At 31.8% G+C, this 137,189-nt stretch overlaps 24 protein-coding genes, 1 long non-coding RNA gene and 1 other non-coding gene across 35 annotated transcripts in view; 12 read left to right on the forward strand and 14 right to left on the reverse strand.

Moving 5' to 3' along the window:
• Positions 1 to 855, forward strand: part of LOC101223088 (CAP-Gly domain-containing linker protein 1) — a 2,536-nt gene extending 1,681 nt beyond the window's left edge. The window contains exons 5-7 of the mRNA XM_004134158.3: positions 12 to 65; positions 153 to 224; positions 359 to 855. Of these exons, the coding sequence (XP_004134206.1) occupies positions 12 to 65; positions 153 to 224; positions 359 to 490 (258 nt within the window). The 3' untranslated portion in view covers positions 491 to 855. The remainder of the gene's footprint in view (positions 1 to 11; positions 66 to 152; positions 225 to 358) is intronic.
• A 3,185-nt stretch (positions 856 to 4,040) lies between these two features.
• On the forward strand, positions 4,041 to 6,067 carry LOC101211229 (heavy metal-associated isoprenylated plant protein 35). The gene is made up of 3 exons (XM_004134439.3): positions 4,041 to 4,560; positions 4,662 to 4,737; positions 4,922 to 6,067. The coding sequence occupies exons 1-3, from the start codon at positions 4,510 to 4,512 to the stop codon at positions 5,674 to 5,676; spliced, it is 882 nt and encodes a 293-aa protein (XP_004134487.1). The 5' UTR covers positions 4,041 to 4,509; the 3' UTR covers positions 5,677 to 6,067.
• A 521-nt stretch (positions 6,068 to 6,588) lies between these two features.
• On the reverse strand, positions 6,589 to 11,895 carry LOC101202885 (probable protein phosphatase 2C 40). The gene is made up of 4 exons (XM_004134159.3): positions 11,695 to 11,895; positions 9,045 to 10,226; positions 8,190 to 8,454; positions 6,589 to 7,080 (listed from the first exon to the last, which is right to left on the reverse strand). The coding sequence occupies exons 2-4, from the start codon at positions 10,215 to 10,217 to the stop codon at positions 6,953 to 6,955; spliced, it is 1,566 nt and encodes a 521-aa protein (XP_004134207.1). The 5' UTR covers positions 10,218 to 10,226; positions 11,695 to 11,895; the 3' UTR covers positions 6,589 to 6,952.
• Positions 11,896 to 15,562: 3,667 nt separating this feature from the next.
• LOC101203366 (40S ribosomal protein S21-2) lies at positions 15,563 to 17,734 on the reverse strand. Its single transcript, XM_004134162.3, has 4 exons — positions 17,596 to 17,734; positions 17,432 to 17,500; positions 17,201 to 17,333; positions 15,563 to 15,906 (listed from the first exon to the last, which is right to left on the reverse strand). The coding sequence occupies exons 2-4, from the start codon at positions 17,479 to 17,481 to the stop codon at positions 15,841 to 15,843; spliced, it is 249 nt and encodes an 82-aa protein (XP_004134210.2). The 5' UTR covers positions 17,482 to 17,500; positions 17,596 to 17,734; the 3' UTR covers positions 15,563 to 15,840.
• Positions 17,735 to 19,987: 2,253 nt separating this feature from the next.
• Positions 19,988 to 20,961, forward strand: LOC101211479 (translocator protein homolog). Its single transcript, XM_004134440.2, has one exon. The coding sequence runs from the start codon at positions 20,194 to 20,196 to the stop codon at positions 20,710 to 20,712; it is 519 nt and encodes a 172-aa protein (XP_004134488.1). The 5' UTR covers positions 19,988 to 20,193; the 3' UTR covers positions 20,713 to 20,961.
• Positions 20,962 to 24,121: 3,160 nt separating this feature from the next.
• On the forward strand, positions 24,122 to 26,087 carry LOC101203121 (xyloglucan 6-xylosyltransferase 2). The gene has a single exon (XM_004134160.3). It carries the CDS (start codon positions 24,367 to 24,369, stop codon positions 25,735 to 25,737), a length of 1,371 nt encoding a protein of 456 aa, XP_004134208.1. The 5' UTR covers positions 24,122 to 24,366; the 3' UTR covers positions 25,738 to 26,087.
• An 875-nt stretch (positions 26,088 to 26,962) lies between these two features.
• LOC101211723 (isoleucine--tRNA ligase, chloroplastic/mitochondrial) lies at positions 26,963 to 36,335 on the reverse strand. The gene is made up of 22 exons (XM_011652754.2): positions 36,160 to 36,335; positions 35,385 to 35,580; positions 35,082 to 35,236; positions 34,898 to 34,999; positions 34,524 to 34,593; positions 34,298 to 34,410; positions 33,990 to 34,058; positions 33,775 to 33,882; positions 33,305 to 33,455; positions 32,531 to 32,762; positions 32,016 to 32,302; positions 31,759 to 31,895; positions 31,466 to 31,613; positions 31,094 to 31,225; positions 30,605 to 30,733; positions 29,972 to 30,099; positions 29,716 to 29,880; positions 29,431 to 29,556; positions 28,774 to 28,847; positions 28,223 to 28,472; positions 27,889 to 28,068; positions 26,963 to 27,610 (listed from the first exon to the last, which is right to left on the reverse strand). Exons 1-22 carry the CDS (start codon positions 36,259 to 36,261, stop codon positions 27,371 to 27,373), a joined length of 3,294 nt encoding a protein of 1,097 aa, XP_011651056.2. The 5' UTR covers positions 36,262 to 36,335; the 3' UTR covers positions 26,963 to 27,370.
• Positions 36,336 to 36,952: 617 nt separating this feature from the next.
• Positions 36,953 to 39,140, forward strand: LOC105434843 (isoleucine--tRNA ligase). 7 transcript variants are annotated; one of them, XM_031882413.1, is made up of 5 exons: positions 36,953 to 37,088; positions 37,328 to 37,396; positions 37,504 to 37,611; positions 37,900 to 38,050; positions 38,589 to 39,140. In XM_031882413.1, the coding sequence occupies exons 2-5, from the start codon at positions 37,383 to 37,385 to the stop codon at positions 38,757 to 38,759; spliced, it is 444 nt and encodes a 147-aa protein (XP_031738273.1). In that variant the 5' UTR covers positions 36,953 to 37,088; positions 37,328 to 37,382; the 3' UTR covers positions 38,760 to 39,140. The 7 variants fall into 7 exon arrangements, 6 of the variants coding, with proteins under 6 accessions (XP_031738273.1, XP_031738274.1, XP_031738275.1 ...); XR_004215176.1 differs by lacking the exon at positions 36,953 to 37,088 and adding an exon at positions 37,096 to 37,232 and having other exon boundaries at positions 37,476 to 37,611; positions 38,552 to 39,140; XM_031882414.1 differs by lacking the exon at positions 36,953 to 37,088 and adding an exon at positions 37,103 to 37,232.
• A 384-nt stretch (positions 39,141 to 39,524) lies between these two features.
• LOC101204184 lies at positions 39,525 to 41,487 on the reverse strand. Its single transcript, XM_011652759.2, has 5 exons — positions 40,990 to 41,487; positions 40,797 to 40,903; positions 40,553 to 40,700; positions 40,202 to 40,396; positions 39,525 to 40,085 (listed from the first exon to the last, which is right to left on the reverse strand). Exons 1-5 carry the CDS (start codon positions 41,182 to 41,184, stop codon positions 39,849 to 39,851), a joined length of 882 nt encoding a protein of 293 aa, XP_011651061.1. The 5' UTR covers positions 41,185 to 41,487; the 3' UTR covers positions 39,525 to 39,848.
• Positions 41,488 to 42,462: 975 nt separating this feature from the next.
• Positions 42,463 to 47,841, reverse strand: LOC101204426 (pentatricopeptide repeat-containing protein At3g06920). Its single transcript, XM_004134165.3, has 3 exons — positions 47,621 to 47,841; positions 47,109 to 47,181; positions 42,463 to 46,004 (listed from the first exon to the last, which is right to left on the reverse strand). The coding sequence occupies exons 2-3, from the start codon at positions 47,131 to 47,133 to the stop codon at positions 43,315 to 43,317; spliced, it is 2,715 nt and encodes a 904-aa protein (XP_004134213.1). The 5' UTR covers positions 47,134 to 47,181; positions 47,621 to 47,841; the 3' UTR covers positions 42,463 to 43,314.
• A 1,702-nt stretch (positions 47,842 to 49,543) lies between these two features.
• LOC101204673 lies at positions 49,544 to 55,784 on the forward strand. Its single transcript, XM_004134166.3, has 12 exons — positions 49,544 to 50,062; positions 50,501 to 50,684; positions 50,787 to 50,855; positions 50,942 to 51,040; positions 51,481 to 51,560; positions 51,671 to 52,484; positions 52,805 to 53,493; positions 54,222 to 54,306; positions 54,409 to 54,460; positions 54,530 to 54,579; positions 54,780 to 54,827; positions 54,946 to 55,784. Exons 1-12 carry the CDS (start codon positions 49,806 to 49,808, stop codon positions 55,120 to 55,122), a joined length of 2,604 nt encoding a protein of 867 aa, XP_004134214.2. The 5' UTR covers positions 49,544 to 49,805; the 3' UTR covers positions 55,123 to 55,784.
• A 1,339-nt stretch (positions 55,785 to 57,123) lies between these two features.
• On the forward strand, positions 57,124 to 60,128 carry LOC101211959 (universal stress protein PHOS32). Of its 2 annotated transcripts, none has more exons than XM_031882695.1 (4): positions 57,124 to 58,051; positions 58,408 to 58,502; positions 59,433 to 59,590; positions 59,737 to 60,128. In XM_031882695.1, exons 1-3 carry the CDS (start codon positions 57,889 to 57,891, stop codon positions 59,556 to 59,558), a joined length of 384 nt encoding a protein of 127 aa, XP_031738555.1. In that variant the 5' UTR covers positions 57,124 to 57,888; the 3' UTR covers positions 59,559 to 59,590; positions 59,737 to 60,128. The 2 variants fall into 2 exon arrangements, with proteins under 2 accessions (XP_031738555.1, XP_004134490.1); XM_004134442.3 differs by having other exon boundaries at positions 57,147 to 58,051; positions 59,433 to 59,554.
• Positions 60,129 to 61,168: 1,040 nt separating this feature from the next.
• LOC101204913 (translationally-controlled tumor protein homolog) lies at positions 61,169 to 63,399 on the reverse strand. Its single transcript, XM_004134167.3, has 5 exons — positions 63,221 to 63,399; positions 62,572 to 62,645; positions 62,262 to 62,390; positions 62,020 to 62,177; positions 61,169 to 61,523 (listed from the first exon to the last, which is right to left on the reverse strand). The coding sequence occupies exons 1-5, from the start codon at positions 63,246 to 63,248 to the stop codon at positions 61,406 to 61,408; spliced, it is 507 nt and encodes a 168-aa protein (XP_004134215.1). The 5' UTR covers positions 63,249 to 63,399; the 3' UTR covers positions 61,169 to 61,405.
• A 2,508-nt stretch (positions 63,400 to 65,907) lies between these two features.
• On the reverse strand, positions 65,908 to 66,724 carry LOC101205160. The gene has a single exon (XM_004134168.3). The coding sequence runs from the start codon at positions 66,562 to 66,564 to the stop codon at positions 66,205 to 66,207; it is 360 nt and encodes a 119-aa protein (XP_004134216.1). The 5' UTR covers positions 66,565 to 66,724; the 3' UTR covers positions 65,908 to 66,204.
• A 7,058-nt stretch (positions 66,725 to 73,782) lies between these two features.
• On the reverse strand, positions 73,783 to 74,987 carry LOC101212198 (phylloplanin). The gene is made up of 2 exons (XM_004134443.3): positions 74,741 to 74,987; positions 73,783 to 74,365 (listed from the first exon to the last, which is right to left on the reverse strand). Exons 1-2 carry the CDS (start codon positions 74,928 to 74,930, stop codon positions 74,076 to 74,078), a joined length of 480 nt encoding a protein of 159 aa, XP_004134491.2. The 5' UTR covers positions 74,931 to 74,987; the 3' UTR covers positions 73,783 to 74,075.
• A 3,279-nt stretch (positions 74,988 to 78,266) lies between these two features.
• On the reverse strand, positions 78,267 to 80,438 carry LOC116402833. The gene is made up of 2 exons (XR_004215486.1): positions 79,149 to 80,438; positions 78,267 to 78,732 (listed from the first exon to the last, which is right to left on the reverse strand). It is a non-coding gene; the product is annotated as an uncharacterized LOC116402833 (long non-coding RNA).
• A 1,650-nt stretch (positions 80,439 to 82,088) lies between these two features.
• LOC101205403 (phylloplanin) lies at positions 82,089 to 83,273 on the reverse strand. The gene is made up of 2 exons (XM_004134169.3): positions 83,019 to 83,273; positions 82,089 to 82,636 (listed from the first exon to the last, which is right to left on the reverse strand). Exons 1-2 carry the CDS (start codon positions 83,212 to 83,214, stop codon positions 82,353 to 82,355), a joined length of 480 nt encoding a protein of 159 aa, XP_004134217.1. The 5' UTR covers positions 83,215 to 83,273; the 3' UTR covers positions 82,089 to 82,352.
• Positions 83,274 to 86,038: 2,765 nt separating this feature from the next.
• Positions 86,039 to 94,522, reverse strand: LOC101205639 (putative E3 ubiquitin-protein ligase LIN-1). Its single transcript, XM_004134170.3, has 17 exons — positions 93,222 to 94,522; positions 92,325 to 92,397; positions 91,834 to 92,094; positions 91,674 to 91,741; positions 90,438 to 91,577; positions 90,164 to 90,305; positions 89,441 to 89,683; positions 89,073 to 89,367; positions 88,784 to 88,905; positions 88,533 to 88,652; positions 88,166 to 88,297; positions 87,957 to 88,079; positions 87,658 to 87,768; positions 87,421 to 87,570; positions 87,228 to 87,353; positions 87,023 to 87,139; positions 86,039 to 86,402 (listed from the first exon to the last, which is right to left on the reverse strand). Exons 1-17 carry the CDS (start codon positions 93,998 to 94,000, stop codon positions 86,385 to 86,387), a joined length of 4,020 nt encoding a protein of 1,339 aa, XP_004134218.1. The 5' UTR covers positions 94,001 to 94,522; the 3' UTR covers positions 86,039 to 86,384.
• Positions 94,523 to 101,194: 6,672 nt separating this feature from the next.
• On the forward strand, positions 101,195 to 102,922 carry LOC101205873 (uncharacterized protein DDB_G0271670). Its single transcript, XM_004134171.3, has one exon. The coding sequence runs from the start codon at positions 101,435 to 101,437 to the stop codon at positions 102,590 to 102,592; it is 1,158 nt and encodes a 385-aa protein (XP_004134219.3). The 5' UTR covers positions 101,195 to 101,434; the 3' UTR covers positions 102,593 to 102,922.
• Positions 102,923 to 104,260: 1,338 nt separating this feature from the next.
• LOC101206107 (bidirectional sugar transporter SWEET17) lies at positions 104,261 to 108,128 on the reverse strand. The gene is made up of 6 exons (XM_004134172.3): positions 108,006 to 108,128; positions 107,856 to 107,892; positions 107,561 to 107,771; positions 107,274 to 107,435; positions 104,921 to 105,040; positions 104,261 to 104,662 (listed from the first exon to the last, which is right to left on the reverse strand). Exons 1-6 carry the CDS (start codon positions 108,037 to 108,039, stop codon positions 104,492 to 104,494), a joined length of 735 nt encoding a protein of 244 aa, XP_004134220.1. The 5' UTR covers positions 108,040 to 108,128; the 3' UTR covers positions 104,261 to 104,491.
• A 6,393-nt stretch (positions 108,129 to 114,521) lies between these two features.
• Positions 114,522 to 117,850, forward strand: LOC101206346 (dynein light chain 1, cytoplasmic). The gene is made up of 4 exons (XM_004134173.3): positions 114,522 to 114,903; positions 114,980 to 115,085; positions 116,848 to 116,971; positions 117,612 to 117,850. The coding sequence occupies exons 1-3, from the start codon at positions 114,730 to 114,732 to the stop codon at positions 116,928 to 116,930; spliced, it is 363 nt and encodes a 120-aa protein (XP_004134221.1). The 5' UTR covers positions 114,522 to 114,729; the 3' UTR covers positions 116,931 to 116,971; positions 117,612 to 117,850.
• Positions 117,851 to 121,117: 3,267 nt separating this feature from the next.
• On the reverse strand, positions 121,118 to 122,119 carry LOC101206584 (FCS-Like Zinc finger 15). The gene is made up of 2 exons (XM_004134174.3): positions 121,746 to 122,119; positions 121,118 to 121,668 (listed from the first exon to the last, which is right to left on the reverse strand). Exons 1-2 carry the CDS (start codon positions 121,976 to 121,978, stop codon positions 121,473 to 121,475), a joined length of 429 nt encoding a protein of 142 aa, XP_004134222.1. The 5' UTR covers positions 121,979 to 122,119; the 3' UTR covers positions 121,118 to 121,472.
• A 7,831-nt stretch (positions 122,120 to 129,950) lies between these two features.
• Positions 129,951 to 133,458, forward strand: LOC101206829 (lipoamide acyltransferase component of branched-chain alpha-keto acid dehydrogenase complex, mitochondrial). 3 transcript variants are annotated; one of them, XM_031883562.1, is made up of 9 exons: positions 129,958 to 130,314; positions 130,581 to 130,727; positions 130,829 to 130,914; positions 130,997 to 131,122; positions 131,474 to 131,856; positions 132,106 to 132,353; positions 132,509 to 132,597; positions 132,800 to 133,027; positions 133,102 to 133,458. In XM_031883562.1, exons 2-9 carry the CDS (start codon positions 130,712 to 130,714, stop codon positions 133,213 to 133,215), a joined length of 1,290 nt encoding a protein of 429 aa, XP_031739422.1. In that variant the 5' UTR covers positions 129,958 to 130,314; positions 130,581 to 130,711; the 3' UTR covers positions 133,216 to 133,458. The 3 variants fall into 3 exon arrangements, with proteins under 3 accessions (XP_004134223.1, XP_031739422.1, XP_031739423.1); XM_004134175.3 differs by lacking the exon at positions 130,829 to 130,914 and having other exon boundaries at positions 129,951 to 130,314; XM_031883563.1 differs by lacking the exon at positions 129,958 to 130,314 and having other exon boundaries at positions 130,591 to 130,727; positions 130,829 to 130,928.
• A 141-nt stretch (positions 133,459 to 133,599) lies between these two features.
• Positions 133,600 to 133,778, forward strand: LOC116402804 (the record flags this gene model as incomplete). Its single annotated transcript, XM_031883159.1, has 1 exon — positions 133,600 to 133,778. A coding segment is annotated over one exon (102 nt), but the record flags the coding sequence as incomplete, so codon positions are not given.
• LOC116403003 lies at positions 133,604 to 133,754 on the reverse strand. Its single transcript, XR_004215733.1, has one exon. It is a non-coding gene; the product is annotated as a U4 spliceosomal RNA (small nuclear RNA).
• A 1,632-nt stretch (positions 133,779 to 135,410) lies between the features above and the next one.
• The window catches only part of LOC101207065 (probable acylpyruvase FAHD1, mitochondrial), a 2,753-nt gene continuing 974 nt past the window's right edge, over positions 135,411 to 137,189 (forward strand). Inside the window, exons 1-6 of the mRNA XM_004134176.3 lie at positions 135,411 to 135,632; positions 135,776 to 135,941; positions 136,186 to 136,238; positions 136,708 to 136,770; positions 136,985 to 137,035; positions 137,128 to 137,189. The exon at positions 137,128 to 137,189 is cut by the window's right edge and continues 56 nt beyond it. Coding sequence (XP_004134224.1) covers positions 135,528 to 135,632; positions 135,776 to 135,941; positions 136,186 to 136,238; positions 136,708 to 136,770; positions 136,985 to 137,035; positions 137,128 to 137,189 — 500 coding nt within the window. The 5' untranslated portion in view covers positions 135,411 to 135,527. The remainder of the gene's footprint in view (positions 135,633 to 135,775; positions 135,942 to 136,185; positions 136,239 to 136,707; positions 136,771 to 136,984; positions 137,036 to 137,127) is intronic.

A 137,189-nucleotide genomic window follows, 5' to 3' on the forward strand; every position in this document is an offset into this window, starting at 1 on the left:
GCTTCATGCAGGAACTCTCTGAACTCAAGAAATCACTTAATGTTGAAGTAGAGCACCTTCGCACGGTAAGGAGCAATGCTTCACATATTGAATATGCCTTTAAACTTTTTTATGCCATTTGGAAGGGCAATAAATTTGTAACATGAAACCAGGAATTCCAAGAACTAAGGACTACGCTTCAGCAGCAACAAGAAGATGTGACTACTAGCTTGAGGAACTTGGGTGTAAGTTCTATTTCTAACAAGTACTGACTTTCAGACTAAAATATACAAATGAATTTCGTCAAAACACCACCAACCCATACTGTCTCACCATATTCGTGACCAATATATTGAAGAAAGTTATGAAATGCTAGCAGCTTCAGGATGTTTCTGTGGACAATAATGAGACACAACATCAACATCCAGTAGGAAGCCCCGACAAGGAAGATGCAGACGAGGCTAAGAAGGATAACTTAACAGAGGAGAAAGGTAATGAAGCTGAGAATTAAGTGGCAGTTTTAGCATGGTACGTTTCTAAGCTTTTCATTGCATGGTAAGAGAATCTTAGCAGTTCTCTCTAGGCGATGGATTTCCACATTTTTCTATTTTGCATCATGCTCTATTTAAATTTCAATCTTTGTAACGATAGGGTTCTTTCAATATTTCCCATTGAGGTGTTCTATGATATCTCCACCCTTTAGAGCTGATCTATCTCTTTGGCTATGTCTCTTTCTCTAAATAACTATGGAGTTTATGTTGGACAAACTTTCAGTACTTCATAGCATTGGTTCATTGAAGAACGACGTGTTTCTTGGTTCTATATTTCTCTCAGTTATAAAGAATTGTGGGGCAGAGTAGTTATTCTTCTTGCAAAGGCTTGGTTTTGGTAACTATTTGGTTCGTGATTTTGATTTTTTGAAAATTGTATTTGCCTTCTTGTAATTTCTTTTGCGGTTTAACAAAACATAGTAACTTATGGATGGAAGAAGTGATTATAAGTTTAATTTCTAAAAGACAAACAGTAACCAAACCAAACACCATTCAAATACGTATATTAGCATATTGATGTAAACTCGAAGATCAATACTTTGGTATCAAAATTAGGCTTTTGTTCCTTGAAATTTTTAGCTTAACTAATTAAATTAGTATGATAGTTCTAGTTGACGTATGTTTGTTAAACTATGTCTTAAGTTTTCTTTTTTGTTATTTTGATGTATGTATTTTCAAATTTTTCAATATTTTTACATTTTTACAAGCGTTGGCATAATTTAACGAACTTTTTTGTAAAATAAGAACTCTTTAATACAAGTTTATGGTTATATTTAAGATTTTTTATTTTATTTTTGTGAAAATCACATTTTAAGAAAATTAGTGAGTAAAGTCATGCTAAAATTTCAATAAAGAAAAAAAAGAGATAGAAGTTTGAAGGGATGAAATGCATAGTTTAAGTATAAGAATCAAAATGAAAATGATTTTAAATCAATCAAAATTATATAAACGAAATTAGAATTAAGTTATTTTATTTTTTACTACCAATTAGAAATAAATTTCAAAGCTTCACGAAGCAATTAAATATTAAATTCAAATTTCAACCACAAAAATCATATACCCAAATGAAGCTACATACAAAAAACTGAGTTTAATAAATCTCCTAAATAAAGCTAATAACACTATAGCTTTTATTTTTTCATTCAAATCTTAATAATGGAGCATCTACCAAAGCAACCATAATTGAACTTGCATATAACATAGAACACATTGGTTGGTGATTAAGAGGCCTACATTTACAATCCAAAACTATACATATAGACTAAAAATATTACTAGATGTGTAAGAAGAAAAATACTTACGTTTGTTTAGGTTTATACATTTGATCAAATCATCCAACGAATGAAACGAGATCATTCAAATATGGGTCGTGTAAGAAAGATAAAGATGGTCAAATAATTGAATTTTGTACAATAATGTACGATTTGATTTGATTTATATTTATTTATTTTGGGAAAATATAGATTTGGAAAGGTTTTCTTGACATCAATGAAGCTTTAAATTTGAAATGTACTTTTAACTTCACACGCACATCAACATTATTCATTTTATTTTCCCAACGATATGAATTTACATTTTCCGAAGCAGAGTTGGTGGGATCACTTTAATTTTCTCACAATTATTAAAATATCAATTATTATTTTCTCAACCAACAAATTTGGTCACTTAAAACTACTCCTATTTATTTCCCTTTATTACCTCTTATTAAATATTAATCCCAAAATTTAAAATAAAAAGGAAAAAAAATCTCAAAAGTTTAAAATATGGAATAACTAGTAATTAACTTAATCAAAATTTCCACCACTTAAAAAACATACAGAGGTGGGATAATCTAAAAACTGCTTCTAACATGGTGTTGGTTTTGTTGAGTTATACTTGGATTAGATTGTGTTTGGCTGTCTAGTTTCACACACCTAACCAAACCCATATATGGTATGTGGAGATTGTTTGCTTTACCAAAGCTTGGGACTAGCTACAAAGATGAAGTAATGTAAACCCAAACTATAGAAAATTAGAGTTATTAAGTCCATCTCTGAAGCTATATAACCAAATACAAGCTAACATAAAAGACTTTTGAAACCTATTTTCACCTCAAAAATTCAAACAATAGGGTCATACATTTAAACTACCAAGTTCTGTAAAACTAAACTATACACAAAAGAATAAGATATAAGATAATGAGAGAGCAGCTAGGAGTTTAATGACAAACAAGACTTGGAAGTGCTACAAAACAGAGGAAAGGGTAAAGGGGCTGTTTGCTGTTTTCATTTATACATTGTTAATTGTGTTGTCCTTTTTACCTTCATAACTTCTGGCTGTCAATCAAAATTATATATGTTGCGTGGGAAAATGGGAGTGTTCTCTCTTTTCACTTATTTGCAAATATATAAATTCACTTACAACTGTAGGGCTGTCTGTATCAAGTTGTCATCTTAACTATGTTTGCCTTTACTCAGAGATCATCAGATGCCCCTTGGCCATGGCCGCACGTCTACCTAAAGGAAATGTGGCCTTTTTTTTCTTTTTGTTTACAGACAGAATACAACATTGGTTTTAACCAGCTCATGCATTATGTGGTTCATTCAATGCATGAGAGAGAGAGGCCAACAAATTTATTTTTGACTCGCTATTTATTAGCGATACTAGGACTCCTACCTACTTCGTGAGAATTCATCTAATAAATTCTCCTTAGTATACTCACAAGTTTTTCAACCTTCTTCAATAGATTGGGAGAGTGTTTAGTCCGCTGACTTCATAAGTCGGTTTTAAGTAACTTCATCAAATTCATTAGTGTTCACTATTGAAGTTTGTACATTTATTGAAAAACTTTAGCTAAACTTTGATTTTCTAACTTTAACATATTAACTACATGCTTTAGAACTCAACTTAGCACCTCTAGCACTACAAAAGGATACGTTTGGATTAACTTAATTATGAGTGTTTTAAAGCTCTATTTAAACACTTGAAAATTTAAGGGGAACAAATGTTACGTCTTGATGTGTTTGTTCTCTTATTGCTACTTTTCGTAGTCGTATTCTTGACAACAAGAATGTAAGGTTGATTACTAACACTTTAATCAGATTTTTAAATTTTACTTTGTTTGTTTTGAATGTCTTTGCTTGGATTCCCTTTTGAAATCTCAATCAATTTCAAAATATGAAAACAAGTTATTTGATAAGAACAGCTTTTCCTAGCATCTAAGGTTTGGAATTAAAAAAAAAAAATACTTGTAGGAGGTAGGGCTATACAGGACAAAGGAAAACCTAATTTGAAAACCAAAATCACTGGCAAAACCTAATAGAAAATGTAGAAGAAAAGAAATCTTAGATGGGCTGTGGCAAAGATTTCTCAACTTCCACATAAGGAAAACCCTCATTGGACAAATCTTGGTATTCTTAACTCCTATTAATCAATCGTCATTAATGAGTCAAATAGAAGAGGAAAGGGTTGCACCAAAGTAAGCTTGAAAAGGCGAGGATGTGATTGTGAATGAATGTAGGGATTATCTAATTGGGAGAAGATAATAGTATTATTATACATTGGGTGAAAAGAGAAAAAGAACAATAAATCTTGAAATGTGATACAAAGGAGGATTAAACAATGGGTCAATCTAGATTAAAGAGGGAGAGGGAGTAGTTCAGATAATTAAAAAGACCATTTAATGCATGATGATTTTTTAAATTTGTTAAAAAGAGTTTTAGAGTTTCCAGGATATTTGTTGGGAGAGAGTGAAACCTGGCAGCCTGCTTTTAAATTCCACTATAATTACGGGGAGAAAGCTAGGAAAGCTGCTACTCTTTTGTCATTTTCTTGATAGACCAGTGCTCTTTTCGAACTCCCTTCTTCAATACTATGTATATAGCAAATCTATGGAATAATGACTCCTCGACTCCATAGTTTCACTTTCAATCTCTCTTTTTGAACCAGAAGCAGATTTTTGGTCATTCCCGTCTCTTACTGAACTGGGACTTTCCTTCCAATGGCTGTGGTATGTTCTGAAGCAGCACCCTCACAACCACTCAGAGCACAGGTAAATAAATGCCTACTCTTTCTTACCAAGTTTTGAACTTTTTCTTTTTCTTTTTCATCTCCTCAGGCATTCCCCCGTTCATCCCCTTCTTTTCTTTGCAGGTTTGGGTCTTGAAAGTTTCTATTCACTGTGAAGGGTGCAAGAGGAAGGTTAAAAAGGTTCTACAGAGCATTGATGGTACCATTCCAAATTGTACACTTTTACTGTTTTTGGTTTCAAATGTGAGAAAATTAACAACTGATAGTTCCAATTTTTTTCCTTCCATGTTAGTTCTTTTACCAGTGAAGTATAGGATTTGGGAACTTTTACAAGTTGCCCTTAGTCTAAAGCTTTGGAAGTGATAACCTTCTTAATCTTGTAGGCGTTTATACGACCATTATTGACTCAGACCAACAGAAAGTTACAGTCACTGGAAATGTTAGTCTTGAGACTCTGACCAAGAGGTTGGGAAAGGCAGGTAAACATGCGGAAATATGGCCAGAAAAGCAAGCGGGAAAAGAGAAACAGAGCATCAAGATGTTGGAGACTAACAAAGGGAAAGACCAAGAAAATGTAAGAAGTCCAGGTACTAATAAAGCTTCAGCAAAGAAGGTTGAGTTTAAGGTCAGCCCTGTCAAGAAAAACCATGAAGAACAGAATAACAAGTCAAAGAATATTGGAAGCTCTCCCAAGAAACCTCCGGCCAGGGAGGCCACGCCGGCTTCCGGCTCCAAGGGCAGTACTACTGGACAAGAGGGTTGTTCTCCAGACAAAAGTAGTGAAAAGAGGAAAATGAAGGGGCATCCAGGTAATAACATTAGTGATAAATCAAGTTCAATCCCCCAAAATGGACATGGGCTATTCAATGAGGATCTAGAAGTGGGCCTAAAAAATGGTAACCCAATGACACACCAAATATACACAGGCCCAAAGGGTTATATTTTCCCTCCACCTATTTTGGGGTTAAATTACAATGCGCCTCATTTAGGTAAAGGTCCTGAATTTTTTTACCATGTCCCACCGATTCCATATTCATATTCAAATGATCCGACAGACAACTATGAGGATCAAGCAAAGCCACAGACGTACCTGGATTATTTCAGTGAAGAGAATGCCCATGGATGCTTCATCATGTGATGTACTAACATCAAGACAATATCGAAATCAAGGGCAAGATATGGTAATTTGAAGTCATGGTTTTATGTAGTAAAACAGCGGAGGATGAGTATAGATGTACATGAGTGAGATCCAAAATGACAGGAAGGTTAGCAAGTAGAAAAGTTTTGAAGGGCTGGGTGCTTCTAATTTTTGGTTTAAAAGAACATTTAGGTTTATTGTGCTCTCTTTCAAGTGAAACTTTCTGCAAATTTCTAATGACACTAACTAGGAGTAATCTAGAAAAATTATTCAATTTCAAGTTTGTCCCAAAAGTTCAATGATTGAACAATTTTCAGCTTGAGATAGTTTTTCTATTTAGAACAAAAGAATTTATACTACACCATGTAAACGGTGTATACCTATTCAGCATTATGCATTTGTTTACTTTTACGCTAACATTCCATTATCCACTCAAATCCTAACTACCCCCATCTGACATTGTCGTATCTGAAGCTAAAGAGAAAATGGCAGAATAAGTTAAAATAGTATGTAGTTACCAGTCTTCCCAGTTCCCAGTATCTTGGATCCAAGCAATTCAGAATACAATAGTATTAGCATTCAAGGACCGTTTTCCCCTCTAATATTTTGTGCATCTTGGACCAACCAGCAAGTTAATTTAATTTAGTGCCATTGCCGAGATGGTGTAAGAATGTAACAATATTTACGTGGTAGAGGAAAGATACACTGATCCATAACTTGGTGAATATATCAAAATCAAATGCAGAATCTAGCAGATCCTATAAGAAGTGCACTACTAGCATTTTCTTAAAGTTAAAAAAAAATGTGTGAAAAATCAAACTTGTAATGTATGCCTTATCCATTTAGCGACATTTGGCTTGTTGCATATTAGAATAAGCGTATTTAACTTGAAAAGAGAGATTGACCACAATGGAGAAGAAACAATGATCTTTGTGATTAGAATCTTCAGAGATATCATTCAGACCCTAAGACAGTCCTTTGTGGTTACATCCAAACTTTTAACTTTTCTTGGATCTTTCAGCATTTATCTCTAAGAATAAGAGACTTCGCTATAATTAAAATGTATTTTATTGTAAAAGTACAAGAACCTGATCCGAGAACAAGAGGTTCTTTGATCAGATTTTGAGCCAAATAATGAAAAGAAACATAAGGACCCTATCAAAATCAATTGTTTCTCACTTAGATACATATAGTATGAGAACTACCACCACAGGTCTAAGTGCATAACTACGAAATAAAAATGAGCTAATGCAGGCAAAAACAGCCAAATTTAAGCTTACATGCTAGTTGATGCCCTTGTGGTGCGCTGATTTGTTCCAAGGATGATTATTATAACAGTTACATCATCATGATATTTCCTTCTCCTGCCGGCTGGAATGGTAATTAACTCTTCCTTGCTAAAACCTATAAAACATAAGTTCTTTCATCATCAGCTCCGATTGATTCAAACAGATATGAAAATTTCAAGTTATAGGCACAAGATTAGTCTACTTCTGAGGAAAATACTAAAACACCTCGTTGTCTTAAACAAGTAGTTATTATTTATTTATTTTTAATCCTTTTTATGAAGTAGCTGATGCGAAGAAAATAAAACACTAGGAGGGTGTTTGAGTCCCCAACTTCAAGTGGAGTGAGCTATTATACACACGTTAACTTCAAGTGAGTTATTATACACACGTCAAGTTTTACTATTTTAAATCATTTTTTGTTACAGTGCATACTATTTCCTACTTAGACTAAAGTAGCTTACACTTCAAACTCGGACTAGTATAACCCAGATACTCTAATAAACAACCCAACACTCCAAACACCTCCTAAGATGTGTGGGTTTCAATAACTACACAATCTATTAGAAAACTCATGTTAAAAATTAAATAAAATTGACAGGTGAAATAACATGAGTACAATTTCTCCAGCCGGCCAAACAGCAGAATCAAAGGGCAGTGTTTTCACTGAACTTGTACTCAATGTCAGTATCCTTAAATAATGGCTACTGATTAGTATTTTACAATATTAAAGAACACCTCTTCAAAAGATTATCCTAAGTGAGAACGGATAAGAGGATACAATATAGAACCGGCAAGGGTACTCTAATTCTAACCCCAATTTGTTCCAACAGTATTAGCCTTTTGGTCGGGAATTAAATGATAGCAATTGTCTCTTTTTCTTGTACGTTTACTTTGCCATTAGATTCTAAGGTTTGTAATGTTTTATCTTGTCGCAAGGAATTGACAATTCACCTTTTATTGAAAACTTGAAGGGAATGCTTAGTTTTAGACACATAAGAAACTTTTAGCATAAGAAAATGAGCAATAAAACAAAATGAAAAGTTGACTTCTGCTAACTGCTAAAAACATCATAAATAACTAAGTTCAACACTCTAGCCCGGAGTCAACATATGACATTAAATGTAAGCTTTAAAGTCGTCTTACTCTTTTCAGTCATGCATTCGTGATAATATCATGCCAAAGATAAGTTAATAAATATTTCACACAAAACGATTTAGATTTCACCTGCACAATTAGCTGCTTTCAACAGAAGCTGCTCCAGTAAAAATTTTGCAGGATCACCAGTTGGGTTGCTCAAGATATACGAATGGACAAGGTTCACTGCCTCCTCATTGCCAAAAAAGTCAAATAAACCATCACTTCCAACTATAACAAAGCAATCTGATTTTGATATCCTATGGATAGACAATGCTGGTTGAGTGGAAATATAGGGAGGGCTTATTAGGTTACGAACTCGAAGAATACCCATCAAAGCATCATTAAATTTTTTCTGCAGAGAAAATAAATGCATAATAATCAAACTTATGATGGACTAAAATAATTTCCAGAATGCAGATGACGTTACCTGGTTCACTCAGAAATGAATACCATTTTTAGCATTGATACCACATCAACTTTGTCCTGAAAATTCATGTCCTATATATAATAAAAGTGATCATGCATATTGATTTTTCTGTCCTGAGCTGATATGGATTTTACCAAGGTCAGGTGAGGTCCGAAGTAACAGGAGAAGAAAAGATAGAATCCTTACAAGTACGGGATGGGGTGGTGGATTCAAATACAGAACGTACATACATGGTTAAGACATAGCTATAGTAAAATATCACGTAGGTATTATCAATTAGCATGAAGACTTAGTCAGCAACCAAAAATTCTATTTTGTTTAGCAACTTGCATCCTTTTTCTTCTTTCTTTTCTTTTTTTTTTAATAGGAACAACCTGCATCATTATTAGCATTTTAAAACAGTGCCTCTACTCTATTTATTAAATTTCTATACACTGCACAAACAGAGAAATGATATTGTGTTATATGAGAATATGGCCATACTGGCAGGCACGCAATCAATAACTGTCGCGTACCGTCTTCAAGTAGCCAACTCCAAAAGCACGAGTCACCTTCAGTTTTCCTTTGACTTTGCCACCAACGATTATTGTCGGATCATCGGGATGATCATGTTGTAACTGAGCTCTTTCAAGTTCATTATCCACAGTGTGACTCTCAGTGAGCTGGACAGCTTTCAGACCCCTATTCCTTCTCATAGAACCTTCATCAAGGGTAGCTAGTACTGCTCTACTATCACCCAAATTTAGCGTGTACAAATCCTTTCCATGAAGAAGAACAACTAAAACACATGACCCAACAGAAACTAAATCAGGGCGGTCCTCCATTTCCTGTTCTACCATGTGCAGAAAATCATTCTCTGTTTGACTAAGAGCACGCTGGAGGCTATCGAACACCCCATGCCTTAGAGGGTAGTTTTTCATTCCTGCTTTGGCATATGAATGGTTCTCTAACACATTGTGGATATCTGAAGAAATTTTACTATTGTTTCCCATAGGAGAAAATCTTCCTTGAGTAATGTTACTATCATCAAGAAGATGTGAACCATGCATGTCTAAACCGTCAGAGGTTTCATTCTTGGCTTCCCAATCTAGTAGATTAAAATAAAATACAATAGTTTCATACAATGTGCCAGCAAGAAAATCAGCAGCATCTCTTCCGTTAAAACCATCATAAATTGCACAAAATAGCCATCCATTTTCTTCAGAACAAACAGCTTGGACCCTGTCCTCACCAGCAGCTCCACCTGCCACTTGCACTTCCTTAACATTAAGGAAACCTTCACCTCCAGATGGAGAACTCATGGATTTCAACAAGTATGAATCATAATCAGAGGTCGGGGTAGATGGACTGCAACTTAAGTTTGACAGACTACTCTGCAGAGACGTTGACAGTATATCCAACCTTGAAAGAGTAGGCGATGAGGGAACCTTACGGAAGGAGTTAGGAGAATCCCAGGTTGGCAGAATTTCTTCTCCTATCAACCCATTGCATATATTTGTGTTCGCTAGGGTGGCATTCGCACTCAAGGCAGCCCCAGATAAGCAAGAGAAACTGCTCACCCTTTGAAGTCCAGACTGAATCTCCAACTTGTCAGAAACATCATGAATTTCACCTATGTTGCCATTGCATTTATAACCGAAGCTAACTTCAAGTTCTCCCTCGGGTTTTGTTGAAGCTTCTTGAAGCATACTATATGACTGTTACAACAAATACATTCATTTTTAATGCACTTTCTTAATAAAAATGGCAAATTTAAGTTAGTTAGATTTGAAAGGTCAAACTCGATTGTCTTTTCTATAGCACCAAATAAATCCAGGCATACACATACTTGAAATTTAGACTTCTAAACAGTGAAAAATGGTGGGGGAAGCTCTATGATGTTGTAAGGTCTTAAACTCAGTATGTATAATATCAATCAATTAGCTTGATGTTCATTATCTTTAACAAACATGGGGTTGATCTACATCATCTGTTGTGGGGATACCAGTTTTCTTATTCCCTTTAGAGTAAGGTTTAATTTGTCCAGAGTGTAACAAGCATTGTTGCTCTGTGATAGTGATTGAGGTGACACTGAAGAACTCTCCTTTTCAGGATAAAGGGAGATAGAAAACCCTGTGGTAAGGCTTGTTGTTTGCTATCATATGTGAAGTGTGGTAGGACTTAGAGAAGTCGAGAGGTTTTTAGAGGAGATTGGGGAGGGCGTGCAAAGTTTAATGTGTCCTTAAGGACATCCTTTTATTGTAATTACTAATTATCCTTTGGGTATCATTCTTTATGAATACGAGTTCTTTCTTGTAGCTCAAGACTCCTTTCCCTTTGAGGGCTTTTTTTTTTTCAACACCCTAGTACATGCTTTCATTTTTTCTTAATGAAAGCTTAATCCTTAAAATGAAAAATCCATCAATTGGCTGAAAATTGCAGTATGCATTCTTGCTATCCTATTCAACTTATAGAAAACAAAAATCCACACAGTACTTTCCACCGACTCCCCTACAAATTGAATTTCCCGATATGAATTTAACTAAACCTAGTTGTGGTTACTCAAATATCCTTTTCACCTTACATAACCTTTCCTTTCCTATCCTTTTCACAAACTAAACCCACCCATGCAAAGAAAAACCAAACAGTAAAACAATAGCACAATTGCAGTTCCATAAACTACACAAACAACAAAAACAACTAAATACCAAGTGCCAACTATTTCAGTAACAAACCAGAAACAAAAAAGTCACGACAACAATGACAACTAAACTCTTAACTTCAATGACACTCATTTAAAGAAAGAAAGAAAAAAAAAAACGAATTAAACACAAACTAGAAATCCCAAAATCAAACACAACCTATATATTGACCATCAAACGATCATAAAACAGATAATCAAGAAAACAACCCATTTCAAAGAAGAAAGGCCAGATGAGAAAAAGAGGGTAGGCAGCGAAGTAAGAACAAAAAGTAACCTAACAGAAGACGTCAGAAAACCCAGAAAACCCAGTAAACGTATGCTGCAATAAATTAGAGAAAAGAAAAGAAAAGGAGAGTTGGAAATAAAGAATGGTAAAAGCCGCCAGAATTGGTACCGATTACTGAAAGAACATAATGAAGCAGAGAAAGGAAGAAAGAGAGAAAAGGTGGAGACAAGAGAGAGAAAGAGAAGGAGAAACAAACCAGAGAGGGTGCTGAGGATGAGGAAGGAAGTAAAGGGAATGGTGATGAAGAGAAGAAGAATGCATATGGAGAAGAAGAGAAGAGTGAAAGCAAAGAGAAGAGAAAATGGAGAATCTGTGTATGTGAGTGGTACGTTAAAGGCGAAGGGGGTATTGGATGGACAGGAAGACGCTCTCCTAAATTTAGAGAATTTTTTTTGGTTACCAATTTTTGCTTATTCAATGTTTAGCTTTTAGTTAAATTTTAAATCAAAGAACTTCCTTATTAATAAATAATTAATTGATACAACCTTGCTTTTTATTAATTGTTTTCTTCCTTAAATTATCATCTACTTTCTTTTTAACTCATTCTTGTTTTCTTTTTATAGTGTGTTGCCCCAACTTGCCTTCTATGGACATGTACTCCTCATCTTTGTTCTTTATTTGTTTCACTCTTTTGTAATTATCATCACTCTTCTTCTTCTCATTTCTAACCCTACACATGTTCAAAACAAACTCCTTTTTGTTTTTAAAAATTACCTACATCAAACCTCTTCTTACTTTGTTTAATAATCCTTTTTTCTAAATAATTTTGTAAACACTTCATTCTTTTTTTAAATCCACTTTTCCTCCGACTAAAATGTTTTAGATGTGTCTAAACGAGTCCCAAACACTCACATATTTAAAAAAATATGAAAATTAAGCATAGTTTGATAATTATTTGTTTTCTTTCTTTATTTATTTCAATAATGTATAATTCCTTTTAAAATTTCATTGCTACTTTTTATATTTATAGTGTTTTAAAAAACAACCTGAATATTTGAATAATAAATATCAATAACAACCACGTCCATACACTATATTTTAGTTATTTTATTTCATTTCATTTAGAAAGTTGAATATTTGTAATTATCAAGCTTAGAATTCTAATAGAGTAGAAAGGAGATAAAATATTTATTTGCAATCATCTTTGTAATTGACGTTTATAAAAAAACAGTCATCTAATATAGTTGGCCCGTGAGTGTCTGATATATATTCCTCGTGAATATCTTACATTAATCTTAATTGTATTTGCCTCTTAAATCAATTTGGTGCAGTGATGATGCAAACAAATGACATCTCAATCAGGCACCAACACCATAATATTAGGCGTATAGTGTTTATAGTGTCCAATTAATTTGTTAAAAAAGAAAATAAAAACAAAAATATGTCCACCAGTTGATCAAATATTTGTCGATGTGTCAACCATATATTTACTAATTGTTCAAATGCAAGTAGAACATCACTTCATCTAATGGGTAAAAATAATACTAACAATGCGAGAAAAAAAATAATACATGCAACTCAAGCAATGGACTTGAGTCAATGAATGGTGACGATGAAAGATTTTATATTGATAATTAGTAAAATTGACACAATATTAAGATTTTATATTGATAATTTTATATGGTGACGAGAATCGTTAAAATAGTAAAATTGACAAAATTTTTACACGGTATACTTTTGCAAAACATGAACGTAGTAAGTAAAACAATTTTATATTTTATAAATGCATGGTATTTTTTTGTATGGATTAAAATCATGTGTATTAATTTTAAATCAAATATTGAAGTGCATGTCCTAAAATACTAAAACCGTAAAATGCATCATTGTGTTTTCTTGGATTATTCCACTGTTTTCAAATATCACTCACCAAGCAATAGCCTAATATCTCTGCCACATTTAATTCGTCTCATTAGGTATAAACAAAATCCCACACAAACTAAAGAATACTATCAATATTATGATATGTATAATGAACGATTAACTTCGTACTATTTAAGACTAAGATGATATGTATTTTGTGACATCAGATTTTAACAAAAACCCAAGATGATTATATTTTGATTAACATCGATAAGAGTTGGAATGAGAACTAAAAAAGAAATGTGATTAAGTTCCCAATGATTGAGTGTGGTGAAGTCATGTGCCAAAATGAACAATATGACTTTGTTTTTTCTTCTCGATTTTGTCTTTTTGGTTAGAGAAAGGACACAATAAAAAAATCCTAAGCAATAATGATAATAATAATAATAATAATAACACTTCTCAAGGGTTCAAATTTCCCAAACCCTAATAACTTTTCTTAGAAAATTACGAAATATATATATATATTCTTATTGAAGTATAAGTAAGCACAAACTCATTAATACATGGATTAAACTTATTAATTAGGAAAACTATAGACACAAAAAATAATTAATAATAGAAAATGTCAAATTAGTTTGATATTGGCCCACTGAAACTTCAAAATGATTTTGAAGCTTGGAGGAGCCAAGATTGGAATATTTGGTATATGGCTTTTCAGCCACTGAAAGAACCAATATATGAATTATATATTAACTATTACATGTGAAACCAAAAACGTGACATAAAAACTAGATAATGATAATGATAAAATTGTAAGAATGAAAGAAAGTAAAACAAAAACTTGAGGCTTTTATCAAATCAAATGCATCCATCATGAACATGAAAACACATATCATTTTCTTTATATTCTCCTCCACCCTAAATTATTATTATTTTATAACAAATCATAATGGAGGATTTGATTTCAAGTTCAAAGAAAAGAAACATGGGATTCGCTAATTTTTGTGTACATATCAAATGAAAAATATTTTAGATGTTGTTCACATTGGTTCTTTGCTTTTTGATTACTTGCGAGTGGATTTTCCAAGTTAGTTTTATGATTGAATAAAACTCAAAGTCATTCTTTTTACTATATAACACTCCCATTTGTTGGGTTTAAACAATTTTTAGACTATGATTTTAAACCTTTCACTGAATTTCCAACTTGATTTCAGGTAAGAATGGAAATGAATGGATGAAATTTAAAATAGGTGTTTCTCTCTAATCAGAAGAACCCAATGTTATAGGAATGTTCAAACCTTTCAATATTTACAAAAAAAGTTGGTGTGAAATAATTAGTATCTTTCATATAATATGTCAAATTACAATATATTTTTGTCTCTATTATTTTAAAAATTAACTGAAAATAATTAATGTAGTCAATTGATAGTTTAAAAACAAAATTAAGCCAGACTTTTATAGATAATAATTATAAAAAGAAATTATTATTTAAAAAACAATAAGGAAACAAACAAAAATTGGATTTATATTTTTTGCACCCAAAAATAAAATTTGAAAAAGAAATAATATGTTTAAGATCTCCCAACCATTTTTTTTTTAAAGGAAGCACTTGTATGGTGTTCTCAAACTTGGCAAATTCAAAATAAATTACCTAATAAAAACATTCAAAAGTTCTAAATTAATAAGTAGTGAAAATCCATGAACAAGAAAAAAAACAAAAACAAAAATATTTGAGGCATTTATTAAAATATATGGTAAAGTTGAATCCATGTGACATAATTGTATCAAAGATTAGATTTGCATTTAACAACTAGTAATAGAAATTAGAAAGTGATGCTAGGTTTTATGCTTACGAAAGCAGACAAATACATGTTCAAAGATACTAGAGTTCCACACGCAACTCCATTATTTAACATTCTCAATCACATCTCTCACTTTTATTTTTTCTTTTCTAAATCACGCTTCAGTTCCCAAGTACTATACACAAAATGCAATTGAGATGCAAGTTTAAGTTTAGATATGCAGTTCAAATGTTATCTATGGTTAATACTATGATTAAATGTTAAGGACCATGGTTAAATATTCATGTAATGTCAAAAGTTGCAATATCATGAACATTTCCAACTTCTTAAAATGTTGAAGAAAGAATCCAAATATGCATTATAATTACCACTCAAATAAGTTTAGGAATAAGGTTACGAATATTAAAGGCGTTAGTAATTAGTTGAGGGAGAGGAATGGAGTAGAAAAGCAAGATATGGTGAGTGAATTAGGGCTCGAGAGTTGTCTCAAAATTGAGAGACTCAATATTTTTAATGGAAAATGAACTTCAACGTATTTCATTCAACTTAGTTTTGGTCCTCCTTTGACTCATCATTGCTTGTCCAGACTCAATGAAGTTGAGTTTGCATTTAAAGAAACTAACGAGTTTAAATTGTCAAAAGAAACTACTTAACTACGAGTGGTTCAAAAAATCTTAAAAGTGTATCTCTATACTTGAAAACTTTGATATAGAGATGAACCAGAACTGCACAATCATCTATTGTTGACGCACTTCAACTTTCTTCTTCTGCCAGAGGCGATCCAGTGCACTGTCAGCATCTCCCTACAAAGAATATAAGAAAGCACCATGAGTACATCAAGATCACCATAGATAGAGAACTTGAAAGCTGAGGATTAAGACAAACATCCATGAGGCCAGACAATACAATGGAATATGTAAAACCCAGTCAAGTAGGTGAAATATTCAAGCAACAGCAAAAGACATGCTTCAAGCTATGATAGGAAACATCAAATCATATCAACTGAAGCCTCAAACATCCCCATCAGGCCAGATTCCAAAGCATGGAGATTGAACTATACAGCAAGATTCTAGACAGCTACATGGCCAAAATCAGCAGCATCAACACCACAGTGAAAAGAACAGGAAAATTTTGTACGGCTTCAACTCAGATTCCAGAGTATGAGGAAAGAAATAACAAGATAATGGATTATGGACATGAAAATTTTGTACACTACAATGACTTCTATCACCCTTCAAAGTGAAGTTAGAAGACAAAGGCAAATGGCAAAGGTCTTTCAAGACTCATTTCGAGGCTTCTACCCTTCCTTCACACTCTTTCATTTCCCATCAGTGAATTTCTATATTGCCTATAGTCTGTACTTTAGCTATGTTTGAGATTTCTTTTCTAGGCAGGCCATGCTTTAGTATTAAACTCTTGATTATAAATCTACAATGGCTTCTTCCACCATTCAAGAGAAAGCAAGAGGGCAGAGGCAGGAGGAGAAACCCTTTGGAGACTCATTTATGCAAACTTCTACCCTTTCTTATCATTTTCTTTCACTTCCAAGTTTCATCTAGTACTTTTCAATTACTGTCTATAGATTGTAGTTTATAAATGTTTAAGATTTCTTTCGTAAGGCTATGATTTAGTCCAACTCTAAATTTATCATATTCTTTATTTTATTAGTCGTGATTAGTTTCAATTAACTACAGTCTACAGCCGTCCATAAAACGGTGCTTCATAATATATCAGGCAACAGGAATCACAGAAGATTGAATTAACCTGTTTGTTATTATATATAAAAACACAGCCAGTAGCCAGCAGAGAATCAAATGGCCAAGAAGAATAAGTCATTCTCAAATGCACCCCCTTTACTAGAAGAACTAAAGTCAAATACCGACGGAATCAATCATAACCAAGTTCAATGCATCGTTCTTAAACCACGCTTTCTACGCAACAAAGAGCATAAAAATTAGTTTTAAGTGTGCAACAAGACAGAGTAAATATAAAATGCCTCGTTCCAAGTCAATGCTCAAATATATCACATATTAAAAACTGCATCCTCTCGGTACAAACCCAACAACAAGGAGAGAAATAGAGGGGAAGGACAATCACCTGGGCCCGAATGAAACCACAGAGAGCAAAAGTAGAAAATTGCCCAGTGTAGATGCCATTCTCATCCAAATGCCCAATGTTGATCTGAACAGAAGCATGGTCCTTGGAAGTAATCAGGCGATTCGTTGCGGAGCTGCATCAACGACACAATAACCCATGAAAAAGTTCAACCCACATGAAAGTTAGTGACAGAATCATCGAAGTGAGACAAATAATAGTTGTATTACGAACCATTTTCTGGGAATATAAAGCTCTGTGATTTTACCCTCTTCGTTCTGCATCTTGATAAGTGAATGAAACCTAAATTTTGGAATCAGATTAGCGAACAAAAATGTGAATGAGATTGAAGAAGTAAAAGAGCAAATGACTCTTAAGGGTACAGAGAGAGAACAAACCGCAAGCACAACAGAGGAAACGAACTATCCGAAAGGGAGAAAGAGGCGTGGTGAAGAAACCCTAAAATTTAGAAGACAAACCCTAAGCCTAAATATATCTTTGGATTATTTGCATATTTTAACTTTAAAAAAATAATATTGATTTCATTGAATATTATCAAATATCAATTTATAAAATACACTTTTCAACATCATTTGGACCATAACTATCCTAAGATGTAATAATCACATATTGCTTTACATTTTTCAAATTTCAATTCCTATACTTTTGATAAATCATAATTTAGTCCTTCTTATTTATGGTTCGTTTTTCTTTTCTTTTTCTTTCTTATCATCACTATAATTTTGAAAATATATATTAACATATTATATTTTTTCCATTCAAGTTATTGTAATTATTTTACAGGTTTTTAATTTTAGAAAAATTATCTTTTGAGAAACTATATTGAAAATTTGTTAAAAGAATAATATGAATTTCAAAATAATATTTAAAGTATACGAAACTAACATTTAACCTAGTTTTCTTATCTAATTATTATTGTTATTTAAAAAATAACTTATTACTATGGTTCTTATTATATAAAAAATAAGAAAAACAGAAAAATAAGAAGAAAAAAACCATCAGTAAAACAGATTTGAGTTTTTTCAAAAATAGAAAAATCGGACCAACTATTTACAACAAAATCAGACTATATTTTTAACACATTTTAATAGAAAATTACCTATATAAAAAATAAAACTAAAATAACTAGTAAAAGATAAATTGGTTTAATTTCTTTTACTTACAAATTTCGATAAAATATTTAATTCATATAATTGTACGAAGACGAGCATAACTAATTTACATATGAACACAAATTAGATCCAAAATTTCATGTTAAATGCATTACTTTATATGAAGATAAATTTTTCGCTCTACATTTGTATCATATATGTATATATACTTCTTGAACTTTAAAAAGCATTCATAAGATATATTACATATGGATTTATGTATCTAATATGCATATTATGCATTTTTCCATTGGCTATAAAAGTTTGATATGATACAAAGGGTAATTTTTAAGCATTTTTATATTTATGATATTTCATGATAATATTAAAAGTTTATACATCTATTAAGCATTTTAAAACGATTTATTAGGACTAAAATCAAAGGTTATATTTGTTAATTTTAAAAATGAATGATTGAATTTATAAATTTAAAACAAAATTTTAGATGTGAAATAGTGTTTATTTTGAGTATGAAATTTCGTCTCTACGAAGAAAGATGTATTTTGAAGTAAATAGTAAAATTTTTCAAGTACCGTTTTGTAACAATCATGTTTCCATTAACGAAGCTACAGGAGATGTTGGCCAAACTTATATACATCTTTTAATTCATACCATATTCTCTCCAAAGGAAAGGATCTCATGCCTTGTGATTAGCAATTTATGGACAAAAAAATGAAATTAGAAGTCAATTAAATGGAGAAAAGAGCTATAAGAAAGAGTCGATTAAATGGAGGCAATTATATGAGGGAAAATAGAGACGTTGGAAAACAAGGAAAAGAAACTGAGACTCGTTATATACAAAAGTATCAAGAGGAAAGAGCTAAAAAACAAAATCGTCAGACGTTTTGTGGAACGTGTTTTCTTCGATTTTCTGTATTACTGATTAACTGAATTTTATCATCTCAAGTACAATAAGATTTAATTGAAATCGCTATACTTTTTTCAAGTTATCTATATTTATTATGCTATAAATTTAATAAACTTCAAGATATTGTGATCGATATTTGTACTTTACTAATATAAATATAATCTAAAATATCACGTTTGTACTATACTTTGAAATTTTACTCTCTCATCCTTGTCTACCGTTCACTTTCTAATTTCTGTTAATACTGACATTTTTAATAAAAGTTTTGAAAAAATGTAAATATATTCGTATTTTTATAGATTAGGATAAATTAAACATATTTAATCGTGGAGGTACAAAAATTGAACATAATACTAATAATAACATTAGTTACATTACTATAATGATTAAAGATCGGAAATATTTTGTTTTGATAAAATGGTGAAGAAAGACAAACCAAACAATTGTTAAAAAAATAAAAGAGAGAAGCATTGCAAAGTGACAAAAAGACCTAATAGCTTTTCAAAGAATTGTGATATAAAAGAAGTGTTGGTTTTGTATATAAACAACAAACAAAATCATTTTATTTACATTTTACAAACTCTTTTAAGTTTCAATTTTAGAAATAATCTTCAAAGCAAGATATGATGCAATAAAAGGGAAATACCAAATTAGTCCCCACTTAAAGTTGACTGAATTGAAAATACGAGAATGTTTAAGGGTGTAAATGAAAAGGAATTTAAAACAGAGGACTAAAGTGTAAGGCTAGAATATTATGAGTTCTTGGAAGAAGAAGAAATTTCGCCATGCAGATGCAACGGAAGGTCCTTAAGAAATAAACACCTGAATTTTCTCCGTAACGTTCAATCTTCCTTTTAATATCTCAAATTTCATTCCCGTTTTTCGCCCTAATTTTTCCAATTCCCTCTTTTCATAATCTCCCAATCCTCTCTTCCTCTCTCTCTCTCAAATTAACAATGCCTTCTTCCAATCCTCCGTTCAAATCCCGACCAGAATCCAAATACACCAAGGCCAAGAGAGCTCTCCGTTCTCTCGCCGTCTCCGTCGCCATTCCTGTTTCCCTCACAATCGCCGCCATCTTCCTCTTTGGCCGCTCCTCTCGCCATTACCCCAACCGTAACCGCCCGATTTGGATAGGCCCACTCTGGCTCATCCAGCTTTCCTCCATTGGCTCCTCCTTTCTGGTTGGCCTCGCAGCTTGGCTCGTTTGGGCGGACGGTGGTTTCCATGGCGGTTCCAATGCTCTTCCGCTCTACATCGCGCACCTTTCTCTCAGCGTCGTTTGGAATCCTCTGGTGCTTGTGATTCGGTCTGTGGTGATTGCGTTTTTGTTCTGTGTTTTGGATTGTGTGACCCTGTTTGCGTGTTATCTGGCGTTCAAGCGAGTTAATCCTTTCGCTAAGGATCTGATGAAGCCTTGTTTGGCTTGGACTGCGTATCTCTCTGCTGTTACGTATGTGTTCATTGATCTTTGATTGAGGTTTTTGATCATTTGGTGATTTTTGAAAAGATTTGTTTATCACATTGTTTTTTTTTTTTTTTTACTAGGACGTTGTAGAACTTTTTATCACAGTACAAAGAAATTGTTAGGAGATGATTGAAAGGAAAGTTTGTAGAATTAGTGGTATAATTATTTCGGTTCATGCGTTCTTGATCGAACCGTAGGAGATTTTTATGATGAATTTCTTGTTTCTTATTTGACAGCGATCTCGATTTCATGTTTACTTTTTACTTCATAGTCTATTTTATACATACGTTTTGTTCAGTTTTAATGCGTATATTTTGAACGTCCAATCAAAATTGGCTAAATAATTGTAATAATCAACTGATGAAGGGATTAAATCAAGATTTATTGAAAAACACATCACCCTTTGTAGTAATCTAATGATTTGAAGATAATTTGAGTTAAGAAGATCGTTTTTTTTTAAAGTAAAAAATAAAACTAACTTATTTTTTTATCTAACAAATATTTTTTTAAAAAATGTTTATAGGAAGATCACTCTCAACAATATTTCATGAAAAATATTATCATCAAACTTCCAAACAATATTTCATTAAAAATATATTAATCTTTATTTATTATTCCTTTAATTTATGCAAATTTTAAATCCAATATTTACATTACAAAAAAATGATCACGTGGAAACTGTCGTTTCCTTATTACTATGTCAATGTTATTGGAGCATGAAATGTTGTTTATTATACAGTGTCAGATAACTCTATATAAAAAATTTTAATCCTACTTTTCTTTCACACCATTAAACATTCTTTTTGTAATTTTGTTTACAAAATTATTTAATTTGTGCTACTTATTTTCTATATTAAGAATATCTTACAACAATCCCTAATCGAAATAACAAATTAATTTGTAAATATTTTAAATTATTGTGTTACTTTTAAAAATATTCCTAATCCAAATCTAGCTATTTAAACTCATGTATCCTAATCCTTTACACATTTTACTTTCTATGTTGGACACTTTTATATATTGCAATTTGGTTCCTAATTTCAAAATCGTATTTATTTGATTCATAGACAATAAAAAATAAAAAATAAATAATAGTTAATAGTTTTAACTTTCAATTCAATGCTAATACATCCTCTTATGTCGATGATATATAGAGATCTTTTTTCTTTTTGTTATATTTTATGATGCCTTTGAAAACATGTATATTGAAGAAATTAAACAGTATAAATTTCATAAAACTTCGTTGCTAAAACTAATCAAACGATTGTTTTTTGTTCATATTTATATCAAACTAACACTATTTTTACCTCACATTTCTTCCAAAAGCTATTAGGTTTTGTCTCTGTAGTTAGAAATGCTTCTCTTAGTCATCTTCCATTTTTTGTTTTGTTTGACATTACGTTTCTTATTTTTGTCGTTGTTTTTCATAGATGAAATTTCACAAATTTGTGATTCTTTCATCTTCGAAAGCTTGCTCTTAATGGTATTATATATCTACATTCAAATCTCTATTTCTCATCACTCACAGAATAAACCCCACAAAGTACTGTATGACGACTTTGTTTTCAAGCTATTTCCTTTTTACAATTTTGTATATAACAAGCCTCAATTTCTCTTGCCTTCTTTTCCAGCGCTTCTATCTTTGCCTCATATAATTCCCTTCATTCAAACGAACTTTTCTTACGTTGCATCCTCTCAATCACATAATTAAAATCATTGATCTTACCAAACTTTTTTCATAGAAATTTTTTAACAAATTGTTAGTCACACACATTATATCCCTTTTTTTGGAAGATTTTTTAACAATAGGGGATAATAGACTCAAAAAGATGTATATCAGATTGGCCAACATCTCCCAGAAAATTGAGATTAGGTATAGCTTCGTTAATGGAAATATGATTATTATTAAAAAAGGATTGAGATATTTTACTTACTCACATCTTTCTTTACTTTGGTAGAGATGGAAAACTGTTCTTACGAAAGGGAAGAGAAAGAGTGCTGATTGAAAGGCTTTTTCTTTTGTTAGTGTTAGGATTGTTCAATTTTATTATTTTTATACCTCACCATTTAAATGTTTGATTTTATCATTAATTACTCTTGAAAATATAATATATTTCTATGCAGTGAAAATTAGAGAGGATCGTTGGTTCAATTTGGTTGGTTTTGGAGTCTACCAAGAACAAAACAATCGGTTTTACAAAAAAACCAATAGATTGGTTTATTATTGGTTTGGTTTTCGGTTTTTAATACTTCCTCTTTTTTCTTTTGATTTTTTATTCTTACATTCTGATTTTTTTTTTAGTACTTTTCTAAATAAAGAATAGGTGCGTAACATAATAGTTAGTCTTTTTTTTTTCTTTATAAACAACAAATATACATGTACCATAACAATTATAATACAAAAAGATACCAAGTGAAGAATTTGTTTTTAGAGATATATATATATCTATACCATTTGGTTTTCATTGGTTTTTTCAACCAAAATTTGATTTGAACCAATAATTTTTGTTTTTTCTATGGATACAAATCAAGAGATCCAATTTGATATTAAAAAACAAAACCAAACAATTGGATCCGTTTGGATTGATTTGGTTTTTCGATTATTTGTATCACACCCAATAAAAATGTAATTAAATTAAAAATATCAATACAATTTGAAGAGTAATTGAATAAGTATTACGAAGAGTTTAGTATTAAAGATAAATGAAAGTGTTTAAAAAGAAATGGTTTACCCAAAACATTTTTATTAAAATCAATATAAAAAAGAAAAAGAAAAAGAAATATAATAAATAAAATTGGACAAATGGAGAGTTTGAAGGCAATGGAATGGTAATGAAGTGGGGATGGGTAATGTAAAGTATAAATGAGGTTAATAAAGATATTAGGTGCCAAATGCCGCGTTAATACACTACATTGACTCTTGACTTCCTTGGTTGGATCCACGTTTTTATAGCCTCACTATTCATTAACCTTCTAATTAATTTCCCATAATTCAAATCATATCAAGTTTTTATAACCATATAAAATCCCCTCATGTGGGCCCATTAACCACATGCTATGTTTCTTCTACTTCTTTATTATTATTATTATCTGCTTTTTTTAAGATGTAAAAATGTTTTAGGAGTTAATATATATCACTCTATAATCTTTTTTAATTTAATAATTATTATGATAATCAAATTAAGTTAGCATAGTATTTTTTTTTTTTTGGGGGGGGGGGGGGGGGGGGGGTTATATTTTTAAGACTTTTAGAAAAGAAAAAATATAAGAAAAGAATAGTCCATTGATTAATGACGTAAAGGAAGAAATGATAACTAAAAAAAGAAAAGGAAAGAGAAAATAATGATAAAAATAATAAAAGTGGGTCCCAGTTCCTAATAGGAAAAATGGTTAAATAAAAAGGAGAAGAAAAAAAGAAAAAAAGAAAAAAAAGGAAAATTGTCCGAAGCGCTTTCTTTGTAAATCGCTTAATTGCTCTGTTTTCTCTTTAGGATCCCTTCTCTCTTCCACCGACTCCGAAAAACCCTCTTCTCTGTCGATTCCACCGTCACAGATCCAAATCTAAATCCCCAATTCCCAATTCCTCCATTGTTATTCCCTTTTTCTCATTTACATATTTTTCAAGGCTCTCTGCCCTCGCTGCACGAGGAGTTTCACAATCATGATTGAGCGCATTCTCGGACCCACCCGCTTCCGCCGCATCCAGCGTGCCTTCCGCCACAGCGCTGTCACCGTTCTATGTCTCTTCTTAACCGTCGTTGTCCTCCGTGGCACTGTCGGCGCTGGTAAGTTCGGTACTCCCGAGCAGGACTTCAACGAGATCCGTTCCCATTTCTCCTCTCGTGGCCGCCGAGTCGAGCCTCGCCGTGTTCTTGAAGAGGCTCAGCCGGAGACTACCAACAAGCCGGCGGAGCAGTCCAATAATTATGCTACATTCGATATTTCGAAGATTTTGGTGGATGAAGGTGAGGATGAGAAGCCCGATCCGAATAAACCCTTTAGTCTTGGCCCTAAAATTTCTGATTGGGATCAACAGCGAGGTGAATGGTTGAAGAACAACCCTGATTTTCCTAATTTCATTCGACCTAATAAGCCTAGAGTTCTTTTGGTTACTGGATCCTCCCCAAAGCCTTGTGAGAATCCTGTCGGTGATCATTACCTTTTGAAATCGATTAAGAACAAGATCGATTACTGTAGGCTTCATGGGATTGAGATTTTTTACAATTTCGCGCTTCTTGATGCTGAAATGGCGGGTTTCTGGGCTAAGCTTCCATTGATTAGGAAGCTCTTGTTGTCACATCCGGAGATTGAGTTCTTATGGTGGATGGATAGTGATGCTATGTTCACTGATATGGCTTTTGAGGTTCCATGGGAAAGGTATAAGGATCATAACTTTGTGATGCACGGATGGAATGAAATGGTCTATGATCAGAAGAATTGGATTGGGTTGAATACTGGAAGTTTTCTTCTAAGGAATTGCCAATGGTCACTCGACATTCTCGATGCTTGGGCGCCGATGGGGCCAAAAGGGAAGGTTAGAGAGGAAGCTGGGAAGATCTTGACCAGAGAACTGAAGGACAGGCCCGTTTTCGAAGCTGATGATCAGTCAGCCATGGTGTATTTATTGGCAACACAAAGGGATCAATGGGGGGAGAAAGTATACCTTGAGAATGCCTACTATTTACACGGATATTGGGGCATTTTGGTTGATCGTTACGAGGAGATGATTGAGAATCACCATCCAGGTCTCGGTGATCATCGGTGGCCTCTCGTCACCCATTTCGTCGGGTGTAAACCATGCGGGAAATTTGGAGATTACCCAGTTGAAAGATGCTTGAAACAAATGGACAGAGCATTCAACTTCGGGGATAATCAAATTCTTCAAATCTATGGCTTTACACACAAGTCATTGGGTAGCAGGAGAGTGAAGCGAGTTCGAAACGATACGAGTAATCCATTGGAGGTGAAGGATGAACTTGGGTTGCTTCATCCAGCATTCAAAGCTATAAAGGTATCATCAACAACTTCTTGATAGCCATGGAAATAATGCTTGAAATTACAATGGTTGTTATAAATGCAATATAGAGTTGCCTTTTGGTGGGGTTGGGGATGTGTTGTTTCTTCTTTGAAAAGGTGTAATACAGTGTTCAAAATTGTATGGTTTATCAGTTACCCATAATATTGGAGATTTGTAAACTTTTCTTTTGGGGGGCTAAAAAAAAAACAAAACTGTGTTATTAATGTCTAAATTTCATTGATTTTTAGAAAATTTTCTTTCTTAGGTCAACACTTTGTAATGGAAAATCTAAGAGATTTATGAATGATAGGGAGAGTTCTGGAACAAATTTGTCTTATCAATATATTTCCTTGTCTTCTCAACCACCTTTTCTGGTAGCTTTCACTATTGATTGTGTTTTATATTATTGCTTCAAATTTCTGTTTTGGGAGTGGGATTTCTTTTTTTCTTTTTTTTCTCTTGCCCATCACTCACTTCATTTATATTGTAAAATTTTCAATTTTATTCATGAGTTTTGTAGTTATTACATATGAAATTTACAAGATTCAACTGGAAAGAAATTCAAAAATCACTTTAATGAAATGGCTAAATCCAAGCACATGAATATCCAAACATAGCCACCAAATCAAGTAGAGGGTAGACACTAAACTTGGTAATTTTTTTTATTTTATAACATCTATTTGTGTAATGAATGTTCATTACATTATCAAACATCTTTAATGATGAAAACAATAATAAAAAGAAATAGCTATGTTTTGTTAGTTACTTTAATGGTGGTAATAATTGCAATTGCCTATAATGTCAATGGTCATTAATATTATTAGACTCGTTGAAAAACTTGTAAGTTAGAAAACTGAAGCTGTGAATGATAAAAGAGAGATTAACGTATCATTTCCAGCTTAGTGATTAAATTTCATCGACATTCCTTCCTGAATTAAAGTTCATAGGTTGTATCAATTAAAAGTTTGAATTCTAAACTTTTATTTCTAAATTAGATCAACTATTAAAGTTATAAGGGATAGAACCAAATATTACAACTTTTCCCATATAGATAAGTAAGTCTTACATGGAGATATTTTTTTAAAATTTATATGAATACAATTATAAGTTTGAATTTATATGAAAATCAAAATTTATTTCACAAAATAATAATGATTCAAACGTTAGGCTAGTTAATCCTAGTAATGTATTCGTATTATATAAAATTCAGTTGAATTGTAATTGAGCAATAGAATTATTCTAACGTAAATAAAATATTTCATTTCGACATTCTAATATTAAATTCACCACAAAAAAGATCGAGGAGTTATTACAAATAAAATTAAAAACAATATATCATTTCGACGTCCTATGGTCTGTCAAACTTCCCAGCTATCTGAATGTGAACATTTGGTGTATTCGATGGCAAATCACAAGAGCTAAAGCTAAAGCTATGCTGTATGAATTGAGTCTGAGCCTACTAAAGAAAATGCACCATAATTTAATGTCATCAATACAATTTAATGGAAAATAATATACACCATTATTTCAAAGAAAAAAAAATGGAAACCAACCACCATTGTAACTTCTCATCTTTAGCAAGGGAGGGCAAATACCGGGTGAAAAGAATGGAACTTTTGTCAAAAATCAATAACCGTCATCAAGAGTCTCAGCTGACTGCTGCCATGGCTGGTTCTGGGTGGCCAGCAACGACATTGAAACAGCGCTTGCAGAGAGTTGGATGTTCTGGGAAAGACCCTACTCGTAGTGAAAAGTTCCAACATCTTTCACACTTTGAACCTTCAGCACGAGACACACCAATCCAGACTTTGTTGCCACCAATGAGGCACTCTCCGGTATATGGTACGTTCTCTATATGCTCAGTCTCTATGGACTGATGAACCTCAACCTGCATAAGCCATTTCCAAGAAAATGAGGACTATCAATTTGTAAGGTGATTATAAAAACTGGATGGGCGATACTAAAGGTACTCTTAATCTTTCAGCAAAATGACAATGGGATGGATCAACCACAAAGTCAGAAGCTGGGACAACATGATGTGGATTATAATACACGTTCTTCAACTCAAGGCAACGGAATAAAATACAACGAACCATTGCACTTAGAGCCAGCACCAAATTAGCTAAAGTTTATGCCTTTGGTAAAAGAAAAGGGCTATGAGGATACCTGAGATGTAATAAATATTCTTTGCAATGTGTCTGCATCATGGTTAGATTCACACATTTCACACAACTTAGAAGACAGACCATCTCCTGGGGCATGCAGATGGACTTTAGCCTCTAAGCTTGAACCAATCAACTTTCCAATTCGAGCAGCCTCCAGGACTTTATTCACCTCGGTTCTTAGCTGGTCAAAGTGCTAAAATGGTTAGCAACCTCCCAATCTGAGGTTCTATAAATTAGTTTAGTTCACAACTTCATATTCGTCGCCATACAGTTGCAATGAACCTTGTTTATAAATTTGTTATCAGAACCTATGTAATTGTAAAGAAATTAGATACCTCGAGAATATTTGCCCATAAATCAATTTCTTCTTCGGGAAGAGAAAGCCTAGTCTTGTTTAAACTTGGCCACCTTGATTCAAAGACAAATTTGGCAACAGAACCATCATCGTCTGTATGCTGGAACGGAAGATTCTGCCACACATCCTCGGCCAAATGAGGCAATATTGGAGCGATTATTCTTGCTATGGAAACTACATGCGCTGCTAGAACCGTCTGACAACTTCTCCTAGTAAAACTCGTGGATCCCCTGAAATTGTCGACAAAATATGAAATTTTCTTAAAGAAAAAAACCCCTTGCATGGGTACTAAATAAGATAAAAAGAGGTCCCTGTAATCAACATATAGCGCACTATGGAGCTACACTAAAATTTGATGGAAAACTATGGTTGGGCAAACAAACGTGCCATGACGCTCTTAACATCAATTGGTTTCCATGTACAAGATCAATAAACAGTCAACTTACGATGGCTTCACAAGGAAAGGATCAACATATAAAAAGTTTTAATCATCAGCTGGACAGTTGGCTTTTAAGATAAAAGAAAGCTTACCCAACATACAATCGATCTTTAGCAACATCGAAGTAGAAATTTGATAGATCAACAATTACAAACCGTTGAATGATCTGAAAATGTGAAAAGCCCCATGGTCAAATTTCCGCAAAATACACAAATTACCCAGGATTTGATCTTAGCCCTAAAAAGCAAAATAGATTTCAGAAGACCACAAAACTTTTACACCATTGGCATTGATAATGAAGCAATAAATCATAATTAAACTTTTTTTATTTACAAATATTTCGTTGAGTGACCTTCCCTACGTATAAGTCCAAAGAATATTGTTGACCATGCCATTAATGTCATTGATAAGCTGGAAGAGGCCTCAAATACATATCAAGCCTTTAGGAACCGTAGGCTGAATCTAAGCTTCCTTGGATGACAGTTCTCCAGGATCTTCTCAAGTATTATCGAGTGTAAGCCCAAACATGGGATAAGAATTCAAAATTTCCACGAAGTTACAGCAGATAGAAGGAGGTACAGCTTTATGAATAAATTGGTTTTTAAAGTTAATATAATCTGGCAACACTGTCGGTTTATTTCCAAAACATGGGCATTTGGGTTATTCTCACAACCCTTGCCACCAAATTATCGCTGATAATAATTAGAAGTCAATGAATAAAATAATAAGGCCATCAGAAAAAGGATCACCTGAAAGATCTTAAAGAATTGGTAGCTTTCGTAGCTTTCTCTGATGTTGTTAATGACATTTTCAAGCTGAAACAATGCATGCTGATCAATTTTTGGAAGATCCTGATATTGTACAGCATTTTCCTCCTGTCATCAGAAACGTGACTTTTATTACATAGAAAGAGCTGTTAGTCTAAATGATGGTTCCAGGAAAGGGAGAAAAAAACAACAAAGAATGCACCATAAGTCCTCTCTCTCCTACAAGGCATAAGCTAAGGAAAACATAAATTATTAGAATGAACTTACTGTCCAATCATGCAGATTTCCTAGAAGGAACCTTAATGTTCCCCGTAGTTTTCTATATATATCTGACATTTGACGGAGAACTTGAGAACCGATCATCACATCGCCTGTGTAATCCACACTGGAAACCCAAAGGCGCAGGACATCTGCTCCATAGCCAGGGGCTTCCTGCCAAATACGGACAATGACAAGGTAATCAAAGAATTTACTGTAGCCACTTTTAATGAGGAATAATACATGACAGTACAACATTTTGAACCTTTTGATTCTTTCCTCCTTCAATCACACCCTTAGGGTCAACTACATTACCCAAAGATTTGCTCATTTTCAGACCTTTCTCATCCAAAACAAATCCGTGAGTAACGACACTAGCATACGGAGCCTTCCCTGTTCCAAAGAATGTCCAAAATTTTGTATATTGAATTAGTTTCAAAATAGATTTGATTCTCTTATGCATAAATGTCGAAAGAAGTAAATTTTCACTGTATAACAATAATTGACCGGCCAACTTGTAAAGACTACAGAATTGTATAAAGATTAGAGAATATTCTCCCAGTTGGTTGATCATATTTATAACTTCAAATATGTTGTAGTATATCAAAAAAGATAATTTGATTTCAGGAATTTAGACAAGAATGAGAGGTAGAGGTACATCAAAATGTCTTGTCTGTTGCTTATAAACATCATTTAGATTGGAATCACATAATCATAATTGGTCACATTTCCCTCCATGAGAACAAGTTATATCAATGAAGGAAAGTGTACGTTTGCAACCTTATTTCTTAATTTTTCAGAGAAGAAATTTCTAATAACTTATACAAGAGTATAGAGCGGCATAGCATAACTTTTCCAAGGCAGAAAAAGAAAGGGCATTCCATAGTTTACACGATACCTTTTGTGGCAATGCATGTCAACAAAGAACTTTGGAACCAGCCACGATGCTGATCTGTACCTTCAAGGTACAAATCAGCAGGAAAACTAAACCCATCTCGTGTCCCTAATACTGCCGCCCAAGATGATCCTGAAATAAGGAGTAAAATTTTACAATATTATCTAATAACAAATTAACCGCACATGTATGGCTTTTGAGTAGAAAGATCTAACTAATAAGAACTGGAGTATTTTTTTCTTAAGTAGCTTAAAAATATGCCACTGACTAAAATCTTCACAAGCGACACTACTGTTAACCTTATATGTTCTTAGAGGCTGTTTGGGTTCTAAAGAACTATTTTAGCATAATTAAGTGAACCTAAGAATCCAAATCCAAGAAAGAAAAAACATATTAAGATAAAAATGATAATTGACAGTGACACTAGCACTACTACAAAACATGTCAGAAACATTTAAATTTGATAATTTCATCAATGGAGCACTATTATACCTGAATCAAACCATACATCCATTGTATCAGTCCCCTTTTCATAGTCAGATGCAATTTCTCGATATTTATCAGGAAGCAGAACGTCTACTGCCATATACCACCAAGCATCACTACCCTTTTTGGCTATTATTGCTGCCAAACAAATAATCAGAAGTATAAAACCTCATGAAAATATGTATTCGAGGATGTACCAATCCTCAATTATGTCTTGGTAGATTAAAGTGCGAGAGTAGGATCCAGAAACTGAGCTAGCAGTTTCGCATAAAACATCAAAATTTATGATGGGCAATGGCATTACAGTATTGGGCTGTTAGAAGTAAAAACAAAGTCTAAGAAGAAAATTGAGTCATAATAAGTTCTTATAGTTCTTACACTTGATGTGGTTTATGGTGTCATCATTCATAAGAGGTTCTTTTGTTTCCACATGATAAAAAACTGGTATTGGGACACCCCATGTCCTTTGCCGAGATATGCACCAATCAGAACGGCTTGAAGTCATTGCAGATATTCTATTTTCAGCCTGTACAGTAGTCCATTCTCACAAGGCATCAGTAAAACTAAATTTAAACTGAAGCCACATTCCTCTCTCTTTTTGTAACAAAAGTGGTGTAAATATTTTAATCAAGCACCAAGAGTATACGATAATGCAATTCTAATATGAATACCTGAGGAGGTATCCACTTTACTTCGCCAATAGCATCCACAGCAGCCTGGCGAAATCCCTCCACTGATGCAAACCATTGCTCAGTTGCCCTAAAAATAGTTGGTTTCTTCGTTCGCCAATCATATGGATATTTATGTTCTGTAAGAAGAGATGACATGTTGAAACCAAGTAATGATGGGAAACCCTGATAGGGATTAGAATCATCATATTTTCTCCATTTGGCAGGGGTGGCGGGGAGGGGAGGTGTGAATGACTTACCATACGATTCTTCCAAAATAAGTGAGAAGTGATCGTCCAAATATTTGACAACAGCAGTATTGCCATCCCCAAGAACATCAAGCCCGCTGAATTGACCAGCTTCTTCAGTGAACTTCCCATCATCATCTACAGGAGATATTATGGGGAGTCCATACTTCAAACCAGTCGCATAATCCTCCTGACCATGGCCAGGTGCCGTATGGACTAACCCAGTTCCTGTCTCAGTTGTAATGTAATCTCCTCCAATAACAACTTGGCACTCCTTCTTATCAATTGGGTGGATGTAGCTGAAGAAAACAATTGGTTTAATGCTTAGTTCACGGATTCACATCAAGTGACTTAGGTAAATTACTAAGAGATAGGCTTTGTAAAACAATATACTAAAATTTACCACATTTCTAGATTTCTTCTAACCGAATATGAAACCTACAAGTTTTTTTAGGAAGAAAAATCACTTGACAAGGAAGCTCTCATTTTCACTGTTCCTTCTCATTGTTTAGGGAAAGAAATAAAACCTGCAGTTTTCAAGTTCTGAACCCAACAATTTCTTCTTGACAACAAGCTTCACACCCCATTTTGCTTCCAAAGTTGGCACAAGATCTGATGCTACTACAAGGAAAGGCCTCTTTCCCTCCTTCAGAATATTACCAGGCCTTTTCTTTTTATTTCCAGTTAAAACAGAGACATCTTCAGAAGGTGCCAGCAATTCAATTATGGCATAGTGAAGCTTGGCATTGACAGCAACAGCTAATCACAAAACAGTGAGAAAAAGTTAAAATGCATATCAGCGTAAAGATAGATTGCTCAAGTTCTAAAAGAGAGTAACTTTTTGCTAAAAAAATGGTCGTCGAAAACCATGTAAGAGTCCAAATGAAGTAGGGTCATGTTATTCTAAGGGAATCAGGCAAGTTGAGCACAACCAAGCCTGATGCTTATAAGCGATTTTAAAAAAAAATCAAAAACATGTAAGATTCGAATGTATGGCTTGGAACCTTGGAGGCTTATAAACAAGAAAACATAATTTTTTTGCTTGCGATTAGGGCACCAAGAAAAACATTTAAGATTTTATTTCTTGCTCAAATGGATCAGACATCTTTATTGTTCACTTCTTATTTAGTAGTTGGTAGACCAACTGTTCCTCTTTCTATTTCAGTAAACCTTTCTCCATTTTCTAAAGGGATTGTATTTATCATCAGAAAAGAGTAAAAAAAAAAAATATTATTACTTGGAAACATACGGAAATAAATCTACAACCATATTGCTCCCATTGTAATAGAACAAAAGCTCACCAGCATTGGCTGGAATAGTCCAAGGAGTTGTAGTCCATATGGCCAAGCACAAGTCTGGGAGAAATTCTTGTAGCACACCGCCTGAAGATGGACCTTCCTTAACCAATCTAAAAATGGCGTATATGCTTCTTGAAGTATGCCCCTCAGGGTACTGAATGCAATTATCAAACAGGTAGGGCAGGAAAAAAAATGAAATAACCAAATTTGAGCAAATGACAGGAATCAGCATGAAAAATAGATTAGAATACAAAGTTTTTCATGGAAAATGATTATCCGTGTGATTTAATGTTTTAAAAGTCATAGGTTTCATAGAAAAATCATGCTAGATTTTTTTATTCTTTAAAAAAACCCTAAATGACTTGCTCTATGCACCCAAGAATAGACTAGGTGGGGGGTCACGAAACACTAAAAATATCTGTAATAAGTTTAACTAATTTGTTCGTGTTTTCATGCTTCAACAAATGATTTACCTCCAATTCAGCCTCTGCAAGAGCAGTTCGTGATGAAGGACTCCAGTGAACTGGCTTTCTCCCTCTAAATATATACCCTTGAATGGCCATTTGACCAAACACCTCAATCTAACATACAAAAAATACAAACACAAAACTGTTGAATTGAAATTTGCAACAAACTGCTTAAGGGAAGCACATAGAAAGTAGAACATGAGAATGCAAGCAATAGTTACCTGGGCAGCTTCATACTCTGGACTGAGAGTTAAATATGGATTGTTCCAATCTGCCCATACTCCATAGCGCTGCAAAAATTGAACAGCATAATTGGTGAAATTTAAAACAAGAATCGTGACATTTTCTATGAAGAGTAACTCCAACGGCATATTAAACCCAGTACATAGAAAACATCGGAGAAGAACTTGCTTGTACAGATATAATTTTGACATGAATTGAAATCATCATATACAGATTAATCACTTAAACGTGACAGAAGAAATCATTAGCATTGAAATAATAAAATTGAGGTGATGAGGAAATTTGCCTTAAATGATGCCATCTGAGCTTTCACCGTAGCTTTAGCAAACTTAGCAGCCTTATCTCTCAGCTTAATTGGGGTAAGATCTTTCCTGGCTTCTTTATCCAATGACTGCAGAACTGAATAACTCAAGATTACAGTTAAGTTTCTTTACCATGTTCCTAAAGACCTGAGACGTTGCTCCCTCAGCAAAAAGTTATCATGGAGGCTAACTAATGCAAAAGATACTTGCCTTTTAACTCAATTGGTAGGCCATGGCAGTCCCACCCAGGCACAAAACGAACTTTGTAGTTTTGAAGAAGCTATTAAGAGAAGAAAATAAAAGGAAAAGTAAATATTGGTTAGAAATTTTTTAAATGGAAAGCGAGTTTGTCTTCCAAAAACTAAGTAGCTGTTACAGGGGTAAGTAACCACGAGTTAAAATTAAATGCAAAAGTTCTGGCTGGAAACAAACTTCAAGTCGACAATACCCACACCTAAATTTCAGTTAGAGGTGTTGAAGATATTTACCAGGAACACAGACAGAATATGAACATATTCCCGCCTTTTTTTTTTTCTGGCATGTTGTCAGATTTAACAAAGTATGGCTAAGGATAATAATCAAACCTTGTAACGGTTAATTATATCCTTCAAAATCTTATTCAAAGCATGGCCCATGTGGAGATCTCCATTGGCATATGGGGGACCATCGTGAAGAATGAAGTTTTCCTGAGACCAGATAACGGTAAATAAGTTCTTATGAATGGAACAGAGAGAAGGAAAGATATCCCGAGTAGACTACAAAACATACTCCAGTATTTCTCTCGACAACTCGATTGAATACTTGATGGTCATCCCATATCTTCTGAATTTCAGGCTCCCTAACCAAGGAATTAGCCCTCATCCCAAATGCAGTCTTTGGCAGATCAACGGTATGTTTGTATTTTCCATCACCTTCATTTGTCTCTAAACAAACTCAAGCAATCCAAGCAATCAGAAACTTTATTTTTTAAAAAAATAACACAAAAACTCATTCATAAAATCGTGTAATTTATTAAAAACACAAGCTTAGGTTTGAAGGGAAATGTACTACATAATTGCCAAGTCTATGCACCTTTAGATGCTTTCTTTGCTGCCATGATGGGCCCTCTAGACCTCCTCTTTGAGGAAGGTGGGAATTCATCATTTAAATAGGTAGAGTAACGTGTGACGGTCAAGAAAGTAAATACTTTCGCGGACGAGCTTCCTCTAAAACGAAATGAAGAAATATAACTTCTCCTAAGTGTTGAAGAAATTCTTTGTGATAATACCTGGAAATATGAAACATGAGTACATTGACATAAAGCACCAGCAATTCACATTCAGGAATAAAAGACAGATGAGTTGATCCACGAGGGTAAACACCATTTCCATAACTGAACAGCTAGAAGTACCTCGTCAAAGAAATTTTTATTTTTTTCTTTTATTTCCGACCAAAAAGAAAAACTTCATCAGCATATCAAAATTGAATGTTCTTCAATACCGAGACACCGAAAAAGTGTACAGAATCAAATGTCATTCCATATCAAAATTGAATCGTAATCAACAATGAAACGTGATATTATAATAAACCAATAAAAAGGACCAATGTTTCAAATACAAAAACACGCATTCCGAACAATTTCCAATGCAAACGCACTGAACAAACATAAGCAATTTAACCACTACACTGTCTGCGAACTCAACAAGAGGGATATGAAGTACTGAAATGACTCCATTAGAAATCCTTTCACTAAAAAAAAACTAGAAAACAACAAACATGGATAGAAATAAAGAAGGAATCATTCTTGAAAAGTAGAGTGCTTGGTAATTCAAGGAGAGAGATAGAGAGGGGAAGAGAGAAACTGTACTGTATAAGAAGGGGTTTGAATGAAAGGTTTGGTGGCTTCTTTGCACTTGAATGCGGAAGAGCCAGCGGCAAAGGAAGCATAGAGCGGCATATTGGCTTCCATTCATTTGCAGAGCATCTTCATCCTCGGAGGGAGGCGATAGGAAGTATGAGAGAGGAAACTGTTGGGTTTTTGTAAAAATGACGCGTTCTTATTCTTTTGAAAACTAATCTTCAACTCTTTTGAGAAGTAACGCAAGACAATATTAAATTTACATTATTATTATTATTGTTGTTATTAGTTGCAAATTTTCGGTTGTGAAAATGATTTCACTCTTTAACTTTTGAAAATGTTAAATTTCATTCCAAATTGAACTTTCAAACTTAAGTAAATGTATAAATGGTAATTTATGTATAAGTTTGTGAGTTCAATTTTTATTTTTATGGTAATTGTAATTTTAGTTATAATTGATGAGTGATTTTTTCAATTTAATTGTGCAAGTGACTATGCTTTTTTAGTAAAAAAGTAAAGATTATAATTAATAACAATATTAAGATTTAAATCAATTATTCAATTATCTTAAAATGGTTGAAAATATTTACAATTTCAAAGGTTATTACACATTAATAGTCTTCTATAAGTATGTATTCATACAATCTAAAATTTCACTACATATCTTGGTTTATTATACAGTATTTGAAAATGCCTCATTCAAATTAATAAATTAATTATCCCTTTAATTATTCAACAGCTTGATATATGGATGAGATCTCATGGTCTCATTCAAATAAATTCTCTCATTAGGTATTTAATTTGAATCCTACTCTCCTTGCTTTCCATTTAAAAAGTTTCTAACCAATATTTCTTTTTCCTTTTATTTTCTTCTCTTAAAAACTTCTTCAACACTACAAAGTTCGTTTAAGTGATTAAACTGTATATGATGATTTAAGGCAAATTTCCTCGTTACCTCAATTTTATTATTTCAGTGCTAATGATTTCTTCCGTCATGTTTAAGTGATTAATCTGTGTATGATGATTTCAATTCATGTCAACATTATATCTGTACAAGCAAGTTCTTCTCCGATGTTTTCCATGTACTGGGTTTAATATGCCGTGGGAGTTACTCTTCATAGAAAATGTCACGATTCTTGTTTTAAATTTCTCCAACTATGTTGTTCAATTTTTGCAGCGCTATGGAGTATGGGCAGATTGAAACAATCCATATTTAACTCTCAGTCCAGAGTATGAAGCTGCCCAGGTAACTATCGCTTGCATTCTCATGTTCTACTTTCTATGTGGTTCCCTTAAGCAGTTTGTTGCAAATTTCAATTCAACAGTTTTGTGTTTGTATTTTTTGTATGTTAGATTGAGGTGTTTGGTCAAATGGCCATTCAAGGTTATATATTTAGAGGGAGAAAGCCAGTTCACTGGAGTCCCTCATCACGAACTGCTCTTGCAGAGGCTGGATTGGAGGTAAATCATTTGTTGAAGCATGAGAACACAATCAAATTAGATAAACTTATTACAGATAGTCTCTGGTGTAAAGAGAAAATCATTTAGGGTTTTTTTTTCAAAGAATAAAAAAATCTAGCATGATTTTTCTATGAAACCTATTGCTTTTAAAACATTAAATCACACGGATAATCATTTTCCATGATGAATTTTGTATTCTAATCTATTTTTCATGCTGATTCCTGTCATTTGCTCAAATTTGGTTATTTCATTTTTTTCCTGCCCTACCTGTTTGATAATTGCATTCAGTACCCCGAGGGGCATACTTCAAGAAGCATATACGCCATTTTTAGATTGGTTAAGGAAGGTCCATCTTCAGGCGGTGTGCTACAAGAATTTTTCCGAGACTTGTGCTTGGCCATATGGACTACAACTCCTTGGACTATTCCAGCCAATGCTGGTGAGCTTTTGTTCTATTACAATGGGAGCAATATGGTTGTAGATTTATTTCCGTATGTTTCCAAGTAATAATATTTTTTTTTTTACTCTTTTCTGATGATAAATACAATCCCTTTAGAAAATGGAGAAAGGTTTACTGAAATAGAAAGAGGAACGGTTGGTCTACCAACTACTAAATAAGAAGTGAACAACAAATATGTCTTGTTGTCCTAATCCCAAGCAAGAAAAATTATGTTTTCTTGTTTATAAACCTCCAAGGTTCCAACCCATATATTCGACTCTTACATGTTTTTGTTTTTCTAAAAAAATATCTTATAAGCATCTGACCTCGGTAGTGCTCAACTTGCCTGTTCTCATAGAATAGCTGCATGACCTACTTCATTTGGACTCTTCCATGGTTTTCGATGATAATTTTTTAGCAAAAAGTTATTCTCTTCTAAAACTTGAGCTATCTATCTTTACGTTGATATGCATTTTAACTTTTTCCCACTTTTTCTCACAGTATGCTTGTATTTTCCATAATTGAATTGCTGGCACAGTCTGAAGATGTCTTTGTTTTGATTGGAAATAAAAAGAAAAGGCCTGGTAATATTCCGAAGGAGGGAAAGAGGACTTTCCTTCTAGTAGCAACAGATCTTGTGCCAACTTTTGGAAGCAAAATGGGGTGTGAAGCTTGTTGTCAAGAAGAAATTGTTGGGTTCAGAACTTGAAAACTGCAGGTTTTATTTCTTTCCCTAAACAATCAGAAGGAACAGTGAAAGTGGGAGCTTCCTTATCAAGTGATTTTTCTTCCTAAAAAAACTTGTAGGTTTCATATTCGGTTAGAAGAAATCTAGAAATGTTGGTAAATTTTAACATATTGTTTTACCAAGCCTATCTCTTAGTAATTTACCTTAGTCACTTGATGTGAAAGTGAATATGTGAACTAAGGGTGATATATAATTAAATTTGGCTTCAACCACAAACTTAAGCTTTTGAGTGAATTGACGGTTTAATATGGTATTAGAACAGGAGGTCCTGTGTTGTTCAAGCTCCTGTATTGTTGTTTCCTTTCCAGTTAAAATCGATTTCCACTTTTTGGGCCTTTCAAATATTTCAAAGCCACAAGTGAGGGAGAGTGTTGGTGATATATAATTAAATTTGTCTTCAACTACAAACTTAAGCTTTGGGTGAATTGACGAATTAATATTAAGTATTATTAAACCAATTGTTTTCTTAAGCTACATCCACCCAAATGGTAATAGGGTGTGCCAAGTTGTTATTGGAGGAGATTACCGGCAAGGTTATAATTAGATGATGGTGATCGTAAAAGTGAGTTTAACAAAGTTGACAAGAAAAACCACAAGAGTTTGATAACAACTTGATCACAAAAAACTGAATTCAAACCCTATGGTGAATTTTGGTCCTCTCAGATAAACATCTGCATCATTTTAACTACCTATATCGACAGTTCAACCATCACAATAGTCATAATATACCTTGAAAATATCTCATTTTGTACTCAAGTAAATGTGGAACAACAACTTGTATTATTGTCTTCAATCTCTCTTCCTCACCAACAAAGGTGAACGGAAAGAAGAGATCAAGAAAAACTGTCTACAGAAGGAATTTCTATGGAAGCAGTAGCAGTTTGGCACGAGAAAGGAAGAACTCATCATCATCTAGATAAGTAAAAGTGTTCTCAGAACACACACAAATTTGCCAACATTGAAAAAGACCTTAAAATCCTAAAGCTCTGCCAAGTCCAGCAGCACTAGAATCGACTCCGACCTCTACACTTATATCCAACAACACCATTGCTATTGAGAGGAGGTAACAACTTTGAGCAGGGACTGAGAGTGAATTGGGGACAGATTAGCTTGGCAAAAGCTTTGCCAAGCCTCCTGTTTATCTTCCTCGTTCTCTGTGTATGCTTTGAACATTCCCATCACGATGCTCCGAGCCGCTTCCCTTGCTTCAGGTAGCCTATCGTTTAACAAATCTGAAGCCATTTGAAGCAATGGAACAAACCCATATTGGTTCATTTCTTCCAGACCCTGAAGAAGAAAAGTTGGCAGCACCCCATGTTAGAATCCATCAGTCCAATCCAGTTTCTGAACAGAATTGACAAGAATCAGAGATATAACAGGTACGATTTGTTGTCAATTTTTACCATCTTAGAGACACAGTTAGAGATTGGAATGGCGGCTTTGGCTCTGACTCTAAGGTTGGAATGAGAAACATATGGGCGAAGTTTCTGCAGCAGAGGCAGAGGAGTCATGGATTGCACTAGAGCTTTCAGTGCCTTGTCTGCTTCTTCGCATACAAACTTCTTGTCTTGAGAAGCTTTGAGTAGTAATTGGAGCAGCTGAAGTACCAACCAAAATCACAAAATTAGTTCCTCAACTACCATTTCCCTTCAATTTCCCATCATTGTTTAGGAACAGATAATATAGAACTCTTCCTATTCAGAATAGTGATCCCAAAACAAAAGGAATTAGGGAATTCAACTGCAAGCTCTCACCAATTGATCAAACGCATTGCTAGTGGATGTATCGAGTAACCGATCACCAAACGCATTAAAAATGTCGGCGGAAGCCATGATCGAGGTTTTAATTAGGGCACTTCTAGGATTCTTCATCGACTTCATCAAAACCACCATAACTTTCTCTCTACAAAGAAATCAAAAGAAAATTAACTGCCAGAATTGCACAAAACCCCAAACCACAACCCCAAAATAGGAAAAAAAAAAAAAAAAACATACTTACAATGAGGGAAGCAAAAGGTCAGAATGAAAAATTGCGAGACGCCTGGCATTATTGAGCGTTTCACAGACCTTCACCCAATCCTTCGAATCTAACCCTTCAATGAAATTCTAACACAACAAAACCCAACAAGAAAACAAGGATCAGATCTGTAAATAAGAAAGAAACGCAGAAAGAAATGGAAAATGAGGAGTACATTGGAATCAGGGTCCGTCAAGGGCTTAAGATTTTCAGAAGAAACATAATCAATGGTGGCATCTGCAGAAGGAGGAAGTGGAGCTTGATTCTCATCGTTCCCCTTCTGGACTGGAACCACAACTTTGGCTTGCTTCTTCGGCCTTTCTGGTGTAACTGGAAGAGCATTATCGATGGGTCTGAGAGCCATGGCCATGGTGAAAGTGAGAAGAAGAATTTGCAGAGAGGGGAGATAAGGGGGTGAAATTTGAAATTGAAGGGGGAGTGGGTAAGGGTAATGATCTTTTAAAGAAAGTAGAGATTTGAGTCGCTCTTTGTTCGTTGCTTTTTTTTAGGGTTTAGAAATTTGAAATTTGAATGTCGCCGTTGGAAAGAGACGTTGGATCTTAGGGTGTAATTTCTATAACGGTCCGTTCGTTGAATTTGAGTAATTAATTCGACGTTAAGAAACCAGCGCATTTGCCCTTCAACGTGAAACGACACCGTTTTGCTTCAGCATTTGTAGCCACGTTATGTGAGCTTTCAATCATAAAAACAAAACAGAATGGAAAGTGAAACATATGTATACACACACACAGGTGAGCTGCATCTTTAGAGTTAACAACCAAACTTACCTAAACAACTCCCAAAACACAGCTTAAATAAACACATTTTGATCCCAAAACAACCTACATGATTCGATGAAAAATAAAACGTTTTGATTCCAAATTTTGAATTGGAGAAAATGCATATGACTGTCATGTGAAAATAGCGATGAATTTATAACTAAGGGAAGGCATGATATATGAACAAGATGAAGAATTAGGGCATAGGTATGATACTTGCTTAAGTCAATAAGGAGATTCTTTTTGTAGCAATTTATGGGGCAAGAATTTGTTTCTATGTTAACATAATGTATTTTATGAGAAAAACTTAACTTCAAACACTCAGATTAGGGTTCAAAATAAGATCAAACTAATTTTCGAGATTTTGACTACACTGAGGAGGAGCATATCAATTTGAGCTCTTGAGTAGTTCGGTTAGACAGAATCTCCTAATTACTAATTACTTGCTTAGAGTCGATTTTGCAAACTTGCCCCAATAATGACTGAATTTCAACTAAATAAAACCTAAAATAAGGGGTTCTCAAGTATTCAATTAGAAAAAAGAAGGGAAAAAGTGAACTCTAGGAAACAAAATTAAATTTAATCATGGTTTGAATTTATTAATACAATTTTATTTGATATAATAACAATATCAAATTAAAAACTTTATCACTATAATTTGGAGAAAGATAGAATTTAGTCTTTGTAAATTTTAAGTTATAATTTGATCAAATAAATAGTCTAGCTATTCATAAATAGTTAGTCCTATGGAAACTAAAATTTTTAACTCTCTTAAACTATTAAAACCAAATTTGCAATCTAATACTAGTGTGAATCAACTTTTCTAATATACATCCACTAAACAGGAAAAAGAAACGAAAAACATTATATAAAGTCCAGAATGTAAGCAAAACTTGAATAACTCAATGAATGCAATTGAATGTGTGATAACGTATTAACATTAGAAAAAAGAAATCTATGGAACTAAAGGAGCAAAATGGTAACTTTAACATGACCTTGAAAAGAACAAGATTTAGAAGATTATTAGATGGAAGATTCTCATCCTATATGGGAAGATAATTCCAATTATTATCAAACGTAACTGTAGAAGAAAGAAAATTAAGGATGAATTTTTCAAGAAAATGGTAGTTTTGATGCAGGTTAAGTTCAAGTTGAGAATCAAAATCACGAGCCCGAAGATAGTTTACCATTGGCAAGTCAGAACGAACCAACCACTAACGAGACCGAAGTGAAACCCTCACGAGGCCTGAGAGATATGTCATCCTGGAAAGCTATGAAAGCCATGAGTGAAGACTTGCAACTTGGCTTCAGAGCACCTAAAGTGTTATTCTTGACTTGTCAAGAGAATTACATAAGAACAAGCACAACCAAATTGGCCTGCCTTGTCACCGTTATTCAGTATCGAGCTTTGGACCTGCTAGATGTGTTAAGAAAGGGTGACAGACTTATAGATTCTACACAATTTCAAAACCGACCAGAAAAAGGTTAGTGCTGAATTGTTAAAGATTTCTGGCTTCCATGTCTAGCTGTTCTCGTTCAACCTGGTAAGGTTATGTAACATTACCTGTATCGGCGTACTTCATTTAGTATAACTTCAGCAACTTAACTCATCGTCCTCGAGGTTATTTTTGCTCATGCTTCAAGAATAGTTACCTGCAAGGCAATCACTGCTTTTGATTAAAACAGCTCCCACTAGTTGCTCTCATAGATATGAAATGATGCTATGTCCAAGATCTTGCAGCATGCTGAGCCTTTGCAGTTTCTCTTAGTACAGCACCCACGATCGCAGCCTGCTCGATGCATTCAGCCTTATGCAGTGAATCTAATAGAACAACACAAGTTTTGGTGTAAATACTACAACCTTTCAAACGAGCTTCTTCAAAAAGTCTATAAGCATCCGATGCCCTATTTGCATTACTTAGCCCTTCTATTATAGCATTGTAAATAGCAGAATCAGCTACACCACCCTTTTCCTTAAACTTCTCGAAAAGAGTGTCTGCTTCCACGATGTTTCCAGCCTTAGCAAGTCCTGAAATCATGGTGGTGTAGGTGAATACGTTAGGCTTAAAGCCTTGCTTCTGCATCTCTTGCCAGAACACAAATGCCTTATTGAACTTTCTTATCTTACAAAGACCATGAATTAGAATGCTATAAGTTATATAATTAGGAGTACATTTCAAGTCTTTCATAGACTGAAAGCAAACAAGGGCTTCGCTAATTTCCTCTGCTTTCACCAATGCATCAAGCAAACAATTCCATGTGTATACATTAGGTGTCAAACCTTTTTGCATCAACTCTTCCATGATCAAGTACGCTTCATCTATTCTGCCCACCTTCCCAAATCCGTCAATTAGACTGCTGTATATAACAACATTTAGTTCTATACCTTTCGACTTTGCTTCTTCAAAGAGCATATATGCTTCATCAAGCCGGTCAATCTTTGCAAGTCCATCAATAACAGAACCATAAGTAACGACAGTGGGTTCATGACCCTTTGTCTTCATCTCCTCAAGCAATTGGTAAGCTTTATTTACCTTACCAGACTTGCAGAATCCATCGATAACAGTGTTATATGCTCGAGTATCCAGAACACAACCTTGTTCCTTCATTGTGTAGAATAACTCATAAGCTTCATGCGCAAAACCTGCTTTCACCAAGCCATGAATTAGGATTGTATAACTCCTCGCATCTGGAATAAATCCCAGGTTCTTAATCTCCTGAAACAAAGCCCTGCCCTTCTCAATTTCTCCAGCTTTAAAAACGCAATCCATGTAGGTATTAAGAAGTAGCAGGTCAGGAGAACAACCGAGGCGTAGCATTTCATTATATATCTTATGGCCATCCTCCTTCCTTCCACATTTGAAAAAGTTCCTTATGAGAGATGTATACACAACAGCATTTGGGATCTGGTTAGCATCCAACATCTGTTCATATAGCTTGTAGGCCTCATCCACTCTCCCATGCCTACCCAATCCTTCTATAAGAGAACAGTATGTTACTGCATCAGGTCTGCAAGTTTTATGATCCAATCCTTCAAAAATAGAACAAGCGTCATCAAGTCTTTGGGCTTTACACAATCTGTCAACCATTATGTTTACTGTAATAACATTAGGGAACAACCCAGCATCTTTCATGGCATCCCGAACAACCAACGCTGTCTCGAGTTTTCCAGCCTTACAAAGCATGTCAATCATAATATTATATGTTGAAAGGTTGGGAATTGCATCTTTCTTCATCTCTTCGAATTTTTTTAATGCCTCATCTACTTGGCCCTTCCTCCCAAGACATGAAAGAATGCAATTATATGAGACAACACTTGGAATGCATCCCTTTCTTCTCTGTCTCTCAAGCAGACTGTACGCGTCCTCAAACTTTCCAGCCATACCATAACCCATGATCATAGTATTGTATGCATATGCACAAGGCACTTGCTTGTTTTGATCCATATGTTCAAATAGCTCAACTGCTTCGTTCAGTCTGTCGGCTTTACAGAGAACTCCTATCATGCTAGTATAAGTTACATCATCAAGAACTAAACCATTAGCTTTCATTTCATGAAAAAATTTCCAAGCCATATCCACCTTCCCAGCCTTTCCAAAACAGTCTATACAGACATTGTAAAGAACAACATCTGGTTCTAGAGAATTGCTCTTCATCTCATCCAAAAGAGAAAGTGCAGCATCAACTCGGCCCTCTCTAGCAAATACACGAATGAGAGTTGTGAATAAATGAACATTAACTGCATAGCCAAGCTCCTGCATTTGCTGAAATAAGGTGAGCATGCAATCAGAATCACGAGATGTAGATAGTGCACCAATCAAATTTGTGTATGCCGAAAAGGCTGGGCGAAATTTTAACTTTCTCATAGTTTGGATAAATGTAAAAGCTTCCCTAAGCTTGCGAGATTTGATAAAGCTTAGCACAATTTCAATACATGTGTTATTTGATGGGCCAAAACCTGCAATACTCATTTCTTCCAATATTTGTTCCAAGCAATTAAACTTTCTAGTTCTTGCCATAACCATGAGAAGTGAATTGTATGCTTCACGGCAATGTGCTCGGTCTGTTAATCTCTCAGCCCATCTAAAGTAATTTACTGCATTGTTTACGTCCTTCAGCCTTCTTAAGACTCCAATTACCAATTCTGGATTTGGATTTAAGTCAAGCTCTGCTAACCTATTCTCAACCGAAGATCCCCAAGGACCAGTCTCCAAAATTTGGCACACACTATCAATAACTTGTCTCTTGTTCTCATTCTTTGCTGAAGGCAACAGATCACCCCCACCCGGAACAGGGCCCCCATTTCCATTTGTTGTTTGAGAAGAATCCCCAATCCACGAGGAAAAAAATCTAACAGAAAATTTAATAGGGTTTCCGCACTTCAAATCAAGACAATTGATTTGTCCTGCACCTGAAATAAACAAAACCTGAAATCAATATTATGGATGATATAAAGAATAATTGACGTGGAAATTCAACCCAAGTCAATACAAAAACAAGGACCTGACAAGGAACCTACAACTTTGCAGGTATACACACGATAATTAAAAACTGAAAAAGAGAAGCAGAACCACAAATCTTTCACTAGTACGCCAACTGCTGGGGCATGAAACAAGCAAGTGCTTCTTAAAAGAAATTAACATATCAGGTGGGTAATTGCTAATACATGAACTTGTGACCTCAAGACTTACAACCTTCCCTTTGACAGGCTACTCCAATACATGTACCTTAAACAAATTATGGTCTGATGATGCTTACTCTTTCAATGCCAACTTTTAATGTTCATTTCTGAGTTCTTGACCACTATGATCAAATGTTGCTAATTCTTTGAGGAAACTAAGACCAAAATTTTGTTACAATTTCACAGAATCTCACATCTGTCTTTCAAAACTATAACTATTTCATTCTAACAAAAATACTCAGAATTAAAGCCATGAACCGAGTAATCCAACAGCAACCACCTAAGGGGATAATAATTAAAGGTTACAACCCAAAAGTAAACATCAATTCCTATGAATCTTTCAGGCAAGGAGCAGAGCTCATCAATTAACAGCCAAACTTGGCCCATATGGCCCCATGAACTCAATCCAGAACCTAAAGCTCCCATTTGAGCTAGCAACGACCAAGATGGAAATATTAATTAAAGCCTAACGACTCATCAAGTGAGTCCAATGGTTTGTAATAACAATTCTTGTAGGCAAGGAACACAATTTTTTTATCAGTCAATCAATAGCTAAAATGGTATCTCATATATACACCTCATAAGGCACTGGCTATCCCTACTCTAATCATGAAGTACTTCTAAAACAGATGTCAATATGAATCCCAAACTTTCAGGAGCAAAAGAACTTATTCCTTTGCCCACAATCTGATAAGTTCATATGATGGATGCAAGTTCATAATTGGGTGGGGTAACCAGAGTGTTGGTTCTCAAATAGATTATTACCACAAACGATTTCAACTAGTTTAGTTCTTTCAATTTGTATTCAAACAAAAACTAAAAATTCTGACTTACCTTTGTTCCTTAGAAGTATCTTCATGTACGCGTGTCACAAAGTTGACGCAGTCTCAAACTCTCATTTATACACCTGAAATTACAAAGCAGCGTTAGAAGTCCCTAAATAGAAAATGGATGTCGTGAACAATGATGAAATAGATTAATGTAATAACAGCGAATTGTGATCACATTGAACAAAGGAATGTAGAAGGACAAAGATACAATCTCCCTAACTCATACTCAAGTACTGATGACAAAAATGAACAAAATAAATGTTTCATATCAAGAAAAATGAATTCATAATTAAGAAAGATAAATGTCTGTTCATGAAAACAACGAAGAACCTCTTCATTCAGACAACATACTTCCATAACATATAAACCAAAAACTGAATATGGCAAGAACAAACGTAATTCCAATTCCCCGCCATAAAAAATCATGTGGGTAGTCATTAAAAGCCCAAGAAAGTTCTTCACTTCACAAATTTCAAATTTCCAGACTGCAAATGTGATGCTGAAAGTGAACATTACCGATGAACAAGTGAGGCAGATGAACCGCGCAAATTGAATAGTCAAGCGAGCGGAATAAGAGAGTGTAACCCTCGAGAATTTGCAGTGATAGAATGAGCTGAAATACGAGAAGCTCAACCATGGAAGACAAATGAAGGCGCAGAGGAAGAGCAGAAGCCTTCTTCCATCTCTCAGCAGTCGTTTGTATGCAGGTCACCATCTAAACGCACCGTTTAACCTTTTTTCTTCTTTTATTTTCTTTCCTCTTAAACAAAAAATACAATATAAAAAATTGGGTTGATTTATTGAACTTTAAAAAAAAACACACAAAAAATGAAATTAATTGATTGGTTTAAAGTAGGGAAAGAATTAATTTTCTTCTAAATTTGAATTTGGGGATTGAATGAAATTACCCTAAGTCTAATGTTGGGATCTCCAAAATTTTAATAATTAATTGCATGGTTTTATTTGAGAGAAAATATACATGTTTTGGTCAAATTATTAAATTGAAAATCCATGGCTTTGTATGTGTGTTTGGATTTGATTTCGTTTGGTTACTTTTATTTTTATTGATACTTTTACTTTATTTTATTTTATCAAAGTTTAATTGAATCATTGTTTTCTATCTATAAAATTATTTTAATATATTCTCAATTAAATATTGAATATTTCAAATTCCATGTGGACAAGTCAATTCAAGCATAGTAATAAGGGATCAAATCATCATCCAATTGGATAATAGTTGATGGCTCTATAGTTCATCCATGATTTTAGAGTAAGAAAATTAAATTATAGTGTTACTAATAAATTGTAATTTTTATGAAAATTTCACCTAAGAAAAGTAATACTTGAAAAATAGACGATGAAATATAATTGTATTATTAGAAAGAAAAATGTTTATGAGCGTGAGTACTGGATACCTTTCTTGAGTGAAACGAGATTTAAGATATGACTATAGATGTAAGAATGACATTCGTAGTTGATTTTATAATGTAAAACATGATAAGCACAATCACTTGTAATAAAGTAGAATCCCGTACAATATCAAATTTTGTTTGGTTACTTACAATTCTAGGAACATAAACATGACATAAATGCAAATTTTTTTAATCAACTTTTAGTTTTCAAGTTTACGTATCGTCATCTAACCCACAATAAAATGTAGTTTTAGAAAAACAGGTTTGATAACTAAAGTCTTGACACACTTCTTAAAAACACATAGATTTGAAAAATTAATTCGATGGATTCATTTTTTTATGATATTTTTCAAAATTATGTTGATTATCCTTATCGAAGCGAATATGCATACTCACCATTTTGAACACGAAGCAACTCAATGAATCTTGCAACACAAGAGTCTCCCCTCCTATTGACAGTTTACATCAAACATACTTCAAAAGAGTGGGCAGCTTTAATTATACTACAAACTAGTGACTCTAAAATTTTGTTATAGTGAGAATCTCATTTTACTATATCTAATACACCTTTAATTTTCGTCCGTAAAACAATGTGGTTGCATCATTTTTACTAAAATCGTCTTCTACACATGATTAAAAATAAAATCACTAGTTCTTATTAAGAATTGCTTTTTTAACCCTAAAAACCTTACATAAACACAAAAATACACACATCTTTACTCCACATTATCATATGGTTTATCAAAAAGTAACCTAAAAATCTTAAATTTGATGTATGAAAGTTAATTTTGATGGAAAGAGATTACATAATCATAATAATTTGGTAAAGAGGGAAACAAAAATTAAAAAGTAATTAAAAAATAAAACTAAAATAGAGCAAAATTGAAGAGATAGGGAGGAAATGGATATTATAACCCATTGTTGTGTGTTTGATGGGTGATGCGCCCACCTTACTTTTGATGTATTATTGTACCAAGTTGATTAGTATTAAGAAACCTATTTTCAATTTTGAGGAATTCTGTTCTTCTCACATGGCGGTCAAAAGGTCATAAATAAGTAATAAATTAGGGAAGAGGAAGAAGACCTTGTTGTTGTTGTTGTTGTTTTTATTATATGTATATATTTTTAAGAAAAGAAATTAGAATTACAAAAACAAAATACAAGTCCGGGGCAAGCGTATCCGGAATCGGCCCCTTCTTACACTCGTCCTTTTTGTTGTGCAACAATGTCTTTGATCATCAACAACATTCCTTCTTAATTCTTCTTTTTCTTCTTCTTCTCTTTGATTCATGCATATGGAAACCCAATACTCTGCTTCACATTCCTACGGTTCGGCTATGAAGATGACAATTCCGCCGTCTCAACATGCTGACAATGACCGGAGCACCACTGAGCTTCGTGCCTTGGACTGTAACCTCACCTCCCTTTGCGACCACATTCAGATTGAGGGCTTTAACTCTGGTGCATTCTCTGACATCGTTGTCCACGCCATGGGCTCCACGTATCACCTCCATCGCTTAATTTTATCGCGCAGCTCTTACTTCAGGTCTGGATTGTTTCAATTGGACAAAGATTAAGTTTTTTTATGTGGGTTTTCGATTTTTTTTTTTTTTTTTTTTTTGTTCTGTTCACGCTTGGGTGTGACTTTTGGAAGATGATGCTTCTGTGATACTGTTTGGATAAACCTATTCTATTGATTTTGTTTCTTTTATGATGGAGTTAGTGTTTTGGTTTAATTTGATTTGCCTTGAGAAATGGGATTTTTTTGCTCGTTTAGTATATGTGTTTTCTTGATTTGATGCCATTGCTTAATTTCCAGGCGTTTTATTGGTTATCTTGTAGTTTTGTTATTTTTCAAATTTACTTGATGATTACTTGATCCATGGTTACAATGCAATTAATGGTTGGTTTATTTTATTAGTCAGTTATATATGCTGTTATGGGTTTGCTTCTGGAACCCGGTAGCTTACATTATGAATTGCAGGAATATGCTTCATGGGCCGTGGAAAGAAGCCAGTGCTCCTGTTTTGACCTTGCACGTTGATGATAAGAATGTCAATGGGGAGGCAATTGCAATGGCTTTAGCATATCTATACGGACATCATCCTAAGTTGAATGATAATAACGCGTTTCGTGTTCTTGCTGCTGCTTCTTTTCTTGACCTTCAGGTACTACAGTGTCTTTGTTACTGATTTTTTTGTTTGTTTGCTATATTTTGCTTTTCATTTTATGGATTTGATTTAGTACTACAATTTCTTTTCTTTGTTCAGGATTTGTGTGCAATATGCACAGATTTTATTATAGCTGAACTGTGGACTTCAAATTTCTTGGCTTATCAGGTTCTAAGAATGTGAAGGTGCTTTGTTAAATTCCTTCTGTATTCCAAATTTCGCACTTAGTGTCCTCGTATTTTTCTTTGATTTAGATATTTGCGGAGAGCCAAGATTATGGAATACATGGAGAACGTGTGAGAATTGCTTGCTGGGGTTACCTTTGTCAAAGTGGTGCCATTGAGTTGAAAGAGGTATTTTAAGTTATATCATCATAGTTTTTCGTTCTTCCTCTTCTGTTATGCATTGGATTGGTGGTACTTTTCCTCTTCCTCATGAAAAAAGGATGTTAACCTCAAGGCCTCTTACTGGTCATTTGATCTAGTGTTGAATTTATATTCAGAAGAAACATATTAAGATTTTAGTAGGTTTGTTGTTTATAATTTTAAATTTTCTTTGTTTTATATTACATCTTGAGATGAGGCAACGTAAGACAGATTTTTGTATTTGACACATATTCTTATAAAACAGACTTTTTAGTCACACGTATTGTGATTTTACATTCATTGAACATGGGCATCTTTCTGATTGTACGGCTTTAGGTTATACAGGCCTTGATTGGACAAATATGTTAGGTGTTGGTTTAAAAATGAGATATATTATTTAAATTTTTTGTTATGTTTGTTTTGAATAGGTGCTCCCAAAGCTTTCATCTCAAACATTGTATGCTTTGCTGACTACTGATGAATTATGGGTGCCTAGCGAAGAGAGACGGTGAGAATGAGAGATGTGACAATTTTTGCTTATGATTTGCTGTTAAAAAGTTGAAATTCCTTTCTAATTCCTTGTTTTATTTTCCAATATTCCTTTGGTCTTACCAAAAGGTTTGAACTAGCACTGTATGCATTCCTTGCTAAAGGGGCTCTTTGCAAGGACGAACCTTCTGAACCAGGTTGTTCCAGTTCTGAGATTGAGATTTCCAAGGCACAAGAAACTTGTTCAATAGACTCCACTAATGAAAGGTTGGAATCTGAGCTTGGGCATTTAAGTTTGAAAGATGGCCTAGAGGTCCATAAAAGTGCTCATAATCATCTTCATCAGCTTCCCGACTGTGTGGTTGACTTCCAAACAGGGGCCTCCAACTCTAAACAGAAGATGCAAGAAGTTACATACTCTCAGTCAAATGTAAAACCACCATTTTTGTGCAATGTGGAAGGGTCGTCAACTTTAAATAATTCATTCTCTGACACAAATGGAGTTCTAAGCTCATGTTCCTATATTAACTTGCCAATTACAGTTGGAGTAAGTGGACTTGGTGCAAGTGGAGTTGCTATGGAAGGGCCGTCGGAAGAAGGCTGCTATCAATTGGATAACAATACTTGGCTTGGCACAAACCAAACAAGCCATTGCTCTACTGTGAACTCTTCTACCAATGGACTCCCTTCAAATGATTGGGGAAGATGTGGCATGCCTGCTGTTTCATGGGGTGGCAGGGTTGTAGGTAGAAGGCAGCTTAAAAGTTATGCTAAAGGCAACTTTAGTGCAAGGGGAGAGGATTATGATGTGTTTGATAGTTTATTTGAAGGGGGTTCACTTTTGTACTGCAACATGACTTTTGAAGCTCTTCTAAATATGAGAAAACAACTTGAGGAGTTGGGTTTCCCTTGCAAAGCTGTAAATGATGGTCTTTGGCTACAGGTTTGATGTTTAAATATTCCCTTCGTTTTATGTATTAATAATTCTGTGCTTTTGTACCTCCCGAATCATTTTCCTGTGGCAATCACTTGAAGGTGATAGCAAGCGTTTTGGTTTAAATTAGCCTTATAGTGAGCTATGAAATGTGTGCCAATTACGATGGGGAACTTGGCATCCCTGCTTGAATTGAGCTTTCAGCTTTAGCTCAACTAGTTGGGATATCTATACACATCTTACTTTAATTAGCAGGTTCTCGAAGTATATTGTCTGTGATTCCGTTGGATGCGAACTTAGCTTCTTTCAATTATGTCATTTATTTGCAGATGCTTTTGAGGCAAAGGGTACAAGAGATTGTTGCTGATACATGCAAAAACTGCTGCCTTACAAGTTTAGCTTGTGCATGCCGACAGCCATTTGCATTTGCACGCGGAGTCAATGCCTCAGGATACTATATCAATGAGCATGATCAGAACAGCTCGCCTGGCAGTGTGGGAAACATATATGTCGCCGAATCTTCTCAAGGTGATGGAAATGGCCCATTCAAGCCTGTCCGAGTACACGTTAGGGGGCCAGTTGAAGGGCTTGCTGGAATTGGGCGTGGAGCCACTTTTGTGCCAGCGACTGCTTGGCCTCCTACACGCTTTGTGTTCTCCCGTGTACCTATTGGTGTGGGCAACAGAAATTGTCATCAGTCGCTGGCTAATGATGATTCAGAGGCTAGAGCTGACCACAATGCGGATTTGTCTGGAGATGGATTGACGGCATTGGTCGGTTTGAGCCAAGGAGGGGGCAGCAGTATGAATGCTCAGGGAGAATCAACAGAGAGAGGATATGATATGGAATTGCAAAGCAGAATATCTGCCTGTATGGCAGGTCCAAGTGCCACGGGTATTCCTGTCCAGATGCTTCAATCTCCAGATCATGCCCTTGGAATTGAGTGGGAGAATGGAAACAGTACAATTGTATTGGATATGAAAACTCCTTTAAGCCACTTCCCTCCTTTTCGCTTCGGGTAGGTTCTCATCTGCTCTTGCTGTATTAAATAAAGGCTTCTTTCCTGTTTGATACTCAAAGTTAACGTTGCAGCTTTCTGAAATTGTGGCTAAAGAATTTAGCTTTTGGTCTTAGTGGTTTTCCATCCTCGCTTTAATTTGTGTTTGTGTCAGTGGTTTGATACTTGGGTGTCATGGCAATATTACAATAAGAGTACCATCCCTCCCACTCTCGCAAAGAACCAAAACACCACAAAGCTCATAACTACCTTGATCATATGCTTATGACATATATATAACTCCTCCTCCATAACCACCCAACAACTGTAAATAACTACAAATCCCTCTAACTACTAATCATCCATATCCTTGCTAGTATTAGATGACCCCCTTTTTCTATAAACACTGAAATTCCCCTTTTACCCTTTCAATAATATTGGAATGGAGTTGGGGGCCTAACAGATTCTTAGAGAGGAAAGTCAACGAATTTTCTTGGGCTTCTTCTAGGTTGCTGTTGTAATCCCTAGATTCCTCTTTCCATAGGCATATCATATCTCTTTTATTCAATTGCTCTTGTTTTTAACATTGTGCAATGTGCACCCAGAAGTGGAGGCAAGCATCATGATAAGTTTCTTGGATATTTTGTAACTTAATTCTTTTTGCCCTCAAGTATGTAATTGGGGTCTCTTCCTTGTATTCTGTTTTTGGTTGATAATTAAAAATTTACAATCAATCTTTGGTTTTCCAGGGTGCAATTTGAGGACGTTCATAGGCTTAATGATGGCCAAGTCAAGCATTCACCTGAGTTTTTCTATGCTGGTTCTTTATGGAAGGTGTCAAAGCAAGCAGTTACTTTACTCAGTATTACTGAGATGTCTGATTCTGGATTCCATTTTTTCCCAATATTTTATAGACTTTATTTCTTTACGTTACAGGTTAGTGCTCAGGCATTCAATGACGAAGACCCTCAAGGACGTCGAACTCTAGGTAACCTTTTGCCAATGAATGATGAATTCAATACTTTCATTGACTGAACTTCTGCCTGTACTATTTCAGGATTATTTCTTCACAGGCGGAAGGCAGAAATATCTGATTCTCTTAGAAAGGTCAGCCTTAATCTCCGTTATCTAATCTGGAAATGGTGCAACTTGAGTTGTGAACATCATCTATTCAACATCCATCACTAATAATGCTTTGATTTCTGAATTACCATTGGGGACTCGACATTGTTTGATTGATGAACTACTCTAATGCGAGTAGCTATGCTATGCGTACAGACATTCTTAATTGGAAATTAATCTTTCAGGTCCATATGTTTGTTGATTCTCGTGAAAAAGTTACTGCACGATATCAGGTACCATAGGCAGTGAGCCACCTGCTAAATGATGCAACTGTAGTTTCTAACAATTTGCACAACTGTATACTTGAATCTTTGGTTTAACACATCCTCACAATTTTTCCCCATTGCTCAGTTGATATGTCCATCAAAGAGGGAGGTGATGGTGTTTGGCAACCCCAAACAAACAGGAACTCTTCTACCAAAAGCTCCCAAGGGATGGGGTTGGCGCACAGCCCTCCTTTTCGACGAGCTTGCAGATTTTCTTCAACATGGGGCTCTGAGGGTGGCTGCTGTTGTGCAGCTTGTTTGAGCAATGGTATGTATGTATTTATTTTTGTGATGGTACCCCCCACAGTAGTTTTTTCGTTCTCTGAGCGCTCTCTGAGAGCTGCCTCTAAAGTTGAGCATGTCAATAGCACACACATATTTGGGAAAAAAAAAGCCTTCTGGATTTGGTCTGAAGGTTTGAGAAATGGAAATGTTTAACTTGGCCTTTTAAGTTTAGATAATGAGACAGTTCAATAAATGGTTCAAATTGGTCTCTGGTATTAATTTCCTGTTGAGTGACACTAACGAAAAAGTGACATGCCATCCTCATTTTTGAATTAGTTGGCATCTTAGATGGCATTCTGAGACAGAAGAGAGCTTGTAAGGAGAGATAATAAGGAAGAAACCAAAAACCTCATAAGCAATAGGTACGAAATTTGTAGAATACTTAAAAATCGTCGGCACATCATCATCTACTTATTCAGTCCCCTTTTTCATTAGTTTCATTGATGAAACAGTAATCCCAGAGACCAATTTGAATCATTCCCTTCAACTTCTTAGAGTTAAATGTCACATTTTGAAAGTTTAGGCAAATTTTCTCTAGGAACCAAAAGATCATATCTTTCCCACACATGTATTACTGTAGCCTGATTGTATTTTTAGATTTATAACATTTAATCTATTGATAATTCTTTTGGCTCTGAAGAACTGTTGTCTAGTTTTATTTCTTCTTAACAGATCATCAACTTAGTCCTTATTACACACCAGTTCTTTAAGATTACTGGTGTTCTGGATTGTCTTTTGAGTAATTACAGCCATTGTTTTCACATTAACTTCCTACATAATTATTGAACCTTTCAACCTTTGAAAAGATAAGTAATGTTTTGATTGATTAAGTGACGATGATGAATTTCAAAGTTACTGTACATAGAAACCTTATGAGATGATTAACAGATTTAGTTTTGTGATAATCGGTTGATGGGAGATTTGATTTTCATCCTTATAAAGTGATGGTTTGATTCCTTCGATTTTGGGTCTAATTGGAATCACACCAAATTGATTAGTTTAGTAAAGATGAAAATTGAACCAATGTTCAAAGAAAGGCAATATAAGTTTGATTTCCGTTTTTGTTGACGAGGGACAAAAGTTTTTCATCGTTGCTCGTAATAAATAAACTCTTGAAAAAGGTGTTTGATAAATTATTTAGTGTAATGCTCATGAGCTTACGGTTGGATAATATCATTGTTACCATTTATTAAGCCATCTTTTCTATATATTTTGTATTTTGAGCAAAATGAATTGTTGATATGCTGATGTGTGAAACTATGTATTTATCTTTTTTGAAATTTCAAGAGACCTTAATTCCTAAAGTTTTAAAACTCACTTTAGTTTTTAAGGTTTGAAAAATGCTCTTAATGATATTCAAGTTAATTTAATTTGACTTTCAGTTAAATAATGAAAAGGCAATGTGACATGTTAAGCAACAAATTTTGAGATGACAATTTTAATAACATGAGATTTCTCTAGGTAGTGAGAAAAGGGAAAGGGGGTGAGACAACAATAGAGAAACAAAAGGAAAAAAGTATTGCATAAAAGTTTTATTGTAGCAATTGTTAGAGAAACTATAAAGTCTCTTAAAACTTGATATTAGCGTGGTTTAAGATATAAGAAAATGTCATAACTTTTAATTTAGAGAGTAATGAAATATAGATATCAACAAAAAGTTAATATCGATGATTGAAAAAAAATCAAAAAAGATTAAATTACTTTTGGTTAAAATCATGTTTTGGTCTCTAAACTATTTGGATTCTTAAACTTTTAAAAGTGTTTGATTTGATCATCAAACTTTTAAAAAAACTCAATTTAATGTCTATCGTTTTATTGAACGAAATGAATAATAATGGTGTGACTTTTATATTTTGATTAATTAGACTCTCTATTCATCCTATTAACTAATAACAAAAGAAAAATAGTTGATTAAAATTAATTGTTTTTTTCTCTCAAACTTAAATCTCTCACCATCTCCTTCCTCCTATTTATTATTATTATTATTATTTCAAACAAAAATCTTAAAGCAAATCTAAAAAGCAAGTAAAATAAACTAGAAAAGTAAATAATCTCAGCCCATAAAATAAACTCTACAAAATTTAACATAACTATTTTCATAATGTATCGTCAAACCAAAAAGAGGAGGAGAGAACTTAGAGTAAGAGAAAAAAACAAGTGAATGAATTCCAAAATATTCCAAGCTTAAAAATTTGGATGCATCAAAATTTACCATCTAACCTTTGATTAATATTAAAACAGTAGATCATAGAAACTTTATATTATTAGGAACTTTTGATTACAAAATAAAAAACGTTAGATTATTTAGTTGGCATAGACTAAAAATAGATTTTTTTTAAAAAAAGTTATGAGACTAAATAGAACAATATAGAAAATTTAGGGAGAAATATATGATTTAAATGATTATTTTAACGAAATATGAATATAGTATATGATTAGTGCTTTTGATGTTAAACCATCTTTCAAGCCCCGGAGACTGCCAAGACGCCGATCAACATTCCGATTCCGCCGCACGAAGAAACCTCTTGACAGTTGCGAACGATGCGGCCATTCTTTCACCAGAAGCACTTGCCATCTTCGGCCGATTTCTTCGCCATTGAATGTCTACGCTCTTCTTCCATCCCAATCTTCCTTCTCACCCTCAGATTGCCTTAAAAAATTTCTCTGCATTGGAGTGTGACAACAGTTTTCTCTCTACACAACCAAAAAGTCCTTCTCTAAGTCTCTTCGTCGGCATTGGACAATGGCGGAGCAGGTAATGGTGATTGGGGTCGATGAAAGTGAGCACAGCTTCTACGCCTTGGATTGGACGCTTCAACATTTCTTTAGGCCTAACGCCACTCCTTACAAGCTCACTATTGTCAACGCTACACTCCCCTCGATCCCTCATGGAGCCGCCTTCCTAGGTATAACTGATTTGATTCTTCCGAAATTCGCTTTGCTTTTTCACGAAATTGAAGAATAAGTTAGAAATTAGAATTTATGTTGATTCTTGAACGACGGTATCAACCATAGGGCAAACTGAATTTATTTATCATCTTTGATGAGAGAGCGATATTATTTTATTTGGATTCTTGCTATGTACAATTACAGCCAATCAAGGAATCTTTATACATTTTGAGACCGCTTATTTCTTGTTGTTCTGTAAATGATTCGTTTAGGGGATTGGCATTGAATGAAAATCAAATCTTTCTGCCTTTGCGTTTTTTCTCATAATTGAGTTTAACATTTTCCTCAATGATTGTCAAATGTTGATGTACAGGATCCCCGAATTTGATGCCCACGATCGATGCAGATTTGAAGAAACTAACTAATAGGACGGTCCAAAGAGCGAAGGATATATGCATCGAACACAATGTAAATTTGACTTTCACTTAGAAATTTCATGGTTGCACCATTTATCTTCATATAGAACTGCAACTTAAAAAGTTGTCTTCCATTCTCATTGACGATTGAATTACTCTTTTACAAAATCAAACTTGGATTTATGTTTGGATAGTATTTCTAAATCTTGCACATTCTGATTAACTGTAAAGAATGTTCTTGCACCACCCAAAGAAAATGGGTTGTTTGGGAGGTATGAAAGTAATGGGGATGAAATATGAGGTATTGAAATGAATGGGGAATTGAGGGTGGAATGAGAATGAGATCATGTAGCATCAAAGTGATGGGAAAGAGAGTTAGGTTGAAAACTGTGAAAAGGGAATAGCCCAACTCAAATATGAGCTTGGAATTTAAACTCATTCCATTTCGTCCTCTCAGACATGTTCATAGTGATTAATTCGCTCCATCTGGGTACACTTACATTATGTAGATTTCCTAGCCCCTCTATAGAAAACATGTCTAGAGTGGATGCTTGAATAAGCTTTTAAAGTAGGTAAAAATATTGTTTCTAGGCACTTGGGATGTTAATCCAAACAAACCCTGAACCTTCATGGACCACCTACTTTGATACCATGTTAGATGAAGGTAAATTTTTAGTTTCAACGCTCTAACTTGTGAACTTGAAATATGTAGAAGACCCATCAAATGAAAATTCTCATTAATTAGTCATCCTAAGCCACATACTCTACAACATGTCAAATCACTAACTGATTGAAAAGTTTTAAGTTTACAAGTAAAGACAAATTCAGTATTATATAATCTTACACATGATGAGTTGAAAATGGTTGAGATTCGTGTATGGAGCTATCCAGAGTTTGAGTTGAAACTGGAGCACCATTTATTCTGCAAAAGGTTTTAACATAACCATTTAGCATGCTCATTGAGATATCTTCTTCCATGTAGGTTCAAAGCGTGGAGACTGAAGTTGTGGAGGGTGATGCGAGAAATGTATTATGCGATTCTGTAGAAAAGTTCCATGCATCCATTTTGATTGTTGGAAGTCATGATTATGGAGTAGTAAAGAAGTAAGAACTCCTTGGTAACTATACTTACGTATATAGGTAGTTTCGACTTGCTTCTAAGTTGTAGTTTCAAAATTTCAATTCTCACCCATTTGAATGGAAATACTCTACAAAGAAGCAAAAAGAACTAAGTAGAGCTTTGATCCAACAAGTCAGAAATGATTTATGAAGTTTTTGTTGAACAGGATGGGACTGGGCAGTGTTAGTGACTACTGTGCTCAGCATGCCCATTGCTCTGTCATGATTGTGAAGAGGCCACCCAAGCCCATGACCTAAGCACCCCATCTTTTGTTGTAGAGAATGATGGATCTCTGAACTTGGAGTTGCATTTCAAACTAAATAGGAGCTGAATTTCAATTAGGGACAGTTGCCCTAGCAATTGAACCCAAAGTATTGGTAAATATGCCTCATTCAAAAAAATTGCAAATATAGCAAAATTTATATCTAGTTCTTGGACCGATGGTAAATTTTACTTTATTTGTAATTCACTCAAATCATTGCTTTGTACTTAATTAGTAGCCTACAAGTGTTTCTTATTGTAATTTTCCTTTTCATTATATTATTAATCAACTTAGATATGTTTTATGTTATTATATTATACATTTTTAAAAAAATTTAACAAAAAAAACGTTATTTTGGAAGATGGAATAAAAAAACAGTTAAAATTTATAAAGTTGGACGAATATTTGTTAAATCCATTTTATCAAATGAATTTGAAAACATAAAATAAATTACATTTATACACCAAACTTTACAACATCAATAAGCATTTAATCAATGTACCTAAATTTATGTCCGTCTAAATAAGCACAGATGTCTAATAAATAAGTTTCAGTTGATTTGTTCATTAAATTCCCAAACTTTAATTTCAGTTGATTTGTTCATTAAATTCCTAAACTGTAATGCATGTTCATAATGAGCCATATATTCATTAAATATCAAAGTTTATTAAAAAAAGTTAAACTTTAATGAGTAATATCTCTGTTAGAATCTGTTTAGAAAAAGTATTGAAAACATTTTCATATAAACTAAAACATTACAAAATAGAACAAATTTTTATACCAATCATAGAATTTGAAATTTTACTATTTCAAATTATTTTATATAATTGATTTCTTATAAAAAATTTAAACACATTGGTTCTAAAATTTTGAACGATTTTGCTTAGAATTATACAATATCCAACTCTAAAACAACTTACTTGTCCAGCAACAAAACGAGACTTTGAAAAATGAAACACTCTTTCCCTATTTGTACAAAAAAAAAAAAAGAGGTAGGTTCATAATAGTTAAAACACCACTCCCCCTTTCATTGATACTACAGAATGAAAGAGCAAAAATACATTTATGAGGGTTTAAATTACCATTGATATGTTTTGAATTTGTTTAGATAACGAGGATCCAATTATAGGTTAGCCATAATTGTATGCATTTACTAGGTAATAGAGAATTAAAATTTCAGTAAGTTGCAATTCAACCAGGTATAAAATTTATACTATGAAACAAAGATTCAAATGAATAATAACATTAAAAAGCAAACTTTAATGTTGTGTGGAAATTGAATCCTGGACCCCAAAATTTCATAACCAAAGTTAAAGTTTCCCAAGATCCCTTTGAATGAAGAAAATCAATGGCAGTTGATATTATAAAAATAGAGATTCATTAAGCATAAAAATAAACTTTTGCACTCACCAGAACATAAGCTCCCAGTAAACAAGGTCAAAACAAGGAAACCCAAAATAAACCAAGACAAAAACAGCCCAAACCATCCAAATTCAAATGTCATGAGAAAAAGACAAATACAGTAGAAACTAATAATGCTACATGAAGCATTCTGCTCCAAAGTTTTGTTCTTTCAGCACTTGACTTCCTTCAAACCAGGGGCAATGTATAAAAATGTTGGGTCAGTAGCTCCTTCCTTGTAGTATGCAAATACCATAGCGCTGTCATCGGCCATACTCTCCCCAACGAAGCTGCAAAAGTGAATAGAGTTTGTAAGGAATCATTCTAATAATTCAAAAACTTGATTAGGAATGAGTCCATGCCTATCAGTTCTTACCAAACACAAACTCAGAATTAACATACACGTGAATCTTTTGTTTTTATTTACTACGCCATGATCTGTTAGTGTTGGTTTTCAAGTTCAATTCTCTTTTCCATACATAAATTTTGTATAATGATCAGTTAAGTGCCGACTTTTAGAAGGGTGAAAGTTCTAAAAACAGTCACTTGATTGGCACTGTTCGTGCTTTTAGGAGCAGTCAGGTGCTTTAAGCAGCATGATATTTGCTCAAGAGTTGTTCCACAGTTCACGACACCACAAGCACAATGCAAAACATTCTAAATGTACAACAATAACCAAACTGACCATAATTTGTTAGATTTGGTTTGCCTAAATCAAGGATGCAGCAAAAACAAAATCTTTGGTTCAACAAAAATAGAGACACAGATAACTGCGGAAGTACTTACAATTGCAAGTCCTTGACCTTTGGAAGTAGGAACTTAACTGCTCCCTCAATTTTACTCTTAAATGCCTCTTGTTGCTCTCCTTTCAGCAAAGGTGTCAATTTTTTGATATACTTCTTAATGCATGTGAGGAAAACCTTCTTGTCCATGGAAGGTTGCTCCTGGAAACCCAAATTGACAAAAACAAATACATAAATTCTGTTTAAATGCTTTCAATAACCCTTGAAAACCAGGAGCATGCCTACCTGAAGACGGAAGGTGTCAACAATGTCGACCACCTTCACAGCCTGATCATCAACACCTTCATCATCACCGCCACCTTCAGCTGAAGGATTAGCACCGATATCCACATCAACTGCTCCTTTAACGACCCACTACAGTAGAACAATGTAAGAAAAGAGTAAAACATTGTGCTGAATATCTATTCAATTTAACTAACATACTTTGCTTCTTTAATTAAAAACTTGGTACCATTAAGATACAACCTTCTTTGCAAGAAAAATTGTTCCTATGTCGAAAGAAAAAAAAGACGAAAGTAAAAAAGAAATAACAAACCTTTCCTTCAACTTCCCAAATCATTCCATTCTCAATTTCCTTGTATGGAAACGAATCCGAGAGAAGCTCGTCACCTGATATGAAAGTTGAAATAAGTCCACAATGTAAATGAATGAAACCCAAAGAGATATTACTACAACAACATCAAATCATCTAGAAGATAATCGATCATGAAGAATACACTTCTTCAATCATAGAATTGAAGAGAAAATAACCCAATAATCAATCGTCAATACCCCAATTTCATCTCCTAATATCTACGCATAACTCCAAAAAAAAAAAAAAAAAATATTTTCATCCCAAAAAGACACAATCTCAGTTATTAGATACTCCAACCACAAGAAACAGCTGTCTTCAACAACAATCACAAACTAAAAAAACATCCCTTTTAACAGCCAAGCTGATAATATACTAACCCCATAACACATAAGTACTAGAAAATCCAAAGCGAATCAAATTGAACAGAGAATGCAAAAACCAATTGGTCTAAAATATGTTCCAGATCCAAACGGTGACAGAGGAATCCATATAAATCACAGATCGAAGAAGGGAAAAGAAAACCCTAACAACGGGAGTATCGAGGCCCTAGAAATAGAACAATAGAAAGCCGAAAAAATACGTAAAATAATTGAGAAGAAAGAAGAATTACCAGAGACGAGGTCCTGATAAACCAACATGATTGAAAAATTGAATCTCCGGATCGCTCCTGCAAAGAAAATTGATGGGGGGGCGAGAGAGAGTAGGGCAACCAGGAGCGCGAGAGGGTTTGCGATGGAAGAGGCTAAGCCATTTATATAGGGAGGGTTTTGGTTAAGAACTTCGTATAATTCAATCGAATATCACTTTATTCTTTTAATTCCGATTCTATCCTTTCCATTATTTCATCTTTTTCTTTTTTTCTTTTCCTTTTAATATATAATATGTATATATGTATGTATTATAAAATCTTTAATTTTAACTTAATTTCTTTAGTTTAACTAATGTTTAATGCTAATTTCATTATTCCTCACCTTCTTCCATTATTACATTTTTGTTAATATTATCTATCAGTATTAGGTAAATTTGCATAAATGTAATAAAATAATTAAATACGTAGCAAAATAAAAAAAATATAAAATTTTAATAAATTTTTTTCATATTATTATTTTTTTTTTTCATATTCTCACTCGTTATTGTCTATAAATTCTTCGTTTTTTCTTCTATAATTTTCTTCTTCGTCGTGTCACATATTTTTTCTTCATTTTTTTACTTCTTCATATTTCCAACTGGTAAACAATATTCATTATCTCTTATATATTTTCTCTTATAAGTCTAAACAATAGTATACCAAATATAGAAGATCTTGAGTACACGATCTGAACAAAAATCATTTAGATTTTGCTATACGCTCTTGTACTAAATCTAAACGATCGTGTACCAAAATTATTTACCATGATTGTTTAGAATTGGTACAAGATCATGTACCAAGATCTGAATGATCGTGTATCAAATTTTTCATACATGTAAGACTGGTTAATCGATAGAATATTTTTGTTATTTCACACTGGAGTGTTTTTAAAATTGTTTTATACAGTATAAAAGTTATTTTTTAGTATAATTATTAGTTTTTTTTAAATGTAAAGTGTGCTTTTATTTTGAATATCCTATTCACGTATTTGATTAGTAATTACTATATAGATATGTTTCAAACTTTTGAACGTTACGTTGATTTTATACATAGTGTACGGATTGAACAAAGATGTACATAATTAGATAAATTATAAAATAATTGAACCTATTTAGACTATCAATTAAATCACTTTCTTTTAATTTTCAGTAACATCACTCTCCTTCCACTCAGTATTATTTGCTAACGTATCGATAAATGGTAGTAATATCATACGTGGGATTTAACATTGTAACAACTAACAACCATATTCATTTTTTTTTTCTGTAAAGGTTTAAAGAAATGTAAATAAAATGTGACATCAATGAACTAACATGCACCTTATTACATAGTTTGATTAAACCCTGATTCAATATGGAATTTAGAGAAGTGTTAAATCATTTCATACTTGATATACGTGTTCTGTTATCTTTAAAAATATATATATACTCTTATTTTAGAATTTAAATGTAAGAATTCAAAGAAATGAGAGAAAACACGAAAAAAAAAAAAAAAAAAACAAAACAAACTATCAAAACAAGGCCTTGGTCTTATTATTTATATAGTATTTAACAAACATGCAAATCTTATATCTAACAAAATTTAGATCTAATTTTGTAATAATAAGTCACATCACCAATAGAAATCTATATAATATATAGTCTATTTTTAGTAGTAATCTACTAACCACAAATCTAAAAAAAAAAACACTAAGATCCATGTAAAAACTATAATAAACTAAAACCAAAAGTAGAGATATCATACTGTTTAATCCACTAGAAAGTTGCAAAACATATAAATCAAACTCAAAGTACCAACCAACGTACACAGCATAATACAAATTAATTCATAAACAACAAAACTTCGTTCTCACCTTCAAAATCATTTCAGAACCATCTATCAACGTCAACTAAGTTCAAAAGCAAAAGGGGAGATTAGATAACTAATTACAAAACAATATCAATAAAACAAGTCTATCAATAAAGGTAGATTTTCCTATAAGTATGATTAATTGACTCTTCCATGGTAATTACCATTAACTTATAATAGAACTTTGTAAATAAGGTGTGTTTTAAAAAGAAAATCAAACTTTTAAATCGGTACGGTCCTAACTTTCTTTTCTCAACCAAATTTGTAATTTAACCCCAAGTTATTAACCATTAACTGACAATCGAGAGTTGATATGAATTTTGTATTCAAGTCAAGGTCAAATCGCAATTATGAACAAAGAAGAGTAGGCTTCAATGGCGATCAATGGCAGCAGATTCTGTCTCGTGAAGATACAAAACACTAAAACCATTTAATGGCGAAAAAATTGTACAGAGCACAGAAATATCAGACCCCACACAATCCCTCTTCAAGAGATTCCGCCCTCACATGGCTTCTCTGACACTCGACGGCACCCATCGCCGCCGAGCGACCCGGAGCTTTAGGACCTCCGATTGCCTTCATTCAAATAATTATATATATAAAGAACTTCCAACAGTCGAACTAGCAATAAGTTAAATAAACAATAATAAAAAAGACTCAGATCTCATCGAACTCACACTATTAGATTCCCATCATTTATTCTTTTAAAATTGCATGCCTAAATATCTGATTCAAAAACTCCATAAACAAAGACTATCACCTTTGAGGAAGAAAAAGAAGAAGAGGGAGTAATGGGCAGCACCGGGCGATCGCCGACAGTCAAACAAAAAATGTGGAACGATAGAATTACTTTTTCAGGGAGTACGAAATGACGAAAATGACCTCAATGACAAGGACAAAAGGAAAGCAAGGACAATTTCGAAATTTCGAAATTTCAAATATTTAATTGCACCAATGAGAATGCTCCGTTTCTCAGGGGCATACATGTAAATTACAACCCACTTCTCTTTGGTTCATCAAGCCAAGCTTTACACAACAATACACAGAAAAAACTCGAGGAAGAAGAACAAATGGCAGAAAAGACAGATCTAAGTAAGTAAGTAAGTAACAAACAAATTTCAGTCGCCGGAATCATCGTCGCCGCCGAAGATGGAAATCCGGTTATAGAGGAGAAAGAGAATGAGAACGAGGAAGAGAGCAACCCCGACGGGGGATCCAGTGACGCGGTGGATGGAGTCAGGTTCGCCGGAGGAGAAGATGGCGGAGACGAAGGAGCCGCGATCGGAGGAGAGGAACTGGATGGTGAGAAGGAGGAGAATGGGGAGGAGGAGGAGACCGAAGGGACTTAGGAGATCGGAAATGGCATCGGTGAGAGCCTCGCCTTGGTCGCCGAGTAGGAAAGGGACGACGATGACGATGGCAACAACGACGGCCAGTAGAATGGCGTGGGGAGCTCCACCTTGGCGTTCTTCAATCATTTCCTTTGCTTCCAGTTTGAGAGTGACTTGTGTTTTTGAATTCAACTCTCTTTTTGGGTTGAAGAAGAAATAGAGGAAAAGTGGAAGAGGGAAAGAGAAAAGAGGGATTAGGGATTGGTTAAAAATACACGACGGAAGCCAAAGAGACTATGATTAAAATAGGGCTTTTATCTAGTGTGCTCAACTCTCTCTTACTAGCTATGTTGTTGAAGTTTATTTAAAATAAGATAGCAAAAAAAAAAAAAAGAAAAGAAAAAAAAGGTCAATTGTCAAAACAACCAAATGTATCATTGTGGTGTCTAACCTACACATACCCGTATACTCAAGTTAGTTTTGTATCTCCGAGTAACTAGACAATAACACAATAGTAGGGTATTTTATCATACCATACACCAATGATCTATGTCATATATATAGAGAATAATGATTTACAACTAATCATAATGATGTCTTTTACACTATTATTGGAACATATGTATAAGTGTTCTCAAACGCTTTCTTTTATTGCTTTTGTTCACTAAGAATTCAAACAATTTAACATTTAATCACTTAAATATGTCTTTTTACATAGATTCTTTGAACTCAATTAGGTATTGCCCTTAGGAGTACTCTTCTTAGTGAATTATCTTTCTTTGAACTTCTCTTATGGGACTAACTTCTCTCGGGAGGCTAAGTTTTTCTTTATGGGTTCTTCTCCTTTTGTGAGCTCTTCTTAGGAGTTTTAAGCTCTTCCCCACAAGCTCTCTTATATGGTTTATCCTCTTGTGAGCTTCTCTTAGAAGACTAAACTTTTTCTTTTGAGTCTTATTCCGTTTTTCTTTGAGCTCTCCCTTATAGATTTTTCTCCTTCTTTCTAAGTTTTTTTTGTTTTTTTTAACTCAACTAGGTTTTATTGAGTTTCGTCCTCTTTGAGCTCTTTCATGAGACCCTTTGAGCTCTTGCTAAGCTTTTTTTTTTCTTTTTCTTTTTGGCTTATTTAGAGCTCACTCCTAGGATTCTCCAAACTTTTTTTAGCTTACCTCATGGATCTCGCTAAGTTTTTTAAGATCCTCTTTATCTCTTTTATACTCTTCTTAAGCTCTTTAATGAGCTTTAAACTCTCTTAGGATCTTCTAAAACTCTTCTAAGCTTCTTTTCAACTCTCTCATATCCAAAGCTCCTATGAGTTTACCTTGTAGATGCCATGGAGCTCTCTAAGCTCTTATCCATGGGTCTTCTTGAGCTATATCTTAAGCTTCTCCTGAGCTCTCTCATATGCTCAATCATTCAAGCTCTCTCTTAGACTTTTAAGCTTGTATTGATTATGAGTTATCTTCTACGTTTCTCTAAGCCTATCTTATAAGTCCATCAAGCTCTCTCTAAGCTCATTTAGACTTCTCTCATTGTCCTTCTCAAGTTGGCTAAATATAATTCATACACAAAAACTTTTCAACTACTTATAAAATTAATGTGATTTTGAAAATTTACATACACATCAAATACAAAATCGATTCTTTAATCCATCTATACAACTATCTAAAAAGAGTTACAACCAGAACTTATTTCTCCTTGGTTGATGGCCATATGTTATATGATGTAATTTTGCATTTAAATCATTAAATAATAATAAAAAAATACTTTTATAGTACACCTAAATATCAAAATCCCTTACTCATATTAACTCAATATATATTGAGATCACCAAACACCCACCAACGCAAATTATAAAATTCACACGAACTAAAACATAAACTATATTTTATCAAACAAAATTGTCACAATAAATAGAATTTAGAGAAAGTAAATAAATAATATGTATTACAAAAAGAAAATTAAAAAAAAGAACACAATGTATGTGTTCCATTTTGTAACACCCAAATGATTTCAAATAGATAAATAAAGAAAGAGCAATAAAGATGAAATAGTAATAATAATATTGAAAACTTGTTTGAAGAGAGAACATCTAAAAAGTAAAAATATTGATGTGGATGTCATTTTTAGAAGGAAGCAGCAGCCAGCAGGTAGGGTCTTACGTGAATGCATTATATTGCATAGTTCTTTGGAAAAGGAATCGTTAAATAAAGAGTAAAGCTATATATCACTTCTTTTAAAGAGACTTTGTTGCCTCTAAATTTTAATTTTGAAAAAGAAATGAAAACCCCATTACTTAAAAAGAAAATTTATATCAATATAAGCACTTTTGAAAAGTATTTATTGTTTGAAAACTATTTATGATAACAGTGTTGTTTAAAATCTTGTTTTTTTCTAATTTAATACTAACTTATTTGTACCTCTAACCAAAAAAAAAAAAAAAAAAAAAAAAAAAAAAAAGACTAACATGGTCATGAATTTTAATTTATTTGTTATTAATTAAAATTTCAATTCCATGATGTATTTTATCTTTTATTTATTTGTTACTAATTTTATGAAAATCTATAATTTTATGAAAAATCATAATTATATTTTTAATTATTAATAATGACATGTAATGGAAAAAAAATGTTAAATATTTTTTAATAACCATACTTAGTTATTTAGGCATTGCAGTGGAAGATTTATTGTAGTTGGAAAAATATTTAATTTACTATTGTATATATTTAAATAGGTTGGGTGTGGAAGACCCGATCAATATTTTAAAAAATAGATGTATGATGTTCAAAATCAGACCTAGACCCAAACAAATAATAATATTTTCTTACTCTTCTTCCAATCTCTCTATGCTTTCTGAATAATAAAACAATAAAAAAAATTCATTTACTTGAAAATAAATTAAATCAATCATTCATTTTCTTTTAAGTGCATATTTGAGATGAAAAATGAAGAATAAAATAATAAATATGTTTTAAAATTTTCAAAATAAGTTTGTAGACTTTCTCTTTCCGTAAAAATTAAAATAATAAATTTATTTTAATACTTTAATTTATGCTCGTACTAAAAGGAGAAAGTAAAAAATAAAAGAATAAATAATAAATATGTTTAAGAAAAATATTTTTTTTTTATAGTTATGTTGAATTGGATTAATATAAAAAATGGAGAATCATCGTCAATTTGAGAAAAAAAATATAATTATTACTCAATTTGTAAGTTTATTTTCATTTAATATTGATGGATAATGTTATGGTAACAAAATTATTAATTAGAAGCATATTATTAGTAAATGTATGGTTTCATTTTGATATTAAAATTATGTTAAATGCATATTATTGCATTATTTAGCGTTTTACATATATTAGTAGTGAATCCATGATTTTGTTGTTACGATATTAAGTTATAAGAGTTATACTATTCAATCTATCATATTTTGGACATGTATATATCAAAACATATAAATGTTAGAAAGAAAATATAAATTTAGATATATATAACTATATAAAAGAAATCATAATGAGGTTATTTCCAATGTTAAAAGAACTTTTGCCAATGTTTTTTTCAATTTTTTTTCTGATGCACCACTACGTCGATAATACCCAATATCCTTGTAGTGATATTATGATTTAGGGGTTGGTTCATGGTCTTTATACACGAGTGTCAGTCCATCAACTTCTTACATGCATGGACACAAACATGACCGTAGAGAACATAACGAATATTTGTACTATGAAGCACCTGCATAAGTATCAAATCGACAAGAGTACCAACAAGAACCAAAATATCGAGAGGAGCCAGAACAATCATATTTTTTTAATGATTAAAAATATAATTATATATATTCTTTATAAAATTTGTGACAAATGAACTAAAGATAAAATACATCATATTGTTCACACGAGATTTCGAAGAAATGTATTTCGTGGAATTGAACTTTGTATTTGATGAATATAGTGGATACAATCTCTAGTATTTACTAATTCGATGTTTTCTCTCGAATACAAGTTAAAACTTAGAATTTATTGATTTTCGATCTTCAGAATGTTATACTTGCAAGCCAATTTGAACTTCAATCTTCTAAAATTCAAGAAAAGTTTAAAAAAATGAATTGATTTTAAAAAAAAATTGGTATTTTCAAAACTATACGAATAAAAGGAGTGGATTTTTTTTTTCTTTTATGTGGTGGATCTATTTCTATAAATTATTTTTTTAAATAATAATAATAATAATAATATTATTAGTATTACTATTACTACCACTGTTATGTTATTATTATTATCATTATTAGATTGGTAATTGGTATATGTTTGAATGTATTTAAGTATTGCTTAAAATAAATTTTAGGAACAATTATAAATATCGTAATCAAACTTATAATGGAACAATTATAAGTTAAGCACATCCTTTTTATTTAAACTTAGACAATTGTTTAAAGTTAATGTTTTTTAACCATTATCAAATAATTCAAATTTTAATAAAAATAACAAAAGGGAGAAAGTTAAATTGAAACGAATCCTAATATAAAATGTACTTTTATATTAAATATTAAACCTAAGACTTTTAATTTAAATATAAATTTTAAATTACATTACAATAGAGACAAACTAGAATATATTTTTGCATTCTCAATTCATTTTGGTTAGAAGGTCCATTTTTATAGCATAATAAATTTAATAATTATCCTATTTTTTAAGAGATATTTGGAATAATTATTGTATATTTTTAGTAAGTCTTTTTTTTAAATATTAATAAAAGAATTTAGTGAAAATATTTGTGGGAGAATTTCTTTCTAAAAGAATTTTAAATAAAGTTGATATTATAATATGTACATATACAGTGTAAGGATTTTTTTGTTGAGTTAACGGTCATTCGTTTTTCATCTATTAGATTCTACTTTAAACTATAAAATTTTAATTTATTTATTAATGTAACGGTTCATTCTAAAATTATTTTTTAGTACAACAAATATAGAAATGATCAAAAACCAAAAACCTTTAAACGAAGTAGATTTGGGTCCACCATTAAAAATAACTATATGTATGTATGTAAAGAATATTTTTTTTTTCCTTTCACGGTGCTTTATTTTAACCTGCAATAATCATAGAACTTCTATTAAGTAATAAGAAAATTCTAATATATATGGAAACCCATAGGCTCACCCTCGAAAACAACGCCCCTAATATATATGGAAAACCATTTTTTAGATATGGCTACCAAAATCTAAATGATTTTTCTCATGATTTTTTGGTCAATCGTTTAGATTTGACTATCCAGTATCTTTCAACATCTTTTATATTTGGAACAACCAAATAACAGTTTGATTTTTTTAAAAATTGATATTTTATATTTGGTACACGATCTTGAATAAAAAAAATAAAAGAAAAACTATAGAAGAAGAAGAGAAAAAGACAATGAAAAAAAATAGTGGATGAGGAAGAGAAGAAAGACTATGAAAAGGAATGACAAACCTATAATATTTTAAAAAATTACCAGATTCATGGGCTTTTTCATTTTGTTACATTAGTCGTAAATATTTTGACGGTTTATTATATTTATAAAAATCAACCTTTGGGTAGGATATATATATATAAATTTTGGTATCATATCTTAAATATGTTAATTATCTGGTAGACATAACACCCTCAAAACCTACTCTAACATACATTTTAAATTATAAGCTATTTATGAGTTTGGTATTAGGGTTGAAAAGGATTAGGTTATATATAAAAACTCTTTAATCCTATTGGTATACATTTGCTATTTATGGTATATGATAATTTTTTATAGTATTAAACCGATTTGATCTTATAATTTGCCGTTTAAAATTTTTAAGAGAGTTAAATACAAGGTACAAATTTAAAATTTTAGACGTCCAAACTTTATTTGATAACCATTTTGTTTTTAGTTTTCTCTTTTTCAAAAATGAAACTAATCATCACTACCTATATGTTTGTTTCCAAAAATCAAACCAAAAACTAAAATACAACAATTATTCTTGAAAACCTGATTATGTTTATTAAAATTATTCTTACGAACCAAATGAGTGTCTAGAGTACTATATTGACTTGATTTGTATTAAAAGCTCGGTTCAATTGGACCCAAGTCTTTTGACACCAACTTAATGTTTGTTGTACCATGCACTGATTTCACAAGTTAAAGTAAAATAATTAACCAACTCCTTTGCAATAATTTCAAATTCATTTCACTCTTGAAGTTTGCACATTTTTATGGATGTAATCCACTTCTCTTTTCAATGTTTTGAATGACTCTCAAGATACCCGTCAATTCTAGTGATAATAAATGTCAAACAACATGCTCAAGAAATTAAACCACCTCTCAAGTGGAAACAAATATGTGTGGGTGAGTGTGGGCGTGCACATGCGTGCCCCCTAGTCTAACATCAATATTTGACCCTTAATTTCTACCATGAGATTTGCAAAATCCCAATCCAAATTCTGATTTTGTTCCAAAAAGGCTATTCAGGTTAGAGGTCCATTGGCTTCTCTAAATTCTCCACCTGCTATCATTTTTCAACTCTCTTTTTCCATTACGTACGTGAATATAACAGAAGAAGCTCTACATCAAAGTAATTAAAAAAGATTTGATATAATAATTATAGGAATATATACATAACATACTGTAGACGTTGGATTTGTATTAATTCAGTAAAGTATGGTTATAATATCATGTTCACATTTCAATAACTATTAATAACATATGACAAACTATGTAGTTCCAAATTTGAGAATCTATCGTACGATTTTTTATAGAACTAAATTTGTTGTGGAGTCTTTTAACATTAACTTATTCGATAGGGCATTTAAAGTAATACCTCACAAAAGACTTTTTATTTCTTTCTTTATTTATTACTTAATAATATTTTCATCCATTTAGTCTTTGCTAGTCATACGAATCAAATATAAGTATATTTGATTGACTACATGAGAATGTGTTAGATTTTCTTAAACATAAATTATGTTTATATTTAATTTATGAAATTTATTATGAAAATGTTATATGTATAATTGCATCAGATTGGGTAATTACTCAAACAATATAAATATCAATAAAAACTAAATAATTAGCGACCAATGATAAATATTAAAAATATAATTAATTAACTGATCAATATATTTAATAAAGTCATATAAATTATTTTTAATGTTATAAGTTAAAAGTAGATGTGTTATAAAGTTATTACAAATTTTTGGTAGCTTTCAAATTCTAGGAAATTAGTAGTTATAGAATTGTTTTAGTATTGTTATTCAATTGTAATTATATAAGGATGGAAGATCAAACCATCTACTTTCATTGATAACGAGGGTTCTATTCGCTAAATTATTAGTTAGTAAATATAAGTATATACACAAATTCACACACAAACAAACAATATATATAAATATTGTATGTATCTTTTAAATTACAACAGTTTTACCTTGACTTCACGTCCTTGAAATAACTATAAGAACAACAAGCACACGATCTTTTATTTTTGGAATGAACGAAAACAAACATGCATAAACACGACAACAAACAACATAAGTACTCAATCAATTTTGAAAGAGAACTCATACATTACAAGTACTAAAAATTCAAATAAGTACTATACTTTCTTGTTATTCCTTTCTCCCTTTGGTGAATATATTTAGCCCATAGCTTGCATTTTAAGGAGATGGAATGAATGTGAATGGGTTGGGGGCTACTTTCATGATCTGCATGAGGCCATCTTGCACAAAACTTCCAAGGAATTGCAGTGAGGACGTTAGAAATCCAGTAGATGGTAACGTTGCATTACAATCGGATATTGGAGTCTTCACTACGAGGTTGCAATTGCTTAAGAGTGAGGAAAGAACAAATTGTACAGGATTCAAAAACATCGAAAAGATTCCCCCATTGTTTGTTGTTGTAGTTGATACAATGTTTCCATTTCCACATTGCAATTGCACTAGTGCGTCTGAAAAAAAAAATCATCTATATTTAACTTAAAATCTCAAAAAAAGAAGCAACCTAACCTTTCATTATAACATTGAAAAAAATATAATTTTAATTCATAACATACAAAATATTAGTTCATGAATATAATTAACATTAAAAAAAAAAGAAGTTCAAGAGTCCTATTTAATAAATATTTGACTTCTTTTTTTTAAAAAAATATTATAATCAATATATTTTTTGCGATTTTAAGTATAAGTTTCTTAGTTGTTTTAAGTGAAATTTAAAATCATTTTTGAAAAATTTGTAAAAAGAAAGAAAGAAAGAAAGCCAACAGAAAAAGAATGGAAAAAAGAAAAGAGTTATGAAAGAAGAAGGTGATAGAAAAATGGGATACTCGGGAAAACAGGGGTGGAAGTGGCGTTGGTGCCAATGTTGCCATCGGCAGTGCAAAAGACAGTTCCTTGGATGTTGATAAGTTTAAGGAGACTCCCGATAATATTAAACTGAGCTTCCGCCATTAATGGAGCTGATCCCAAAGCACCAAAAACCATCACCAGAACTAACAAATTTGATTTCAGACCCATTCTTTTTCTTTCTTTCTTTTTCAATTTCCTCTTCTAATCTGTTTTTACAAACTCACACTCCCATAATGCCAATATATAGGCAAGAACTGAGCCCAAGTTGCACCACATTTTTCTGACTTTAATTTTCTCTCACAATAAATATATATATATATAGTTTTAATTATACTTGTATCAGTGATTTCTTTTTTTCAAAGTATATAGAAAAATTATTATGGGTAAATTCAACTAGTTCAAGATGACTCATGAAAAAATTTAAGAAAGAGAGTTCCATTAGTGAAACTCATAAGCCTATGAGAAATCTCAAGATGACTGTTGGGAGAGGTTAGAGAGAAGTTGATGAGCTTAGTGAAACTTAGAGAAGTCTTAGCTATAAGAGAACTTAGGACTTTGAATGTGCAAACTTTACCGTGAAAGTTGAAAGAAATCAAACCTAAGTATGTTAGAAACTTATTAAACACAGTTTAAAAATATTAAATGATAATAATATTAAATTTAACTCTATCTATCAACTTAAATTTTTAACAATTTAACAAGTAATTATTAGATATAAAATTGAAAGTTTAATAAATTATATGTTAAATTAATAATCATTTTAAAAGCCATGAATTTGATCTAGCATTGAGTTGTAATTTAAGGCTTGGAGGTTAAACTTATAATTTAACCTAACGTTTAGGTACATACATATAAAACCTTTTAAACACAAATTTAAAAGTACTTTTGGTCTATAATTTATTTGATTTTAGTTTTCTGTTGTTGTAAATTAATCTTATCATCATTACTTCTATCTATCTATGTTTTCTTTATTTTATTATATATCTACTTCTTACATATGTTTTCAAATACAAAATCACATCTTCAAAATTAAAATATACATAGCAATAGTTCAAAGCTTAATTTTAATTAATTTATTCAAAATTTTAGATGGCGACTTAGGTTGAATTTACGTAGAGATTTTAACTAACTCGATGTTTGACTTACCACCTTCATAAGTCACAGTGTTAAATAACTTGCCACCAATTTCAAACGTGATTATTATTGTTAAGTTTGCATATTTATTTGAAGGACTCTATTTTGCCACGTTACTCTCTCTTACTTCTTAGTTTAAGTATATATATATATATCTAATTTGTGTTTGTGATATTGTTAGAGGGTTTACGCATGCCCTTGGTGACCCAAAATCTTTGTTTGTTTTATTATGGGGTGGCCACATCCTAAGAGCAAATTTGACCCTTTTAAGGGTTATACCAATTGGAATATGCAAAATAGAAATACCAATTCTGATTTTGCTATGAAAAAGGCTATTTAATTAGGTTAGGGTCCATTGGCTTTTTCTAAATTCTCCGTCGGCTGCTATATCATTTTTCAACTTTCTTTTTTCGGTTACGTGGTTGTAACGAAAGTTCTACGTCAATACTATTCAAAAAGCTAAGAGTTGGTATAGAAAGAGTATATATATACTATATGCCACATGTTATGGGACAATTGTTTGTGTAAAAAATATGTATCATAAACTTCCAAAAGTTTCAAAAATGCTAGACTTTTGAAAATGATTCAATAGTTTTCAATGGAAACTGTTAAAGTTTTTTTTAAAAAAATACCCATGAACTATTCAAAAGCTTCAAAATTATCCTTGAGCTTAAGAAAAAGTTAAGAAATACTCTCATGATCCAAAATTTCTACCGATTTTCTCACCAACTAAAATCAAAATCAAAATTTTAAGTTAAAACCATAGTTTTAAATTTATTTGACTATTAACACACAATGATATATCATGAACATAACTAATCTCAATAGTTATTATTGTAGTTAACGTATAATTAATTGTCAAATAAAAAAATATATTTGACTATTAACACACAGTGATAGTATGATAAATCTATTAGTGTGAGATTTCTTTTTATTTAACTAGTTACGGTTTTATAAAAGTATTTTTTGAAACCTGTGAAATTTTGTAAAATTTTATGTTTTAATCAAGGTTTAAAACATTGAGCTTCATTGATATATTGAACTATTAGTTAGATATTTATGAAAAATTATAAAACAATTAATAAATTCAAAAAATAATTTTAAATTAGTAAATTAATATTTTATTATTTTTAAACGAGTAAACATGTCTATTATTTATAGTAGTGTCATTTTAATGTTTATTTTTATATGATTCATGAATTTTTCTACCATGTAATGGAAATATCGATTAATTTCTTTTATCGATATTGATTAAATGGAAATGTGAAAATACCTATTGAAATATCTACGTATGGATGGAAATTTAAAATTATAGTTTTAATTTTGAGTGCTAAAAAGTTTAGTGAAAATTTAGATTAATGGTAATATTTTTAATTTTTTTTATATAAGTTTAAGAATATTTATGAAACTTTTTTTAGAGATATTCTTTGTTAGTATTTTTTAACTCATGAAAATTTTAAACTTTTGAAATTTAATTAGAGGTATAATTTATTGTGCATTATATTCTTTGAATATTAGCTCCTTGATAGCTCAATTAAAGTAATATCTCACGAGAGGGACTTTTTATTTGTTTATTTATTTATTACTTAGGAATACTTTTCGCAATTTAATCTTTAACTAGTTTCTTTTCTTTACTTTATGATAATTTGAAGATTTAACTTTTCTAGATAAATGAATAAAGATTCAAATTAAATTTACTTATAATTATAATAAATACAAGAGTCCTTTTTTTAAGAAAAAAAAAACAAATGCAAACAACCAAACCAATCAACAAAATGAAGAAAACTACATCCACTAGCGTAAAGAACAACTTAGGGAAGATCATTTAGTTTGAAGTTCTTTAGAAAATGAGATGGCTATGAATTAAATATAACTATGTTATATTTTCTTAAACAAAACTTATATTTATATTTAATTTATGAAAATCTTATATAACTAATCAAGCAATAAATATCGTTAAATTATTGATAAAAATTAATTAATTAAGAACCAACCACATAATTTTAATGATAAATATTAAAAATTTGAGTAGTTTATAATTATAATTAACTAATCAATATATTTAATAAAATCATATTAATTATTTTTAAAGTTACAAGTTAAAAAGTAGGTATGTTATCAAATTATGTTCATACATGTTATTTGACACATATAACCCAACTATTTTGATTAATTTTGTCCCACACACCCTTAACAATTTTAATAATTAACTTAAGTGAGTAGAAGTATGTACACAAATTATTATTGAAATTAGTAGTCAGTAAATATAAGTATGTACACAAATTCACTGTATATATGTGTGTATGTATGTATCTTAGCTTTTAAATTATAATAGTTTTACATTAACTTCACGTCCATGAAATAATTAACTATAAGAACAACAAGCACATAACCTTTTATTCTTGGAATGAACAACAACAAACATGTATAAACACGACAATAAACAATACAAATACTTGATCAATTTTGAGAGAGAGTACTCATACATTACAAGGACTAAAATCTCAAATACGTACTATAGTGCTCTCTTGTTATTCCTTTTTCCCTTTGGTGAATATATTTACCCCCACAACTTGCATTTTAAGGAGATAGAATGAATGTGAATTGTTTGGGGTTACTTTCATCATCTCGATGTTGTCATCCTTTAGAATTGTTCCAATGTATTGCATTCTTGACGTTAGATATCCAGTAGATGGTAACATCGCATTACAGTAGGACATTGGAGACGTTACTACGATCTCGCCTTCGTCTAAGAATGATGCCAAGAATCCCATGTTGTTTGTTGTCGTAGTTGAAACGATGCTTCCATTTCTCGATTGCATGTGCACTACAATGTCTACAAAAAAATATATATTTTAATTTCTAATTTTGTTTTTGGTTATATAATGGAATCTTCCTAAAACAATCCTTTTTAAAATTTGTTGTTACATTTAACTTAAGAACCAACATTTGAATAAAATTAATTTTAATTTACAACACACAAAATTAGTTCATGAATATAATTAACATTTAAAATAAAAAAAAATTAAGCGACATATTTAATAAATATTTGACTTTTTTAAAAAAATATTATAATCAATATTTTCTTGCAATTTTAAATATAACTTTCTGAGTTGTTTTAAGTAAACTTTTAAATCATTTTATAAAAAAAAATTGTAAAAAAAAAAAAAGAAAAGAGAAGAAAACGGAAGAGTTATGGAACGAAAAAACGGAAGAGCTAGGGAAGAAGAAAGTGATAGAAAAATGGGATACTCGGGGAAACGGGGGTGGATGTGGCCGCAATGGTGCCAATGTTGCCATCGGGAGTGCAAAAGACAGTTCCTTCGGCTCGCCAAATTCCAGCGACACTCCCACCCATCCTTTAAACAGAGCTTCCGCCATTAATGGAGCCAATAACAATAACCATCACCATAACTAACATTTTTTTTATTTCAAACCCATTCTTCTTATTATTTCCTCTTCTAATCTACTTTTTCAAATTCACACTCTCATGATGCCAATATATAGGCAAGACCTGAGACCAAGTTGCAATACATTTTTCTAACTTTAATTTTCTCTCACAATATATTTATATATAGTTTTATACTCGTATATGTAATTTTGCATATTTATTAATGGACTTTTATCCGCTCTCCCTACTTAAAATATATTCAGACATATATATATATATATATTATTTGTGTTTGTGATCGAAATTGTTAGAGGGTTTACGCATCCAGCTCGGTGTCCAAAAATCTAGAAATTGAGATATTGTTGGTTTGTTTTATAATGGGTGGCCACTTCCTAAGAGTAAATTTGACCCTTTAAGGGTTCTATATACCAATGGAATATGCAAAGTACAAATCCCAATTCTGATTTTGGTATGAAAAGCCTATTTAATTACGTCCTCCATTCCCTTTCTCTAAATTCTCCACATGCTCCTATATCATTTTTCAACTCTTTTTCGATGATGTGATTACAACGGATGTCCTACGTCAAAATTATTCAAAAAGCTAAGATTCATCTTACAATAAACATATATACTATATGTTACACATTAGGTTATGGACAATGTTTGTGTCAAAAAGACTAAAAGACTTTCAAATCTTTCAAAAATATCTTTAAACTCTCCAAAAGTTTTTGTAATAATTAATGAGCATTTGTGAATTAATAAAAATATTTTCTAACGGTTTTCATCCACAACTAACGATAATGGTATTTTTGAACTCTTTTTGAAAGGTTAGAGACATCTTTTAAACTTTTGAAAATTTAGAGGTATTTTTAACACAAACATCAAATGAGGAGCATTTTCTTATAATTTGACCTTAATTTAAGGAGTTATAATTATCGTGTTTGCATTTCAATAACTATTGGTAGCATAAAAAACTAGGTAATACAAAATTAACTAATAGTTCAAATTTGAGGATCATCGTTGGACCAAATGTTTGTTTTATAGAACCAAATTTAGTGTGCATTGTATTCTTTAAACATTAGGTATTTGATAGGACAATTAAAGTAATACCTCACATTATAAACAATACACAATTTCAAGAATTATAATAAACAGAAGAGATGTTTTAAAAAACAAAAAACAAAAGGTAAACAACCAAACCAATCAACGAAGTGAAGAAAACTACAAAATAATATCTCATCCCACTAGTAGAAAATCACTTAGGGGCTATTTGGTGTAATGCTTTATAGATGTATGGAAATAATGAATGTCTAGAAGCAACATGTCTACGAATCAAAGATAATCTGTGCATGATAATGTGTTAGAATTCTTTGAACAAAAATTACATTTATATTTAATGTATCAAATTAATTATGAAAATCTTATATAATTGTGTACTATTTACCCATTATAGAAAATAAATAGAGTTTTTTTAAAAAAATAGAAAAAACATCAAAATATTTACACTGTATAGAACAATTTTGAAAAAGAAAAAAACCCAAAACATGAAATAACAAAAATATCATTACAATTAATTAGTCACACACGTGTGAAAGAATGATTTTGTATCCAGTCCAAACGATATTGTACATTTCTACCTAGTCTAAATGATCTCGTAGCAAGACTATACGATCTTGTACCCTTGTATCTAGTCTAAACGATCTATTATTGATAGTGGTCTATCTATGTCTATCTAGGATAGACAACTGATCGTTTAAATATTAATACATGATCATTAATTTAGATCATGTACTAATATCAATTAGATATCTTGTACCAAGAGGATAAGAAATGAAAATGAAGGAAGAAATTCTAGAAGAATAAATAAAAAATTGATAAATATTTTCATAAATAACCATAATATTGTAAAATGGAGAATGAGTAATAATATGTAAAAAGAATTAATAATATCAAGAAGAGATGAATAAATTATAAATAAGAAGAAGATAAATACCCTTGTAATTAATTAGTCACACACGTCTGAAAAAATAATTTTGCACCTAGTTCAAATAATCTTATACTTTTCTACCACGTCTAAGTCTATACGATCTTTTAATTTTATAGAAGTCTAAAAATGAAATGGGTAAGAATTAAATATAACTACGTTTGTTTGTTTATGAGAATGAGAATGTGTTATATTTTCTTAAACAAAACTTATATTTATATTTAATTTATGAAAATATTATATAACTAATCAAAGCAATAAGTATCATTAAATTATTGATCAAAATTAATTAATTAAGAACCAATTATAATTTTAAGGATAAATATTAAAAGTTTGAGTAGTTTATAATTATAATTAACTAAACAATATACTTAATAAAGTTGTACTAATTTTTTCTTGTTATAAGTTAAAAGTAGACGTGTTATCGAATTGGATTCATTACATGTTATTTGAGACATAAAATATCTATTTGTTAATAGTTCATATGTCCTTTTCTTTTATTTTTTTTTCTCTTTTCTTTCTAAACATGTTTAAATGTGTTAATTAATTTGTCAATTTTGTCTCACACACCCTTAACCCTTAACGATTTTAATAATGAAAACCTATATGGAATGGTAGTTGCTTCTAATTACAAATTTGGTAGCTTTCAAATTCTAGAAAATGAGTAGTTATAGAATTGGTTTAGTATTGCTATTGGACCGTAATTATATATAAGGATAGAAAATCAAACAAATCTACTTTCATTAATAAGAGGTGTTCCATTTAGCATTGTTGAAATTATTAGTTAGTAAATTTAAGTATGTACACAGATTCACACTCAAACAAAGTATACATATGTATATGTATCTTTTAAATTATAATAGTTTTATATTAACTTTATGTGAACAACAAACACACGACCTTTTATTTTGGAATGAACGAAAACAAACATGCATAAACACGACAACAAACAACATAAGTACTCACTCAAGGTTGAGAGAGAACTCATGCATTACAAGTGCTAAAAACTCAAATAAGTACTATACTCTCTTGTTATTTTTTTCCCCCTTTTGGTTAATATATTTAACCCACAACTTGCATTTTAAGGAGATGGACTGAACCTGAATCGTTTGGGAACTAGTGTCATGATGGTGTTGCCATCCTCCACAACTGTTCCATTGTATTCTAGTGTGGACGATAGAAATCCAGTGGATGGAAGCGTCGAATTACAATTGGACAATGGAGTGCTCACCATGATGGTACTATCGGTTAACACTGAGGATAAAGAGGTCGATCGAAAATACATTGAAAAGGATCCGGAGTCATCTGTTACTGAAGGTGGTAAGGCACGTCCAAATAAGAACCCCAATATCTCAACTCTAGCGTCTGCAAAAAAAAAAATCATATTTTAATCTATTTTATATATATATAAAATAGAATCTTCCTAAAACAATCATTAATATAATTATTTTAAAATTTGTTGTTACATATTCTTATTAATCTGTTGGATCATCTATATTTAACTTAAAATCTAGGAAGAAGCAATCTTAATTTAATTTATAACATACAAAATTATTTCAGGAATATAATTAACATGAAAATAAAAAATTATAATAAATACTTGTTGCAATTTTAAATACAATTTTTTAGCTTTTTTAAAGTCAGATTTAAAATCGTTATAATAATTTGTTTATCCAACCAACAAAAAAACGAAAGAAAAAAACGGAAGAGTTATGAGAGAAGAAAATGATTAAAAAAAATGTCATACCCGTGAAAAAAGGGATGGGGTAAGCGAGGTCAATGTTGCCAATGTTGCCATCGGCAGTGCAATAAACAGTTCCTTCGACTTTCATAAGCGGAGGGAGACCCCTAACATTCCCAATCTGAGCTTCTGCCATTAATGGAGCTGATCCCAAACCTCCAATAACCATCACCAGTACTAACAAATTTGATTTCAAACTCATTCTTCTTTTCTTTTTCTTTCCTCTTCTACTCTGCTTTTGTAAACTCACACTCCTATAATGCCAATATATAGCCAAGAACTAACCCCAAGTTGCAACACATTCATTGTTCTTACTTTTATTTTCTCTCACAATAAATAAATAAATATATATATATATAGTTTTATACTTGTATTTGTGATTTCTTCTTTTGAATATTTTTTATATTTTTATAAATCTCTTACCTAATTTAAAATTACATCTTTTCTAAATATTTCGTTCTTAATTATAATTAATGCCATGTTTCAAAATTAATTTCCATAAAATAGTAGGTACACACTTTTACTTTTTTTTAGTTGTTCTCTTTAATTTAAGGTTTTAGTTATGAATATTAATTTATCCTTTTAAAAAAATTAATATTATATCTCAAAGTTATTAAATATTTTTAAATTATATTATTGAAGATTATTGAAAGAAGTAGAAGTTATAAAGAAAAAGATAGTTAAATATATAGAAACATGATAGCAATGACTATTAAAGAATTGATGTAGAAAGTCTCCGTATATATAAAATTTTAGGTTTTTATGAGATTAAATAGTTCATTTATTATCTTTTATTATTTTAGAATTTGAATTTTTGTAACAAATATTCATAAGTTGTTTATAGTAAATACAAAATATAAAGGTCATATAATATTTTTAAACTAAAAATTTGAATTTCAGTTTCAATTCTTTTGGTTTTTTTTTTTTTTTTTTTTGCTTATATCTAAATATTAAATTTTTATCAACTAAAATAATACTAATTTTTTAAATTTAAAAACACATTCTTCAAAGAGATATATTAATTTAAGATTAAAAAAAAACATATGAAAAATAGAGTCTTATGTCATTTTAGCTAGAAAAATAAAAGAAAAATATAATAAAAAATTACTCATCTATATAACTAAAAAAATAACAAAAAGGAAAAAATAGTTTCAAACAGTAGAAAATAAGTGAATATTTATAAAGATGAAAGAAGATATTTGTATAGATCTTCAACACGGAACAAATAAATCTTATCTTTTGGTATTTTTCTCTCCTCCTAATTGATGATGTAATTTTTTAGATTCACTATTTATCTTATATTCTCATCTTTCTTGTGTCAAATCATTGCATTTATTCTCCACTTAAGAATGATTTGTTGCTTCAAGGAAGGAAGGGTATACACGGATATCATACATTAATATAGAATGAATTGATAGAAAGTGTGGACAAAGAAGCAAGGGGATATCATATATTTATATTGCATAAATTGATAGAAAGTGTGGGTTAGAGAATTTTAAAAGGCTTCCTTGAATTGATTATAATGCCTATAAAAAATCTTACAGTACCCATGGACTTAATTAAGGTAATAATTATTTTTCAATCAAATATTAAAATGGTTAAAGAAACGTGTGTGTATATATAATTTGTGTTTGTGATGTGAAGGGTTCATACGCAGGCAGTTTGGTGTCCCAAAATCTAGAAATTGAGATATTGTTTGTTTGTTTTATAATGGGGTGGCCACTTCGTAAGGGCAAATTTGACCCTTTAAGAGGTCTATATACCAATGGAATGTGCAAAATACAAATCCCAATTCTGATTTTGGTATGAAAAGCCTATTTAATTAGGTTCTCCATTCCCTTTCTCTAAATTCTCCACATGCTCCTATATCATTTTTCAACTCTTTTTTTATGCTGTGAGTATGACGGATGTCCTACATCAAAATTATTTAAAAAACTAAGATTCATCTTAGAAGAAATATATATACTATATGTCACACGTTAAATTAAGTTATCGATGATGTTTATGTCAAAAATACTAAAAAACTTTTAAATTTTTCAAAAATGTCTTTAATTCTTTTAATAGCTCAAGGATATTTGTTGATTAGTGGAAATATTTTTTAAAAAACTTTTATAAGTTTAAGGGTATTTATGAAACTTTCTTGATAGTTCAAAACTTCAATTGTTTCCATCCATAACCAATATGATATTATTTTAAAACTTTTTTTGAAAGGATAAAGGACATTTTTTATACTTTTAAAAGTTTAGAGATATTTTTTAGGGACATTTTCTTATAATTTAACCTTAATTTAAGGAGATATAGTTATTGTGTTTTCATTTCAATTACATAGCATAAAAAAGTATGTAGTTCAAAATTAACTATTAAAACTAACTATGTAGTTCAAATTTGAGGATCATCGTCCCACCACATGTTTGTTTTATAGAACCAAATTTAGTGTGCATTATATTCTTTGGACATTAGCTATTTGATAAGACAATTGAAGTAATACCTCACATTATAAAAAATACATAATTTCAAGAATTATAATAAATAGAAGAGATATTTAAAAAAACAAAAAACAAAAGGTAAACAACCAAACCAATGAACAAAGTGAAGAAAACTACAAAATAATATCTCATCCCACTAGTAGAAAATCACTTAGGGGCTATTTGGTATAATGCTTTATAGATGTATCCCAATAATGAATGTCTAGAAACAAGATGTCTAGGCATATGAAATTGATTCTGAAAATCTCATATAGTTGTGCACTATTTATCCTTCACACAAACAACGAAAACAAAACTATGAATGGTAAATATTTGGCTAATTTTACTATTTTTTTGACAATTTCCCTTGATTATAACTAATACATTATTCTTTTTATAATTAATTGAGTTTAGCATCAGTAATTTATTTTTAATTAAATAATATACAAAAAAATTATTGTTTCGAACAATATATTGTATCAAAAAGAAAAAAAAAATGAAATGAAATGAAATAAAAGAAAGAGGAATTTACAAATCAGAACAAGTGAAATTTCAAATATATATATATATAATAAAAAAAAAACTTTATTAATAATACGACAATATACAACTTCAGAGTATTGACTCGATGTAAAACAGGAAGAAACTATATATCAAAAAGATTTGATACAAACATTTAGTCTATTTTACAAACTAGATGGATGAAGAAGATTGAATTGAACTTGTTTTCATGTTTTGAAGTTCAAGTTCATGCCAAAAGCTTCAAACAAGATTCTAACAGTTCCTTCCTTCTTTAAACATGTAATATACTCCATCTTTTGATGCTGTGTTTGTATCAGATCAACAAAACGTATCACTGCCTTGTTGCTACAGAAGAGACGTCCACAAGATTACTTGCATCTTCTTGCTAGAGGGGGATCCAGCCCTGCCATTGCAGTCATTGGTAAGATAAATTGAGTAAATTCCAGGAACTTGAACCCTCCTCTCGATCTCAAGTTCTAGTTCGCCCACCAAAATATTGTGTACATTCGTCATTCCCCCAACGCTTATTTTTAACCAAATCCCAGAACAATCTCTACTAACTAATTACTTACATACTCTTCATATCCTAATAACACCCGAATACCATTTCTCTAAAATGTCTAATAGCAGAGAAGAAAAATTCTTGGATAGAGAGATAAGAGAGGTGAAAAATGGAGACAGAGGCAAGCGAGGAAGATATGAGGCAGAAATAGAAATCAAGAGATCCGAGTGAATGAAATGGGAAAAAGAATGAAATGCCATCAATTCAGACAAAATCAATGAGGTAGAAGAGATCTGAGTGAATGAAAGGAAAAAAAGAATGACACACTATCAATTTGGATAACATCAACGAGGGAGAAGAGATCCGAGTGAATGGAAAGAAAAAAGGAACGACATGCTATAAAATATAAAATGATGCGTTTATGAAACTACTTGCAATTAACTGGAAAGAAAGTAAATTCGAAGCTTGAATTTCATATTTTAAGTAACATTGGTAATAATAATCAAAGAGACAATAATCACCTTAATCTTGCCCGTCTCGGTGCCACAGAGTACCATGTCATTGGCTGTAAGCAAACATGTTATCTTGCTACCAGCTGAAGCTCTCCCCACTTTGTGCTGTGCCTTTCTCAACCATATCTGCTTTTTCAGGAAGGAACCAATTACAGCTATTATGATCATAGAGGATACACATTTATTCTTTAAGAGAATACACATTGAAGATTACCTGAATGCTGTTAGCTGAAGATTTACAGATTATGTACACAAAATCTTCAACGACACTCATTGCTTGCACAACGTCTCCTTTACCAGTTATTATGTTCATTTCAGGCTTTTCGTGTCTTCTCCAGTTCTGCATTTATTCCTACATTTAGTGGAAGTTTAGGGTATAATTATTCTGGCCATGGTAATGGTTCTACCTGAAGTAGTGAGCCTTGAACCATTGAGCTAGCACTAAAAAGCCAGTCCTTATACACAGCAAGTGAGTTGATAGCCTTCTGGTGCATCAGAATCCAACTTTTGGAAGGTGGCTTGATCTCTTGTTCCCATTTGTTTGTCACAGAAAACTCCTAGTTACAACAGTTTTTCTTTAGAGGTCATTTACGATTTGTGAAGTTTTCGAAAAGAAAAAAAAAGGGAGGAAGAAAATAACCAACTTGTATGCTGGAATCGGTGCAGCCTGCATAAACCCTTGCTTGAACCACCTTAATACACTTCAAATTCTTACTCTTGAAAAGAACTTTTGTTGTTCTTGATGCATCAATCACCTAAAGCAGAATAACATATATAATTAAAATTAAACAAGTTTCTCCAATATTTAGTTTCAGACGTTGTTTTAAGCTTTTATTTATGTTTGCTGATATTTTGGATAAACGCAGGCAATGGTGCGCAGCTAATACTTTCATTCATTTCCTTAATATTTATACTGCAATTTAAGTGATAATATCATCCTCACTTTCAACCCATAGCCATGTGTAACTGCAAAGATTATCTGTCCATATGCTCCTAAATGTTGGATTTGTTCCTTAGATTCTATCACTTCGATACACTCCAATCTTCCATGGATCATTTTCCAAACCTGTCAAACAAGGAACATACTCATTCAACCTTCAACGGCCCATCCACATGAAGGTAAATGTTATAATCGCAGCATCAGTTACATACCCGAATAGTTTTATCAGCAGATCCGCTTAGAAGACTCTCCCCAGATTCAAAATGCGCAAAACATGTCACTGCTTTTCTATGTTTTTTAATGTCCCATAGAAGTGATGCCGATTGCCCCTTGATGTTCCACACCTATATATATACATATGTGCGTACAGGTCATGTTTTCAACTTTTGTAGCAGAAAAAAGTATTTTTTTTTCTCATTGCAAACATCTGCAGACAGCAGATTGTAGCTGACGGAAGTTTCCGTTATTACTTTTAGTTTTCAACTTAGCCATTGGCACCTTTTTCCGAAACCTAGACTAAACCTTTTACTGAAATGACATCTCAAACGTGTCTACTGAAACCCAGTTTATGTTCCTCACCTTTATCGAACCATCTGAGTATCCACCGAAAAGAAGTCCTTTGTAGAAGATGAGGGCACATACAGCTCCACTACTGTTGAAACCCAGCTCTAAAACTTGTGTGTGCACGCATGAAATTCGCTGTTCTTACAATTTGAAGGATGTTAGAAGGACAACGAATGAGAATTTGTCGAGGATGATCTATAAATACAAAATTATATTTAAATAATTTTCAACAATTTATTAAACAGTTTTTCAATGATGTTACTTACTGAATTATTGGGCATAAGATAGTCTGCTACTTGATGCAACTCTTCTGCCATCCAAGTTATATGTGAAAGACGTCTTAGTGACTCACGAACTCCTTCGGAGAAACGAGTAAGCTTTTGCATCCCTAGACAGAATTATTCATCAGAAATCAGTGGGACACGCACGAGGTCACTTCAAATAAATTGCATGACTTTCCATTGAGCATGTTTCTTAAAAGTACTCTAACATTGCAAAGACTACACCCTCTATGATTAAGGCAATCGAGCATACAACTTAGGGAATGTTGTATACCTTTTCCAGAGGTATAGTTAAAGATGCAGAGACAAGCCAGAAGTCTTTCTTCAAGTTCTACTCCTGGATGCAAGAACAGCTCGATTCCACTGAGTAAGATCTCACAAGCAGAACACCTAATGCTATCTGGACTCTTTGCAATTTCGCATCCAAGCCATGCAATTGTCGTTAAGCAGTCCCTAGAAACCTTCTTTATATCGCTCTTTAATCCCTTTTCTAAAGCATGAAAGACAGGCTCCCCAATACAGATGATGTTTCTAGCCATCAAACTGCACCATGAGTCCATGCCAGCATCCTACAAGTTTATTTAATGTTGTAGTAAGGTCAAACAGTGCAATGCCAAACATTATACTATTCTTGATGCTCACCTGCAAGCTTTGGTCTAACCAATTGATCGATTTGATCATGTTCTGATGATCAGAACTCAAACCAACTTTTTTAAGCAACCATGCAACTGTGTATGGCTCTCCTGTCCAAGCAAACGTTCCACCAATAGTTGACAGAATAGATGCAGACAACAGCTGCATCGCAGAGGATTCCTCGCATGTCACTGACCTGAGAAGGACCTGTACAGCCTCTTCTTTTAACAAGCTTGTTGTAGAGCAATTGTCCTGTCATACATCAAGTTCTGTCAACTGACCACTAAGTTGGACAAACCACCCAATCAAAGAGAAATTTTTCAACATATTACAAAACGGTGTCGCTTCAACAATATTTCTCCATGGATTCATGCCTTGCAATCCGATTATACCATAACGCATTTAAATTAGATTGCAATATCAAATAGTAATTTTTCCAAAGATAATTAATCCCCAAATTGCTACCAATCCCCTAAATTCAACCACCCACTCTAACCAAATTTCCAAATAATTTACTTACAATTATGTGAAAATCTATCAATAACATTCCCAATACTTCCCCAGTACTGATAAATATTCATTCCAAAATGTTTTTGCGAAGTTTTTCATTATATATTCATCATTTCCTATGTTTTAGAAAACTAAACCAGGAAAGAAATCATTTTAGAAGAACTAGGAATCCTAGAAAATGGTGTTCAGACGTATAATACCACTTCCAAATTGAACTCTTACCAGCACAAGTAATTGGATCAATAAATTTGCAGCCAAAAGTTGATATTCAGTTTGCAAGTGGTTGACACAAAGCATTAGTATGTGAATAACGTCATTTTTCCCTTCATTCTTAACCCGTTGCAACAAGCTAATGGCAGAAGACCTAAACAAGAAAGTGGGAATTGTATTTAAGAAAACAGGCTTTCAGTATACAACTTGATCCAACCTAATGAGAATAACTAATGAGTAACAGATGTAATAGAATGTACAAGAACACAATTGGTGCATTTCATACCTTGGAACATGAAGGATTTCATTGAATACTTGAAGTGCGATATGTACTGCTTCCTTCTTGTCACTTTCTAAGAGAGAGAGAAATGGAGCCACTGAGATGAATTTTGATGTATAGGCTCTGCACTCTCCATCGAGTTGCATGCATTTTACAAGAATACTGCCTAGAGACATCAATCCTTCCACATTGTTTGTTCTTGCAACTTCAAGAAGTCCACAAAGTACACTTGGTGAGCTGATTTCAACCAAATGCATCTTATTTGTGTCCTCGTCAAATGCAGTTACCATTACTTCAATGATCATCATTGATGCTGCAGGAGGAGTTAACATAAGTGATGGTGACCAAGCATTATAACATTTCGAGGTGCATATGATCTCCACCAATACAGGTAGAAGCTCTAAGGATTTGATTTCCCTTGGGGACGGACTGATGAGGTATATAAGAATCGCAGCCTCATGAACATTCTGTTTTAGAGCAGTTGCCAAATCACATAACTGTAAACCCTTCTTCTTGATATCTTCTATAACCGAATTGTTTTCAGAAATAATAGTTGTGAGCAGAGAGACTGATGCCCTTATAACCTTTTCTTCTTTAGAAGTTGAAATGCCTGTCACCAATTGATCCATTATTAAATCCTTTAACATGGTGTATTGCACTCCCGTTTTGTTATTCAACATTTTGTAAACCGTTGAAACTTCCACAGCACACTCGTCATCATAGTTTCCCAATCCTTCTGAGAAGCATAATCTTGAAATTGCTTTCTCAACAAGTCCCAATATTTCACTCTTTGAATCTCTTCTGCTATTTGCATGATATAATTGCCCTTTAGCACTATTCTGCTTCAAAATCGGACAGGCTGAACCTTGACCGAAAGATGAAGGTAAAGAACTATCAAAAGTCTGTAATTTGCATGGGTTTACTGACTTTTTTTTTGGTTCACTTTCTTCAAGAAAATTTTGGAAGACCTGAGGTTGTAAGTTCTTTTGTTCTATGCTACGTGACTTGTAACCATTGAATTTGTTTGAAATGGATTTCATCATGTTTGCTTTGCTGTATCGTTCCTTGACTCTACTCAGAGAAGCACTGGACAAAGATATCAAACTCGGCTCTCCGTCAAACTTGGAACAACCATACTGCAGCTTCCTGTGAGGTTAGCACAAAAAAAGATTCAGAAATATGATTGAGATTTCATATAAAATGACATTCAAGTATAATAAGCATAAGCCTTCTTGACCGAACTGATAAAAGTTTTCTGGCATGTCTTCTTGTCCGCTTTTCTTAGGGTGGTTAATGTCGTTCATACCTGCCTGATAAATAGAAAAATTAGTAACATGCTAACATCTTTTGAGTTTGAACGTAAGAAAAGAAGAAAGCTAGTGGGGTTGGGAGTTGGACGAACCTCAAAATCACTGTCACTTTCAGAATTGTTCATTGATGAGAATAGTGAAGTTGGTGAACCAGGATGGGAATCCTTCAACACGTCTCCGATGCATTTGGTACTAGAATCTCTACAGAATCCCCAATTATTAAATTGAGGTTCTGGGATAAAACCTAATTCTTTTGGGGAATTTCCTGTATCTTCACATCGTGGAAAATCTTGTGATGCTTTCCTTTTATCTTGAAACACATCAATATGATCAAGTGGCGGTATAATGTCATACTGCATTCAGTTTTACAACATAAAAAGCAAAATTAAAAAGGAAGTGTTAATAACAATCTGACTCTAAGAACCAATAACGCTTGAGGATATTTTAGGCATTTCTAAAATCATACTTAGCACGGCGGACCTAGAACTAGAATTATGAAGGGTGAAATAAAAACTGAAGGAAGCTAATAAAATGAAACTAGCTATGGACAAGTAAGTCTCCCAGAGAAGTCTTCAAAACTTACATGGGAAAGAGTTGGCCGGGGAAACCCGCAATCAGTTGCTTCTGAAGCTTCAATCCTTGAAAATGAGCCATGCCTAATTGGAACCAGGAACATATATTAGATCCGGTTTGAAATTTGTACACTTGATAAGGCAACTTTTGCTAGTACCGATGCACGCAATTATAGACAACAATATGAAGCAATCTTCAAACAAAGCCTAAATGAGAAAATCTTGCAGCAGGTAGACTTTTTTTTTCCAAAAAGAAAAACTGTGAAATTACATTTTCTTGCAGTCACTCCTATGAACTTAGACCTCTCACGTATCCTTCACATGGTAAAATTTTCTCTCTCGCATATCAATTCTCCCACTAAATGTTTTATACATAAACCCCGAGTGTGTTTTTGTTCTCACTACTATCATTTAGTCTCGTTCGTTTTCTACTTCAGGAGATTAATAAATTTCAAATTTAGGCCAATATGATCACAGGTCAGTGGATAAAATACCAATCGTTGTTCCAAAGGACGATGGTTCAACCACTCCCCACTGCAACTGTTGAACTAGAAACAAGTTTCAAATTCAGAAACTGTTCTTTTATTTATTGTTATAAACTTATAATCAATCCTGAACATATAAGTAGTTTACTTGATCAAAAGAAAATTCCCATGGTATACCAGTGCTCAAATCTTAAACCCAATTAGGCTATCTGACCATGAGCATTCTTTATGTCATAATTTCACTAAGAATTTCATAAAATGAATCTGTAGCTTGAATTGAGTCAGCTGGTAGGATGCTGCAAAAAGAGTATCGTTGTAACACAGGCACTGTGCAAAATTCAGTAAACATACTGATAATTTTGAGACCGGATAATTGCCGATTCAGGATAGACTTATATTCCTTAGAAATTTACCCAGACTTACAAGGAATGTGGTCCATCTTCAGAAGACGTCATATTGCTGCTTCCCAGTTGCTGCCACTGGTGAGTCTCTCCGTAAGACATAACCTGATAATACATCAGCCAGTCCTTGTATTTTCTAGCTACCTGCCTTATACTTGATTCACCATAATCACCCTCGCCAAATTCTACAGAAGAATTGAACCCCATACTTCTAAAATTGTCTTGCCTCGAACATGTAGCAAAAGAAAGAAGAAGACTGTAGCAAAATTCTTGAGCAAATTCTGTGAGAACCAATCGTGGGGAAACCAGCAGGGATTGAAGGAAGTGCAGAGCAACCTGCCACTCATCCCCTTGAAGCTTCTTGACAACTGAAAGATAGAAGTAAGAGCAGCAAACTAAATAACAATTTTCCATTCCTGATGTCTCTCCATGCTCGTCAACCAATGCTGGGACTTGAAGCATTTGTTCAGCAGTCTGAAGCCTGGTGGCCCTGGCTTCTGAGGAGCTTGTTTGAACTGCATCTTCAATGTTCTCGATGCCCCAGTAAAGATTTGAGATGATAGATTGTTCCAAGAATTCCAAAAACCCAGGTCTCTGGTTTCTTAGCTTGGAGGTACATCTCAATTTGACAGCAGTCCTAGCCTCAGCATTGCTCAAGAATTCATGAATATACTGGTTGATAGAAACAACAAGACCCCTAATGGAGTTCAGGTCCACTCGCTCATTTTCACAAACAGGTAGTGGACATTGAGTGGTAGAAGAAGAAGAAGAAGAAGCAATGGGAATGCAGCTTTTGGACATGGCGGTCTCATGAAGAGCAGAATGCACTGAAACAATAAACAAGAGAGATGAAAACCAAAATTTATCTCTGTTGCAGAGAATTGAAGGTCGGGAACAATTTCCCGTGACAATTCCAGCCAAAATCCAAAAATTCCGAATTGGGCCCTCAAGAACTTCCTTCCTGCTACAGACAAACTGTTGACCTTCGCTTCTATCATGGGTACATTTCCTGGTTCTCTCTTGGATTCACTCGATCAATAAATTACCATTTAAATTTGGCATCATGCAATTGTGAAACTAAAACACTGTTCCAAATTCCAAATCATTTTAAGAACAACAAGTGAAGAACACGAACCTTTTCGTCCTGTGGGTGTTTATAATAAACACCCAGCTGCTCAGTTTCCAAGAGAATCCAAGTGGGTTCTTGAGATTTTTGGATTTTGTGTGTAATCTTATAGCATGGGACTGTTAATATTTTAGAATCCTGAACCAAAAACAGTACAATGGTTAAAAGGGTAGAGTAGGAGGGATTGGAAAATGGCAAAGATTGTTGTTTTTTTGGGGAAAAAAGACACATGGACTGAGCTTTGAAAGCTAATCTCTGTACCATATTTTTGTTTGGATATGCCATTGTTTGCTGTCATGAAAAGGAGAATACATGAAACCAGCCACACTATCCTCTCCTTCTATTGTCTTATTATCTCTATTTCTTCCTCTTCTTCTTTTCCTTTCTTCATTTTTTGTATTTCTATATTTTATGAATTCAATATGCATCATTGTTTCCTTTTTTCTTTTTCCTCTAAATTTGTCCAAAACTAAATATATTCGGGTTTGGATTGGTTTAAAGCCTTTGAAATTTAAAAAAGAAAACCGACGTCAATTTGTACTTTTCTCAAACCTACACTAACTTACTTCAACCCTCATTATCTCCAATCAACCACCGTTGATCGGATCGATTTTGATAGGTTAGTTTAATTTTTTGATCTATCATACCCATCTTTAATTATATCTACCAAGTTGGAGAACTAACAACACAATTTAAATAATATTGATGTCTTAATATCTACCATACAAACAACATATCTATTTATTTAAGATATGTCCAAACAATGGTGAAATAGGAAGAAGGTTGTTATCCATATTTGAAATAAAGATATGAGAATGACGTTTTTGAATATATTGTCTTTAAAATGTAGTAAGAAGGCTTTGAGTGTCAAATAAGGTTTGATTAACCTTTTAAATCTTAAGAGAGGCAAAATCATTAGTAGGTTAAATAAAGTAACTAGGGTTAATTATGATTGGTCTTTAAAATTCAAAATTATAATGATAGATTTTTAAATTTTAAGTTTTAAGAATTAGATTTTGTTGTAGTGATTTTAGATCAAATGGTATAATTGACATTTATAAATGATAAATTGTCACAAACCAAAAGTAACAACTAAAAACCGACATTGACCTAGAAAATAAGTTGGCTTTGAGTGAAGTCGAAGCTAGTAGCCTCGATGTAGGTCGAGACCAACCCTAGGCAAACATGAAATCAAGCATACTTCTTGGCACGATAGGATAGGTTATCAACGTTGTTTGACATTTAAATTAAATAATAGTAACATGTTTTCTCTCTACTCTTTCCATCATCTCTTCATCTGCTTCTTTAATCATTAATTTATAATATCATATCAATATTTAAAATAACAATATAAAAACAATTAATTATATATCATTTTAAAACTTGCAATTAAATTGCTAAATATTTTTTGAAAAAAAGAGAGAGAGAAAAATGAAAAAAGAAAAGGTGAGATTGAAATTGGAGGGTGGAGATTAGATGAGAGGATGAGGGCCACAAAAATGTCACGGGAGCAAAATAAAATGATATAATGTGTTGGTCCAATTAATGTTGCAAACTCTCACATGCATTGAAAAAGAGAGGGAAAAAAAACCCTTATTTGTGAGGTTTTAGTATTGGAGGAAGTGACATTTTGCCCCCACACTTCTCCTCTTTCCCACTTAAATATTGAACCCTAACCACTCTCTAATCCCTATCATCTTTACGATCATCTCACTCCCATTTTGTATCTTTCTATTTGCTTCCTACGATTAATAGTATGGTAGCCAACCATGGATTTAATAGTTGAAAACACTTACGGTCATAATTTGAGTCTCTCAAACATGAAGTGAGTTATAATAGTTCACTCCTCTACTTAAAATTGATGATTTCAAAAGTGACACTTATTGAAATTATATTCACTTGTTTGAAGTTTAAAAATCCGTGTTGGATACAAAAAGTTGCAAGATGGAGTTTTCTTGATAAGGGAGTACTCGTTGAACCATAACTTGTTATATTCACGTTATTATGGTAATGTATTTTTATATATATACACTTTATTTTTATATATATACACTTTATTTTGTATGATAATACCAATAATTAATCATTTAAAGGGGTGGGGCATTTACAATAAATGAATGGAGAGGTAAAGAAGATTATTATTTTCGTAGGTGCATGTGTTGCCGTTGGATAAATTTTATATGGAAAAAGAAAGAATGACATATTATAAAGTCTAGAGTATTACATTAAGCTCAAAGTGAGTACATTTTGATTTTTGGTATAGATAATTGGGCCCTCAAAAGGATTAATTAAATTATATTTAACTTTCAAAATAGCTTAGAAAGTACTTAAAGCTAACCTGAAGTGTGGAACACACCATCCAAAAGCAAAATTACTTCAATTACATTTCAAAAAGTTAAGTTGAAAATATATTCTCTTAAGAACAGATACATTAGTCCAAGATAATCAAATCATATCGTACACGTTGTTGATCTACGTGAAACAATATAAGATATGAATGGTAACTCTTCACTAAACTTGAAATAACAGGAGCAAATTTATTCATAGTCTAATCAATATAGGTTGAAAACACAACTCAATGGCAAAGTTTTTAAATACTTTTAGAAGTAAAGCCAAATGCCACGTCACGAACTCATAGTAAAAAGACGAAAATACCGCTAGTTAATAAGATAACTTAAAAAGGAAGAGTTGAAGACGTGGATGGATGGTTTGGGTTAGTTTAAGTTGGGAAATAGATAATGAAATGAGATAGGGATGGAGCCGGTGAGCATGTGTACCTAAGTAAACATACATTGGTAGATTGGGCTAAATTAGGAAACAAAGCAGGCCTGGCCCAGCGTTGAATGCCCCATGGGCCCATTTCTACACTGACCGGTTGCTGTCTCTGGATTTGGGCCAAATCCAGCCTCTCGTTCTTTCAAGTTTATGACGTCATCCACAGTACCCACAACACCACACAACATTATTTTTATTCCTACCAAAAAAATAATTGATTTACCATCCTTGCCCCGATCTCAATGCACACATCTTTCTACATTCCCATCTTTCATCATTTGTATCAACTAAATAAATAAATATTTTATAAAACAAACAATAAAGATTGACCACATCACAAATTTTGATAGACAATCTGGTGTGATGTACGAAATTAGATAATGTATATAATGTATTTAAGTATTTTTCATAATTTATACTACGCAACATATTCTACCGTTAAGATTTCTTTTGAAAATGACTCATGTATCACATTTACTGATCCATTTGTGCAACAATATGACATTTGAAAAAGTTCGCACATGTGGCATGCATGAATAATTTTAAAGGCAGTCTTAATAAAATATTTTAAATTAGTTTACTTGTGATAATTTAAGTATTTAAACATCACATAATTAATAAATTATAAATTGGTAAACTTACTAAATGTCGGTTTTAAAATTGATACTACATAATTTTATCTGTTAAAATATTAATAAAAGCACCAAACTAAGGAAAGTTATTAAACTAAACTACTTTTATATTCAAATTTTCAATTAAACATTTGAAGAACACTAAAGATTTAATTTATCCAACCCTAATTTAAAAGAAAAATTAAATAAAAGAAGAATATATATTTTTTATTAGCTAAAATTTAGAAATAGATTATTTTTTCTGCTATTTATTATAATTTTATAATAAAGAAAAGCATTTATCCAAATAAAAGAAAAGAAAAAAAGGAAGAAAAGAGAAAGTACGTTGAGGACGTAGAATAAGAAAGGAGACAAGAGAAAGGAAGATCCCCCATGTGCGGAGGTTGAAGGATCCAACGGCTGATGTGACAAGAACGGGGAAGCAGATGCACGGATAAGATCCTCTGCCACTGCCACGTCGTTTCAATCGGCCCACCATATTATTTTCTAATAGACCCTTAACCAATCACATGACTCCACGTGCTAAACTTAGTCAAAATACACGCTCTTTCCTTCGTCAATTCAGTCAAACAGTTGTTACACCATTTATTTTAGTTGGGTTCGGATGTTTTTGTGTTTTCTTTATGTTAACTCTTCCATTTTCTAGCTGGATCTCACATCATTTTTATTCTAAAATAAACAACTTTTAAATATTATTTTTGTATTTTATCTTTATTCAATTTTAATTTAAATCTTACTCGCATTAAAAAAAACTAAAATTTATTCTATGAATAAGAACTATAATATGTGTTGCATATTGAATTGAATGTGTACATGCTACACGTTATTTTGTGTGGATATTCATTGCATTGAATCATCGTTCAAAGCACTTTATATTTGATTGCGATTCATCCACAATGTCAAATGGTTCCAAGTTATAAAGTTCATTTATTCTTCGATACACAAATTTGTCTAGACCACAACTATAAAAACAATAGGTCTATATGATATCTCACCAAGAGTTTTCTTTTTCGAATTTACTAAAACACCTCGTATTATTGGAGATATTGTCTTTCATTATTTACATTAATCATGATTATCTATTTTTCTAACTAATTGACAACTTTGATCACATTCTTAGCATGTCTTTAAACTTTTTTAAAAAAAAAAAATTGAAATAAGATCACATTGTAAGATTGTACTTTAAAAGGAAACTAATATACTGCTTCCCAAACTTGCTAGTAAAAAATTTCTACCACATTAACTTTATAAGTTTTAATTTCTCCAACCACCATAAACTCAAGCAAATTAATAACCAAAAGAAAACCAGTGGGTATAGTACGTCCTTAAATAGCAGAATGAAATTTATAAACAATAAAGTAATGAAATTATATAAACAATAAAAGGAAGAAGTTACTAATTCAAAAGATCAAAATGGTTGAATATTATTCCATAAAGAGTTATTTGTTAGTGTTATTTTTCGAATTAAATTGAGAATAGATGAATTGGCATACCATTCATAGCATGACTTGAATAAGACAATAGTTAGTCTTCCGAAGGTATAAAGACAATATGTATAAAAAAAATAAACAAATAAAGGAGAGAAGAAATAAATGGAAGGTGGGAAACCCTAATAGAGGGAAGGGGATGAGGTCCGTGACAAAGAAGATTGTGGCATTAATAATTATGAGAGGATGTCAGAGTCTTCATCAATACACCAAAACACAATAACAATACAATACAATACAATGCCAAAATTGAAGTGCATCCAAACCTTACACAAAAATACAATTAAATTTCTGCTCCGAACCAATTTCGGATAGTGGAGTTGGTCGTATATGTCTCACCACCCAACCCATAATTATTCAATCACTTTTTTACAATATATACTTTACTTGATCATTAACCATATGAATTTGTAATGTTATCCAGTCATCTTTGCATGCAAACTTGAAGGAATCACTTTTTATGATAATTTAACCCACTCAACCATTCATATAACTCAAATCACTCCATACTATCCTGATTTTCTATCCTTATAATTTTCAAGTCATCAAAATATCAATGCCAATGGATCAAACCAAAAATAATTTAACACACTTTATCATTTTTAAATAAACTATTTATTATTGTATTTGAACTAGTGATATTGTATTGTTAAATTTTATGTTTTTTGTATTTTTATATGATTTAATATCGTTTTTCTTTCATGTCAAACAAGTGACAAATGTGGATGGAAACACGAACAATAAATATCTAGACGTGGTAATTCAATCAAAAATAACATTTAGTTTTTATTATAAAAACGAAAAGGATTGTGGGTAATGTTTTAAAAGAAAAGAAAAATCAATGTCAAATTTAATTGCTGCGAAGAAAAGAGTTTATTAATTAAGAAGGAAATTGTTATGCAATCAGACAATTAAAACGTTATTGTGAATATTTTGTTTGGTATTAAATTGGATGAAGTGAAGAGATCAACCAAAACATGTCATGTCTCCCTTTTCAAACAATTATATATATATATATTATCCAAGACATACTTATGTCTTCTATTGAATTTCCATTTCTTTTTCTTTTTTTTTTCCAATATTATGTTTTCTACATATCCGTGGGATTTTCTTTGGCTTATATTATATCTCAACAAATTTATGTGCCAAATTTATTATTTTCTTATATTTATTTCTTATGTATTGTCATTTTTCAAATATATATCAATATAATTATTAACTGCTATGACCATATTATAAAATCAATATAGAAAAACTTATTAATGCCTGTCATTCATTTAGTGAACTAAATGACAAAAGATTAAATCAATCGGGAAGTCTTACGTACAAAAGGTTCTTACTCCTAATTAAATTTGTATGAAAAAAAGGGAAGTAATTTTAACTATTCTTCTAGTTTTGAATGACGCTAATTGTAGGTTGTAATTATAAATAATATTAAACAAAGTTTAGAAGGCATTGTTCTAAATTATAATTTTAATTTTATCGTACTAAAATATAAAGTCAAGAGATATAATATGGTAAATCTCAATTAGAGTTGGTATTCTAAGTTCACTTTTGATAATTTCTATAAACTATTCAATAAAACACATGTATTTTGTGGGTTTTACTTAGAGCGATCATTTTGTTTTGTATTTGTGTTTATTTTATAAACGACCTTCACTTATTTGTTAGTGTAGTGTTGCATGATTTTACATGCACTAACTCAGAGCTTTTAGGTAATAGGTGTGGGGTCTATTTTGTTAACAAGATTGAGTTAAATGGATAGATAAAGATGTAAATAGAAGAGAAGTAAATATTGAGATTGAGAAGTCTATATTGGAAAAAGATATTTAAAATAAAAAACGAGTAGGATCGTTTGATAACATGCTATCTCTGGTTTTTGTTCTTGAAGTTGTCCGTTTTTGTAAATGTTGAAGAATTTGTAGTTTAGCCAGGTTGAGGGTATATGATGTTTTGATTGCTTGTTTGGATAGTAGAAGGCTGGAGTGTGGGTCTTTGGGGGTTATCTCCTCTATTGTTGATGCTGCATTCTTATTTCTTAAAAACAGAAAAAGCTATATAATAATATTAGGGATAAATATATATTAAAAAGGTTAAGGAGAAGAGAAGGAAACCAAAGCACAGACTGTCTTCTTCATCCTACTCTGTCTCCTCTCTCCATTTTTATTCTCAACTTCATTTTTGTCTTCTATTCCTCTCTCTTCACTTCCCACCGATGCTCCAAATACCCAACGCCGCCGATGACGACGACATGGACGACGGTATGAAGTGCACTTACCATCCTTATCGGACCAACCAAGGAGGGATCTGCGCTTTATGTCTTCAAGAAAAGCTCGGCAAATTAGTCTCTTCTTCCCCTCTTCCTCTTCCACCTTCCTCTTCTTCTTCTTCTTCCTCTGCCTCTTTCAGATCTGATTTTGCCGCCGCCCGTCACTCTGCTCTTTCCTCTCTTCAATTTCCCCCTCAAAATAGAAATCACTGCCACGATCACGCCGCGCCGGCGAGGACTCGAATCCCCTTTCTGTCGAAGAAGAAGAAGAAGCAGCCGGAGATAGGTTTCCGCCGGAGTAAATCCACTACCACTCCGGCTAGAGGGAAATTTCTGGATCCTTATCACGCTGAAGATTACAGCCCTAAGAACAGAGGATGGATTTGGTCACTGTTTGATCTTTCTACTAAATCCCATTCAACGAGAAAAATCGATCATGGGGGTTTGCGAGAAAGTTCGAAGATCGCGTCTTTACCAACCGCCGCGACGTCGGAGAAGCTGAAGGGAAAATGCACGCAAACATCTAAAGATTTCTGCAACACCGGCACGGCGGAGGACGACGACGGAGGTGGAGACGATAGTCCGTACAGTAGTCAAGCTTCTGCTTCAGTCTCGTCGTTTGAACGGAAGGTTTCAAGATCCAGATCCGTCGGGTGCGGCAGCCGGAGTTTCTCCGGCGACTTCTTCGAAAGAATCACCGGTTTCGGCGACTGTACGTTACGAAGAGTGGAATCTCACAGAGAGGGAAAACCCAAAATAAACCCCACCGCCGTGGCCACGGTGCCGGACGGCAACGATTGCCTGAAAGAACGGGTGAAATGTGGTGGAATATTCGGCGGATTCATGATTCAGACATCGTCATCTTCGTCATCAGCGTCATCGTCGTACTGGGTATCATCATCCTCCGGCGAAGAAGGGAGATTCCAGCAGGCAACGTATGGTCAGGCCGGGCGGAGCAAGAACAAAGGGTGGGCATTTGCTAGTCCGATGAGAGCGTTCACGAAGCCATCGTCTTCATCATCAGAAGGGAAAAGAGAATCATCGGAGAAAAATTCGACTCCAAATTTAGACGCCATTCCTTCATTGCTGGCTGTAAGAATCTGAACAAAAAATTGGACAACGAAAACTAAGATGCAGTAATTTTAATTTACATGTTAATCATGAAATTAATTATCTTTTCTTATTATTACTATTTGTTTTTAAAAAATTATCAGTTGATATTGTAAATCATGTTGTTGTTATTGAGACTTTAGAGACTCAAAACTTTTCCCCAACCTTCATTGTTTCCTTTCTGTATTTTCGAATTTTGTCCACTGGGCATCACCGGTGGGTCCTTCCTTTCTTTTCTTTTCTTTTTTTCATGTACTAAATATCCACTAAATTAAATAATTCTTTTTGGTCATCCATCAATAACATAGATTTATTATTTCTTAATTCACTATTTCTTTTATTTTTTGTTTAAATGTCTTTTTCATATAATGGACCTTTAAATTTTAATCCTCTATCACAAATTGCCATCTACATACTCTCATTTTTCCAAATGATTATAGAAGAAAGTCAAAATAAGCCTAATTTGATAATAATGGGGGGGTCGAAACTTTAATCCTTCATCCTCACAATTAATTTCTTTTAATGTGCTATACATATTTCTTTGTAGACCTAACAATGTTAGATGTTAAAACTTTAGTGGGTGGAGGTGAATTAATTTAATTAGGGAAACATGGAATAATGTTGGTTGGGTTTGTGTATGCATTATGAGGTGGTGTAGTGAGAACATAAAATTTGGATCTAGCTAAGTACAGGAAGAACATAAAAATTGGATCTATTGAATTTGTTAATTGGTTAAAAGTTGATTATAAAAAAAGTTGAGAAATTTGCTGTTTAAGAAAGAAATAGAATAGAATTTTAGTAGAAATTAGCCATAGATTCCAATGCTCACGTGCGTCACATGCTGCACAGTACTCAACTAATAAGAGGATCTCGAGGACTTCTTGGGCTGGGCTCTATTCTTCTTCTTCATCTTCATCTTCTTATTATTATTATGGACTCCCATCCTCTCTTCTTCATTCAACGCTCAATAATTCTTGGGAATCGATAGTTTGGTTTTGTTCGATGAGAATTTGTGTGGTTCAGACGTCGGACAGGTTGGGTCTTGGTGTATTCAGGGTGTGTTGTAAAGCTTGACTGGAAGTGAGCTTTCGTGAGTTATTGGATATGCTAATTGGTACGAAGTTTCACAAGATTTAGCCTTGAAAAATTGAAGATTAGTACTGAGCATTAGTTGCTTCAACAAACCACACATTTTAGTTTATCAAAACATTAATTTCTTATAATTGTGTTGTTAATCCATCTAACTTTGGATTTATTTCAGTACTCTGCTAAAAATTGATTTGGCTTCCTTTTAATTTGTGCCTAACTATTCGAAAACGCCCAAACACAATTTTTTTGACTTCATCTTCATGTACGTCCTCCTCATTAAGTATAATTATATAATTTGTTGAAGATTTGAATCATAGATTATTTTAAAAAGGCTACTAGTGCATTGATTATTGAACTAAACTCTTTTTTCTAATGGCATGATGTTTGATTTACCACGTAATAAATATATATATGCATATTGAATATGATTTTTTTTTTCTCGTGAATGGCATCAAATTTTAGATGTTATTTATGATTGAGTAAATAGCAAAAGATCTAGTGGTTTATATTGTGGCGTTTTTAATGCTCGAAATAATAAGTGGGTCATGAATCAACGAGTACACATAAATGATATACAAAATATGGCATTTTTTTTAATCAAAAAGTATTTTTAAATAAGTATTAAATAAATTCATTATCTCTAAAATCAGAACTCAAAATACATTCGATCAATCATTCTACGTCCTACGAAAATCTATAGCCTTTAAAAAAACACACACAAATTCATTTAAAGAATAATAAAGGAAGAAAAAGATGATAAAAAGACATAAAATTGATTTATATATAAGATATATTGAAACAAAATTAGGGTTGTGGATGTGGAGAAGAAATGAGGGGTTGGGTTTGGGAATCGAGCTGTTGTTGCGAAGTGATTATTGAAGTGTTTAATGGCAATAATGGCTTTCTGGCATTTCTGTAAATTGCATATAGCAAAAGCTGTATTAATCCCAAACCTAAACCCATTCCATTCGGTACCTGCAAGCATTCAATATTTCTCAATTATTATTCCACACCAAAATAAAATAGGGTAAATTTTAATTTTGAATCATAGACTTATTTTCTTCTTCTCTATATTACAAAAACATTTTCTCGCATGAAAAAATGTGAGTAGGGTTCCATTCTAGGAGTGTATTTAAACAAAAATGAGGAAAAATAGACCTAACAATTAAGAATAATGAAGATGGTTAATCATTTAATTTAGAGGTTTAGTGAAAATTAGATTAAAGAGCTCACCGCAAGAAACCAATCGTGGACGAGAAAAGCATAGAAAGTCCAAATTCCTCCATTTAGAGAAAAGAAAAGTGATAGCATGAAAGGCATGTACTCTACACTCCTGCTCTTTATCACCGTTTTCTGCAAATGAATTAAATCCAAACAACATTATATTAATAAGTTGAGTTATATATGTTCGATGAGAATATTATTGTTTTTACTACAAATATAAGTTTCTAATATATATAAATAAATAAAACACAATATTGTATATTAGTTGATGTGATGTACAAGTACAAGCTGCCATGTCTATTCTGACTTATCAAATTGCTCCATATGACCATATAACCAAAAATATCTTATGGGCCTACGTTGAGCCCAATCTAAATTGTATCCTCTTATGAAAACTACCATTTTTATTCTTCAATTTTGAAACGTGTTCAAAAAATGTTATTCAAGGTGTTTTTCTTTTTCTTTTTCTTTTTTTGTTAAAATAAGATGGAAATTAACGTGTATATAAATTAAATTAAAGCATATGCAATTGCATCTTTGTTCTAGACTGACGTCGCAGTTATGTACAATTTTTTAAAAATTATATTGTACAATCATATAAGATAACTTTAATATATTTTTGGTGATAAAAAAATAAGAATTTTTAAATATGGCAAAAAAAAGAACAAAAACAATTCACAAATGGTAGTAAGTTATCAAATTCTCCTTACTACATTTTAGAATTTTTTTAATTATATTTTGTAAATAGTTTCACATTTCTTTTTCTACAAGAATTCTCCCTAAACAAAATCGTAACCATGATTTTATTCTACTATTTGAATTCACAAAAGCCAAAAAAAAAAAAAAAAAAATCATGATATGCTGAAATTAAAGGAATAAGTTTTATAAGCATTAACGGTGATGTCAATCATATGTTTATCTTGTCTATCAATAAAATGTATATATTTTGAAATAATTTTAAAGTTTAAAGATAAAATGTAACTTTTTAATATATACATAGATAAGAGGGGAAATGAATTGATCTACCGGTTAATCATAATTCATGACAATCTTGAATAGTTTGACCCTTTTTTCCTTTTTAACTTACCAGTTGTCCCTTTCATTCAAATTTTAGCTCTCTCACATCTCTTTCTAACTTATATAATTGTATCTTCAACATATATAACAAAATGTATAGTTATTGATACTAATTCACACACACATATATTATAGAGTGGACAAAACAAATTGTTATGGTGTTACTAAACCATCTGTGGCTATTGGTTTTAATTTTATCTTAACAATTAAATTTCGAAGAAAAGATGAAGAAGAAAGAAAAAGATAAAAGCAGTGATTAAAACACCTTAAAGATATTTGAATTTTATATTAGAAAAGGAAAGTGGAAAGGGTATTCATATATTATTTTATGGGATTTAAAAAAAGAACCCAATAAATAAAGCATAAATATTTTGGTTTACAAACGTGCTTGGACGTGAGTCGTAAAAATAAATAATAAAAGTCCCATCGCCTGAAGAATACATGTATATTATATAGTTTTCTATAATTCAAAATTCTAACAACCATTTGACTTTGTGGTATGATTAAAAGAATTAAAAGCGTGTGAAATTTAATGGGAAAAAGAAAAAAATTGCAAAAAAATATAAATATAAATAAATAAAATAAATGAGTTTTTTTAAAAAAATAGAAAAAATATAGTAAAGAAAATGGTGGACGTGAGGCGATGGGGGGTTTTGGAGCTTTTAATTTTAGGGGAAAGAAAAATAATACCGTATAGTATACGGCCAACTATCAATGGGTCCTACCAAAACCTACTCCCTCATCATCTCATTTCATATCAAAAGATTTGGAGCCACTGGATTTTTATCATCAATTAAATATATATATGTAACAGTGCTTTTCAATTATTAGATGATTCACTCCCCAATAAAAAAAATAAAAAACGTAGACTTTCAAATTTTAAAACTTAAAATTACACTCTCAAACATATATAAACGTGTATTAAATTTAATTTTTTGTGTGTATGACTCTTAGTTTTATAATTATTTTAAGGTTCGTGGTACAATTTTAATACTACAATTTTATCATTTTTAGACGATTTAAGAATATTAATTTAAGTTTTTTTAAACTAAAAAAAGTTAGAAGTATTTATTTTCTTTGACATTTTAAAATTAGCTGTTTACAATTATTTTATGCAATGATGAATTTTGTTTTGTGGAATGTAAGTATTGTCAATTTTCTTTTATTTTTGAAAAAGTCTTTTCGCTTACCCAAAAAGGAAAGAAAAGAAAAAGAAAAAAAAAGAAGAGAGAAAGAAAGATAACGATATTTGAAAAGGAGAGAAGGTGAAAGTGCACGTTATTACCATGACGGAGAGCGGCGAAGCGTACATCATGATATTCAAACCCGCACAAACAAACCCTAGAGCTTCAATACGCTTTTCCCCTTCCAATACCAATTCACTCACCACAATCGCCGCCGTCAACATTCCGATATCCAAAATCCCTACCATAATCCCTGTTTTCGCCTGCACACACACACACACACACATATCGCATTCAAATAATCCATCTCCGGTCAATTACGTTCTTCCCCAATCACACTCTTAATCCCACACAGATTATATATGTTTAATTCAAACTACGTACTTACCTTCATTAACGAAGGTGCGTAAATCAGGAAAACACCGAGGAAAAATGACTGTACAACGACGCCGAAGGAATTAATAGTAGCGACAAGGTAGGCGCCAGGCTTGATAATTCCATAGTAAGTCCAGAGAGAGGAGTTCAGCCATGTACATACATACGGAAAGCTCTCGAACTCTTCCGTCGATTTGTTCCTTATAATCCGCCGGAATGTTCCCCTGCAACAATCCGTTTAACACGATTCATGAATAAAAAACTGAAAAATCTCTCAATTCAAGTCCAGAAAGTTTCTTAAAACTTACGCCGGAGAAAGGAACATGAGGACGGAGATAATGTTTCCTGTTCAAGTTCGAAAGAAAATAATTAAGTAACTCGATTATCAGATTGTTCACCAATGCTGAATAAAGAAAGAGAAAGAACGAGAGAAAGAGAGAGGGGAAGAGATGGGTGACCTATTACGCCGACGAAGAAGCTGAGCTCCGCCATAGTTGTTGGTTGAAGAAAGAAGAAATGATTGTGGTTGGCTTTAATAAGTTGTATTTTTGGTCCTTCATACTTTTATTTATTTATTGTGAAATTTAAAATAATACATTTATTTGAAAGTTGAAATAGAAAGTTTTGAAGCACGTGTCATAAATACCTACACCTGTTATTGGTGTCGTCTATGTTACCATTATCATCCCAATAAATCTCAGCCATATCATTCATCAGATATTTCTCATTCCTCTATTTTCCCCCTTTCATATTCTTTAATTATATATATAATACTATATTGTAAAAGAAAATTGTTCTTCATTATAAATTACGCAAAAATGACTTAGTTTTTATTTCGAATCTCAACTTGACTTAAAACAAAAAAGTGAAATTAAATACCATTTGCATTTCTATTTTCATTCTCTCTACTTTACTCGTACTTATGTTGTAATCCAATTAAATAGTATGGTGAAGTTGGAGTAAATACCAAATTAAATTATACAATAGGTAATAGGTAACATATGCTACTTTGTCCTATTTTCTTAAAACTTGATGCTATTAGAATCTTTATTGTACATTACTAATAAATGACTGGAGGTTAAAATTCATAGTTGATCATTAATTAAAATAAAAATAAATAACTTAGCTCGTTAATCCTTAGTGGTGATGATTTTATTAGCTTAATTTTGTACGATTTGATTTGCTTGACTGGAATACTTCATATATTTTGTTTGCTTGTACGTGAATACAACATTAATAAAATTGTAGTGTTGGGCAGCCGTGGAATTTTAATTAAACTTAATTGACTTATCTTTCTTAATAATATTAACTAAAACGTTTATGATTATTTATTGTATTCAAATTATAAATAAATTTCTTTAATCAATTATTGGCATGTAACCTACTAATCAAAGTTTTGATTAAAAAAAAAAAAGAAGAAGAAAGTTTTTTTTATAAATATTGTTAACATTATTTATAATATTTTCAAATAACTCTTAAAATTGTTTTATATATAACAAATAAAATATTTTATTATATTTTATAAATATTTTTGTAGACTTTACTATATATTATATATTACAGTAGTTCAATATATATTGAAATTGTAAAATTTAAATGGAAAAGAAAAATGAAAACTTTTGAATGATTGAGTTTTGAAGGCTAGCCTATTAGCTGAAGTGTTGTCCGGTTGTCCCTTTAATCTATATGGAGAGTACGGGTCCCCGAGTGTAGCAAAAAGACGAAAGAAAGGTCCCCAACACTTTAGACAATTTCTGTACGGCCCCATGCGATTGGACTTTAATTTGACGCAATAGATTGACCCTCTCCAGCCTCCAACGCTTCATTACCTCTCCCAATTTCAGCATTTTATGTCTTCATTCTTCAAAAACATTAATAAATTAACAATAAAAGAAAAACAATCCTTCATTGAAATGAAAAAAAATATAATCATTCAAATTAAATTCTCAAACTTACCGCAACAAAAAAATAAACTTACAAATAACAAAAATTAAATCCTCACACGTATACCATTTAAATTTACAAATTCAATTTAAACGTTTTAGATTAATTAAGATTTAAGTAATTTATTTCCAGAGAGGTGTTTAGATTTTTTTTTAATATAATATAAAATATATACAGAATAATTGAAATCCTATGTTTTATTATAATCCACACACATATATATAATATTTTTGGGATGATGTTCGAACAATCTAATTCTACACTATGAAACGTTAATAATTCTTGCCAACCCAAGAATTGCGTAATATATAGTCAAACAATTTGTTGATTTTTTTAATTTAATAAAATATATTTTTTTATTAATTAAGTTTTGTTCACTAATTATCAACATTTATGAATGATTGGCAAATTTGATTATATTATAAGGTTATATATATAGCCCACTTATTGTAAATGATAAGTTGATAACAACTACATAGACAATTACAGAATTTAATAGATGAAGCATTAAGTTCTTGTCTCTAATTTTGTTTTTTATAATATAAAATAAAAAAGATATGATTGAAATTTGTGGAGGATATTATTGAAAAGGAAATATCTTATGGAGCCCAAAATGGCCACGTTTTTGCGACTTGGCTTTTGGATCAACCACTCGATTTAAACTTCAAATTGGACAACAACGCCATTATTTTTATATAGAAAAGAAATAGTGATGATGAGTAAATAATTGATAAAAATAAAGTTAATTTTAGTTTTTCTTTTCTTTTCCCAACACCGTGTTTAGGCATTTTAAGACACTTTATCAAACTTAACATATTTATTAATCTTAGTTTTACAAACTAAGAACTAGCCTTATATTGACTTTAAATGTAATTCTCTACCCATTTAAAATTAATGAAAGAAAAAACACGAATATAAGTTTAAAATAAGGATAAAGCAAATTGCAAAATAAAACCATTTATGTGTGAGAATAAATATTTAAATACTTTAATTTTCAAAAACTAAAATTCAATAACCACGGGTTTATAATTTTAAAATTATTTATGTAAATATAAAAACAAGAGAAAAGGTAAAAGTGGAATTAAATTTTCTAAGTAACAATAATCCTTTTTAGGAGTTGAGCATTCGTGCCAAGCCATTGAAATAACATATATATATATATATATATATCTAGAACGACGCAATGTCAAATGACCTCTAATCTCTTCATAACTCTCTTTTGCTTATAAATTTCAATTTTCTTATATTAGTAACATGAGTTTCAAAATGTCTATTTACGAAAGTCATGTCAATACTATTAAACTAAATCTTATTAATAAAAATTTAAATAAATGTTTTATAAGTCATTTAAAATTTTAAAACTTTGACCTAACTGAGACAAAATTAAATTATTGGATTAAACACAAACTTTCAATTTCATAAATTCTAACTATAACTCAGTTGATATTTTTTTATTTTACCATCTCAATAACTAAATTCTATATTAACAAATTGTTTATATTATGATATTTGGTAAATAATTTAGTTTATTTTAATATATTAAAAAACAATTATAAAAAGATTTAAAAGAAAATATAGAGGGAAATAAAAAAGTAAAAGGCGTGGGTTGGGAGGTGTCCGTGTAAATTGTAATGACCCAACAAGAAGTTGCAACTACTGTTTATTCGCATCCCTTTCACTTTCACATTCGTCATTCTCTTTGGATTTAATATTTATCACGTGCTACATTTTTTACATTATTATTATTTATAATTAATAATGCAACTTACCTTTCTTTACACTCATTTTGGTTTAATCATAAAATCAATCCCTACAATTTAGAAAATTATTCAGTTTTGTTATTGTTGTTTATAATTAAATTTTAATATCTATTATTTCATACTCAGATACGTACTATTTATGAACTTAAACTATATATATCTATTTAAAAATGATAGAAAGTAAATTTATAATTTAATCATACAAACTGCCGTTTTTAATTATTATTTTTTTGTTTTTTGTTTTTGAAATATATAATTGAAACCATTAATTTATTTTGAGTCCAGCAAAAGTGGATCTAAAACTACGATTGCAAGTTGAGGATTTTTTTTTTTTTCGTTTACATATGAACAAACTGCTTATACCCAATCAAATAGAAAATGATATATATATATCTATAATAAAAAAGATACGATCTCCATAATTAATTGTATTTTTTAATTCTTATATTAATATTAAATGCAATCTGTTCTTCGAGAAAATATATACATACATATATATATATGTATACAATCTATTCGTATCCTATTTTTTAAGATGTGTTTTGTAGGTTAAATTATGTCAAATTTGATCCTAAGTTTAATTTTGATTTTGACATTAGCAAATAGTTTGTTTTATAAGAAAATGTTGAATTTTAAATAATCATATATTTTTTGTTGTTGCTAAGTTTTTTAGTACAATGATTGTTAAATATATGAATTAAACCTCTCATTGTTAGAATGAAATATCATGTCAATTGTTGTCGAGTTGTAGTGTAGCTAAGTTTTGCACACATTAATCATATTAATATGTCAATTGAGTCATGTTTGCTTTGACATCTTTTAGAACTAATAGGTTATTGAATTTTAAAATATCAAGTAAGTTACTAGGAAGGTTGTAAAATTGTTTGTAATGTGTCTAATATATATACTTTCAAATTTTGAACTTATCAGAATTTGAGTTCAATACAAGATTAAATTTTGAATTTCATGTTTAATAGGTTTTGATAGAATAAAATATGTTGAATCGATTATCACAAATTGTCACATCACTCATCAAATGAACAACAAAATTATAAATGATTTTTGAATTCAAGACTTATTAAAGGTCTCAAATTCAAATTGGAGATATAATTAGTTAATTTTTCAATTACTTTTCTCCCGACTATTGAATAAAATAAAATAATTTGAACAAATTTGGTATTAAGATTTAGTCTTTAAGTCAAATTGAGCTAAAAACATATGCTTAATTTGGTCCAAAATTCATAGATTTTAGTCCTTGATACTTTTTTTTTTTATGAAAGTAACAATTTAATTAACTATCGTTAATTTGTTACGATTTTTTACCAACTTTAAAATTACATCTATCCGTCATCGTACTTTTAAAATTAGAATACTGATTGAGTTTCATCATGCATCAATTAGTAACAATTTGAAAATATTTGAAAATATTATGCATGTTCACATTAACCTAATTATTAATTACTATTAGTATTATAATTTGTAAATGTAGTAGATTTTAAATTCGAACAGAAGAAGAATTTTGTGAAAAGGTAAAAGTTGTAAAATAACAAAAAAAAAAAAAGTTTTAAACAAATTAGTCATCGTCCAGTTCTTTTATAAATGATGAAAGTTTCATAAAATACTTTAAAATACTAAACAAGTTGAAAGAAAAAAGTTAAATGGTAAACATGCAGATTTATTATTGAATTTCAATATTCATCATCTTTATTGCTAGAAAATATTGTGTATATATATATATATATATATATAATATTCTAATTAAAGGCATTCAAAAGGATTTAAGATAGCATCACTTGTTTTCAAAAATAAAATAAAAAAAATTATTTAGCATGATTTGTTAGTTTAAAAGTTGGTTCGAGGAAAAAATAATTGAGAGAGTCGTATGAAACAACTCAACTTTTGGGTCTAAAATTTTAAAAAATATATATCATATACTTTTTGAATCTTATAAATTTAGAAAATTGAAAGTTAACGATACTAAATATGCGTTATATATTTTGCGTTTTTGAAGCTCGGGTAAATATAGGACATTTAATGATACATCCTAAAAAGTGTCGTTAATATTGCTAAAATAGAACTCAATGTAAACTATACACACCTCAATAGGAAGACTATAGGACAATAATTATAAACTCAACAAAATTTGAATTTGAAAATAGTATAGAAAGTTGAAGAAATATGTCTAGCTAAGTTTCACCCTTTCCACAAAATTCTTACCCCTTTTTCCATTTCCATGAGAATTAGCAAAGGAAGAAATCAACGCAACAAACTGAAAATTAATTAAAACTATTCAAGTGTGACTTTGAAATTAAAAGCTAACGGAAAGTCACCTACTAAGTGTCTTAAATCTCAAAACAACCTGTCAAAAGTGTACTTCATAACTCAAAATGAACCATAATTTTTTTAAAAAGAGTTTAAAATGACATTTTAAGTTAAAAAAAGTGTTGAAGTAGCACTTTATCTCTCAAAACAAAATTACAAATGTCTCAGTATATCTTTCTAACTCAAAACTAACTACAAAATCTCTAAAAATGATATAAGTGGTACTTTAACTCTCAAAACAAGTTAAAACTTGCATGACTAATCACTCAGTTTGTTTTCAAATAGAAGTTTAAAGTGGTTCAGAACGTTAACATTCAAAATGAAGGAAGATACAGAAGACTTAGAAGTTGAGGTAAACAAAGAGTTAAGATAACATACCTGCAAGGCCGTGATATATAACAACCAAACCAAAGAGATAAGAATTAAGATAGCAATTAGCTAAAAATTTTAGACTGGAGATTGCATCTAGAAAAAGAGCATAAATTATAATGGTAGAAGCCGAGAGAGTTGAAGCCCAAACTAAGATTTAGAAGCCCAATTGAGATTCCATTTAGTATTCCAAATTCCATGACCACAGCTCATAAAAAAAATTATGTTCAAAGGCATTGTGTCTTTAAATCCCAAATTTCGGGCTTCTCTAAGTGTTACATTTGTTTTCTTATATGATACAATGTGAATTGACCACAAAATTTGTTGTGTTTTAGGCTCACAGCTAGAAAGAAGAAAACTTTTGCGCAAATGGATGGGGTCTGGGGATCTCATTCTCTAACTTTTTGGAGTTTAGATTTTTCACCATATCCCTCTCTGCATTTGTCAAGGAATTTAATTCACACCATATTATAACGTCTAAATTGATATTTTTTCAGATAAAAAGAAGAAGAAGAAAAAAAAGGGATTCTAATAATGAAAAAAAAAAAGATGATGTGGAAAATCACGAGAATATATTTTTTAAGAAAAGAAAAGAAAAGAAAAGAAAAATGGAATAGGAGGGAGGGCGGGTAGAGAGGACGACTGGGCGACGGGAATCTTACGGAAGAGACGGCAGAGTGATAGTGGTTGAGAGCGATATCCCCTTCTTCTCTCTCACTCCCTCTTCTCCTTCATCTCTTACCCACGTACACCAACCAATATTCTCTCCCTAAACTCCATCTAAATCATGAACCAAGATTCTCGCCGCCCCACCAATCATCCTCCACCTCCAATTGTCAAGCTTGAATCTACAGATGATCGCAAACCCTCATCTCCCGCTCCCCTCTCCAAGAAAATCGTCATCAAGAGCGCCGATATGTTCACTGACATGCAGAAGGAGGCTATTGACACTGCCATAGCCGTCAGTGCTTCTACCTCACTCTTCTTCTTCTCTTTATTTTTTCTTTTCATTCCTTCATAATCTCTTTCGTTTTTAGGCATTTGAGAAACATTCCGTTGAGAAGGATATTGCCGAACAGATAAAGAAAGAGTTTGATAAGAATCATGGACCCACCTGGCATTGCATCGTCGGTCGTAATTTTGGTACCTTCTTTCACTCTTTATCTCTATTTCCTTACCTTCCTGCTTCATTTTCGCTTTCTTTCACTCTGATGTACTGAACCTCTGTTCATTTCTCTAACTTTACGCTCTCTTTGGAAATGCTTCTCTTAATTCAACTTCAATCTACGGAAATTGAGATCTAGCTGTTTGTTTTTTTTGTTTTTTTATTTTTATTTTTTTCCCGGGTGAACAATTACATGGAGATTGGAGTAGGATGTTTTTCTTCGGGATTCTGATACCGTTAGCTTGGTTATTCTTTCAGGCTCTACCACTAAGCAGAAACAAGATTTGTCTGCATAGGCAGTTTTAGCCCATTAGTGTGTTAGTAAATTGAAATTACATATGTTCTTCTACTTGCGTCACTAGGTAAGTGAAATCTAGTTGAGAGCTTTAACTCCATTTGGTCCATCGCCTTGGTCTATATTGAATCTGTTAGCTAATTCTCAGCAATTTGGGGTGGGGGGGCTCCCAATCTGGTTTTGATGACAAGATCAACGAACATAGTGTGATAGGATCGTTCATGTTATGGAATCAGCAACTGAGGAAAACAGAAAAGAGAATCGAGCATAGATTTACATGGTTCGGCAGAGGAAGAGAACAACTTGATTACTGAGAAAATTTAGAATATAGATCACATGCGGTTCTAAGGTTACAAGTGTTAATGTAGCTTAGGGTCAAAAGTATAAAAAAGTAAATATAGCAAATGCAAATTCAAGTTAGTTTCGCCCCGACTTGGTTGTGTCAATTTAAGGCATTCCAACAGTTCTGGAACCATGCAAGTTGAATGGGACAGAGGGAAATTGGTTATCAATATTCAATTCTTCCCATTGTCAGTTGTCTCTTTTTTCTAAGAAAAATACCAGGCTGTAGCACTAAGCAGAATTTGACTTGGTTTTGCTAGTCAGAGTTCAACCGTAGTTCAAATTTATTTTGCAATGTGGTCGGCCAGTTCTAAACTAAAGCTGACTTCACTGTGATATTGTCTCTTGAGCAACTTTTGCTGAACATGATCCAATCTCATATCTGTATGGTTCTGTTTGCAATTGCATGATGAAAGGTCAGAACCAAAATAGACTGTTTCATGTTTAATTTGAGTATCTAATGTTCAGTTCTTGGTATTTATGGGATGTAAATGATTGCTTGACGAGATACTGGGAGATGATCTACAACTTCTATTTTTCTTCTGCTGTTAGGGAAAAAACAATTCTTATAGGCAAATAATAAAAGGTTGTGATCAGTGATCACACCTACATTGACAGAGAGAGTCTTGCTAGTATAAACTTTTAATAAGTAACTCTTTATATTCTAAGATTCAGAGATGAACACCAAATGGTTTGACCTCAAGTTGGCATGTAACTTGCAAGTGGGTAGTCCTGTTGCTCGTGGTTTCCATTAGAGCCACAAATTTTCATTTATATGGCCAATCCATTCATCCCAGTCCTTGGAAGAACCTCGTGGTACTAATGATCCCATTCCATATAGTTTCTTCGTCCTAGCCGTTAAAAAATGCAAGTTCTCGTAGTCATTATATTAGCAGATGAAAAAAAATTATTATTCTAGTTGCTGGCTTCAGAGTAAAAATTTGGGACACTTCTAAAATTTATGCTTCCTTATCCCTGAATGTTGCAGTGGATTGCCTTATTTTTTTATCATTGAACTTTATTCAGGGTCCGACTTGTGTTAGTTCATTTTCCTGCATTAAATTAAGATCAAGTATGATTCAATTCTCTTATTTCTGTTTCAGGATCTTATGTAACACACGAAACAAACCATTTTGTTTACTTCTACCTCGATCAAAAAGCAATTCTACTTTTCAAATCTGGTTGAGGATTGTTGTCCCCTTGAAAAAGATGCCACCAGCAACTACGGTAAGCTTGCGATAATGATGCTACTACAACTATTTCTTGTATGTATAATCTAGTCTGCCAGTGTATGTAAGTAAATCACCTGGTGTAGCATTTTCTATATTATAACTGTTATATATATATATATATATATATCACTGGGGGAGTAGATTAAATGGTGAAACAAGAAATGCGATATGCCATACACATAATGTCTCAAAAAAGGGCCTCTTTGTCAATATCATTAAAACAAAAGGGTGCAGTAAAAGCTTCAAAAAGAAAAAGAAAATGGTGTGGTCATTGGCCAAATGGTCAATGTCGTTTGAAAATTTGTCATTACTTCTTGATAGATGAGTTTATGGTGGTTTTTCTTTTGTGGTTCAATTTTCAAATGCTGCGTTGGAAGTTGTTTCGGTTTAGAAGAGTAAATGCAGTAGTGAAGTAGAACAAGTACATTACAAAGATAGAAGATAGGGTGTAATAAAAAGGGGTGAAACAGACTGGAATTTTGAAAGAAGAAAGAATTTTTGTACTGTTGCTGAATAAAGGAAGGAGTTAAAGGTGATGGCGAGTAATCTTTAGTAGTAGAGAAATGAGATTTTTTGTGTTGATTTGATTTATTATTTCTTTATAATTTCATGTAATGGTTTGCTCTTTTACACAGCTTAGCAGCACCCCTACCCTCAACTTTCTTAGGCAGGGGAGGAATTTTGGGGCCTTTGTTCTTGAAAATTATGGTTGAGTCATGAGTGTGTTGTAATATTAATACAAGGATCTGTAGTCTTGAATTTTTGTTTTATATTTTCAGTTTTGCTTAATTTGGTAAAGGCATGTTTGTTTGCTTGTTTGACAAATGTTGTTATTCAAATAATTAACTTTGAAAACAGCTATTTTTTTTTCTTCTTTTGCTTGGGTACTGTTTTTATTGCATCAGCTTTTGAAGTGAAATTTTAAAACACAATAAATATAGTATTTCATTTCATAAATTTGTTTTGTTTTATTAAATCAAAATATTTATAATATATAATGATACAAAATTAATAATATAAAATAGGTTCATAAATTAATTAATAATGATCTAGTCTAGTGGTATTGGCATTAATGTTTAGACATTATACTATTTTCTTTTAAAAGAATTTATTTGTTAGTCTTCTCCCTTTTAATTGACGTCAATAGTTATTTGTGAATTCATCCCAAACAATTAGTCTCAGAGGTAAATTTGAAAGAATTTCTAACTCTAAGTAAACATAATCACAATTGATGTATGAATCAAATTTCATCAAGATTATAACAATGTTTGTTATATTTTGACAGCCTAATCCAAAACCTGATATTATTTGTAAATATGGGTAGTAGTCTTCTATCCCACTTCTGTTCTTATTTTATTATATTTTGTAAAATCTTTAGTTCGCACATTAGTGGAGAGAGAAATGCTTGAAATAACTTTTTTCCTTAAGTCATCAGTTTAATTTTCAACATTTATGATTTTGTTTTTTGTTTTTTTGTTTTTTTATTAATTTTTTATATTTATATCTTTAATATTTCTCTTTTTTTCTTCCTTTCTTTATTATTTTTTCATAAATATGTTTCATTTAATTTGAATTTTGATTTTTTTCGGTTGGTACGATAATAATAAAAAAAATGAAACTATTTATAAAATATAGTAAAATATTTAAATAGATTAAGGATATTAATGAATTTTTCTATATTTTCTAAATAATTTTAATATTTTATTATTTTAAAAAATGTCTCTTCCTTTTACTCAAACAAATTTGTCATTTTAATCAATAGAAATCAGCCCTTTTACAGCTAATTTGAAATTTTAGATCTTCTTAGTATCTCTCTAATTATTACTTTTACAAATGGTTTAACACTTAGGTTGAATTTATTTTCGGTATTGTCTTTTTTTATCCACAACACTTCTAGAATTTATGTTAATTAAATGTATAGTTTTGAAACTTTGGTTAATTGTCTCTCATGTGTCCCATAACTTTTAAATATTTTCATTTTTTAAAACTTCCAATTTTGTATGTAGAGGTATATCATATTCCAGTAAAATCTTAAATTTTAAGTTCAACACTTTCTTAAAAGGAAAAAAAAATTGAAAAAATCATTATAACCTATTAGATACAAAATTTATAAAAGTTTGATGACAATTTAATTCACATTTTAATGAAGTTAAGAGACATATCATTTTTCTTAACTGTTTACGGACATATTTCATAAAAAATGAACTCTCCATACTAAAACAATTCATTTTCAATAATATTAATCAATACCATTTCTATGTTGATCACATCTTGGGGGCACTTTTTCATATATTAATTGATTTTTTAATGACGTAACAATAAAATTTCCATTTGCCTAAAAATAAATTTATCAAATGTGTGATTATCAATTATTTGGAGTCCGTTTTATTTTCAAGTCGTTGGGGAAGAACTTCGGAGTTGGTCGAGCTTGGCCTCGAGTTCACCTTGAGGATTAGAAGATCCTAACCAACCCAAAGGTTTGTCCTTCTCTCTTTGACCACTATGGCCATACATATGGATTATTGAGCAACCCTCCGACCTATTGCTGGGTTTTGTTTAATGATCTACCTTGAAATCTATTCCTTGTTTTGACTTTTTTTTATTATTATGAAAATGTAAAAGGTATAAGAGTTCTTAACTTCAAATGAGTGGAACGGTGAAGTTATTATCATACTCACCCTAATTATTAAGTGATTCATCATCTTTTTCTTATTCTATTGTTTATTATTTTTTATGAGACTAAATTAATTTACACTTCAAATACGTAGTATTGTAACTTACTGTTATAATCCACCAACTAAAATAGTGATTTGTACGAAGTGTAGCGTGTAAGAAGTTGAGAATGAGATGAATATATAGGTTAGAAAAATTGATTGAACAAATTGGGACTAAATGTATAATTTGACGTATACGCATATATCTCTATTCAAATTACGTAAAAAGAGAAACAGAAACAAGTGTCTCTTTAACAAGAAAAAATAACTTTAGGAAAACTAATTATTCCGAATATCAATATCAATATCAAATTCAAAACATTATTGTTGGGTATTAGCCCCCTATTAAATGCATCACACTAGACGTCACCTATTTTGGCAATATACTCTTTAACCAAATATATATATTAGAGGAAATATGATTTACACCCGTTTCTTAATTATTTAGTTTTTTAAAATGAAAAACAAAGTAACTTTTAAAATTTTATTTTTGGAATTTACAATTTGACTAAAAATTTAATATTCTCCTTAAAATAGGGAGAAGCTATTAGTACAAAAATTAATAATATAATTGATAAAACAAATTAATAATGATAATTAAAAGAAAATGGATAAGTTAAGAAACAGTTATTTTCCTCAATTACTTATTTTCATTAACAAAATTAAATAATTAATATTATTTCAGCATTGATAATCAGATTCCCTCGCATCGTCCAATCATAAATTTATCAAAGAAGAGTTTGATTTTCTCTTCCTAGTTTTGTAAATTTTTCTCTCAAACCACTTATCTATAGAGTAAAATTTAATTTTAATAGATTGATGAAGGTTAAAAGATCGACTACCATAACCAACCTAAAGAGTTGCACCAACCCTACAAGTTGATCCTTTAGGTGATCATGAGGGTACCCTTGTGATCATTATTCCTTATGGATATTTCTAAACAATGACAACAAATATTTAAGTTCAAAATTTTAAATGTTGCTCGACAAATTAAAATATTTATGAAAAATACAAATGAGGATAAAAAGTTCTTTCCTCGTGAGCTGAAAATGTGTTTTGATAATGCAAATTCCATGTACCAATTGGTGTACATTATAACATTAATTTGAATAGTATTTAAATATCTTCTTTTTTTTTTGGTCGTTCAAAATTTAGAGCTCCATTGATGAGTTCTAATCTAAAGTTAAGTCTTCTAATTTTAGTTTTATTAAAATAGTCCAACTTTTGGGTCAAACAATTCCATCCTTTTTATCAGTAAGATAAAACAAGTAAAGATTAATATTAATTAGGAGGTTGGAAACAAGAATGTAACTAAGGGCATGAGACATCTCCTTAAACATGCTCTCTACAAAAAAAAATATTTGAGGGTGACGGATAATATTATATTAAATTAGTGTTAGATTTAATATAATATACGATGTGATTAATTTCCAAAAACAAACATAACTTTCCCTATGCTTTCTTATATTTAGTTATACATCAATGCTTGACAAAAAAGAATAAGAAAACAGAACTCATTTCTTTTCCACACACAAAAAAGGGGAAAATCCATTAATACAATATCCACCTTTTGTCTTAATATATCTATAGAAGTCTTTTTGCTAATTAAATCTTCTTTTTTTTTTTTTGAAAAAAGGAACATTCTTCTTCTCCTTAGTTTCATATTCAGAGATCACACCCACCCAAAAAAAAAAAAAAAAAACAAGAAGAAGAAAAAGAAACCGAGATAAATTCACAGCTGAAAATTACAGAAAAGAAAGACGATTTATGGTTTGACGAGGCTCAGTAAGCAAAACCTGTGGAGTGGTTTTTGGTGGGTTTAGGCAGGCGAGAAGGTGGAGGAGAGGGAGAAGTAGCGGTGGTTTGTGGGTTAATGGCGGCGGCGAACGAGCAGTTTCCGGCATCTACCATTGTTTCTTCTTCGTCCATGAAAATCTGCCGGCATCTGCAGTCTTCACTGCAGAAGCCCTTGTCCCCTCTGTGTATATGTACATGTATATAAATAACTATTTTTTAATAAAAAGAAAAAAAAAAGGTTAAATACTAACTACTTACTGGTACATATAGATGTCTTTTCCGGGGAGAAACTTCTGGGCGCACAGAAAGCAGCGCTCCAGAAATCTTGGAGATTTAGAAGAAGAAGAAGAGGAAGAAGAAAGAGAGTGGTGGCGGTGGTTGTGGTTGTTGTTGTTAATCATGATAAGGGTAGCTTTGTCAATGACTTGACGAGATGACTCAGTGACGACGTCGCATTTCCGAGTTTCTAAGATTACACTGAGTCCTACCATGTCTCATTTTCCTTTTTGTTTGTGAAGTTTTGTACAAGGCGGTGGGTGGCGGATGTTTTAGAGTTGTGTGTTGTGTGTTGTTGGGTTGTGGTGGAGGAGAATGAAAATAGAAGGATTTAAAAGGAAAGAGAGGAAGAAGAGGAAGAAGAAGAAGAAGAAGAGAAATGAAAGAATGGGTATTAGTGTGGGGTCAGGTCAGGTCAGGGAGGGAGGGAGGTGGGGCCCTGATACAGCTATGTAGGTGTAAGAAGAACGATTTGACTGCTTCTTCTCTCTTACTGCCACGTTTACCCCTTTCTTTTCTTTCTCTCTTTCTTTTTTAACTCTTGTCGTTTTCTTCTTCCTTTTATTTTATTTCTTTCTAATTTTATTTATATCTATGTTTTCTTCTTACTTATTATTTTTAAATTAAATACTTTCTTTCATATACAATTAAACAATTTAATCCTTTTATATCTATGTTTTTGTAGCCACTAAAATATATTATTAAACTCTTGTCGTTAGTTTTTGAAAATTAGGTTTATTCTCTCTCTTTAACAATTATTAGTGTAAATATAACGTAAATAATATTAAAACTATTTGAGATTACCATGCATGTAAAATGTGAAAATTTGACGTTAGATAAATAATGCAAATACTATAGGTTTAGTTTATTTAAATTATTTAAATGTACTTGGAAAATAAGTCATTTATAAGTTTTTCTTAAATACCCTTGAAAAGAAATATATTGATTAGGGTTGGGGGAGAAAAGCAAAAGGTGGTACAGGTGGATAAGCTAAGATGACTAAAGTGATGGCAACCTTTATCTCTTTGGTTTGTCCTCTTTTTTTTTTTCATTTTCTTGCCTAAAGAAAACAAATAATAATCTAATGCATTTCACAAAACCAGTCATGAGATGTCACTTTAATCCTCTCTCAAACTTACTATATGTTCATCATCATTATTATTATTTCACTGTTTTTCTCTCTATCTTAGATGTGGACAAAATTTACATTATATTATTCACATAATATATAACATGTAATAAATTATATATTCTAAGTTACTTTCAACTTCCAATCACATTTCAACACACAAAGCCAAAACACTTTTAATTCCCTCGTCAAATTAAAATTTAATTCCGTGTATAATTAAATAGAGTTTGAGTTTCATAAAAGTGTGGTTTGTTTGGAGTGATATTGTTAATTATTGCATGATTTCACACGCAATCATCAATTCTATTATCATTTCACATTACTCATCATTATTTACTTCCATATTTAAATATAATTAGTACACTCAACTCGAGTTTAAGCTGTTAAGTTAATGATTCTGAACGTTTCTTTCTTTCTTTCTTTGTTGATATCAATTAGTATCTTATTGTATAACTGTGTACATAATATATGTTAGATATTTATCAGAAATTAAAAGTTCAATTGGAAGTTGAGTTTGGAAATTGCATGAGGCCCAATACAGATTCTGTGAGGCTAAGGTTCGGTGATTCCATACTATCTAGGATGTGTATTGTTGACATTCATAATATGAGCTCAACATCACTAGAAGCTTAGCAATGGCGTACATGAGGTCATGTCAGTCAATTTACAACATATACAATATGGTTGAATCTAATTGTGTTAAAAGTGTTGAAGTTGATAAATAAGCAAGCTAAAGTATCTCTCTTTCACTAGTATGTCTAAGGCCTTAACTCAAGGTATAGACATTATAACTTTTATCACGTAAGTCATTTTCACAATGCTACGACATGACTAGCAAAAAAAAGTGTTCGATTAACGTATCCTCTAGTGTTCTTTTTTCTTTTTATTCTAAGTGGTTATTTTTATTAGTGTCTCGTTTTATTTGTTTGGATATCTCTAAGAAATAAAAAATATTAGACGCTTGTTTTACATTAAATAGATTTTTTTTTTAATTGGAGTAATTATATAATGAGTAGCAATTTTATGAATAATAATTAAATATATAGTAACATATTTTAAAACCAAAAGTATTAACATTAGCATTTTTTGTTATTTTTATATTTTTTATTAAATGTTGTTATATATTCTAAGGTCTTGATGCTATAACTAGTTTGAAATTTTAGAAATAAAAGGAGTGAACTAAAAACAAGAAAGTGGAGTGAGTTTTAATAATAGTCACCTAAACGACTGTCCACTCTTTTCATGTACTATGGAGGAGAATGTCCCCCACTTCTGAAAATGACCTAACATAATATATGGTAAATTTTAATTAAAAACTTAAAAGAAATAATGGATTTTTTTTTTAATTTCTATGTATATATAACACCTAAAGAAATTTTATCACTCTTGTTTTCAAAAAAGATAAACTTTAGTCTCTTTAAAGTTACTACATTTATTCTTAGCCTTTCATTAACAACCTTCTTTCAAAACTATAATTGAAAGAATAAAGTGAAAGTTAGGAATATGAAACAGTACGTCATTGACCTAAGACAATATAACTTAATTAGGAGTTTTTTAGTCCATGAATGGGTTACTATAGTTTGTGTTTTGAATGAGGATTATTATTTAATTTGTTTAAGATTTAAACTATTTTAGTTTTAGAAAGAAATAATAAATAATGTAGCAAGTAGTAAAAGATTATGAATATAAAATAGTTTAAAGGATAGTGAATAGTAAACATGTAAAAATTAAGGTTTTGAAATAGTGATAAACTATAACTAATTGAAATTAACAAAATAGTATTCAAAGTAAGAGATGGTTGTTATTAGTCTTAGTCCTCTCAAAATTTAAAATTTAAAATCATCTTTTATCCTTCTAAATATGTTTGAATTGATTTTCTAAATATTTATAAAGACTTTATTTTTATTGGTAAATATATTTTTAAACACTTCAGAAGTCAATTTAAATATACACTTTTAACTTTAACAAGGTTTTACCTTGTTTTGTTTAGTAAAGTGTTTAATTTACATTTATTATTCAATTTTAAAATTTGAGAGATGTTTGGAGGAGGCTGCACTTGAATTTTTTTCAAATATGTGATGTTGTTTCATTATTTTCTAAATATTGAACAATAATTCACGAGGGGATAATTATTGAAATGAAAAATTCATATATTGCAGCTTTGTCATTCACCGTGTTGCCATTCCTATCGTGTGTACATCACTTTCATCAAAATTGATTACGCAACCCAAATTCATAACAAATAAGAAATATATTTACATATTCTACATATACAACTTTTTATCTGAATAGAAATCAAATGCAAAAAAGAAAAAGGAATTAAATGCAGCTGAAGGTTCTGAGAACGGCGGTGAAACGTAGTCGGCGAACGGCGGCGGCGCTACTAAAAATAGACTTTATATTATACTCATTGGCTGGCCATACTCATAATTTCGTGAAAAAACCCCTAATTAATTTCATAAATATTGGTGGGCACCTCCAGTAAAGGCGGCGCCACCGGAGACAGGTGGCGCTAGGTTTCCGCCGTACTTGAGGGGTTACCCCTCCACCATAATTCAATGACTTCTCTGCGTGTCCATTTCTTGTTTCATCTCTCATTTATTGCTCTCTTTTCCCACACTCTTCTATCAGTTAACAAATATCAAAACTAAGCAATTGTATCCTAAATATTTTTAATAATTTTATCATATAAAATAACTTTTTAAAAATAAATAAATATTGTAAAAAATAAATTCTTATAATCCAGCATCGAATTTAAATATTTCGTTTTTAGTAAAAAATATATAAATATTTGATTTCAAACTCGCAATTATAGAAGTCTTTTATATATAAAAATAACTAACATATGATAAAAGATATATTAGTGATTCAAATTTTCTTACTAATTAATTATGGTATTAGAGTTGTAGCTAGCAATAATAAAAAATGCTCATAATATACTATCATATATACGAGTATGTAAGCATCTCTCCCATCATTTATCACGCATTGATACCATTTAATGATGTGTCCCAATTACTTTGGATGCCAATATTATTGTAACCCCAGAGTTTAATTAATAAACATAATCTAAAATCCATCTAAGAACATAAGGAAAGATATATGAAGTTAGTGCATACAACTCAAACACTGAGTCTTGGACACTCCTCCAACCATTCTCGTCTAATTATATGATGTGTCCTTGGTTGGAGGCTTGAAGCTAACCTACAAAAAATATAGTTATATACACGTGTGATAATTAATTAAGTATGTACATTCAAATGTGTAAATGTTCGATAGTTGATATAATGTTCAATTTACATTAAACCCACACATCTTAACTTTCTTTAATTAATTGATAATTTAACATGTATCATTCTACCATAGGAAAGAAACCATATATTTACAATTTTATTCCATTTTCATTCAATATAGTGTAGTTATCACTTTAATTTGATTCAACTAGTGATTAATGATTATTACATTTCATGATGGGCATTTTTGAGTTTCAAGTGTTTTTCTAATGATCTCTTCCAACATCATTACTTCAAATATAATTGATGTTTGACAATAATATTAAGATCGATCATAAACCTTAGTTAAGAACTCACATTTCATTATTGCCCGTGATGATTGCGACTCTGCAATTATTTAAAATTTATATAAAAAAAATGTCAGTATAATGTTTATAATGTGTGTTAATTACCAACAACTATTATTACTAATTTTTTTAGACTATCAATTTCTAGTTACTTTTTTTCTTCAATTTTGCATGCGCCTTTAATTTTGATTTTTAAAAAACAATCTTTAATTTTAATCACATAAATATACATTAAGATATTAATTTATACGCCATAATTAAATTATTGACTCATACGTTTGCTTTGAAGTGTTAGAAAATGTTAATTATCCATAATAGACCTTAACATTTTATTGTATAGATAAAACAATTGAGTAGTTTTTACATTTAAAGTAACTTTTCTAAATTATTTATTTATTATAATTAAGTACCTAGGAGTCATTTATGTGAATGGGCCATTGATGTAATGAAGGTCATAGTTGACAAAAAGAATGATCAGGGTTTGTCACGCTACCATGTGAATTCTTTTTATTTACTATTAAGAATATAATGTTTTATATTGAATGATTATATTATGACAAAATATGTTTTTGATTTTTATCTTTTTATAATTTAATTTCTATGGGTTTAAAATCAAACACTCTTGTTCTTCAGATTTAAAGAACGGTCACTAGTGATGGATGACGACTAGGCTGATTTTAAACCACAAAATAAAAGGAACTAAGAGGAATCCGTTAACATCTAATTAACACTTCTTACTCATTTCATCTTTTTCAAACCCTAATCTTATATTCAAATTCCAAAATTTAAACAAATAAAAGAATGTTGTAGCTTTAACTATAATCAAGATTATTTGTATTTCTAAATACAAATAATTAAATTGTTGTATAAAATGAAAGCTGACTTCGGATGAAAAATATAATTGACTGCAACATATATCTTTTTTTCCAAATCTCTTCACCATTCCCCTCCATCTAGCAGCTCGTTTCTGTTTGAGATGAAGGCAACCATCTTAATTAACCCTCATTCTTTTAGTCTAATCATCATCCCAGTTAGCTTTTCCTTAAGTTACTAACAACTTACAACAATTAAATAACCAATGAGAGAAATATGCAGACTAAAAATACGAAACCCTAGAGAAACTCTACTATCATTGATTTAGAATTTTGACAAGAACCTCACAATTATAAACAATATTAACTTTTAAAAGTACAAAAATCTACTTAATAACAATAGTTTTGGAACAAAATTTTGAAGAATAAGTTGAATGAATTTAAATCATATGTCCTAACTCTCAAAACAAAGAGTCCTAAAAGTCTTAATCATGCATGATAATATATTGAAGAAAAAAACTCAAAACACCATATATCATATGCAGTTGATAATATGAAGCAGAATCGTTATTAATTGTGTGTACTCAAAAGTCAAAAGCTGCTCACAAGTTATTCCCAATTTGAGTACAATCAAAATCTTAATGACCTTATTCATTTCTATTGGTCTCTCATCATCTGCCTTTTCCACTTTTTATTTATTTATTATTTCTAATATCTCCTTCATTAGTTTGGATCGACTTCTGAATTTTTTGATTTAGAAGTGATCCTCAAATATTCTTCATCTATTCAAAATTTTAATCTTCAAACCCTGATAGCTCTTCCAACCTTCCAATATGAAAAGATAATACATCTTATTTTCATGGAACCTACACGGGCTTTGGATCAATTACTGGACTTGGACCCAAAATCTTATTTAGACCAAATGCCCATAATAGACTTGAGTTGTGCTAGGCTTTTAGACCCAAACAACTTTAACTACTTGATTCGGTCTAATTTATAATTATTACGATGAGCTTTTTAACTTTCGTTGCAATAACACGACTTGTGATCCTACCAAATTTTTGTATTTAGCAACATAAACTATATAATCAAAACAATACATATTTGGAAATTTGGTTATTTTCTTAAATGCAAAACAACAACAATAATAATAATGGTTTTTTTAATAAATAAAACTATTTCCATCTAAGTGAAAAAATTATGGAAATACACAGATTCATTAGACTAATTGATTTTGTTTACTTTTCAACTTGATCTAATATATATCATTGTGTAAAATAAATATTTTGTTTATTTTACTACTTTTAACCATTTTTCTAATAATAATATTAACAATCCTTCTATTTCTATTTTCTATCATAACCCACACCATTTCTTTCTCTTTCTCGTTCTCCTTCTCCAAATTCTTTTAATTTTTGCATGCAGAGGGTTCTGATTTATTGTGGAAATATTATTTACAATTTCATATGATTTATTTTATGCATATAAGTTGTGTTTATTTTATTTTATCTTTACCACAAATAGATTAGTTCTATGTTTTTCTAATTTGCTTCAAAATTATAATTTGGAAAAAATAATAGCAAAGAGAAGGAGTCGTACAGAGATGTGACTTTTGAAGAGACATTTTTTTAGGTTTATTTGATAAATGTGTTGATTATGTTTATATATTGACATACAAAATTTATAGAATAAATGAGTAAATTTATTTTTTATTATTTATAAATTTAAATAATTTAATGAATCTAGACTTTAATAATCAAAATGTAAGAACTTAAGTAATTATTTTGAAGAATTAATTGAATCTTTTGGACAAGGATTAAAGTAATTATTTTCTTCTTTTAAGGTTGAAGACCAAAATATGTTACAATATTTATATTTTAAAAATGAAGTATAATAAATTTTGTTATTTAGTTATTCTTGGAATACAAAAAGACTGTTATCTTTTTATTTTCTTTGTATTTTTTTAAAGAAAAAACTATATTATAAAACAAACCAATAAATAAAGAAGATAGCTGAAAAGGCAGGCTCTTTTTTGCAGTTAGAGAAGAGGATGAATTTGGATAAAGAAGACAAAAAGGCATTGACTCAGACGAATGGATATATACTCTCTAATTAATCAAATCCCTTTTTATCTCCATTTTATTATTACATTTATAATACCATTCTTTTTAAACAAGAATTACTATTTTCTTAACCTAGAGTTTAAGTTTATCAATAAGTATTTTGAGTTTAATGATTGTATTTATAATTATTTTAAAAATAAAAACTATTAAGCTTAGGCGGAATTTGTCATTAACAACTTATTCACTCCTTGTTTTTTTTTGAGAGACTTAAAGCTCATATATCAAAACTTTTAAAATAGAAGATAATAAATGAAACAAAAAAAGAACTAAATAACAGCTAAAAAAAGCTAAGCTATATTTAAGAGTATTAATCATTCTATACTACAATTAATACTATTGATTGGTTAGGTTTAGAAAGTTTTTTTATTATTTCTTTTCTGAAAGGGATTAAGTTGAGAATTAAAGGGATTATTTCTTAATCTCTATTTTAAAAATGGATTGATTATATTTATATTTATATATATAAAAAAAGTAATAGTAATAATAATAACAAAGAAAAGAAATAGAAAAGGGAAAATCAGCACGTGGGAACCCAAATAATAATACTCCGCCAAATCTCCTTCCATTTCAATTCAATCCAAATTCTTCTTCTTCTTCTTCGCTCTTCTTCATCCTCCTTCAAATTCTTAACAATTGCAGTAATTTCCATTTCTTTTCCTTTGATCTTTTACCAGCAACTCGCTTAGTGATGTCGATTCTTACGATCGGCCGGAGGAGGATTTCGTCGACGAATGCTTGGGCCACCGGTCGCCGGTTACTCTCTCCCTTCACCTCTCAATCTCCTTCTCCTTCAATTTCTCAGTTTCCGTCGCAGCAGACGCCCGAATCCCTTCCACACCCATTTCCTCCGCTTGGATCCCCCAGTTCCGGTCGGGCATGGCTTCATTCACATGCTAATCGTTTCGAGGTGAGTTCCACTCTGGTTGTCGTTTTCCTTTTGTTGTTGTTAGCGTTGGTTCATCTGAATTTTAAGACGTAAGCAAGTTCTATTTCAGTTTTTTTTTTCTTTTTTTCTTTTTCCGGATTTTGAGCTAGCAGCGCTTTCGATGATTCAATGTGTTTGTTCTGCACTAATCTATTCATAATTGTAGAGATCTTCTCCTTGTAACAATCGGGAGAAATTTAGAAATTAGGTGATTGTGAATGTAATCGTGGAATTGGTTCTTCATGCAGGCTAGGATAAAAGGCGTTTCGAAGATATGTCGCTTTTCTAGCCAGGCTTTAGACGGTCTTCCACTTTTTAGGTTGGTCGATATACCTTTGGCTCAAACTGGTGAAGGAATTGCAGAATGTGAGCTTCTTAAATGGTTTGTGCAAGAGGTAAAACCAACAATACTTCTTTCTTTCTTTCATTGTTGGTCCTTTTGTGAAAATGAATGAGGCTTGGTTGATTTCTTCAATCACTTATGTACTGTTCCAAGCTCAAACTGCTGCAATGTGGCTGTCATGCGAGAGCTGTTTGTGTTGGATCTCTGTCTGGTTTACGGAGGATGCAGGATCAGTTCAAGTGATTTCTATTCTGTCAGTTGATTGATTGGACAATTTCTTATTAAAATATAGATGGATGTTCATATTTAATCTTTTGGCAGGGGGATGAAGTTGAGGAGTTTCAACCACTTTGTGAAGTTCAGAGTGACAAAGCAACAATTGAAATAACTAGTCGCTACAAGGGAAAAGTTGGTCAACTTTTATATGTTCCGGGGGACATTGTTAAGGTGATATTTCATCACCCAATTGTTAAGAATATGAACTCATGGAAACTTTTGCAGTTTATGAATGGAGGGTAGAAAGAAATGTGAATGTCTATTTTCGGGGAAATTATTAAGTTGTCAATATATCAAATGAAAAGGTCACTAAACTTTTTGTTTCCTTTACACTGCAATGTTGTAGCTTGTAGGCTTCTTGCTCAAGTTTGATTGTTATATGTTATCGTTTTCAACCTTGATTACTGCTTAGGAAAAGCATTTTTCATTCATGCAGAAGCACACTAGTGGTAAATTATCGTAATATCACATTCTAGAGTTGGAAGAGAAAAGACACTAATGTTATGTCAAACGTTATCTCAGGTTGGAGAAACTCTTTTAAAAGTACACGTCGAGGGTTTCGAGGATGAGATCCAGGTTTCAGGGTTAACTGAAGGGCATTTGGCAAAACCCGAAGTAAAAGAGTCCCAACAGGACAAAAGCAAAAACTGTGGAGTTCTGTCCACACCTCCTGTTCGGGATCTTGCAAAAGAATATGGTATAGACATAAATGATGTCAGTGGAAGTGGTCCAGATGGAAGGGTATTAAAAGAAGACGTTCTTCAGTATGCTGTCAAAAAAGGAATTCTTGAAGACCATGTTTCTTCTGCTGCTAGTTTTAGGGTGCAATTTGATGAATCAGAGACTCACACTCATGCACCAGATGGAGTTATGTGGACCTACGAGGATAAGAAAGTTCAATTGAGGTATTATTCGTAAGGAGCTATTAAGTAGCCAAGAGTGAGTACTTGTCTAAATGAACGTAGTCATATCTTTTCATCATTTAAACAACTCCTGTCCTCTTGGTTTTTCTTGGAATAACTGAAGTGCACCTTGAAGTTCTTTTCAACTAGCAAAATAATTATTTCCTTTGCTATGTTCTAATTGTGTATTATTTGGTTGTGCAATTTATTCCATTTAGAGTTGTATGCAATTGATATGTGTTTTGTTTGCAGAGGATTCCAACGAGCAATGGTTAAATCCATGGCCATTGCAGCAAAGGTTCCCCATTTTCACTACGTAGAGGAGATCAATTGTGATGCACTTCTGGAGCTTAAAGCATCTTTCCAAGGAAATACTACCGAACCAAATGTCAAACACACGTCTCTTCCCTTATTGATAAAGTCCCTTTCTATGGCAATGAGCAAATACCCAATGCTAAATAGTTGCTTCAATGAAGATTCATTTGAGGTCACTCTCAAAGGTATGCAGTAAAGAGAGATGTTTGAATTGAATACATTGTAGAATATAATCCCCCAGATTAGGTCGTGTTCTCTTACTGTTTGCTGCTATGCCTAAGATGAAATCTTTCCTTGTTCTTATTTGAATCACAGTTACATTTACTTTTGCTTGCTGTAGGCTCCCATAATATTGGAATCGCCATGGCTACTCCACATGGTTTGGTTGTGCCAAATATAAAGAATGTTCAGTCCCTTTCTGTTTTGGAGGTTTGTAAATCACCGCCCACACATTTTTGCTTAAACGTAACATGGTCATCTAAAAACTTTTTAGTTTCTTAATTGGGTTAGGAGATTGAATACTCATCTTATGAAGCTTTCTTGTTTCTTAAAACAATTGCCATCATTTGCCAATGTTGCTAGCATGGCTTCCCTGTCACTAAAGACTTATATTTCAAATACATTTGCTTAGATCACAAAGGAGCTATCACGCTTACAACTACTAGCAATGGAAAACAAGCTCAGTCCTGGGGACATATCCGGTGGCACAATAACCTTAAGCAATATCGGAGCCATTGGTGGAAAATACGGTTCTCCTTTGCTCAACTTGCCTGAAGTATCCATCATCGCAATTGGCCGAATAAAAAAAGTTCCACAGATTGCCGATGATGGGAGCGTGTATCCATCATCAATCATGACGGTGAGCAACACAAAAATGTAAAGTCCATCTTATATTTATTATTGACTGACCAACCTTCCCTTCTATTTGGTCAGGTGAACATTGGTGCAGACCATAGAGTTCTGGATGGAGCAACAGTGGCAAGGTTTTGTAACGAGTGGAAGCGATTCATTGAAAATCCAGAGCTTCTGATATTGCATATGAGATGAGAGAAAGTAAATGTATCTGTATCCCCCCATTTGATATAATAAAATGAAAGGGGCCGCCACAAAAAGAAAAAAAGAACGAAATCTTACTTTCAAATTTCATACTGATCGTCGCTCTTTGGATAAGAAGAAAGAAAGAAAGAAGGCTCAATGGTTACGTGACGTAGTCAACTTTGAAAGCTAGATAATGGATTTTGACAAACAGCTCTATGGATTTTGAAAAACAGCTTCTACAAATTTTACGAACTTTCAATTCAAAAGTAACTTATTCATTTAACTTTTAATAAAGTATTTTATTAATGAATTAACTTTTTAACAAAGTATTTCATTATTGATGAATCGAATGTAATAATGGTAAAATCGACTTAAGATTTGAGATGAAAAATTGTAGGGCTTTACCCCGGAGGGAGCCCTTCCAGAAATTCTCGAAGGCCAGGGTCGAGCCCAGGCCTAAGAGGGGGTTTGGAAATAGTTTTCAACCAGCAATAGACGCGCCTCGGTTAGTACCTCACTAGCTGCGTCATTGCCCCAAGCGCAAAGATACTTACCTCCATCATTTCTCTTTCCTTTTATGTGCCATCAATGCCTCTCTATTCTCAAGTTTAATCGATGTGGGATTCTTAATCTTCAAACTTCTATGGGCTTGCCGGCCCATCACCCAAAGTCTACATCTAACCACTCAAATGTAGGGGTGATACAAAAATAAATAAAAAACCAAAAACCAAAAGCCAAAACAATTTATATCGATTCAAATGGTTTGGTTTGGTTTTTATTATCAAATTGGACTTTTTGGTTTGTATTGGGAAAAAGCCGAAAAGCATTTGTTTGAAACAGATTTTGGTTGGGAAAACCAATGAAAACCAAATGGAATCAATGACATAAATATACTCTAAAAACTAAATTTTTCATTATGTGGGTATAGGTTAGTATTTCAATTATTATGGTGCACCTATGCCTTTTGTTTAGAAAGAAAATAGACTTGGTTTTAATCTTACTCAAATGATTTATTGTCCCTACATTTCTCTATTTTTATGCTCTCTTATTATGCAATATAACTTTTTTTATTTCAAATATTGAGCTGTTGATTAGTTTTTAATATTATCTTGAACGGGCATTATTGTTAGCTTTGACGTGAAATTCAAAAAGTACTACAAATTTTATCAACGTTCGTACTTTTAAAAAATAAGAATTTTATCTATTACATTATGTTTATGTTTAGATTAGGAATGAAAATTATAAAAAAAAATAAAGTTGACAAAATATTTTAACGATTTAAATCGTGTGTAGCGAGTTTTTGTTATGAAATATAAATATATTCTTTTATTCTTAAGAAAAACAAAAATATATATATATGAATTAATGTATAAATGTTTGAAAAGAAACAAATTTCTATTTTCAATAGCCATCCATAAAAAGAGTGTAAAGATTATTGATGGTTGTAATTTGTGAAGCACATTCTTCTATCTCTCTATCTTTTTTCACGATCATCATATTCTACACTCCTAAAATTTCAAATTAATAATTATGTTGATTTATATTCTAAACTTTCATTAAAAAATAAATTGTTTTATTGTAATTCTCCAACGTTAAGAGGAAGAAAAAAAAAATACAGTGAAACACAAACAGATGAAAATCAGTCGTATCATTCAAAATCTTCTATTATTTATCTTAATCAATACATTTAAAGAAGTATTAAATATGTTATGTTAGTAATTTTGAAACCAAACATCGACTCTTCTTCCTTTTCTCTCGGTATAAAACTTAACTTAATTAATAGTACAAGTTGTTTCTACTAAAACTACGAGTCAATTTTTGTGATGTTGAATCTATACTTTATAGTTGATTACACATGTTTAATCTTAGTAGTTGAAATTTTAATAAATTTTATATTTAGTCTTTACTGGTAGTTTATTATAAATTTGTTTATTATTATTATTTTGGTTTTATTATTAGCACTTTCACGATCAATTTTAATAAATTAATTAACTTAAAAAACTAAATTTAAGATTTATCACAAAGAAAAGTACGATACAACATTTAAAAATATAAAACTAAAATTGAAACTATTTCAAAATATATATTTTTAAAGATAAAAAAGAATATATTATAAATTTTAATCCATTTTTAAAAACAAAAATAAATAAGAATATATAATTATTATTAAAAAAACACATAAATAAAAATAATGAAATGAGTTTTGGAGCAAAAAGAAAACTAAAAAGATCACATTTCACCGTCTTCTTCTGCTTCCAATTTTGACCCTCCCGGCTGCGTTTGCGAGATCGCCCAACTTTTTTGGATTCCGACTCCGGAATATGGCAACGGCATACGCAAATCTTCTGAATGTCGGAACCAAAATCATCGCCGTCGGCCGGAACTACGCTGCCCATGCCAAAGAACTTGGCAACGCCGTCCCCAAGGTTTCTTAATCAATTTTCCTTTTTATTCTGGACCATGATCGTTTGTTTTTCAGGGAGGGTTTTATCAATTACTTGATTCTCTTTTCTTTATGATTGCGATTGATCAACTGGATGAGTCTTTTTTTTTAAAAAAAATATTTTAGGAGCCTGTTTTGTTTATGAAACCCACGTCGTCTTACTTGCAAAATGGAGGGACGATCGAGATTCCTCACCCTCTTAAGTCTTTGGATCATGAGGTTGAGCTCGCCGTCGTAATCTCTCAGAGAGCTCGTGATGTTTCTGAAGCCTCCGCCATGGATTATGTTGGGGGTAGGGCTACTATGTTTCCCCATCTTTAGTTAATTTTTTTTAAAGTCGATTCTATGATTTTTGAATCGTACTTGAAATCCTTTTGATCTATCCGTCAAATATATTTCTTATTGCGGTTGATTTAAATTTCCCTTCTCTGAACACCGAAGTGTAGCATTCTTGTGAAATGCAAGGAGAAACTGTTTCATTCACCATTTTGTATTTCATAATCTCGAGCAATGCATGACATATTTGGACACTTCAGGTTATGCTCTTGCTCTGGACATGACTGCCCGAGAAATCCAAGCTTCTGCAAAGGTGATGGTGTTTTCTTTTCTCTTTCTTGATGGATGTTAGATAAAAAGTCTGATAGAAGCAGTAGGATATTATGCTGAGTGAATATATATGAGCTGTTTCTTAACATTGTTGATCGAGCCCGGTCTTCTTACTTTCAATATGTTTGAGAATGTACTGAAATAGACACAAGGCCTCTTCATATCCTTGTTGATTAGGGTTCGTCCACTTATAGGAAATCTGTTAAAAATGAATTGTTACTTCCAAATAGTTCAGAAGGATACTTGGGCACATGAAAAGATGGAAAATGGTGACATTTCAGTTCCTATTGTTCACTTCAATATGGTAAAGGCAGGATAGCTTTGTTGAATATGAAAGATTCAATTTTGGGAAGTTCCTACAATGCCAGATTCTTGAACCTTGTTTTAGTTTCATCTTAATTTTTACATCTCTTCTTTTATTTTTAAATCTTAATGCTGTTTTCATTTACCAGTCTGCAGGTCTTCCATGGACAGTAGCTAAAGGGCAGGACACCTTTACACCCATCAGTTCTGTTGTAAGAATTTAGTTACCTGCCTTGTTTTCTTTTACTTGTGATATACAGTCGCAAGAACCATATCATCAAATGGACCTAATAGAAGTAATTAGAGTGTTTGCATATAATTATCTCATTGATATTGTATAGAATATGGATTATACTGGCACATTTATTTGAGCATCTCTGATGTCAAACTTACCTTTTTATTTTTTTCCCTCTGTAAATGATGCAGCTGTCCAAGGCATCAATCCCTGATCCGGATGATTTAGAATTGTGGTTAAAGGTTCTGATAATTTTATAACGGACTGCTTTCTTTTCTGCATTAATGTTATTGTCTCATTTTAAGATCAACTGGTTTTGTTTAACTTAACTCAGGTAGATGATGAGTATCGACAGAAGGGCTCAACCAAGGATATGATCTTTAAAATCCCATACCT

This window comes from Cucumis sativus, chromosome 3 (assembly GCF_000004075.3).
Source record: "Cucumis sativus cultivar 9930 chromosome 3, Cucumber_9930_V3, whole genome shotgun sequence".
NCBI lineage: Eukaryota > Viridiplantae > Streptophyta > Magnoliopsida > Cucurbitales > Cucurbitaceae > Cucumis > Cucumis sativus.

What these genes read in the sequence shown, in the direction of transcription:
- LOC101211229 (XM_004134439.3), top strand. Translation starts at nt 4,510, where the DNA reads ATGGCTGTGGTATGTTCTGAAGCAGCACCCTCACAACCACTCAGAGCA. An exon ending in CACAACCACTCAGAGCACAG is followed by an intron (nt 4,561 to 4,661) that starts GTAAATAAATGC and finishes TTTTCTTTGCAG; the next exon opens with GTTTGGGTCTTGAAAGTTTC. An exon ending in GGTTCTACAGAGCATTGATG is followed by an intron (nt 4,738 to 4,921) that starts GTACCATTCCAA and finishes TTAATCTTGTAG; the next exon opens with GCGTTTATACGACCATTATT.
- LOC101202885 (XM_004134159.3), bottom strand. Translation starts at nt 10,217, where the DNA reads ATGCTTCAAGAAGCTTCAACAAAACCCGAGGGAGAACTTGAAGTTAGC. An exon ending in GAGTTGGCTACTTGAAGACG is followed by an intron (nt 8,455 to 9,044) that starts GTACGCGACAGT and finishes TTTTCTCTGCAG; the next exon opens with AAAAAATTTAATGATGCTTT. An exon ending in GAAAGCAGCTAATTGTGCAG is followed by an intron (nt 7,081 to 8,189) that starts GTGAAATCTAAA and finishes TATGTTTTATAG; the next exon opens with GTTTTAGCAAGGAAGAGTTA.
- LOC101203366 (XM_004134162.3), bottom strand. Translation starts at nt 17,481, where the DNA reads ATGCAGAACGAAGAGGGTAAAATCACAGAGCTTTATATTCCCAGAAAA. An exon ending in CTTTATATTCCCAGAAAATG is followed by an intron (nt 17,334 to 17,431) that starts GTTCGTAATACA and finishes TCGTTGATGCAG; the next exon opens with CTCCGCAACGAATCGCCTGA. An exon ending in GTGGTTTCATTCGGGCCCAG is followed by an intron (nt 15,907 to 17,200) that starts GTGATTGTCCTT and finishes TATTCTTTGTAG; the next exon opens with GGAGATGCTGACAGTGCACT.
- LOC101211479 (XM_004134440.2), top strand. Translation starts at nt 20,194, where the DNA reads ATGCCTTCTTCCAATCCTCCGTTCAAATCCCGACCAGAATCCAAATAC.
- LOC101203121 (XM_004134160.3), top strand. Translation starts at nt 24,367, where the DNA reads ATGATTGAGCGCATTCTCGGACCCACCCGCTTCCGCCGCATCCAGCGT.
- LOC101211723 (XM_011652754.2), bottom strand. Translation starts at nt 36,261, where the DNA reads ATGGAAGCCAATATGCCGCTCTATGCTTCCTTTGCCGCTGGCTCTTCC. An exon ending in GACTATTCCAGCCAATGCTG is followed by an intron (nt 32,763 to 33,304) that starts GTGAGCTTTTGT and finishes TTTTGTGATTAG; the next exon opens with CTGTTGCTGTCAATGCCAAG. An exon ending in GGATGTATGGTTTGATTCAG is followed by an intron (nt 30,734 to 31,093) that starts GTATAATAGTGC and finishes TCCTTATTTCAG; the next exon opens with GATCATCTTGGGCGGCAGTA.
- LOC105434843 (XM_031882413.1), top strand. An exon ending in TTGCAGAGGCTGGATTGGAG is followed by an intron (nt 37,612 to 37,899) that starts GTAAATCATTTG and finishes AATTGCATTCAG; the next exon opens with TACCCCGAGGGGCATACTTC. An exon ending in GACTATTCCAGCCAATGCTG is followed by an intron (nt 38,051 to 38,588) that starts GTGAGCTTTTGT and finishes TTGCTGGCACAG; the next exon opens with TCTGAAGATGTCTTTGTTTT.
- LOC101204184 (XM_011652759.2), bottom strand. Translation starts at nt 41,184, where the DNA reads ATGGCCATGGCTCTCAGACCCATCGATAATGCTCTTCCAGTTACACCA. An exon ending in TGACGGACCCTGATTCCAAT is followed by an intron (nt 40,904 to 40,989) that starts GTACTCCTCATT and finishes TTGTTGTGTTAG; the next exon opens with AATTTCATTGAAGGGTTAGA. An exon ending in GCAATGCGTTTGATCAATTG is followed by an intron (nt 40,397 to 40,552) that starts GTGAGAGCTTGC and finishes TTGGTACTTCAG; the next exon opens with CTGCTCCAATTACTACTCAA.
- LOC101204426 (XM_004134165.3), bottom strand. Translation starts at nt 47,133, where the DNA reads ATGAAGATACTTCTAAGGAACAAAG. An exon ending in GATACTTCTAAGGAACAAAG is followed by an intron (nt 46,005 to 47,108) that starts GTAAGTCAGAAT and finishes TGTTTATTTCAG; the next exon opens with GTGCAGGACAAATCAATTGT.
- LOC101204673 (XM_004134166.3), top strand. Translation starts at nt 49,806, where the DNA reads ATGCATATGGAAACCCAATACTCTGCTTCACATTCCTACGGTTCGGCT. An exon ending in TTCCCTCCTTTTCGCTTCGG is followed by an intron (nt 53,494 to 54,221) that starts GTAGGTTCTCAT and finishes TTGGTTTTCCAG; the next exon opens with GGTGCAATTTGAGGACGTTC. An exon ending in TATCTGATTCTCTTAGAAAG is followed by an intron (nt 54,580 to 54,779) that starts GTCAGCCTTAAT and finishes TTAATCTTTCAG; the next exon opens with GTCCATATGTTTGTTGATTC.
- LOC101211959 (XM_004134442.3), top strand. Translation starts at nt 57,889, where the DNA reads ATGGCGGAGCAGGTAATGGTGATTGGGGTCGATGAAAGTGAGCACAGC. An exon ending in TCATGGAGCCGCCTTCCTAG is followed by an intron (nt 58,052 to 58,407) that starts GTATAACTGATT and finishes GTTGATGTACAG; the next exon opens with GATCCCCGAATTTGATGCCC. An exon ending in GATTATGGAGTAGTAAAGAA is followed by an intron (nt 59,555 to 59,736) that starts GTAAGAACTCCT and finishes TTTGTTGAACAG; the next exon opens with GATGGGACTGGGCAGTGTTA.
- LOC101204913 (XM_004134167.3), bottom strand. Translation starts at nt 63,248, where the DNA reads ATGTTGGTTTATCAGGACCTCGTCTCTG. An exon ending in TTTGGGAAGTTGAAGGAAAG is followed by an intron (nt 62,391 to 62,571) that starts GTTTGTTATTTC and finishes GTTCTACTGTAG; the next exon opens with TGGGTCGTTAAAGGAGCAGT. An exon ending in AAGGTCAAGGACTTGCAATT is followed by an intron (nt 61,524 to 62,019) that starts GTAAGTACTTCC and finishes TCACTTTTGCAG; the next exon opens with CTTCGTTGGGGAGAGTATGG.
- LOC101205160 (XM_004134168.3), bottom strand. Translation starts at nt 66,564, where the DNA reads ATGATTGAAGAACGCCAAGGTGGAGCTCCCCACGCCATTCTACTGGCC.
- LOC101212198 (XM_004134443.3), bottom strand. Translation starts at nt 74,930, where the DNA reads ATGGGTCTGAAATCAAATTTGTTAGTTCTGGTGATGGTTTTTGGTGCT. An exon ending in TTCCACCCCTGTTTTCCCGA is followed by an intron (nt 74,366 to 74,740) that starts GTATCCCATTTT and finishes TTTTTTTTTCAG; the next exon opens with ACGCACTAGTGCAATTGCAA.
- LOC101205403 (XM_004134169.3), bottom strand. Translation starts at nt 83,214, where the DNA reads ATGAGTTTGAAATCAAATTTGTTAGTACTGGTGATGGTTATTGGAGGT. An exon ending in CCCCATCCCTTTTTTCACGG is followed by an intron (nt 82,637 to 83,018) that starts GTATGACATTTT and finishes TTTTTTTTGCAG; the next exon opens with ACGCTAGAGTTGAGATATTG.
- LOC101205639 (XM_004134170.3), bottom strand. Translation starts at nt 94,000, where the DNA reads ATGTCCAAAAGCTGCATTCCCATTGCTTCTTCTTCTTCTTCTTCTACC. An exon ending in TGATCCAATTACTTGTGCTG is followed by an intron (nt 89,684 to 90,163) that starts GTAAGAGTTCAA and finishes GATGTATGACAG; the next exon opens with GACAATTGCTCTACAACAAG. An exon ending in GCACCGATTCCAGCATACAA is followed by an intron (nt 87,571 to 87,657) that starts GTTGGTTATTTT and finishes TGTTGTAACTAG; the next exon opens with GAGTTTTCTGTGACAAACAA.
- LOC101205873 (XM_004134171.3), top strand. Translation starts at nt 101,435, where the DNA reads ATGCTCCAAATACCCAACGCCGCCGATGACGACGACATGGACGACGGT.
- LOC101206107 (XM_004134172.3), bottom strand. Translation starts at nt 108,039, where the DNA reads ATGGCGGAGCTCAGCTTCTTCGTCGGCGTAATAG. An exon ending in CTTCGCCGCTCTCCGTCATG is followed by an intron (nt 105,041 to 107,273) that starts GTAATAACGTGC and finishes ATTCATTTGCAG; the next exon opens with AAAACGGTGATAAAGAGCAG. An exon ending in TCCACGATTGGTTTCTTGCG is followed by an intron (nt 104,663 to 104,920) that starts GTGAGCTCTTTA and finishes GAATGCTTGCAG; the next exon opens with GTACCGAATGGAATGGGTTT.
- LOC101206346 (XM_004134173.3), top strand. Translation starts at nt 114,730, where the DNA reads ATGAACCAAGATTCTCGCCGCCCCACCAATCATCCTCCACCTCCAATT. An exon ending in CTATTGACACTGCCATAGCC is followed by an intron (nt 114,904 to 114,979) that starts GTCAGTGCTTCT and finishes TTTCGTTTTTAG; the next exon opens with GCATTTGAGAAACATTCCGT. An exon ending in CATCGTCGGTCGTAATTTTG is followed by an intron (nt 115,086 to 116,847) that starts GTACCTTCTTTC and finishes TTTCTGTTTCAG; the next exon opens with GATCTTATGTAACACACGAA.
- LOC101206584 (XM_004134174.3), bottom strand. Translation starts at nt 121,978, where the DNA reads ATGGTAGGACTCAGTGTAATCTTAGAAACTCGGAAATGCGACGTCGTC. An exon ending in AAAGACATCTATATGTACCA is followed by an intron (nt 121,669 to 121,745) that starts GTAAGTAGTTAG and finishes ACATATACACAG; the next exon opens with AGGGGACAAGGGCTTCTGCA.
- LOC101206829 (XM_004134175.3), top strand. Translation starts at nt 130,096, where the DNA reads ATGTCGATTCTTACGATCGGCCGGAGGAGGATTTCGTCGACGAATGCT. An exon ending in CACATGCTAATCGTTTCGAG is followed by an intron (nt 130,315 to 130,580) that starts GTGAGTTCCACT and finishes TTCTTCATGCAG; the next exon opens with GCTAGGATAAAAGGCGTTTC. An exon ending in TTAAATGGTTTGTGCAAGAG is followed by an intron (nt 130,728 to 130,996) that starts GTAAAACCAACA and finishes ATCTTTTGGCAG; the next exon opens with GGGGATGAAGTTGAGGAGTT.